The following is a 144,179-nucleotide window of genomic DNA, read 5'->3' as shown; positions in this document are numbered from 1 at the left end:
GGTTTCCATGGATTTTTGCAAAAATTGGCTTGTTCCAAGACAAAAATGAAAAAAGTTGTCAAAACGTTCAATCTGTGAGAGTGCAGCTTTAACCATAAATAACTTTAAACCTAAATAACCTTAACCCTAAATAACTTTTACTAACCTTAACCCTCACTAACCTTAACCCTCACTAACCTTAACCCTCACTAACCTTAACCCTAACTAACCTTAACCCATAAAAACCTTTACCCTTACTTACCTTAACCTTCATGTCAACGTAAAAATCAATGTAAAATATATAAACAACAATTATGTATATTATAATTTGTCAAAGTCAAATGAAGGTGGCTTCGTTTGATGAAACTTAAATACAATATAATTTGTTATCAATTAATAAATTTCATACTATCATAATTAATATTTGAATCAATATCAATAAGAAAGTAAGATCGTTATCTCAGTCCTTTATTCAACCCAGTTAAATGCGTAGAAGTATACCATGAGCACTTTTTATGTCCGTAAAAATGATCTATTTACTCTATATACTGCAGAATGCAATATATAATAAAATAAAGACGGCATTATATTATATGATGAATAATAATGTTAATAGAAATTTATATTTCTCCCATTGTTACACATACATGTGGGATCATCTTACCAACGAACATTCATTAAAATATCGTCAGATGAAGACTTTCTATTTAAAGTGACACTCTTATTCAAAAGCAAAACATATATTACACGTATATAACAAACATCAATTTTGAGTGATAAACCTTTTACTACTTACTAATAATTATGCATTACTGGAAACTTTTAACTACTGAAAACAAAATTGTATCCATGTATTTTATATCTGAAAACGCACAAATATTAAATTATTGGTGCTAAAAATTTTACTGTGATCTGCTATAGTCTCATAAGGTAGAAATACTGTGTTTTGTGCAGTTTTCTTTCAAATTAAACTCGGTTTCCTTCATAACAACCATTGTTTTCGACCTTTATTTATACTTTTTGGTATACTAAAACAATTGTATTATTTTTGATAAATTTATTTGAGCGCATATTTAAATACGAATGATACGATTATTTAACTAAATTTGATCGTACGATCGCTCGTTGATAAGATATCATACAAATTCAACTTATTATATAATTAAAAAAAAAATAAATAATGCTCTTACTTCGAGAAACAGTTGTTTCTGGTATTTGTTTTCCTTTCTTTTGTAAACTGGTATTCTCTCAGACCAATATCCTTCTAAATATCTTAGCAAATGTCTATTGAACCAATTGGGACAATCCTTAGTAATATTTCTGTTTGCAATTTTAGTCACGAGGACATGGAGCGATATAAACATAATACATCATCCTATATCATCATACATCATCCTAGGCATCTGAATAATTGTTATATGACGAATGGTCAAGGTCGAACATCGAATTAATGGGCTCCATCTAAAAAAATATTTATTAGGTACTTAATAATTAATCAGTTTGAAACGATATGTAATTATAATTTGAGTGGAAACTTCTTGTGAAGACATATCTTAAGTGTTTGACTAATTTATTATTAGGTTCCATCTACGTCAAGCCTTTGACCCTGTCGAACGTACAAATGCTAATACTTTAGCTTAGGTTATCCTTGTCAGCTCCCGTAGTTTGCGGAACTGAAACGGCGTTACAAATAGAGATCGCACATAGCAAACACTTTTGAAAGAGGCCACCGTTTTTTAGCCCAGTGATAAAGCGTTCCCTTTGGGTGTGGAAGGTCACGGGGTGATCCGAAATAAGTTAGTACCAGCAGCTCCCTGGTCATATTAACAGGTCAGAAGTGGAAAATGGTGTATTCAGGTCTGGTTTAAACCCTGGAATGCTGCACGTCTTCAAATAAAAACACTATTGAGAAAAATACATTGTTGCCATTTATCGAATTTCCGGCAATTTGGCTTTGCAGTACATTTGCTCTTATTGCGCCCCCACCAGCTAACTACTTCAACTTGACATTTCTTTATCGGTGCGCAAGTAAAAAAAAACACTAAAAGAAACACATTCAGTAACGATAATATAAATAGGCACGGACGAGTTATGTGGTGCAAATAGTTTGTACAGATATGAAACATTACAGGGAAAGGAATCTTTCGTTCCGATACCGCAGAGTGTGAATCCCCTCCCCATCAAGCACACTTATCATTTTTATGGGCTTTAAAAATGACTTATGTTTAAATAAAATAACTTATTATCTCAAAGATTAATTTTCGTATTACATTATGAAAGTAGATGACATATAAAATTCAATGAGGTTAATAACCTTCAAATTAAATACAACCTACATCTTTTCATAATGCATCACAGTGATTATGTTCCTTATTAAAGACCTATATTATAATCATGACATTTAATATGTGCTCAATTAATCATATTTGATTGAGTGTATGCACAAGCATGTCATATCTTAATAGAAAGTTAAAGATAGTTATTATCGTTATTATTATTGTTGTTGCTGCTGTTGCTGTTGCTCTTGTTGTTGTTGTTGTTGTTGTTGTTACTATTATTATTATTATTATTATTATTATTATTATTATTATTATTATTATTATTATTATTTCCATATTGGGGTGCGATGAGGAAAGAAATTCAACTGAATGACGTCCTATATGTTGAGAATGGACGGATTCTGGTACTGAATGATTAACTGGGCATGGTTTTCGTTAGCAAGACGATGATCATTTGGTTTATGATGAAGTGAGTTGTAGCTTTTTCCAGGGTTTCCCGTTTCAATACATTCTACATATATATCACACTGGTGGTACTGTTGACTATTTGTTGCCGTTGAAAGATACCGTTTGGCTTCTATCATGCAATAATGAGGGAATCTACAATTTCTTTTGACCTCGCCATAGTGATGGGTCTTTCTCAGCAGTCGCGGTCGAATGCTTTGCTGAAGTCCAGGATAATCATATTTGTCTGGATCCTTTTGTCCAGATAGACTGCAAGGCCATGTACAAGCGTGAGCAGTTGGGTCTTGCTGCTCCTCCTGGCCCTGTGTCCATGTCGGCAGTCGTGCAGAATGGCATGCTTTTCAAGTTTCATTGTGTTGCTGACGATGATACCTTCAAGTACCTTGCAAGATAATTTTCTAACGGATACGGCCCTATGTTATGCACTGACCTGTCTTGTGTGTTTTTGTAAACGGCTGTGGCGTTAAGGTTTGTCCAGTCGACCGGTCATTTTCCTTTTCCAATGGAAGCATTTAAAATAACGGTCAAGATTGGAAGCAATTCTTCTGTACATTTCTTTAATAACCATGCAGGTTTATTGTCTGGACCTGGTGACTTCTTAGAGCTAAATAGATAATACAAAAATAAAACATTTAACTTAAGTTGATTATTCGCATAAATGCCTGAGCACATATATTTTATTAATTCATTGCAAACAACTGAAAAAGACGTAATAGTTCCACGTTCGTTTATGTAATAAAATTAATTATATATGCATTGAGAAGTGAAGATATATTAAAACAAGCAAAAACGAAAACTTACTTTACGTTTATGAACAGTGATATAAAAGGGATTGTTGATTTGCAATGATTCAGTGTATAAGATACAGCTGTACGATAAACCATGGCATTTCATTATATACTGTCAGTATGTGGCTGTCTAAAACAGCTGCTGGTATACTGTATAAATGGCCAATTGAGTGAACCAGAGTTAAATCAAGTATACCGTTTTATCGCTTTCACTCTCAGCGCCATTCGGAACTCCTCGGCCATTTTATCGAAAACAACCTCGGATGTATGCAGGTACATCAGTTGAAGTAGTTCGTAAAATTTTGAATTATATCATTAATTAAATGCAGTGTTTTAGAGTTGTATTTATTGATCTTAGTTTAAACTGATTGCCATTGAATTGTATTATTGCAAACATAATTAAGAATCCCAAGAGTTAAGTCACAAAGTTTAACTGCTAAATAAAATTACTACGCGATCTACTTTCAGAGGAATTAAACGTACCACTTTTTGAGTATGTAAACCGTCCAAATACATCCGAGCTTGTTTGTTTTTTTAAAAATGGCCGAGGAGTTTCGAATGTCTCAGCGCCAGATAATTGTGAATCAAATCAAATGTTTAAATGACCATAACATCGTTGGAAGAGAATTTCGCAATTCCATGACAATAATCGAGTTTTTAAGACATCAATTGAACTAACATAGTTTGCTCATTATTTACGTCCTCTTAATGCAGCTGAGCATCATCTACAGTATACTCATTCATTTCGTAGTGTTTTGTGTTTGGATTGTCCATTGATAACTAATGTGTACACACCAGGTGTAACGTGTATGCAGTCGTATCTCCATACAAATCAACGATACTGGATCAAAGTTGCAAGTATATGTTAGAGTTCATTTTGGCGCTCTTCAGAAATACGAGCGAGCGCAACGAAATGGCATGCACCATGTTCAACATATCGACAAAATGAACTCATTTGGTTATTGCACTAATTTGACCCACTAGCTCCGCCCTTTGTGTAGTCATGTGATTAAATAAGTGCGAATACCAAATGCTTTCATTTTGGCGATATACAGAGGAAAGGTTCGAGCTGTCTCGGCCTGCGGCCTCGCTGCGTTCACTCCTTTTTCTGAAGAACGTCAAAATGAAAGCCGCCAGACAACCTCAGCTTTTACTGCCAATCATAGTCCCTTCGTGCAAGCGATGAAGGCAGAGCTATCTATGAAAAAAGACGATGGTGCCTAGTCACGTACACCGACAAAATATGCTCTTTAAAAGTGTTGTATATACTATCAGATCTAATCTATATACAATGGAACTACACAATATGGGGTGAATCCTCGAATGTCATTGGCCCTGAAATAAGTGCGAACACCAATGTTCTGTAAGAGGGTACATTTTAACATATTTCCACCAATGCTGTTCCAATGACAAAGAGAAATAACCTTACGGTGGAATAATAAATTACAGACCTTGCTCAATCTTTAATATTTCCCGAAAAAAAAATGTTTCGATTTTTTTTTCAAATCAGCCATTGATAAACCATTTATAAAAATGTTAGAAAACCGTGGAAATTAAGAATAGACGATGACGAAAACCTCCTTTTTCATTTCACTCGAATTATGAATTTGTCTTATTTGGCGAATTCTTAAAAGCTTCTTAACCTATAAAAGCAATGCTCCTCAATTTACCGATTATTATGTAAGTGATTTGCAAGAAAATACAATATAACATGCTGATGCAATGACAAGTGATGATCACTGATGAATGTACAACCATGTGTTTTATAGTTGTGTCAAATTTTGCGAAAAACATAAGTTGACAATATGTGCCATTGTAACCAGAACACAATGATAAACTTATTATACAAGTAGACGATGAGCGCCTATTATTGTCATTATTTCAGATTCAATGTGTTGTCTGTGTATTTTGTAAATAACTTAAGTTTTATACGTGCCCATAATGTTTGTTTTCTATGTCTATAATTTGTATTGCATATATTTGTAGAGCTATTCTTCTCTTCCTCTATGGATAATAAACATGATTAATGAAATCGAAAATAGGAATTGTCAGATCTACTTTGTGACATGACACGTAAATTAATTAATGCGCTGGTGTTACAAAATGGGACAAATGTGTTATGCGGTTTAAAATAGTGCCAACAAAATTACCACTTTATTTAAATACGTTAATAAGATTGCAACGGGATTTTAATTTGAAAGCAAGTCGAATATTCTAAATTAAATATCGGTGAGGAACCGAGGGGAATAGATAATTATAAATTATAACGCAGAAAATGAAATATGTTGACTAAAAGACCCTCTTTTAGCGCTTTCATTCTGGTTTTGTTGAGTTTTAACGCCCTGTCGACAGCTCTGGTCATTTAAAGGCATTGTCAGTGCATACATGATCTACATGTGTTCGTAACCAGTGCATTCCTCGGTTTTACTGCAATCGACTGACAGCGTTCACTCTTGAATCATAAATATCCGCTCTTCATTCAGACTGTATTTCATTTATAACGCTTACCACTTTTTCAAAGATGTTATTCGAGTGTAAATGATAGAATAAATCACTGAGGTCATCAGATTAAAGACCAAAACCCAATTTTGGTGTATATGTCATTTTATTACTATTGTTTTTTTTCCCTGGCCATGTCTTAAGGTATCGCCACCATTTGCCCTGATAGGATGATAAATGCTTAATAAACAATTCATGAAGGAATTATTTTTAAAAAATGGATTCTAAATTACGCTAAATGCATTATATTTCCCAACTTACTAGGCGCGAACTGTTATTGTGACGACAATTGTTTTTTGTGTTTCTTTTTCTCAAAGAAGATATATAAAGATTTTACGTCCTCTTTAGATAAGTGTAATATTAATTTCACACGTGGTCATTAAATGTGTGTATTGGCGGATATGTTAGATTTTGTCGAAACGAATTAAGAACTTGGCCATTAAAATGAAGCCGTACGTCTTAACGTCCCTCCGCACGAAAGACAAACACATGATTGCAGGGGGCAAGACTTCGATATTTATTTTGGCAACTGTTGAAGCAATGTGGCATACACAAACGCAAACAAACAAAAAGCAAGTTCTCTGCATAAATACCTTTACAACACTTCTTAAAATCAAATATCAGTACACATTCAATACCTTCAACTTATGTTATTTCTTCTTCCATCTAGGACAACATCACCTTCCTTCTGTTCCTTTGTCCAAGTATTGCGCCCCCTTCGGCACATGCCCTGATTAAACCCGTATACTACCAGACGTCAACAATTAATAGTTACAAAGTTTCAAAGAGTCTTAATTGCGCCTTTCAATCTTACTAACAGATGATACAGATTTGATCATATATTCTTCATAGGAATGACAGCCGCCCACGAAAAACATCCGGTGGATGAAACGTGTTTCCGTATTGATGCACGTAGGGCTTAACTACAACAGATAACCCCTAATTTATCCTCAGAACATAAGATTTTCGAAATCCATCCGGACATGTATGCATGTATAAACACATATCAAACATGTATACAAATATTCTTTTTTGGAATTTGAATGAAATCGATGTTCGCTGTTAGAAGTCAAGCCTAAAACCGATTTGCCCGCCAATATAAACGACCACCCTAGATCGAATACCACGTGACTTTCACGCTCAAATGATCCGCGCATTTGCGCTCATAACACGTTAAGACATTCGTTCTGACTATACTTCGTAACGACCAGAAGTATTAATTCTATTTTAGACGTAGAGCATATATATGCAGGACTATAAAGTCCTCCTCGTCAGCGTGATGATGGCGTTCAATTATTTTTTCTCCTAATAACTTAATTACGAAACAAAGAAATCAAAAAGCACTGTAAATAGGTAAAAATAAAAAAGGAATCGCAACATTTGGTATATATACTTTCTGTAACTAGTAATCTTTGACTAAAAGGGCCTTATATAGCAACACTGTGATTTGCATAGTTTTAAAGAACATGTCTATGCGCCAATTAACCCTAGTACATAGGAAGGCCATACTACCAATGCGAAATTAAAGGAGAAATTTTCAGATATAATAAAGAAGTTCCTAAAATGCATTGAATGACAAACTTAACTAACAAAAAAGAAACTCCTCGATTAAGATATTTGTTTTTTGACGTTTACAAGCCAAATGATTAAAATACTTTTGTCTAAACCCCGCCTTTCCCGCGATCTACTTAACCACCATTTTTCTAATGTTTTAAAGCCAAACACCACAGTGTTGTTGATATTTGTAGACCTAGACATGTTTATATTTGTTAAACTGATACTTTATTGTGCCATACTTCGGATGTATATGGACGACTTAGAATGTCAGAAATATTAACATTTAACTACACTACAAGGAGATCGCGTAGTAATGTCAATTTAGCAGTTCAACTAAATAACATAACTCCTGGAAGTCTCAATCATTTATGCAATAAAACACTTCATTGACAATCAACTTAAACTTATATATACAAAATACACGTTGTGCACTATGTACAATGAATTAGTAGTATATTTATTTTTTACGAACTACTTCAACTAATGTACCGGCATAATTCCGAGGTTATTTTCGATGGAAAATAGCCAAGTGTTCTCATTGGCTTCACAACGCACTTGAGATTCGCTCTCGCTGATTGTGTTTATCACAATATTCATAAGCTATTTTAAGTATGGTATCAACTTTTATGCGCCAAGTAAACATAACTTATAATTATTCTGGCGATAAATATCAAGTTAAAGGGACTGTCCACCAGATTGGCACCAAAAAAAGTTTTTTTTCTATAACGTATCTCAGGACAATTATTTGATAAAATGATTTACTCTTTGATATCATAATTGTAAAAAACCCATACCAAAATGTAAAAAAATAGGGTCGGTGACCGAGTTCGAACCGGTGTAACCAAAATTGCAGTCCAGTGTTGTATCCACTGTGCTAAGAAGTCTTATCCTAAGCAGTTGGAATATTTAAGCTATATACCTAACATGGTTATATCACGTGATAACATCGACTAGCCAATCACGCATAAGGAATGAATCTACTAGGTAGACATACCTAGTATTTTTTTAATGGAAAAATACGAAAAGACTGCGAAAATAAATTAATTGTAAACTATGTGGTACTTCAGTTATTAAGTTTCAATGCATTGTACACATCAATACTAAGTTTATGTCAGTTTTCGACAATTGTCCTTTTTACGCTGTTTCATCATACGGAGTACAACCCCATTAATGTCTCATATTCAAGAGTATACTTAATGTATATTAACTCATTCTGAACATTTTGATGATATAGGGTAAAATCATTCCATAGAGGCTGAAACAAAAAAGTTTCCGGGTTAACTTCTTTGAAAGATTAATCACTCTGTAATTCAATATGTGAAAAAAATGAACTGATTTTATTATTGTGTGATCAGAAGTTATATAAACGCTAAAGAATGTATTGCCTTAGATAAACTCTGATTGTATACGTTTAAACTATTTTTAAACCTAAGGACATGTTACCCCAGCTTAGGACATAACACTAATATGCGAAATGATGTCCCTTTTGACACGATTTAAAAGATATAATTATGTAGGTTGGGTTACCGCAAAAAAACATTTGTACTCTTTTCTCCCCCAAATGTTTGCTGCAACGAACGAAAGCAGATCACCTGATACAGCCAATCAATGAAATGAGATGAGAAGACACAGTTTCAATGTGCGGACATTCCAAATGATCAAGTTGCAAACAATATAATACCTTGATATCGGTTACATACATGTATAGTTTCATCCTATCTGCGTGTTAACTTTTTTATCATTATTAAAAAACAATACAAGTAGGTCATAAAAAGGGTTTACGCTTAGGTTTTTACTTCTGCCAGTACTATAACTTATGTTGTTGCTGTTGCTAGTATTAATTCCATGCCTTTATTTGAAAGAAACGACAACAACAACAACAACAACAAAAAAGAAATAAACATCAACAACAAAAAACAACAACATGGGTCTTGAAAAAAATAAGTATTCAAAGTAAAATAAAGAAAAGGGTACAACAACAGAAACGTCAACAACAACAAAAAGCAACAATGGCGAATATAAAGGGTTTCATATTCCTGTCTTATTTGATCGCTTTTTTTAAAATAGAGAGTGTTTTAATAGGGAAGTGTCACCCACTTCATGTATATAACAACATATGTAAAATAGGTAAACATCTAATTGGTCATTCCACAATGTACGATATGAACACTAAATATCACTTCATTAAGCAAATAACATTGATTTAACGTTGATAAAATCCCTGTCACACTAGGGCCGCGTTCCCATGGCGTCCAAGACAAATCCAGAACGCGGACCTGCGCGCAGTGGAATCGCAAGCACAATTGCATCGCCAGTGACCGCGGTGTGGTCGCATAGAACGCCAAGCGACGGTGCTTACTTTAAGCATGCCCAAAACAAACGCCGTTGCTCGGCGTTCTGGTAAGAGCGCAGTGGGATCGCCGTGAGGTCGCCTTAGCAGCGCAGTATGATCTCCTACGCGGTGACCCTCTCACGGCGATCGTACGACTTTCTCTAAGATGACACTGCATCTCTACCCGCGCTTATTCGGCGCGTACATTGTGCTTACAAGGAAGTTTATTTTACTAAATGCGCTCTTACAACGATTGTACGGAGCCGCCAGGAAGATAATTTCGCTCCCAATGCGCGTCTACACCATCAATCGGCGTTTTTATGACAATGACTCAACCCAACATAATAGTATAAAGGAATGAAATATGTAAATAAACATTCATTTTACAACAACTGATATGCAACAGCAAGCGGGGCTATTGCATGCTTATATGCAGGTCCGACAGATCCCGGATGATGCTGGCACCGTGGATCCCATTCTGCCCTCTTCACTTTTCCACCTTTTGTGACGGGCATGGTCTCAACTGTTCGAGAGCAAATGGAAGAATGGAGAACTTATGGAGATATCGTTTCCATAGGTTGTGTAAATTAAGGCGTCATCAACGCAGTGTGATCACCAGGAAAGCGCAGTGCACGTAAAGTACGCGTGCCGTGACAACTCGATGCGCAGTGGAAGCGCCGTGAGAGCGCAGTGCATGCTCCTAGACAACTCGATGTGCGCAGTGGAAGCGCCGTGAGAGCGCAGTGCATGCTCGGTGACAACTCGATGCCCGCACTGGAAGTGCCGTGAGAGCGCAGTGCACGCGTGACGTGCCAACTCGATGCGCGAAGTTGAAGCGCCGTGAGAGCGCAGTGCATGCTCCGTGACAACTCGATGTGCGCAGTGGAAGCGTCCCATGAGAGCGCTGACAAATGGAAAGTATAATTTTTTCTCGCGATATCACGGCGCTCTTGGAAATTTCTCAATGCCGTGCGATAGCAGTGGCAACGCGGCTAGGTGTGACAGGGGCTTTACCAGCAGACATAAATACCACAGATGCGGTGAAAAGATGACTCAGTTTCTTCAAAATGATAATGAGAAGCTAAAATGACCGCTTCAGATTACACTGTACAAATCTTGTTTCATAGTTTACATACCGGAGATATTACTTTACAAGATTTTCGTTTCACATATTATGCTTACATGTACATGTACTTGATTATTTGCACACTCGCCCCCAAAGTCCGCTAATGCCTATTGTACTACAAAGACAAAACAAATGCATATTAAAATACTATGTTCAGAAACCTTCACCGCCTAAATGTCGAACGACTATTCGTGACCACCCTTTTTCAGATGATTCGAACAATTACATGAAGTTGAAAGCTGTGTGAAGATAGCTAAACATACGACATTGGACGTTGGACATTCGAAATCGAATGTTGGACTGGCACGAAATTGGACATTGGACATTCAAAATCGAATGTTGGACTGGCACGACATTGGACATTGGACATTCAAAATCGAATGTTGGACTGGCACGACATTGGACATTGGACATTCAAAATCGAATGTTGGACTGGCACGACATTGGACATTCAAAATCGAATGTTGGACTGGCACGACATTGGACATTGGACATTCAAAATCGAATGTTGGACTGGCACGACATTGGACATAGGACATTCAAAATCGAATGTTGGACTGGCACGACATTGGATATAGGACATTCAAAATCGTATGTTGGACTGGCACGACATTGGACATTGGACATTCAAAATCGAATGTTGGACTGGCACGACATTGGACATAGGACATTCAAAATCGAATGTTGTGCTGGCACGACATTGGACATAGGACATTCAAAATCGAATGTTGTGCTGGCACGACATTGGACATTGGACATTCAAAAATGAATGTCGTGCCAGCACGACATTGGACATTGGGATTTCGGAAATGAATGTCGTGCTAGCACGACAATGGGCATTCAAAATCGAATGTTGTGCTGGCACGTTATTGGACATTGGACATTCAAAATCGGATGTTGTGCTGGCACGACATTGGACATTCAAAATCGAATGTTGTGCTGGCACGACATTGGACATTGGACATTCAAAATCAAATGTTGTGCTGGCACGTTATTGGACATTGGACATTCAAAATCGGATGTTGTGCTGGCAAGACATTGGACATTGGACATTCAAAATCGGATGTTGTGCTGGCACGACATTGGACATTGGACATTCAAAATCGAATGTTGTGCTGGCAAGACATTGGACATTGGACATTCAAAAATGAATGTCACATTGGACATTGGGATTTCGAAAATGAATGTTGTGCTAGCACGACATTGGACATTGGACATGCAAAATCGAATGTTGTGCTGGCACGACATTGGACATTGGGATTTCGAAAATGAATGTCGTGCTAGCACGACATTGGACATTGGACATTCAAAATCGAATGTTGTGCTGGCACGACATTGGGCATTGGACATTCAAAATCGAAAGTTGTGCTGGCACGACATTGGACATTGAACATTCAAAATCGAATGTTGTGCTGGCACGACATTGGACATTGGGCATTCAAAATCAAAACGGGTTGAAATCATCCGCTGGACACTCATTCATTCTCTGAGGTTTACTTAGATTTGTTCACAAAATGGCCGATTCCTTTTTTATATCAGGTTTTTTTATTGGTCACCAAAAGTATGCAAACCTTGTATAAGTTATTTTTCAAACAAAAGTCTTTGATGATGATAAACGTAATAAAATGTGAAATGAAAGAGCGAGTTAAAGCGTTATTGTTTCTGCGGATTATATTGAGCAATACAAATATAACACCTTTACTGAACATATTCCGGCTCTCAGCAGGGTGTCCACCTTTGATGGATTAAAACTATCCAAATTGAAAAAAGACGTATGCTGTATATCAACAATAAATGCAATCAACACAATTAATGAGTAAAAGAAAAGAAAACACAATCGATTGCAAAATTGCGTCCCACCAAACAATAATTCATATTGAGGTTATACAATAACAATTGCAAAGGAACATTATGTAGTTATATATCTACTGCCTTTATGTATATAATGACTATAATTATGCTCAATTTGGATTTCAATTTATTGGTGCTAACATCTGCAACATTTCATAAATATCGCGCTCAATAATTGTTCAAATATAAAACAAACAGTTAAATTCGACAACAGTACTGGTCCCGTATTATCCAGCTCATGGACGCGTGAACTGCTAAAATCTATCTTAAAGGATCATTCGAAGTCCCTGTCAATCATGGGTCCAAAATTGATATTTATTAACTAGACAACTAACCAGCACGACATATTTTGAAAGCCTAATGTCGTGCCATTTCGATTTTGAATGTCCAATGTCGTGCCAGCACGACTTTCATTTTTGAATGTCCAATGTCCAATGTCGTGCCAGCACGACATTTATTTTTGAAATCCCAATGTCCAATGTCCAGTGTCGTGCTAGCACGACATTCATTTTTGAATGTCCAATGTCCAATGTCGTGCCAGCTCGAATTTCACTTTTGAATGTCTAATGTCCAATGTCGTGCCAGTACAACATTCTAATTACGACATTCATTTTTGAATGTTCAATGTCCAATGTCGTGCCAGCACGACTTTCACTTTTGAATGTCCAATGTCCAATGTCGTGCCCAATGTCGTGTCAGCCCAACATTCGATTTCGAATGTCCAATGTCGTACTAGCACAACTTTCGATTTTGAATGTCCAATGTCCAATGTCGTGCTGGCACGACATTCATTTTTGAATGTCAAATGTCCAATGTCGTGCCAGCACGACTTTCACTTTTGAATGTTCAATGTCCAATGTCGTGCCAGCACAACATTCGATTTTGAATGTCCAATGTCCAATGTCGTACCAGCACAACATTCGATTTTGAATGTCCAATGTCGTACTAGCACAACATTCGATTTTGAATGTCTAATTTCCAATGTCGTGCTGGCAAGACATTCGATTTTGAATGTCCAATGTCCAATGTCGTGCCAGTACGACTTTCACCTATGAATGTCCAATGTCCAATGTCGTGCCAGCACAACATTTGATTTTGAATGTCCAATGTCGTGCCAGCACGACTTTCACTTTTGAATGTCCAATGTCGTGCCAGCACAACATTCGATTTTGAATTTCCAATGTCCAATGTCGTGCCAGCACAACATTTGATTTTGAATGTCCAATGTCCAATGTCGTGCTAGCACAACATTCGATTTTGAATGTCCAATGTCCAATGTCGTATGTTTCGCTAACTTCACACAGCTGAAGTAGAATGATGTTGATTGTACAAACAACCATGTAAACAAAACATATGCAATAATGTCTTTGAAATGTTTGTAAAACATTCTTATCCGGATACTTATAAAAAAAGTGAATAGATTGACTATTCACTGGTTTAAGTTTGTTTTAATTGTTATGTTTTTTTCCTTCAGTACAGCCCTATGATGATTTTTCTTTTAAAACCTAAAAGGCAACTTCCTAATCTATTTTCAGTGGATGAAATAGGATTATACCATAGTTTCTAATTTGAATAATACATTCATTTAAAAACGCACTGTATTCAAAGCTTAAACATGATATTGTAAACTAATTTACATTCGCTACGTGATGTTATTTCAGGCAGAAATTTAGTTTTGTAATGAAATATACAATTCAATGGCTGTCGAAATTTCTAGACTGGGTGGTAAACTTTCTTTTTTAAACTATTTTGATTTTTTCGAATGTTTAACTTTCGAGAGCTATCGAGAGCTATGTTAAAAACTGTCATTATGTGAGTTCATACTTAGGCGAAATAGGGCGTAGGCTTCTGGGAATATTAAATATATTTTTGATATCGCTTTAGATTTAGATTTCGGAACTATGGATATAACGACAAAAAAAACAACAACAACAACAACAAACACAAAACATAACCAAGAACAACAAGAACAACATCAACAACAACAACAAAAGAAACAACAACAGCACACAGTGAGCTTGACGAACGTGGCCGAGTTCTTACGATTGAACTATACCAGAATCAATCGTAACCAGTCGGCAACCTCCGTCAAGCTCGGGTTAGGTAATAATCGATTGATACCAGTACATTCCTGCCATTATGCACTTCTCTCCTTTCGTCTGTGTTTGTGTAGGTTCCATAAAATCAGGCTTCATAGTCTAATAACATCATTTCAGACATACTAATCGACACCTTTTATAACATAATTATGTTTTAAGCAGCGTTTTTTTAAAATACGTTTTAACGATGGATGATAGTAGGTGCCGTTCAATACAAAAGCCTATTGTTCTGGATGGGATGCACAAAAATAACGTAGCTACGCTGATAAGGCAAATCAGTACGTGGCTTAAATTGGGCAAAGTATAGATGACATGTCGGACGTTGACGAGATCGATCAATTGTTTGATAATCCAACCCGAGTAACCTCCGAGTTAACCACTAGCGTTTGACATGAGGACAAACACTGTTTCACTGAAGAATTAAAGACCGGTGAACCGGTCAGCGAACAAGTAAACAAGGCAGTAAACAAAAAACATTTAGATCATGTAGAGATAAGGACAAAATGAAAAATGCATTCGGAAAGAAATAACATACCTGGAAACATCGATAACTTACAGGTACCACGAGTTGAAATCGTTATGTTTGAGCTTTTTTAAGAATATCACAAAAATGAAGACACCGCACATCAAAAACAGATCGGCAGCGTGCCCGAAGGTCGGATTTTTCGATCAGGACCGGAAAAAAACATGTTGTTGCGCGTGACTTACCTCACATTGGGGGTGTAAGACGAGATTTTCCAGCACCGGTCACATGACCGGAAACACACGACCGAAATGCAAGAATAAACAATACTTGCCGACGGAGGGAAGTTGATGTTTAACCCGGATTTTGTTGACAGTAGACAATAGGAGGGATTAAACACCCTCCCATGTAGACAAAAAAAATTCTAAAGCAAAATATCGTATACTCGAAGTTCAAGCCTTTTGAGTAGCTGTAGCTGAAAGAAGTTCAAACAACGTTCAGCAAAGTTGCTTTGTTTTGTTGAATCCTTACAAGCCATTATATTGAAGGACATTATATTGTATAAGTTTGATCATATTTTAACGGAATGCACATTGTTCAAAACAGTGAAAGCTCATTGTTCGGTCCACTGACTTCATATGTAGTCCATTACAATGATGCAGGTTTTCGCAAAGCGTTTGCAAAGCTTTGAAACCCAAACATAAACACAGTGCGGTATTTAATTACAGTTTCAGCCATTGTTGAGAGACATTTTACACCCAGTTTTACAAGCCTGTCCCTTTTAACACAGCCAATGCGGACCTATGTAGTCAGAAGATCGTGATGTTTACATAAAACAATACCCGATTGAATTTCAAAAAACACACACCCGTAAAGCGAAAAGCTATACGCTCGACAGTTTGGAGAGAATCGTCCCAAAGTATTGTTGGGGCAATTCATGGCGGAATGAAGTTTTCTGAAATATTATAAGTGGCTTTGTTGGGCTAGGATTATCTCAGGTAAATTTTACTATTATAAGTTTATTAGAGGCATTTAAAGTCCGATATTTATACAGGAATATTATATTTTATTATGTTTGTAATGTTTTGCTCTTGTAAATCTGAACATGTGTTAACAAAAGTATATAATATGCGGAATGAAGAATGTAAAAATGTTAAACTTAAACGATCAATTGATTCTTAAACTTTGACTTTACATGATATAGAGCAGCAGTAAATAGGGTAATTAATCCACAAATATGTGCGAACAGCAAAAAGTAAAATGCATTTTCTGACATATCATTATCAAATGAAAAAAAACACCTATATAAATCGTCAATAAAATTGTATTCATGCTAACCAAAGGGTTCAGTATTTACAAAACCATATTTACGATCCTAACAAAATCAAGCAACTTCGCGTGCGAAGACACAAAATTTGCAACGAAATGTCTTCATTCTGTATAGTGTCATACAGTGTCTAAAACATTGGGCGCTAACACCCAACTACCATGTAATCGTAATTAAAACATATTGCCATCAACATTGATCATAGAAGCAATTGTATATTGTTATATCGTTCTAGAGATCGCTGTAGAGAACCGTATTAAATCAGAACTGAAACCAGAAGCCTTTACGGATAGAATATTTTAAATGGGCACAAAATAGATTAAACCAATGTTTTTATTTCTGTGTTGTAGTGCATAATAGAGTTTATCTTGTTTGACATGAATGATATAAAAAAAAAACAATATATGCTTTGTGTTCAGATAAAACAATTATATTTACGATATTTTGGCAAATGTGTGACCGAGTAGATATGATATCGCCAATTATAAAGGCTAATATTTTTTACTGTACACACCACATATTCTTTTTGTTTTGATTCTTAAAGTCAAATGAGTTGAATATTATAATGCAAAATTAAAAAGGGTTCAAGTGATAACAAATGTGCGCTTAAATGTTTATACTTACAGGTTTAGTTGTGTTAACGGATACTTTGTGTAAAACAGCATACCGATTTGCGTTGATAGAACTGTACCACTGGAAATATTACCAACATCACAACAATTAAAGATAACGATAACAAAGTAAATAAACAAAACATTTAAAATTATTGATCTTAGTACAATATTTTGATGTTTAATAATCTCTAGGTGGCAATTTCTCATTTCGTATGAAAGTAAAAAGAAACCCGGACTAATATGTATACTTTCAGATGTGCGTTTTATTTGACCTAAATCACAAATTAAAATTTGAATTCGTTTGACCCCGCTACACAAAGCAGGGCACTGTATCTGATTAGAATCATGCTTCCTTTTTTGTATGGGATTGCCTATTTAATATCAAACATTTGAACAAGTTTATTACTGCACATATATGAGATTCATGTTAAAAGACAACCATATTTTTTCTATTTGTAATGAAATCAATGTATGCATTGTTTTCACAGTGATATGCACAGGCTCTAGAATTTTTAATGTGACACTTTGTGGGGCACCAATGGAATTCTTTTATTGCCAAACTTATATTTAATCAAATTTATCCAATGACATATCGGGTATAAAACCCATGTCAATGAAATGAAAATTGCAAATAAAAGGTATAGACATCATAGTGTATTAGTTCTCTTTAAAAAGATGTCTAGGAAAGTTGATGGACTATTTTATGCCCCCCTTCGAAGAAGAGGAGTTTATTGCTTTGCACATGTCGGTCGGTCGGTAGCTCGGTCGGGCGGTCGGTCCGTCGGTAGACTCAACAATTCCTGGACGTATGGTCATCAAACTTGACATGAAGGTTGGGCCTGAACAGTAGGGCTCACAGTGTCCTTTAATGGTAAAATAATTTTAAAGCTTGTCCGAGTGATAACTCGACAATGCCTAGACCTATGGTCATCAAACTTGATATGGAAGTTGGGACTGACTAGAATATGACCGCTATAGTTTTTGGGGGTCATCGAGCCAAAGGTGAAGGTCACAGTGACCTTGAATGGTAAAAGGTTGTCCGAGTGATAACACAACAATGCCTGCGCCCATGGTCCTCATACTTGACTTGGAGGTTTGGCCTGACCAGTAGCTGACTCCTATTGTTTCTGGGGCTCATCGGGTCAAAGGTCAAGGATACAGTGACCTTGAATGGTAAAAGGTTGTCTGTGTAATAACTCGACAATACCTGCATCCACGGCCGGCCCTCAAACTTGACTTGGAGGTTGGGCTTGACCAGTAGATGACCTCTATTGATTTAAGGGGTCATTGGGCCAAAGGTCGCAGTGACCTTGAATGGTAAAAGGTTGACCGAGTTATAACTCGACAATGCCTGCACCCATGACCATGAAACATGACTTGGAGGTTGGGCCTGACCATTAGATGACCCCTATTAATTTTAGGGGTCAAATGTCAAGGTCACAGTGACCTTGTAAGCAAACTCGACAATTCCTGGACCTATGGTCATCAAACTTGACATGAAGGGTGGGCCTGACCAGTAGATGAACCCTCTGGACTTTGGGGGTTATCGGGCCAAGGTCAGGGTCACAGTAATCTTTAACGCAAAAAAGTTAACACATGTTCTCCCAGTGATATATCAACAATGCCTGAACCTCAAATTTGAAATATAAGTTGGGCCTGACCAGGAGATGACCCTTATTGATTTTAGGAGTCATTGGGTCAAAGGTCAAGTTTACAGTGACATTGAATTCGAAAATATTTCAAGTTATAATTGGTCAATGCCTGCACCCATGGCCCTCAAACTTGACTTGGAGTTGTGTCTGACCTGTAGATGACTCCTTATGATTTTAGGGGTCATCAGATCAAATGTCAAGGTTACAGTGACCTTGAACGAAAAAAGCTTGTTACTTGTCAATGCCTGCACCCATGGCCTTCAAACTTAATATTTAGATTTTTGGTGACCAGCTGATGACTCCTATGGATTTTGAGGTTGTAGAGTCAAAGGTCATGGTCATAACACACTCTATCCTAAAACTTTGAATGGTCATAATCTTAAAATTGCTTTAACGGCATCCAATGTCAGCGACAAATCAGTTGTTATTTCGATCCATGCATATTTCATTCAATTCCCATATAATCCTGACAACATGGCGCTCAGGGGGGCATAATGTTTGACAAACATCTCTTGAGTAAATAATCCGCCAATATTGCAACGCACATGATCAAAGTACTGGATATTAAGTCAACGTGAGCATAAATACAACAGGAAGGTATTGGCCAGGAGCTTTTAACATATTTTAAGAATTATCCTTATGTCACGAATCATTTGAAGGTTTTATGAGACGGAAGATAAAGTGTGGGGCTTTTTTTCAACTAAGTCATAACAAATTCCATATTTGATCGGAGGAAATGCATACCTTAGGCCTCACTATTCACTGATCATGCTGATGTTTCAATGAAATCCAATCCAAAACAACTACTTCAGTAATATCAGATTGAAGCAAAACCCATTTAGATGGTATCTCAATAGTGTAGGCCAAGGCTCAAATTCCGAAGTACTTGAAACGAAAAGCGGTGATCGTGGTATGTATTGCACATGACCTGATCTTCTTGCACACGTATAAGATACAAATGGGAAAATTATGGTTAGCCATTTTGTTTCTTAACCGTGCTGCTTTTACCATTGTGATCGTTTTCCCACATAAACAGAGGCTGGTCCTGAATTTGACATTAAAGGGGGCGTTACCTCTCCCTGTGAGCCGAAATTACTTTGTTCAAAGTTTTGGCTGGGGGGGGGGGGGGAGGGTGTGTAACAATTAATAGTTTGAGCGTATTTTATCACATTATTAGTCTTATATTGAAATAAAAATTAAACTTTGGGGTCCGGGGGCGCCCCACCCCCTGGATCCGCTAGTGCTTACAAGGGTAGAACCGGTCATTTATACTCGAAAAGGGATAGACAATTCTCCATTATTTCCAGAGTATTGCAATATTCATATTGCCAAGTCAAAATACATTGCATAAATTGATCCAGTATTTTCTTTTATTGAAAATATTTGTCATATATAAAAAACATTGGAAACATTGGGCCGGTGTTCAGCTGTTTTTAAGTTAGCAACATGGTTTACGTCATCCTTGGCAGCTTTGAAGCCTGTACTGCATTGGCAGATTCATGGACACGATGTACGGTATTTCGAACAATGTTTAAGATCAATTTCAGCTGTACTTAATTTGATTAAATATACGAGTACATCAGAAACAAGTTCATCTTTTGAAAATAACAGATATATAATTATATAAACCTGTAAATGGCATCCTTAAAATTGTGTGTAACATGCAAAAAACAGGAAGACGGATACAACGTGTAATAGCATGCAATTTAAACACCGAACTCCGCCAAAGAAACATTTCTAAATATTACTGGTCCAATTCTTGTATGTATAAATTTAATTGACTATTCGGAAGAACTATTTCTCAATTCAGAAAATACCTTACATAGGGGTTTAACACTAAGATCTATTTTACAAAGATAATATCTCTTTTATTTGTTTTTATCTTATAATATTATTTTGTATTACAATTCCAGTTTATGTATAGTAAAATCCATTTATTGTTGTGTATGTAATAATGGTTGATAGTTTTGTCTGTGAAATGTGTAGTGTTTATTGTATAAACAAATCGCTTAACTCAGATTTCTATGTAGCATTATGTTTATACTGTATGTATTTGTAGGTATATTAACCCCTTCTACATCTATGCTGTGTCACCTTTCTAATTCTACTTTGTATTTAATCACATTCTATTTCATTTGTAATTGTTTATTAGTGTATTTTGTTTAGCTCACATGTAAAGTGGTCTATTAGACCTATTTTCAAAACTCACTTCTTCTTTTATGTTATGTAATAGAATACCTCGTCCAAAGTCAACTGTGGTACAAACAATAAACGAAGACATTCTATTGGTTGAGTGGCTGTTAAGCTGTCTGGGCGGAAGTAATATACAGCCATTTTAACACAGGACATATACCTGTAAGTACAATATTAAATTACTTATCTCTTTAATTATGTATTGTTGTTTTCTTTTATTAGAAACTTATTTTAATTCTCTCTTTGTTTGCCACTATTTTGGAACTCGTTTTTATTTCAATACAGTGCCTAACTTGACATTATAATCGCATGTATTTTATGGCCATAGATGTTACTGTGGAAGAATCGCTAAAGAAATCACCTAATCTAAAACAAGCAGGCGAGTTTTCAGATACATGTATATTGAAATGGAATTCGCCGCAAGTAGTCTCAAATGGTGCCTTTCGGTGTATTTTATGTGTATTTGCTTAAATATATAAATAGAAAAAATACTTGAAACAGTTTAGGGGGGAGGGGCGTGTCACTTAATCTGTTAGTGCGTTATTTTAAAACCACCCTCACTCTCCTATGGTGTGGGTCAATGATATGAATTGTTGGCAATTATTATCAGCTAGAAAAGGCCACTTGTTAAATGACCAAAAATAAATGAAAACGTCATGCCTGTGTCTTGTTTGTGTTGCTTTCTAGGCAACGCCATATTACCAACATATTTATTATTGGAATCTTATTGGAATCTCAAAGTATTTGTTTTTTCATAACGGTTACACTCGCAATTTTATGAGTAAGTTTTTCTTTCAGGCGATTCCAAAACTTTTGTGATGGCTAACTTGAAAGATTTCATCAGTGATGACCAAGGTATCAACTGGTTAAAATCTAACTTGTCTCTGAAAATAACGAGAAAAGGCCTCATTGGTTTGGTTGATGGTGAAATGCAATCACTTCAAAAAGACTCGTATAACAAAGCACGAACCACACCAAGAGCTGCATGCAATCAGTGTTGCACTACGAACCTGTTGGTTGGTTTGCCGAGATATAAATATCCAAACAACAAACCACCGCCTAAAACCAATCATTGTCCGAACAGTATCTGTGACGGTATTCGGCAAAACATTGAATCAGAGCATTGTTTTCGTCGACCATCTTGGAAGAATTCGGACGCCAAACAATGGTCGACCAACCACTGGCAATTTGCCAAGTGTTACATGCCACCGGATGGTTATGCACAGGTTTTATCAGCCACAGACACTGATTTCAACGGAATTATAAATGTCCTCATTAACTGCAAACGATTCGATGGCAAGTTTACGTTTCCAAATGTTCTTACTCAGGTAAATTTTAAACATGCTTAAAGTGGAACAAATCCTTACATGCTTGTGCCTTAATGTTTCTTGTTACAATAGAAATCTACATTACAGGTCCCGATATTTTGAAAAACCCTTAGCGTGACAAGTAGTTAATTGTGTTTGCCACATTACTTAAATAAGTAATTTGTTTGAACACAAAATATAGTATATCGTGATTTTTGCTACTGAGCTTGTTTCTGTAGCTTTTTGCATAAATATTGTCTTCAAATAAATTTCCTTACAACTGTTTAAATGGACTCGCTCATGTTTTGGACCATTTGTTTCACGATAATGCATCTGAAACTACTTAAATTATAATTATTTTACTCATGGATACGAAAATAGTAATAAAACACAACAATATAAGTATTAAAAAAACTGGTTGTAATGGGGAGGGAACCATCGCCAGTATTGTCAAGAAAAAATAGAAGAAATGACACAAAAACCGCTAGCCCACAAGGACTCATACATAGGCCCACGGAAAATCTATTGTTTAAGTATTCAGTTAGATCGGGTTACTACGCTATTCAAAGTTGTGGACTTCAAAGATAATATTGAGGAATATATCAACATTCGTTGTAGAATGCACGCCGTCAGTGTCTTAGTTTAAACACTCCTAATGATTTGCCACACTTGTGCATTTTACAAAACATGAACAAGGCACTTTAAAATAAGTCTTAAAATAGAAAATGTTATCGCATCATACATAACTTAATAAGAACTGTGCATGAGGATAAACTAGTTTTAATAAAACAATTTTATATACATTTCATTATTCTCATATTCAATTTATTTTCCCGTCTCAGGCAAGGGACATAGGAAGAACCTTGCGGCACAAGAATGATATTCGTGTTAGCAATGGCGATCTGAAAGAAACCTTTCGAACACTCAAAGCATTACTTAATGAACCTGCTTTTGGTCAGGAAGGACAAGGCGCCGTAGCTCAGTTGCAAAAGGTGAGGTTTGCATATGTTTTGAATAAAATATACAATTTGTTCTATCTCTATACGTATTTTATATGCATGTTTACGTTAATGCCTTCTTATTCCATACCTGTAATACTCAGACTTATGACTTACAGCTACAGAACGATGATGTTGTTATAGATGTAAAAGAGATCATTGCACTTATCAACGAGACAAAAGAAACAGCCCTTTCAGAAATACAAAGTGAACGGAATGCAGCACATATCCAAATGCTCGAGCATCTTGACGAGGTTTTTGCACGAGAGGAAGAAAGGCTACATAGAGTTATGGACGAGAAAGCCTCAAGCAGCGATGCTCATGGTCAGACATACAGCTTTGAAGAAAGAAAGTCAGGTATGTATCCGCATGTATACGCGAAAAACTTGATTAAAGACACTTAAAGTTTTCCTGGAAAGTATTCAAAACAATTAAAACTTGATATTTTACATGGTAATATATCTAATTCAGTCGTGTTTGTTGTTAAAGCATATATTTATTTCTTTGAAAACCTATCTGAATTGTTTAGATATCTTATACCTATTGCCATAACAACCGACAAGAAAATCGATGTTTATTTCATAAAAAGTGTATTAAAGTTGTTTTATTTCAGTCAAATTAATACTTAAACAGTTTCGAAAGCCATAAATACTTAAATATGAATACAGTATGTGCGGGTTGTTTGAGACTGTTTGATTAATGTTAAATGCAACACTGTCGACGCCTATCCCTAATCTGTTCTTGTTTTCCAAAGGTCATTAAAGCCAGATTTGTTTTTGTTTCTCGAACTTTGTAAAACTATGTGCACAGGAGGAGGGAATAAATAAATAAATATCTCCATTTTCTTTTTTGTTGATAAACTGTTCAATTTCCCAAGTTTAAGATGAGTGTTTTTTACAAACATTTAATTATCGCAAACAGTGTTCAGTAGCTTTTATTGTGTTCATTAACTGTCCATTTTTAATAATTATGATTGTTGCATCTTAGTTTTGTTGAAATTAATAAGATTTGTCTTTGCTTTACAATATTCATTTAATATTTCACCGTTGCAATCTATGAACATACACAAATACACAAACACACATCATTTATTGTTTTTTATAATGTTTGTCAAGATGAAAGAAGAGGAATTTTTGGCATGAAATACAGCCGCTTTATTTAATGCGTGGAGGGGAAGGTTGAGAATATAAGTTATCACAGACTTATTTCATACAACTAGAAATATTTTATATCACAACAGTTTTATTAACACTTTGTTTTTAGTTTAGTTTTGGGAACACATTGTGTCTTAAATATCACATGTTTCTTATTTGATATGTCTAGAACTATGGTTATCAATGTAATTCAAAACACTTTGTATCGTGAAAGAAGCTCACAAACTTCATATTTAATATGACTACAACTAAAGTTAGGCCAAAAAATAATTATTGAGGGTAACATTCCCAAAATAACTAGCTAAGGGTATGTAGGGAATTTCTTTTACATATACTTTATGTCATGTCAATTTCTTGCAAATTGCGCTATTTCTTGCAAATGTAACTCATATAATTATATGATTATAGAGCTTCATTCTGTCGAAAACTAATGACAGTTTATGTTCAAATAAAAAAATGTGTTTCACCACAGTCCAAGCTAAAGATGTTGTTTGTGAAGTCATCGAATGACTTATATGCGGTAACTCGTTAAATTGACAACAGCATGTTTTTAAACATTCTGATGAATTTTCTTTTAAACTGTTCCTTCGAATATGTGTATCAATTGTTCCGGAAAACTGACAGCAAAGCCAAATCACGTTTTCGATGTTGTCGGCCATCTTGGCCCAAATGCTTGGGTTATACCTATAAAACGCATACCTGATGCTGACGATCGTTGTTGGCGTGAAATCCAGCCTTATAAGGCAGGGAAAGTCGAAAAAATGTTATTTGTTTCAAAAATAGAAAAAAGTGGGTCGGTGGGTCCGAGAAACGAAAAATAAGATAACTCTCGCCTAAGTCATATTATATCATTCCGTGGACGATTTACGTCTCGCGATGCGGCTTTTTGATGATTATTTACGCCGAAACTGTTTGTTTTAACGTTTTGTTTGCGATAATTGACTCGTATATGCCAGATTTTTCACATTTTGTAACAGACAGACAACATTGCTCATCACTTTAAACTCACTGAACAGTATTCGCTTCTGTTGCAATATTCAATATGTAAAGTTTTGCAAATGTACTTAAGAAATAATAAGACAAACATTTACTGTTGACAGGACTGAAGGAAGATTTGATTTACTTCTACAAAGAAAACTACTCCTCCCTACCACTCGGACCACAGTTCGCAGACTATGACTCCAAAATGGTTGACTGCTACATTCCCCCGAACCTTTCAAGTGTTGAGCTCAAGGAAAGCAGTGAGCATAAAAATTCGCCCTTGTCTCAAAAAGAAAAAAGGAAACCTGTGCAGTCATTTTCAGAAATGTTTTCCGAAAAAAACCTTATCTTTGTATCAGGTCAAGCTGGGTTTGGAAAAACATCGTTTTGTAAGTTTTTAACATTTGTTTGGTGCTTAATACAGATGGGCGAAAATGAAATGATTTCAAGAATCAAATCAAGCAGAGATAGCCTGTATGCTGATATGGCTGCTGTTTTAAGAAAATTTGAGTTTGTGTTTCTAATTCCGCTGCGTCTTACATCAGATAAACTTTGCGAAATCAATGACATGGTATGCAAAGTGCTTTTCCCCGAACTTCGTCGCTTCAAATCATTAAAAATCGACATTGAGCTACTTGAAACAATTTTGATGAAGGAAAAATGTTTAATTATTTTAGACGGATTGGATGAATGGAAACACCCTTCATTTGGGTGCTTTAGGAAAAACTTAACTGTGCCACATACTCAAAATTATAATTTATGCTCATTGCTTATAACAGCACGTCCTTGGAAACTAAGCGATGCTGAAATAAAGATGTCAAGATTCAACGGTTTCATAGAAATTGAAATTTTAGATGATAAACAAATCCTACGGTTGATAGGCTATATTAATGATTGCTTGTCCGAGATTATGGGGCCTAGAAAAGATGTAGGAGAATTCTTGAACTATATTTCGACACACAAATTGAAAGACCTACTTTCAAATCCTCTCGTCATCATGCAAATGATGCGTCTTTGGTATGATGGAAAACCAATTGGAAAAAGTCGATGCGAAGTTTACAGTAACATGATTGATTTTTTCTTGGTGAATGCAAAAGAAAGAAATGAAATACTGGCAAATAAGGTAGCGTGTGTGACAGAATCTACATGCCTACCTGATTGTTTTGCGGAACACTCATGTCATTCATTTAAAGGTCTTGTTCTAAAATTAGGAAAACTTGCGTTCATGGCATTTTTCTCTGATGAAGCTTCTGAGCAGTATGCATTTCGGGAAGAATTGGTAAATGTCATTATTGAAGACTCATCACAGCGTGAGTTTGCATACGAAACAGGGCTGTTATCTAAGATGTGGATTCAGTCGAGATATACATATAGGGAGTGCAAAGTTTCATTTCTGCATTCCACATATCAAGAAATGCTTTGTGCTGTTTACATGGCAATTGTTTCATTCGATTCTGAAAGCACAGAATGCATTCATATGATAGGGCAATATAACAAAAACATCAATAATGCAGCCATTGATTTTATAGTGTTTTTGAGTGGAGTGTCTTTGCCTCTAGCACGAGACGCATCAGAAAAGATGTCCAAATTTTCTCCAAACGCATTAACATCATCAGTTAATGAATCAAAGTATGTGTGGATTAAAGACATAAAAGTGTTGGGAGAAACCATTTTGAGAGCGTATGAAGAATCGACAGCAAACGGAATGCCAGACGCAAATACTCTTTTGTTGAGACACATAGTCCTAGAGCATGGCCGATTGAGTCACCCACTAATTCAGTTCAACAGGGACAAACTTGTATCACTGGGGTATACATGCTACTTTGATATCCCTGATCTACAAACTGAATTTGATGATCTGTCTTCAATCATAAAAGATTCTAGCCCAACCTTAACCACCATCGGTATTCACCTTCCCAGTGAACATAGCCGTGCTTTAGATCCAAGGTCTTTCTCAGTATGTAGACAGTTGCATACACTTGTGTTATATAATGTTGAGTTGCCAGAAAGAATCCTTGATTTGACATCATGTGAGCAATTGTACGATTTAAGTCTAAAGTATTTGCTCAAACATGAGTTAAAAGTCATTATTAGACCATGCAAAATGTACTGTTGTAGATTGCTTGGCGTTGGACACAGTGATTGTGAACGTATAGTTTTGCGTTTTGCGAAAGGAAATCAATTCACCAGTCGGCTGAAGGAATTGAGACTGCGAAACGTTAGAGTTGAAGCAGAGATAGACTTAAACGACACACTCGTTGAAATACTTGAGTTAACTAATGTTTCAATGAATAGAGTGAGTATTGATACAAGTTGTGTGATAGAATGTCATCTTGGTGGTTACATAGGACAGTCGTGAAATGGTACAGAGTACATTCTGGATGAGGTCGGTAAATCAACAAAATTGCCAGCTTTGTCAATAGAAGTCGAAATTTCACCAGAGAACATTTTGTTACTGCGCAACATAATCAAGTCAAACAGTGGACTCAAAGAAATGTCATTAAATAACATATGATACACTTTCATTCTAAAAAAAGTATTTCAGTAACATGGAATGTTTTTGAAAGGTGTTTTTTTAAAACTGTTTTATTTTCAAATATAGAGCTAGATTTTAAATACTATACAAGCTCAGTTGGAGAGTTGAGTTCCGAAGCTTATTTAGATTGCACATGTACTATTCATCCCTTGCAGATAAGTGGATTTTGGATGCCCGATAAAAAGGATTGTATTGTAGTATAAAAATATGTCATTTCAAAAATAAAGATACATCAACAACCTTTTGGCATTTAAAGATTGCAGAGTGGGATGGTTCACCAACGATTCAGTTCAAAAAGTGAAATAAATACGAAACGTCAGCAAGAGATACCACTTTATGTTATATCAAAATTATATGAGGTCACTAGGCATTAGAATTTGATATTGTTGCCAACGAAAAGCTTTATATATATCTGATATCTTAATATCGGAACTGTAGGTGAATTTTTAAGTATACTCATTTGATATCCTGAGGAAAAAGACATTGTGATATCATTTGCTCACTTAATTATATAAGTAACATAGAGGAGGAACTATTGTTTATATATTTTTGTACAAAAGAGAGTGCATGATGACAATTATCTTTTAATCATTTGTCACAAAATCGGTATATGCATGTCCTGCTTGTGGGCAGGGCCTCGGGCAGATTTGCATTAATTTCTTTTATTTCGAAGACCGAAGGTCATGGTATTGTAATAGGCTTCGGCCTCCTCATTGTAACTTAAGCCATAACAAAAAAGTGAAAGGAACCATGCGCATGTATATCAAATTCAATACCGATGGGTTCAATCAAAATTGATTTTAACCGCTTGTTCGACTAAATGTTAATGTACAATTTGAAACTAAATGTCCATGAAATGTTGCTAACACACGTTGCTCAAGATTTTAAAAATCAGCAATATCAGAAATAAAAGAACCTCAGTTTTGTTTGTGCCTATTTTAGTATAAATGTATGATTGAAGGAGTATGTGTTTTGTTACAATATTTCTAGTAAATATAAAAATATCATTGTTACAAGTATGTACCTGAAATAACTATTTTTGTTAGAATTGGTTGGGCAACATTATATTGCTATTTATTACAAGGATTTCTTATTTTGTCCTGCATTATATCACAAAATCAGCATTGACTGTCGTACACTTGCGTTACAGTTTGCTTATCTCAACCTTTATTTGGAGGAGGAGTAATTCTGTTATATTCTGACGTATACGATTTAAGTTGTTCAGTGTGTTTGATAAAATATCTACTTCAACTGAGTAAGGTCGATTTGAAATAAATTACTCATAGTTATTCAATTACATTCGCTATAGCGTGCTCCATCTGTTTGTATATGGAGAAATGTATGCATACTTCCCTGTAAGATATACGTATGTAAATTTTTCATTTGTTATTGAATGATGGAAAATGTTCGTTAACTCGTTAATAATTTGTCTACATATCGCAAATAATTGTAATGAATAAAGTTTATGACCATTGTTTTATTGTTCTATTTGTCTTGGCTCTAATTATCGCAATGATAAACATGTAACACAGGGGCTAAGTGTTTATGGCGACGATGGTATGTACCATGTGTGTTTAAATCTGCTACGTAGATGTGATTATGAGTGGTAACCAGAACTACCATCGACGAAGCTTCGAATGGAAATCGAACCCTAGAAGCTCTTGATCCGGAATTCGATACGCTACCTACTCGAGGTCATCGACAACTATGCGACTATCATGTCTCGAACAATTATAAGTTACATGGGCAAATAAACCTTTGATCAATGTTATCAATCTTCAATAGAAAACCAGTTGAAAATTGCATTCGGCGAAATAAACTCCATGTGTTTCCTGAGTTTAAGGAAATCCTTCATATGTAGAGTTAAATTCCTAACGTTAGTGGCATATCAAGGTATCGTCTAAAAGCAAGTTTCAACATTCTAGCCGTGTTCCATACAGTTGAAAATTGCATTCGGCGAAATAAACTTCATGTGTTTTCTGAGTTTAAGAAAATCCTTCATATGTAGAGTGAAATTCCTAACGTTAGTGGCATATCAAGGTACCGTCTAAACGCAAGTTTCAACATTCCAGCCGTACTGATAGCATTTTAGCAACAAGAATAGTATGCAAATCACAGGTACATACCAGTATCCAAAATAATAATAATAAAGACCCTCATATTGAGTGCACATGCTAAGGCTAAGCAGACATTTAACGGGACACCCACACTATCACGGTATAACAATTACACATGCAACTATCTTTAGTTGCGTGTTGCTGGCGAAGCATGAAGTATATATACACTGGGAAGCTTTGTCCGGCGTCGTCGGTTGCAGTTATTGTGGCTGCTTCCCTTTCCCATCAATTACTTTGAACTATTTAGTGAAGCCACTTTAATTTTGATAAGCACATTTGCCATGGTCAGTAGATAGCCCAGAATTTGGGATCAAAATAACAAGGTCAAGGTCACACGCGTTTCCGATAAAAGACTTTAAACGACTTGATGCAGATTCTTCAAACTTGGCTGGCACATTTTACATGGTCAGAAGATTACCCCTATTGGCTTAAGACCCAATATGTGTATAAGCACTTGGATAACCAAATGAAAATCAAAGAACTGAATAATTTTACACTTTAAAACATGTAAAAAATACAACATCACCGATTAACCTTCTTTGTTGGCTAATCAAACCAGTCAATTACCAGTCAATTGCATAACTGATGAAATTTCCATTCGGACATTTAAAAGGCCAAAATACAGCTGACTTCCAGCATGGCACAACAATCACACCCGACGCTTTATCACCTATTATCTTGTTTAAACTCTCTGAATAATAGTAAGGGGTGGATCAAACAGAACAAATGATTCGTATTGTCTATAAACGCAATAATGCCAGTATATGATGGTGTCCAAATTCTGGAATAAAACGTCTTTAACTTCGCGTTGTGCTCGAACAAATCCACCTCGAAAGTGCCAAATCTTGCCTGTATCATATATACAATATTTGAAACGACAATCCCCAAGAATCATGATCTACAATTTTTGAGTAATAATCAGCCACATCGTTTTGAGACCTGGGAACCCACTCAAATTGGAGTAAAATTGACTTTTCCATACATACCTTGAAAATCTCATAAACAATACCCTGTAGTTCGGGTTCAAAAGAGCCTTTGACGGCCAATGGACTTATAGGCTGATTCTCAGTAAATCGTTTTACCAATTGGTTTTCAAGAATGTGCAAGATTGTAAGAAGTACCTTGTACACTGCAACTAATTTCCACCATGTAAAGGACTTTTTACTTATTCGAGTACATTTAGCCATGCGAAATACTGAGAACCGAGTTTATTTCGTAACATCCGTTACATGTAGAGCTAGTATGAATGAACGATCTTTAAACATATTCTTACCATTTAGTAACTTTTCTGACGTGTACATTCCTATGCTGCTTAACAGCAAATAACATATTTCCTACCGCTTCTAATGCCTAATGTACAAGTTACCTTGGAAACATGTAACGTGCGCTTGACAACCGGAAGAACTAAGAACTGATAATAAAATATATGCGTAACTTTTTCAGTCCAAGAAAACCCCAGAAACTCTGTGTGTGGCCTTAATATCTCTATCAAATGATACGCGCTGGTCAAATCAAATTTTATCATGTATTAACCTTTGCGCAGAAATGAGAGAGGCACCTTGACATATTTGTACTTAACCGACTGCTTCCAGAGATATTTATTGACAACTCTGAAATGAAATATAAATCTCTTGTACCTGAATTGTGTGCAAAAGCTGTCAGAGGATTAATAACATAAGGTGCACTAACATACTTTTCGATCAATTGTTTTTAAAAAGGATCATATAAAAGATCCTAAATAACCTCAGTTACAAAATCAGGCTCCAAAATAACGGATTAGTTATTCTGTTTGAATGACTGAAAATGTTTCCAAAAGATGGGAATTTTATCCCCATTCTCTAAAACAGCTAATATAAAATAATTACAACCTATATCACGCCAACATAGAACATTTTCCCTCTATCTGCCCCTAACAATAATGTTCTTTTGACCTTGTTCGTATTCAAAGAATTCGTGAGTAAATGTCTCAAAGTCATAATCATACTCAAATTTCAATATTGAAAAACTACCGGACTGTTGACTGGTCCCCGGACGTAAAAGTTGCGGTTGGTGGGATACTTGCAGTGTAAGGACAGTTTCTGCGCAATCGACTTAATTTCGCCACTGGCAAAACATGGTCCCATGGGGTCCGGAAGACGAACCGGCGGCGAATCCCGATCCGTATGATGTTCCGTAGTGGTCTCGAAAAGGTGGCCCTTGGTGTCCGACTGATGCCCGGACGACCTGACGAAGGAAGCAGAAGCTCCCCGTGACTTTTCAGTAAAAGCAGGAACGTAATCAGAACTACGACCCAACGACGACCTGCATCGTGGACTTTTTCCTCTTGAAAGCATGACTCTGCTTTGTGAATTTTAGCCTCATCATCTGAGTCACTGGCTACTGGATTACTTTCGTATTGTCGGACAGTTTCCCAGCCCCCGGAGTCAGCAATGCGACTAAGTTTGTTGCGCTTATGCTCCTTGTCAAGAAGTTCCTTGAGCTGCTTCTGACAATAATCAGGCTTACGATGCTCTGACGCCCAGAGTGACTGCTTAGCAATGTCTTGAATATCGCTATTGAAATGAAACTGCAGTTTATTGCCCTGATATTGCCAAGATATGTCATATCCTGATTTGAATTTCTTAACGCTATTAGCAGCACTCACTGAATGTTCATGAACTTCGTCTGTGAGGAACAAATAATCCTGCCGCTTTTGCTTCAGATCAGATAACACTTGTTCGAGAGCATTCTGGTTCGACCGGTTTTCGTCAGTCATAACAGGGTCATGTACAAAGAAAATTGTTGAAGTTAACACGAAACCTTCTTTAATCCGCCACCTAGCGGATAATACGCCATATTCTAACTAAATTTATTGTTCTACCAATTCATATACAATAAAACTTAGAAAACTATATTAATTAATACATTTTATTTTAAACGCGAGTAGCATCTACTAGATTATTTAAGCTTGTACGGGGTTTATGTTTACGCTTTTTGTTTCTGCTGTTGGCATATAAGAAGATTTTTTGTGTGTAGTCGTAGTATTTGTTTTCGTAGTCTATATACTGTCGATTCGTCGAGCATAACTGTAAACTACAACTTTTGAAGGAGAAATGATAACAACAACTGTAAAGCGGCTCAAGATGTTGATATGAAACCTGTTAACTTACATATTGTATGAGTTGCAAGTTACATCAAACTGGCTAAAGTATTCTCCGAAGAGTAATCAGGCCAAAAGGTGTTATTAATGGCTTACTTGGTATATGCAATCTTACAACAAGGGCATAATTTCAAACTCATTTTCAAACTTCAAACAGTCAAAATGATATATTCTATATTTGAAAAGGGCAAACGAAACCCATGTGAAAGGAAACTTTAATAATAGAGGACATTTAACTAATGTGCTTTGAAGGTCTTTATTTTTCTGTCAAGCATAGGGTAGCAAAGTTCTAAAAGGTATGCAGAGATATTTGAACACACTTAAGAGAACTAGTTCATAAGATATCATGATACATAACAACTATATGCACTCGGACACCACCTCCCGCGAGAAATTTTGCAAATCTTAATTAGAGGTTGCATATTCTTGGTGTAAATTTGAGATTTTATGCACGTTTTTAACGCGCACAATGGGATATATAAATTTGTAGGACTGATTGAAATACAAATTAAGTAGTTTGCGTACCAAATAGCCAAATAGTTATTTTCTGTGTACTGGATAGTGACACAACGAGTCCCAAGTACTGCAACATGATTTAAATTTCTGCTGTTGCTGATAATTATTTCACAGCTGTAAACATGTATGTTCACGATTTTCAATATTTTACTAATGGGGAACTGAGTATGTTACACACTTTTAACATTCTCAGTACTTTGAATAGGCATTTGAAGGATTTAAAAAAAAAGACATTAACTTGGTGCGTGATAATGCCTTCACCAATGCAAACAGACACGGTTGATGACTCTTTCAAGCAAGGCATAATTAACAAAACATCCACAATTGTACTTCCGGAATTTGTGTGGTTCTTGGTATAAATTTATTATGTTACCCTTGGCCTAGAGGCGTATCACCAATTCCGCAACGACAGCTTGGTGTTGACAACTGACGACTCTGGCGAGTACGTTAAATTTCAACATGACCTGACATTTTATCAAATCATCAGATGGCATTCACACAAATAATAATTTTAACGGGAAAAAGCTATGTGCCACTGGATCACACCTATTAAAGTTTTCTTCAGAAAACGCAACAATGTCATTTGTCCAAGATGACTAAAACACATCCTAAGGAAACTAAGACATGTGGTTATAGATAAGAAACTAGCCGAGGTAACAACATCCTTATATATGATAAACATATTTCAGGGTGCAAAATCATCATGATGAATGACGACGGATTTCAGGTGAGAAACATCATGTTTATGTTAAGCCATAGGAACGCGTCTTCTTTTTGCTCGTACACTGCTCATCAATCCAGAATAGCAGGTAAGTATCGTTTAAAATGTCTTACTGAAGGCAAAACCCTACCATGTAAGACAGCGGAAAAGAATTAGTGACCACATCTTCTAAGGAAGTTGCAAATCCTTAAACCAATTTGTTCGATTGTTAAACGCTTTCACGCAATTGTATTGCGCATATGAAATTTCAAATTCATTCAATGTATGTTTCCGTTGATACTTTAAAGAACAGATGTTGTAAAAACATGGAAATGCCATTTTGGGAATTCATTCTTCAATGTCCCGTTTAAAATGGCAATGCCCAGTGTCCTGAAACGAATGTTAATCCTCAAACGTTTTTGATCAATTGTGACCCTAGTTTTTCATTAATTTAGTGCATATTTTTGCCAGTGTTTTGTTCATTGCTGAAGTTCCAATACTATCCTTCACATCGACGTTGACTTGTTGTGCTTTTAAATAGCTAAACATGTGCATTTTAATTTTAATACCTCAATCCGATTCACTCAATAGTATTATTTTTGGGCATTAAAACGTACACAAGGTTGAAAGTACGTAGAACTTTGTTAATTGGTTATTCATACAACATTTTTCAATCTAGTGAGTACTGAAATTTTATTGCATTGAAATTTAAAAGATTTTTGTCATCTTTTATTATAGTTATTGTAGGTTTTTAATTCAATGAAAATGGATCAGGAGTCCTACAACAAGCGATAAAAAAGACAGACAGAGCAGACATGCATAAAAAGATATTTATCAATAGATATTGGGGTCATAGCCTTGAAACGATTAGACTTAGACTAAATATGTGTTCCTTAATGTGGTTTTCCTGCAAAATTTAACCTTTCTTCTTAATCCAGATAACTCCGCAATTTGCATTATACGTTACAGAGAGTTATGTAACTTGATTTATGTGATAGACACGCCGATGCGACGGTGGTTAGCTCATTAATATATTTACTCTTCACAGAATCGTTATCAAACTTGATAAAGAGAGCAATAACTTGTTTAAGCGAGATAGCATTCCATTTAATAAACTCACAATTTACAAACAATTAACATAAACATATCAAACTCTTTTTACAAAAACTGTTTTTGTAATTGCTCACAAAGATTCAAAGACTATTGGATTGCGTATGAATACATACATCAATATTTCATTAAGTTAGTCACAGATGGACCTGTAGCATATGTTGACAAAAGGCTTTATACTTAAACATCAATTAATCAAAGTGTCTGCCGATTATAATTGTAGATTTTTTTAGATGTAACTGTCACTGCCTTCGGAAATCATACGGATTCTTTGGTATTTGTGGGATGGAGAGTTATTGAACTGCGAGACTTATGCAAATAGCTTTTTTCCTGTGATTAAAAAGTTTGTTTGCTTTGCTGATACAATTAATTCGCATTAATTGTTGATGCTGTTAATGATATCCAGCTGCGTGTTTCGGGCAGCTAGGTTTCTTCGACGGATTGATCATGCCATTTACCCATGAACGAGGTCTATCGGAAGGTATGACCATTATCGCAGCTAATAAGAAAAGGTCGGCGTATGGGTTAAGGTGAGATTTTCTCGTTTCTCGTCTACATTAAGAAAATATGAGTGGTGGGTTTGCAGATTATACTGAAAATAACATAAAAGCATGTGATTCATTTCAACTGTAATGATGATTATTGAAAATCAAATCTCGACAACTAACATTTTGTATTCCATTGTTCGTATCATACGCCTACAAAACATATATATTACTGTATATATTTTCTACTCAAAGCAGGTAACATATGTTTTCTATTAACTATCGTAACCACCAACTACAATTGTAGTTAAATTAAGGAAGTCAAATCCCGAAAAAAACAGTGAAATATCAAAATGGATTCACTGATTCAAAATGGATGTCTCTGTCTTAAAACTAAATTAATTTCACGTTTATATACTTATGAGAAAAACTACAGAAACAAGCACATTAGCAAAACGTTTAAACATAAACCCGGTTTAATGTCACTTGGTAAACGCTTAAGACATAGAACACAAAAGCAAAAAATCACAAACAAGAAACATGGAAGAACAGCACTAAACTCCACAAACAGCAAAGTGCATACATAATATATATAAAACACTAGGTATGTTTATTGAGGATTAAAAGGTAACGCCTTGGAACGGTCAGTAAAATGTAAATTTACTGGGGGTTTAAACCAGTTTACGTGCACATACTAACTCTTATCCAAACAATCCTAAATAAAGAAGAAACGTTAAAGGTAAATTTTATCAAAGCATGCATAAACTTGAGGAAACTTGATAATAAAACAAATAATAACAAACTTATAGGTAAACCCCAAGTACTACAATGATAAGGGATCCAAACTCTTTCTGCAGACGGAGGAATAAATTCAGAGCTCATAATGCAAAAACATTTCAAAGATACGATGCAGTCATTGTTTGAAACTACGAGCATCACACAGAGTCTGCCTTATAAATGAAAGTTTAAAACTGTGTGATCATGGAGTTTCATAATAAAAAGAATACCTATAAGCCACCGTAAATCATAAAATAAATACCATTCCCTTAATCTATAACATCAATAACCGAGACATAGTTTGTATATTTTTTCTTGTTAAAACCTGCAAAAGAAAAACTGTACGCATGCGAAATAAAGGTATATCTTCCAGGTTGGCGTTCAAATCCCCTTAGCTGAAGAACACAACACACGCGCTGTAGAAGTAGGCTATTATTTTGGTTATTTTTACAGTCCTTGGCAAGTCTTCCTTTAAGAAACGGGTGCGGTTGGTCGAGGAAAAATCTAGTGTTAGGAATGTATAATCCGTTACTTAAGAGTTCTGATATATGCCCTTTATAAAAATAAGGCGAATTGGAATTAGCTGTCACATTCACTTTGTAGATATCTTCTCTGCTGATATTCTGGTACTGGCGATAGATTGAAGTAAAGAAATGTGGACCAAGACTAAATGTCGGTATGGAAGACATCGTTGACATTTCGGAGATTCTGTCGATAAGAAATCCAAAATAATCGTGATGTGGTCGACAGAAAAATATTGCGTTACATATATGATACGGCCACTTTACAAAGATGACAGCGTTTTCAAATGGCGCTGGTACTAATATACAAGAGTATTTCATTGTTACGCGATCTAGTGATCGATGGCAGGTCGAATCAAGGTCTGCGTAAAGTCCACCATATTTATGTACTACAACATACCGCAAAAGGTCTGACTTTGTAACTGATTCTGGTGCCTTGTCAAAATAATCAAGCACGTTTGGATAAAATCGCTCGACCAACGATCTTCCATTTGCATAGGACCAAAACATATATTCCCAGGAAGGATTAAACTTTCTAAACGTTTTCATATTGTCTATAAATTGAGCGGGTACCATCTGATGCGAAGACGTAGTCATGTTTTCTGATGTAGTGATCCATATTTGGTGAATGACGTGTGGAATTTTCGGCGATGCAGTTTTCTCTGTTGGAAAATCAACCTCGTACTCTTGTTGAAACCCAACTTCACATGGCAAATCGTCCAAGAAATGGGCGTTCAGAATGGAGTCAATCGGATGCTTCAACGTCAAGTTGTCATCAACAAGCAATTTTGGAGATGTTATTTGTGTTTCCGTGCTACGAGATGCGTGTTTGTCTTCATTTATACCATGTGATGTTTTATTCTGATGTAATAATCTCTTACTTTGAAACAGTCCGTTGCCTACAAAGACAATTGGTATTTACATTATATTGCTTTTTGGAAATTTGTCACATCTATGACTATTGAGGAAAAACGCTAATTTTACATATATTTAATTGTATGTTTCAGCTTAATAAGTCAAAACTGAAATAGTGCAGGATGAAACCATCGACGGTCGAACCAACTGAGCTTGGGATTAGGAGCGTGCCCCAATATCCCGAACCTTCTTAAGTCCCTTATAACAGGATTAAGCTAACCTTACTAATTCTTTTTTTTTTTCAATAATTTCGTAATATTAACATCTTCTAGATTTTCGATACTTTTCATAGGAAACATCTTGATGATTATCACAATTAACCATTTTTTATTCATCAAAATTCAATTTAAATATGTATGTTTGCTAATTGAAATAAGCTACTTAATCCTGTTAAGCTTAAGAAGTTTCGAGAAATTGGGGCCGGAATTTTCGAAACAGCATTACAAGCTTAAGTGTCTTATTTGATTTAGCCCAGCCAGTTGTTTAAAGTAGAATTTTCACCATTAAAATAGTAACAATATTTAATAAAGTTTCTTTTAAATTTCTAAAAACACCTTCGGAATGAGACTATTACACAAATTATACTTAAACACAAAAAGGGGCTTTTTTCAGTAACATAAAGCACTTTTCGAGAAATCTGCTACTTGTTCTTACCACTCTTGCGCACAGCGGTCAGAAATTGGCTCAGTGTGAGCATTATTTGATAAGCTCATAGAGAGCTGAATTTTCTACCTTCTGTACCCTGTGCGTAGGAGTGTTACGAATGTACACGTCGTTATTGAAATCAGACAATACCCTTACAGATCGTGCTCAAAGGATATATTTTTTTTACTTCCATGGAAGTACTAGCGTTTTGGTTTGAACAACATTTCATTCACTTAATGGTACAAGGTATACACATTTACTGGTCATTTTCCACTAAATTGTATCACGTTTATTGATAATACAAAGAATTGCATAAACGATCATTTTTTATGTGTCCGTTCTTAGTATTGGATATTTAAATTTGGTCGCAATAGGGCACGCGAGCAACTTCGATAGAGCTCAACTTGGTGGGTAATTTCCAAGCTTACTTAACTGTGTTCATACAGTATGGATTCACGAAAAATTGCAAGCTATCTTTATATCTACAATTTTAATAAGTATTAATCACGATTAAAACTCAAATCTTCTGCAGCGTTGTATTGAATCTCTGGCGTGTTTTATAATATGAATTGCGTTGATCTCCTAAAGAAAATCTAGGGCAAATGGTAATACTTTCTACATATTGAAGCGCAATTATTCTAAATATAAATATGATATTATTAGGACAAATGCGCATAACTAATTTAAAAGATCGTCTTTAATATATTGAATATTGGTTTCATAATAATTTATTTACATTTGCCAAGTCTTTTGTGTAGATAAAACTTTTATATTGTATAACACGCAAGGTATTATGACGTCATTGTTTATTTCAATATTGCGCTCCAATTGGATAAGCGAGACGTCATTTAATCAATGATATACGACGTTACAAAATCAGCTATTCTTTTATACAAACGTATCTTGTCTGCTACACTTCTTTAAAAATAAGTACGCAATTGCAGAATATACTGCTTATGTTTAATCACAATAAAAAGTTCTTTTAAAATGTAAATATAACTATTGATCGCATTTTTTTCTTGCGTTTATGCTGCATTAACTGTCTCCGTGGCCCAGTGGTTAAGCGTCCGCCTACGGAGCGGGAGGTCGTGGGTTCGATCCCTGGCCGCGTCATACCGAAAGACGTTAAAAATTGGTACAAGTAGCTCCCTTGGCATTTAAAGGGTAGTGCTTGGGAAAGTGGTGTACTCAGTACTGGTTTAACCCAGGAAAGTTGTACCCCGTGTATCGGTGCTTTACACCGAGCACGTAAAAGAACCAAGGGGTCTCTTCAAAAAGAGCTAGGGTATCGCACCCGGACTTCCTTGTATCCATAAACTCCCTCTTCAGCGTGCTGTCCCTTCAGCAAATAAAAAACAACAACAACTGGACCCCGTTGGAAATAAGTGCTTGCTTTCTTCGTTGAATTTGCTCTGGTGACGTATAGCGTTCAAACAGCATAAACGCAGGAAAATGCGATAAATACCACGAAATGAACTCAATATACAAAATAAACGATAACTTTGAACAAAATACTAGTAACCTACCATATATATGTACCCATAAACTTCCAACAGTTACAATACATATCCAGAATACTAAACGTCGCTTGTTAAATAAGTGCATGATGTTCGGAAGAACGTTGGCTCATTCCCATCAAACACTGATAATGAAAGACACGAAAAATTGTCTTAAATACTATTCTGAACACATGCTACGGATACCCGTCAGTAACACCACTTCATATTACTGTCTACGTTGAATATCGCTCATGAGCACGATATGTTACCATATGACATGAGACACGAAAACATATTGTTCAAACAAACTTTACAACGAACATCGCCAACATCCTGTCAAAGTATCATTGCTGTATTTGTTTGTTTTAAGATAACAAAGGTGTACATAAGACCGTCTGTAACAGTCAATAAATAAGCTCTGTATGATATCATTCGATTTTATATCTAGATATATGTATATACGAGGGGTGTTTAAGGTTCAGAACCATTCTTATTTCTTAATATTTGTACACAATTCATTAAACATAAATAGCTCTTTAAACCTTCTGGTCATCTTCGTAAGCAAAATAACAAAATTAAAAATGAGGATGAAATGTAATTATCATCATAGCCACGTTATGTAAACGTGAGCGGGGCTACTTAATGTATAAATAGTTGCAGGAGATCTCTGTCGTAATATTGAACATAATACGCATGTCAATTTTTCTCAAAGTACTTCACACACCTTTCGTGTCTGGGAACTCATGCAAGTTTTAAAGCAGTTCTTGAAGTTTTCTGTTGGTATTCTCCTGACACACTCCCGATCAACCACTTCCAGTTCATTGACGTCGTACAAACGTGAGACTTTCAACTCGTTCTTGATGGTGGGAAAAGCCAAAAGTCACATGGTGCTAGGTCTGGAGAGTATGGGGGTGTTGTATAGTTTTAATATCTTATTTAGCTAGTGTTGTCTAAGTAACGACAGACGTATGGGGTGGTGCATTGTCACGGTGAAGATAGAATTTGCCGACAAGCTCATGCCTCTTCTTCCTAACTGCTCTTATCAAGTCACTCCGCAGAACCTAAAAGCAGTAATTGTGCATTTATTTATATGCTGAACTAATGAATGTGCTAGATTTACATGTAGTATCTTATATTACGTAAAAAAACATTAAGTACAGCATATATATACAAAATAATTAAAACCTTTGAATAGAAGATGGCTGTCACCGTCTTTCCAGAGGGTACGGCGAGGCTTAGGATGACGCCCTTCATGTCGAAGAATACGATGAACATCACTATTTTCGCAGACGTCCTCACCAAAGCTTTGGTAGGTGATGGAGAATTCGGAGTCTTCCACACAGAACTTTCTTGTTTAGTTTTGGGGTCACCAAGGCTAACCCACGTTCTAGGAATCTGTTATCATGGCTTCTGTAGAAAAAAAAACAGAAAAGAGTTACTGCCAGCAACTCCCTGCTGCCTGGACAATGAGAACATGTGGAATCTAGTGAGCTCAAACATTGCTCATGCCTAGCTGCGTTGTGATTATATCATGAACAGATGCAGTCCCAAGTCCAACTTTCAATGCGATATCCTGAACAGTTCATCTCCGGTCACCTCTCAGTAACGTCCCAATCTCATCTGCTTTTCCTGACGCTGAGTTGGGACGTCCAGCCCTTGGATCATCTACTGCGTCACGCGTAGGGTCTTTCTTAAAGGTGCTGTGACACTCATAGATCCAAGCTTAGACATAGCCGTAGCACCAAACATATTTTGGATTATAGACAATGTTCTTGTCTGCTTTTACCCATCAAGACGCAAAATTTGACGGAATATCGTTGTTCAGGACTCATTCTTCATGAATAAACTAAATGCCTCTACTTGTTTACTGTGCAGACCGGAAATGACATCGTGAAAGTCCAGTAGATTTCCCGAATAACGTCAACATACGTTACCTTAATTTGCAGAGCTAATTAGGACCATAAATGTTAAACAAACTCGTTGTTTTATAGACAGTTTCGATATTGATATAATAGTGCCCCGCCTACGCATATCCGACGTTACCATAACAACAAAATAAGTCGCCATTTTTTTTTCGGAACTGTCAAGAAATAAAAAGATGGCAGCATTTCTCCTAAAACTTTCCTAACACCCCTCGAATATATAATATATATCGACATTATTTTAGTCAGTAAAAGACAGGTGTCGTGTTTTAAATGTCATTTATAGTAATTAAGCATTCTACCATCATGGTATAGCTTTCAAATTCCATATAACGACCTGACTATACTGTTCTTCCATTACATAATATGTGCATTGAATTAATGAAACTTGAATATACAATGAAACAAAAACCGTCCCTGATGAATCCTCAGTCATTTAAGTTGTATGGTAAAAACGATATGACAAAAATGACTGATTGTTCCTATCTTTTTAAATGAACAAATCTGACAGCTGTCGCAATCAATGCATTGTGTATTTGTTATGTAATCGTATATTCGTCTAAAAGACGGGCTATCAACAATGGTATTCAAACAATATGAGTTTATAACTACATCCCTTTTTTGTAATATTTTGCCATTTGTTCTGCCTCAATTAAAGACATTTTGAAGACAGACCTTCGGTTGAGTTCTGCAGTCAGTAAATTTCTAAACGTAAAACTGTAGACATGATATTGTATTTGATCTAAATAGGAAAACTGTAAACATGATATTGTATGCGATCTGAATAGGAAAACAGTAAATATGATATTGTATTTGATCTGAATAGGAAAACAGTAAACATGATATTGTATGCGATCTGAATAGGAAAACAGTAAATATGATATTGTATTTGATCAAAATACACGGCCTGTAAACGCCAGCTCCACCACTTTACGGTGGTGCAAAGAAAAAGAGCTGTCGACACTTCCGTGGTGGAGCTGTGCCCTATGTTTACATGAACAAACGTGAGTTTGATTTATATTTTATTTGATAATTTCATTTAACGGACATATTTCGAAAATTGGAGAATGTGGTACCGTGTAAGAACACTTCTACTGTAGGCTGGTTACTATTTCGTTTCAATATTGTGCAAACTGTGGTGCCAGGAGCTTTTCTCCCGAATCAGACTTGTGCATATTTTGAGATCTGATTGCATAGCAAGTACATTTCGGTGCTTACACACCCCGTAAGAACATTCTCACGCATGCAAACAGAACTGTTATGTATAGAACCTATGCCGGAACACAACAAAACTAATAAGCACTTCTTAAAAAGAAAAAATGCACATATTTATAAACGTGGTGGCGCTGTTGCCCTAGTGGTGGCGCTGTCGAGTAGTGGTGGCGCTATCAAGTATGTTTTGCTCTTGAAGTATTATAAAACGTTAACGCTTTTGGAATGAATACAAAAGTTGCTATGTTTATCATTCATTGAACATTATGCTGGTTATGCATACTACTTGCGGAAACAAAACTCTTCGCGAGCTACCTTAACCTTACTTAAAACCATTTCGAAAACAAACGGCTAGGTGCTGTTAATTTTTACCATAGAACTATAAGTATCTATCATGTGTATCCGGTTATGAGGGAGGTATTCTTGCATACCGGACGTGTGTTTCCGGTCATTTGTCCAGTGCTGGAAAAACGCATCTTACACCCCCATGTAAGATGAGCTACGCGCAACAATGCGCTTGTTCTTATTTCTTTTATTGTATGGTTTATGAAAAGTACATTATTTCATTTCAATAAAGCGCAATCAAATAAATAAGTATGCAGTTAATTAAAACAGATAATGAATAATCGTAAAAACGCGATTTAAATAGTTACTATTTGAAATCAATAGTGATTTAAAATTACTGCGCTTTATGACGTCAGTAAACAAGGTTTCAAGCGCTTTTTGGTAAAATGTACAAAAGTGCGTTTTCTACGTCAATTCTTATACAAACTGATAATTTTAGAATTGCAAGAAAAAAATAATAATCATGTTTTTCAGGTCCGGACCGAAAAATCCGAGCGTGCACTCGGGTCGGATTTTTCCATCCGTACCGGACACACATGATAGATACTTATAGTTCTATGGTAAAATTAACAGCACCTAGCCGTTTGTTTTCGAAATAGTTTTAAGTAAGGTTAAGATAATTCGCGAAGAGTTTTGTTTCCGCAAGTAGTATGCATAACCAGCATAATGTTCAATGAATATTAAACATAGCAACTTAAGTATTTATTCCGAAAGCGTTAACTTTTTATATTACTTCATACGCAAAACATACTCGATAGCGCCACCACTACTCGACAGCGCCACCACTAGGGCAACAGCGCCACCACTTTTATAAATATGTGCATTTTTCCTTTTTAAGAAGTGCTTATTAGTTTTGTTGTGTTCCGGCTTAGGTACAATACATAACAGTTCTGTTTGCATGCGTGAGAATGTTCTTACGGGGTGTGTAAGCACCGAAATGTACTTGCTATGCAATCAGATCTCAAAATATGCACAAGTCTGATTCGGGAGAAAAGCTCCTGGCACCATAGTTTGCACAATATTGAAACGAAATAGTAACAAGCCTACAGTAGAAGTGTTCTTACACGGTACCACATTCTCCGATTTCCGAAATATGTCCGTTGAATGAAATTATCAAATAAAATATAAATCATACTCACGTTTGTTCATGTAAACATAGGGCACAGCTCCACCACGGAAGTGTCGACAGCTCTTTTTCTTTGCACCACCGTAAAGTGGTGGAGCTGGCGTTTACAGGCCGTGTTTTAACTAGCTTTAGAATATGTGCATTTCAATTTTAATACCTCAATGTTATACTTACGCCTCGGTCTATATACACCTTTAGGGGCTGACTGGCTGGTTCTTATGATGACCCTCAGTGGTGTGTAATATTTCTTAATAATTAAATCATGCCGGGTTCTGGAGTATGGTCTTCACGATAAAGAGTTTGTGAAAAGCGAACTTGGATTTGTTTATAACGGGACATACTGCTTTGAAGGCAACTTACATTTTATGGTTCATCATCCTAATCAAAAGTGATTTGAGGTAGCGGTACTATGTTTATGATAGTGTTCTCTACACTAAAGTTCTCAAATAGTTATTTTATACTTTTTTGTGTGTTCTATTGCGTTTCTGTTCTCAATACAGGGTTTATATTTGACCACTTATTTTGCAAATAAAACTTTTAAACTCGACTGGTACCCTACGTTACATATCATACAAAATATAATATAATTATTATTTGTATGTTTGAAAGATTCAGAACATTTTCAATTATTGATTTATTAAAATAAGGTCATTGTTCTGTATAGAATAACTGTCTCTCGAAGTATAGAAAAATGACCATCCAGGTATAGGTTAGAGCCTCCGTCTGAAGGTAAGTGTGTTGTGCACATTTAGTAGTAGTAGTAGTAGAAGTAGTAGTAGTGCTAGTAAAACCAGTAGCCTGTCGCCGTTGTCGTAGTATTCTATATGTAGGAGGCGGTAAGTTTTCCATGTCGTTGGTTGGTTAGCAGTGATTGTTATATGTTTACAGTGAAATTAGGTTAAAATAAGTTAAGGGGTTAGTAGGTGACCCGATATGGGATATACGTGGCAAAGGAAACTAGCCCCGTAACGTATATATCACGTAGACAACCTATTTCCATGTTTAAACGTTTCATTCATTGATCACAGTATTCATCTGAATCGGAAAATAAACGCGATTTTGGTACAATATAAATTTGGTGACCCAATACGGAAAATTATGGGGTCACCGTGTGACCAGTCCTGGACCAATGGCGTTGCGTCATTTCAGTTGGAGGCGTTATATACACCATTACTTTGTGCGTTGATTATACATTAAGTTAAACTGTTTAAACTTACCTACTTGTATGAGATACTAGTAGTCGGTTTGAAATAAGACACTGCTTTAGCGAGAGCTTATCGCATTACTGGCATAAATCCTTCTATTTGAATATTGAGTAATGTCCTCATTGTGCTGACCACACTTGCTTCACTGTAATATATATGCATGTACAATATTTTTTCCTTGTTTTTATTGAATGAATGAAACTCGCGTATCTGGTCATTTCTAGGGAGTTGAAATCATTAATATTTGTCATTTCCAAAATAATTATATCCAGTAAATAATGAATACTGTTTTACTTTTGATAGTTGTGTCGTTGTTCTATCTATCATGACTCTAACAAGGTAATTTATTTTTAATCACAATGATGAAAATGTAACAGAGCTTCTATTTGCAGAGCTATAATTGCGACGAGCGTATAATCACTTTGCTTTTTAAATCTGCTCTGTAGATATGATTAAGAACCATTTGCTAGGTGATAACAAGTTCTAAAATTGACGAAACTTCAAGTGGTGAGTGATCGAACTTGGGTACGCTATAACTACTCGACGCCATCTCCATCGACATACATGCATGCGACATTGTCTGGTTCCCAGTGTACTCTGCACAACAAGATAATGAAATGGTAAGGGCAGGTAACCCAGGCGAGCATGCGACATTCATTTCTCCAATCGGAACTCCTCGACTAGTATCTGGTCTATCTCGAAGCTTGCCGGAGATGGCCGAGTTGTTACGATTGTCATTTCTCATTTTTTGTCTTGGAACGAGCCAATTTTAACGAAAATCTATGGAAACCAGTTATATAAGACTGCTGACAAAAATTAGATCGCAGATTTTTATATTTATGTTCAAAAATTGATGTTTTATGCATTTTTCTTAAACCGTTAGTAATGGTTTAAGCCATAAAACATTAATTTTAGAACGGAAATATAAACATCTACGATCTGATTTTTGTCAGCAACCTTATATCATTGGTTTACAGATATTTACGCAAAAATTTGCTCTTTCCAAGACAAAAAAATGAAAAAGTTGTATAAACAGTAAATCTGTGAGAGTGCATGCAGCTTTAAGGGACTATCTTAAATGAGGGGAAAACTAACGCTTTCTAGCCGTGGTCCCTGCTGGAAACATGAAAAACAACAAGAAACTTAGATTAACCAAATAACCAAGCCTAGTAGTTAAAATAACAAAGACCTTTGCTGTTTCAAGGCCCATATATAGACCTAGACACTGGACGAGATACACACAAGGCCGCAAAGACCGATGACACAAAATTCAAAATAGGTCATATGACAGTGGCGTAGATTTAGCCTACATCTTTTTTGAAAAAAGACAAAATTTAAATAACCCAAAGATGCAATAAAAACGAATAGCTTCTCAAACACGTTGAACAATGCAAACGTTTGCTTTATTTTAACTAAAGGTTGGTGTTTATTGAGGAACAGTATAAATGTGAATTTAAAAGATGTGAAATAAATATGGGAAGAATACAATGTGCAAATTATTTCAAAATTAAAAAATAAATAAATTATATCTTCTTGTTGTTCCTTTAATTTTGATGCGTTATCAATATTAAAAGAAAGAAAAACACTAAAAACTTATGGTTTAAAAACATTTGAAATGTAGATTTGATATATTATTTATAAGTAATATATTAAACCGTTTGTTATTCTTACTTGGTAATATAGTCAGATTTATCGGTATACAAATAATGTTGGTTGCACTTCATTTTGTAAAAATAAAGGTTTAAAAAGTTTTGGAATAACATAAGCATGCATACATACATATATATAAAAAAGGGGGAGTTTTTTAAGGGCTATTTGACCAATTTAAAATTATGTATAACAATATTTTCTTCCAAGTTACTTTGAAGTGTCTTCTCACTGTCCATGTTAAATATTGCGTCAATTTTAGCTTATACATCATTTAAAGAATGCTTGAAGATAAGTTCCATTACATGATACACATTTCTAGGCGCATACACAAAACCTTCGTCCTGGGCTCGTCGCATTAGTGGCTTGCAAATCTTTACTTGGTCAGGTGGCTGCAAGCTTCGACCGCCAAGCAACCCGCTGTTCCGATCAGACTCCATCCGCATGCCCCGAAAGTGAAGATGGTGCACAAAATGGAGCCGACAGTATGGACCGTGCACCCGATTGACCCAACATCGCAGGAAGTCGACAATACATCCCTCTTTTGTCTTCCCGTAGCGGTGTCAAAGTGATCAAGGTCCGCCATGGCTTCCAAAATACGATCCACTGAGACGTTACATGCAGGATAGTGAGCGTTGCAGCTACCCGTGTTTCTGGAGCGCTGCGCATACTGGATACTGTCCGCCAATCGCTCGAGATACGTGTGGTTCTTCAAAACGTTCAGCAATTCGGCGAAGTTGTCTTCATCGAAGTCGTTTTCACTGTTTGTTAGTACGCGGCGAAACGCGTTCAGTGGACCGCTTCCTGCTTTTGTAGAGGGTGAGCTTTCAAGGGTACAAATCATCTTCTCAAAGCATTGGTTTCCGTCCTTAGCAGATATGCCTCTATCCAACACTCCGGCATATTCCGAGAACTTCTCGATTTTTTCGTGCATAGTTGGCAGTTCACTCGTGGCCGACACCTATGGCGATCACAGAAGCCAGGACAACGATAGCGGTTTTCAGCATCATTCTGTCAATCTAGAAGACAACAAGAAATTAAATTAAAATAGCATTATTATTTATGCATATATCTAAATAGAAAGTATTGTTCTGCTACAATATTTATATGAAAAACTACAGAAACAAGCTCAGTGGCCGGAAGTTTAAACATAAACCCTGTTTAATGGCACAGGGTTAACATAGTCCATATAAACAGCCGCTTCAGAGCTTCGAGTCTTTGATAATTTTTGTGTTGGCGACTCTTCGCGTCCATATACCACTTGTTGTTTTCCTAGCCAAGTTCCCAGCGCTAAGTATATTTAGCGCAAAGATAACGCGCACCTGTGATGGTTAAACTCCACTAATAAAATGCGCATTTGAAATCAGGTAGTCATCTTGAGTTAAGGGCATCAATATTTGATAAAAATGTGAACACATATAAATAAGGTTTTTTAAAAGCTTTAATAAAATAAATACATTTATTTATATATACTAATCAGGAAAACAGTCGAAAAAAAATCAACCTTATGAATAATGTATCAAGAATATTGATGTCCCAACAGGGGAGTTCACTGCGTAGGATAAATATATTAATAGTGGCTAACCCAATATGGCAGTGAAAAGTTGACAGAAGCCGATCAGCGTCAGTTTATCATTGAAAACTTAAGTTATAAATAAAAGGTATTAACCAGTATATCATTTATGTGTCCCTTTTATGTTTTCTTTTAACAATTCAGTGTTGTTGTAATATAATAGTCTTATATTTTATTTCACACTGGTATAAATAAATCGACTTGTGGCGTTATAGGGAACACAATAAATATCCAAATGTTAAAAAAACGTTCCCTTAACGCGCATTATTGTGGCTAAGGGTTAACACCGAAGACATAAAAAAAACAAAAAAAAAAACAATCACAAACAAGAAACATGGAACAACAGCACAAAACTTCACAATCAACACAGTACATATATACTGAGTGAGTACCTAAATCGGCACTATTTTTTAAATATTTTTAGTTAGACTTGCACCATAACTACAAAATTTTCCATCAGCATACTAGGATTTAAGACCAATTGGTTGACATAAATGGCATTTTTCAAGATACTTCCAATCTGCATGAAAAGTACTTTATTAACCGCACAATTAAGGACTGCCATTTTCGTCCTCAGAGTACCTAAATATGGGACAATGTTAATATGTTATTTATTTTTATGTATTCTTTTAAAATTATTGCTCCATGATTTGTTTAAGTAAATTAATATTTTTTTTGTTATTTCCAGCTTGGTTTTTTTTGTCATTTTTGCCAGTAAAATTTGAATATTTCAGTAAAATACAGGCTGTACCAGTATGCTGTGATTGTGGCAAACATGAAGTCTTTCCCCCGCGTACCATGTATTGACATTTGAACATGAAAAACTTCAAATGTTAGCAGAATTTGAAATACTTACCGGAGAATCGTGTTCTTTGGAATATGTATCTAAGACAAACGTCTTTATTGATTAAAATCGTAAATAATCTGATCTCAATCAGAACTGAAACACTTTTATGATGGGTGTTCCATATTTAGGTACTGTTCCGATTTAGGTACTCACCCAGTATATACTATACAAAAATAGATGTGTTTATCAAGGATTGTTAGGTACCGCCTTGAAACTGCGGGTTAAAACCAGCCTGTGTGCACAACCTCACTCTAATCCCAACAATCCCGAGAAAAGTAAAAACGTAAATGGTAAACCTTATCAAAGTATTAACAACTTGAAAATATTTTGTCAGTTTGTTGAGCACATGAATGATTGAACTGCTCAAATTTGTGGCTATCTACATAGTACGCCGATTTGTTTTTTGTTTTGTTTTTTGTTGTTCTTGGTTTGTCTTATCAAAATGAAATATAAAAATGATTATTTGATTTAAACTTTTATAACGTTTATCATCGGTTTTTAAATCAAATGAATTTATGAAGGTGTTTTTGTTTGTGTTCTTGTTTTGTTTTAAGCAGTATGTAACTTAAGAATAATTTATGTTTGCTACAATTTCATAACTTTAATATAGTTTTTAAATCGATGTATTTTATGCGATTGTAAAACACCATATAATAATAAAATGAATATCTATAAATAATATTTATAGATATTCATTTTATTATTATATTATTATTGAACCGGCACTTTACAAGTTTATATATAAATATATATAAACACGTATTATACTGTATCCTATCATGTCTAAGTGTTTTCATTGAATGATATACCATTTAACCTTTTTTAAATCGCGTAAAAATATCTTATAAATCACATTTAAGAATCTTGAGATTTTGAAGTGTCTATCTCACTTTCAAAAGTACAAACATTATACATTTAATAGCATATTAACATCACAGAATGATATAATTTAAATATGTGTTTTGCTCATTTTTTAAGTTACAACTGCGGTGTAATCGTATCCAGTGTGTGTATACCACGTGATAAATTACGTCATATATGCTACGTCGGAAGGCAACATTTTACATAAATTGAACACTAAAATCAAAGATAACTTTTCTTATACTACACCATTTTAAATAAAACAAAGGGCAGTCTATGCCACTTAAAGAGTCCCGCATTCGTTTTATTACAGAAGTTTGATTAGGTGATTAGTTTCATCAAACACTTCAACAAACCTGTTTCCATAATAATGTTTTGACAGTGCTCCGTCAGACGGCCGTATTGTAAAAAGGTTTTTCGAAGTGTTTGAAGAAACTAAACTCTCAATTAAACTCTGGTTAAGGACCGAATGTGGTGCTCTAAAAGAGGCGTAGACTGCGCTTTGTTTCATCTAAAATGGTAAAGAAATAGTGAAGTTATCATGTTTTTAGTCTTCATTCGAAGCAAAATATTGCCTTCCGATGTAGCATTTTTGACGCAATTTACCACGTGATCTACACACACTGTTATCAAAAAACGTTCGATAACATATCGAAAGGTAAAGAATATGCAGTTAAATTTGAAGCGATTGTCACAAACAATATTCAAATATGTACTTGCAAAATCAAACAAATTGCCTAAACTGATCACTTAAAGATGCACGCTCACAAATATACCGTTTTTACAACCGTTTTTTGTCTTAGAATGAGCACATTTTTGCGTAAATATCAGCAAATGAGCGATTAAAGATTGCTGACAAAATACCAGACCGCAGATATTCATATTTCCATTCACCAATTAATGTTTAATGCCCTAAAGCGTTACTAACGGTTTAAGAAAAACATAAAACATCCTTTTTTTAACTTAAATAAGATAATCTGCGATCTAATTTTTTGTCAGCAGTCTTATAAAACTAGTTTTCATGCATTTTTGCATAAATTGGTTCGTTCCAAGACAAAATATAAAAGAAGTTGTCAAAATAGCCAATCTGTGAGAGTGCAGCTTTAAGCTATTAGTTTTAAAATAGATATTCTAACTATTGTAAATCGTTCGATCCCTCGTTGACAATTTCAACAGAATATATTCCTGAATACCATACGAATAAAATAAAATAATACACTTACCTTGAGAAACTGTTCTGTTTCTGGTTTTCGTTTTTCCTTAGTAGTTTAAACTGACTTTTCCTCAGCTTTGACCCTTTGAAAGAAAACCGCCTCATTTTATAGGGAACTAAAATCCTATTTAATGTTGGCAAATGACCATTGGACCAATCGTCAGAACTCTTCGTCAATGTTTACGATTGCCATCTCAGTCACAAGGACATTGGACGATATGGACTGCCAACCAAAATGCCTGGTTACATCGTCGAATTGAAAATTGCGTACGCAGCTGAATGAGCTGATAGTAGCTACACGTATATCCGGACGCACGGCAGCCAATGATGTTTTTATATGTAACCTACTTGAACTAACCCCTATGGTAAGTACGTGACTGGAGCACTTGAAAGTCTTGTCTGTAACGCTAAAGCAATGGAGTAACAGGACGTGCAAACTTAACTGTAATGGTTCTTTAAAATATTCTTTGAATTTAAAATAAAATCGTTTTGAAATAGGGTTAATCCTTAAAAACTTTTCAAAATGCAAGATTAAAAGAGGGTTTAATTTTGATGTTATGAGGGAATCACATTCCGTAAAAAAATATTTGTAAAAACACTTTAGCCTCCTGTTTTACGATTTTTTTTCACCTGGCCCCAATTTTGTTCGCAGTAAATCATATTTTAAGACAGAGTACGAGATCTTTTGGATCACACCTCGTATATACAGTCTTGTTAATAATCGTGTAATCGACCTGGTGACGTAATAGATATTTGAGGATTTTTATCGACATCCACAAAACTTTATCCAGTAGAAAAAACATGTTTTCCCTGTGACCTACAAACACATTATTGGCTGGTATATACATGCACTAGATATTCAGGATGTCAGACAAAGAGGTTACAGTTATTTTGTGAACCCTAGTTTGTTTTATCTGGGTTCTAGGTGGGAAGCCGAGACAAGCTCTCTCTCGATTTGTTAAAATGCCATTTTTTTATTAATTGGTTAACGGATTTTTTTGAAAAAATGTTGGACGGGTGCGCTTTAATAGGTGTGTTTCCACTATATTTTGGTATAAAGACACACACACTCACACGCACGCGCACCGTCGCACACGTGTACACACACACACATACGCACGCACGCACGCACGCACACACACACAGACACACACACTCACACAAGATCCACAGAAAGAACACTAAAATGAAATAATGGCTAATATTCTATAGCATCTACCATTTAACCCTTTAGTTTTAAATGCATTTTCGGATTTTTTAAAAATTATCATGTTTTAAAATTATGTGCAGACCCGGGCCTGTAGTGCCAATGTGAAGATGCGCTGGTGGTTTTCAAAAAATGTAATAGAGATTCCAGCTAGCTAAAGTACAAGAATGGTTTGGATGGGTGGTGGTGGTTAAAATTAAATATATATATATAATAGTTAAACTGGGTATTTATCCATATACAGTTATATATACGTACATGTAAAGCTTAGTTGCGCATTCATATATTACAGATACAGAATGTTTATTCTAATTTAGAACTCCAACATACAACTTCAAACGTTTTCATATAACGCTAATGTGGCACACATACTAAAACAATCATACCCTTACCATCAATTACGTAAACGATTCTGAAGTGACTCGACGAGTGCACAACATTTATCATTGGATCTAGACTATCTTCAGGCTAGGCTTATCAGATTAATGATATTGGGGAAAAAACCTTGGCTCTTGAAATACTGATTACGTATGACTATTGGAAGAGGCCCTTGTCCAATGGCTCTTCGAAAAAAATACCAGGACCTATTGTTCCCTATAAAAAAGCCGATTTTTTTTCAAAGTGTCAAATCGTGAAAAAAATACCTGACGATTCAAGCTGTGTAACCTATCTGACTGACCACGGTAAGAACACTTTTTGTTTTTGTTAAGATAATATTATAAAGTATTTAAGGAATGAATTGTGGGGTTGATGTCATTATCGGGGTATGAACGCAATTGGGTTGGTCAATGTGTGTGGATTCCGAAGGACTCCACGCGTACTTTGACCAACCCAATTGCGTTCATATCCCCGTTAACTACATTAACCCCGCAATTCATTTCTTATATTTACACCAATAGTTCATTATTTCATTCAAGAATTGTTAAAAAAAATACTTTATTTCATTTAAGAAAACCTTTCAGTAATCCGTTCATTTAAGGAATGGAAGTTGAGGTGTAAATATCTTTGATGTGAACGGCACTGTTCACTGATAAATTATTTAATGTTTATGTATTACTGAATATGTAAAAGTGAAAAATCCTATTATGCAACAGCAGAAACAATTGTTGTATGTGTTGTTCGCATTTTAACCGGCTTTGAAAGCATTAATGTATTACAGGATATAACATACGACACTTTTATAATTAAAGATTATCCAGATATTTCCATTTGCGACCTCATCTTATAAAATTCTATATTTTAAACGTGTTCATTATTTCACTGCAATTTAATCTACTATTATAATTGTTGAGTCTTTTTTATTTTATTTTTTATAAATGCGGTTTTAAATGTAACGAATAAAAACATATTTAAAGTGCGTGAATATTACGAAAAGTAGCATCTATAAACATAGATATGAGACAACAAGTTTGAACAAGTAAATCAATTTATTTTTTGTTTTTTATTTTTTTAGATTGCAAGAATGATGCTGAAGACCGCTGTCGTTTTCCTGGTTTCTGTGATCGCCATAAGTATGGCCACGAGTGAGCTGGCATCCATGCACGAAAAAATCGAGATGTTCTCGGAATATGCCGGAGTGTTGGATAGAGGCATATCTGCTAAGGACGGAAACCAATGCTTTGAGAAGATGGCTTGCGTCCTTGAAAGCTCCCGTTCTACAACCACAGGAAACGGTCCACTGGACTCGTTTCGCCGCGTACTAACAAACAGCGACAACGACTTCGATGAAGACAACTTCGCCGAATTGCAGAAAATTTTGACCAGATACCCACATCTGGTGCAATTAGCAGACAGTATCCAGTACGCGGAGCGCTTCAGAAGTGTGGATCGCTGTGATGCTCACTACAGTGCCTGCAACGTCTCGGCGGCTCGTTTTGTGGAATCCTTCGCGGACCTTGATAACTTTGACGACGCTACGGGTAGACAGAAGAGGGATGTTTTGTCCACGGCCTGTGATGTTGGGTCATACACGTGCTTGGCCTCTACCGTCGGCTCCGTTTTGTGCACCCTCTTCACTTTCGGGGCATGTGGATGGAGTCTGGCCACAATAGGTACTTGTTTAGCGATCGACACCTGCTCTGTCTTGACCAAGTAAAGTTTTCCAAGCCATGAGTTTGGTGTGCACAGGACAGAAGCTTTGTTTATGTGTCAAAAAACACACACACACACCCACTTACGTGTTCTATATAACGTAGTTTCAATCTTAGTTCTAATCTTTGTCGCAACGATTTAAAAAACTAACTTGGAAATATAATCTTAGGAAATGAGGAAAAATATCATAGCCGAGAAAAAAATGATTATGTATTAATACTTATTTGTAATGATGAACTAATGAAATGATGCGTATAAAATTTCAATTTTTATGACTTTTAAAATTAATGAAACATTGCAAAGAAAATTAAACCTGTTATTCGAGGATGATACAAATGTAACTTTTTTTCTTTTGAAAGAAACATGTGTGATGGAAAATAATGGTTGTATTGTTGTATTAATATGTGTTTTTTCTATTCCAAATGCAAAGAGCGAACATATAAATGTATTAATAAATAAGTATCAGTATAATTTCATTTTTGCTGCAATAAATGTATCCATGATTACAATTGCTTTGTTATTTTGGACATAGGTCTTAAACTATACACAGACATGGGTCGTGTGGCTATGACCCGCCTTTCTCCCCGCCCATTCATTGAAAAAATATAGAATTAATGTTTGGTATAGGCATCGATCGTGTGGCATAGTTTGGACACGGGCCTTAAACTATCCATAGACATGGGTCGTGTGGCTATGCCACGCCTCATACCCCGACCCACCACTGAAAAATATATAGAATAAATGTTTGTTAAAAGCATCGGTCGTGTGGCATAGTTTGGACACAGGTCTTAAACTATCCAGAGATATGGGTCGTGTGACTATGCCACGCCTCATACCCCGACCCACCACTGAAAAATATATAGAATAAATGTTTGTTAAAAGCATCGGTCGTGTGGCATAGTTTGGACACAGGTCTTAAACTATCCAGAGATATGGGTCGTGTGACTATGCCACGCCTCATACCCCGACCCACCACTGAAAAATATATAGAATAAATGTTTGTTAAAAGCATCGGTCGTGTGGCATAGTTTGGACACAGGCCTTAAACTATCCAGAGATATGGGTCGTGTGACTATGCTACGCCTCACTCCCCGTCCCATCATTGGAAAATTTAAAGAATATATGTTTGAAAAGAACACAATTAGAAGACGGTGACATGGGATGTAGGCATATGTTCACGCGCTACCATGTATGTGACAATAGCAAGGGTTCTGACACCACCACTCACTAGTGTAACGTTTACTAGGTTAATGTCAACGCTTCATTTATCGGGCCAAGAGGACTTTTTATTAAACGATGCCACCAGACTATCCATGGGCGTCGGTCCCGCTGAGAGTTTTAGTCTTATAAGGTTGTCGAGTATAGAGCACAGAGAGAATTTAACCCTGGCTAGAGCTACCCCGGTTCTTTTGCGTGAACCAGTTTCAATTTCAAGCGCTGATACGGTAACCCCCGTTTAACGTCACTCCAGGAAGGCGGTTGGTAGTTTTAGTGATGAGGCGAAGGATCGAACCTGCGACCCAAGGGTTGATAGTCAAGTGCAATATCATGAGACCACGGATCTGCCACCTTTTAGGCGCAATGCATATTATTAAGCTATATATATTTAGTGTGACATTGACCGCCTAGACCGCACCCATGTATTTACAACGCAGAGTGCTTTCGAAATGCTACCTTAAATTTCAGAGCCTACAGGAGATGCGCAGGTTCTGGTTGACGTTCTTCGTACACAGTGGTGGAAGGTCATATTTCAGCCATTAACATTGGCCAATTTCACTTAGCTCAAAGACCTAGTTAAAAGAACTATAAAAGAAGGCTACGTAAATACAAACATTGTTTATAATTCAGTGAATAACAACACTAAATTATTTGTGTAAATTCATGCTAAAAATGTCTTATAGATATAAAAACTCATTCTTAGTGAGGACAACTATAGCCTGGTTCAAACTAGGTGAACATATGGTACATGCACATTTTGATTTAGCAAATATCTCTTTACATTGTAATAAAGCCTGGTTAAGACTCTAACACGCAAAATCACGGGTTATCCTTGACCGCAAGGTCTAAAGAAATACTGACATACATACATACATACAGTACATACATACATACCATTCAGATCATAGGGGGCAGAAACACATTATTTTTGTTTACTTAAAAGACTATATCTATATATAGATATGTATATACAGTCTATATATATATATATATATATATATATATATATACATAACAAAATAGTTTGTTTCTGCCCTCTGTGGTTGAGATTCAGTTCTTTTACCGTCAAACCACTGCCAGATATTTGCCATCCCCTTAAAATAGGGTGTCTTAGCCCCATTGCAACGGGGGACTATTCAGCTAATACTGTTGAAAAATTCCTACTGGGTTGTCGTTGCTTGAAACCTGATATTGACCAATCAACACGTACGTTTCAGAACTGAACAAACATGGTGGCGAGTGGACATCTGTCAAAACTGTGGACTACAACAAATTGATGTTTTTCGTATTTTGGATTAAATTCCAGGAATATATTTAGGTATTATGTATATAGTTACTAGGTGTCTTTCTATTGTCAATGCGGACTTGTGATATCATGTTCAAATAAACGTAAATGCACGTGTTCAAATGAACGAAATTTGTCAAGATGCTAAATAGTAAAATCAGAAATATCGATTTTGAACATGTTTTGGCATCATTTCTTCATTATTCTGACATTCATGATGTATGCATTTAGATGTATAACAATGACTTATTCTTAGAATGATATTAATCTGACTTAAAGTCAATGTTTTCATTCATAAAATATAAATAAAACAGGGCTTTATTCTGTGCATATCGTCTAACCCGAAAATAATCAAATTCAGGTAAACAAAGCTTCAAATAATACACCCAAATGTGGGTCAAAAAGCCCGGTACCAGTCCCACTTCTATATTAACTGCTTTTGACACATGTTGTTTTCATAAACCTATACAAACAGACTATTGATCATATTTTTTTAACAATAATGTGTTTTGTTAATTGTTGTAAATAATTCTGAAGTTAGCATTTTGCATCATATCAGGATACAAAAATAACTTATGTAACACTGCTCATTCCATCAAAGTCAAAACCGCTGCGACATAATAGGGATTTTCTTTGATTTCAAAGTGGGCCTTTCTGGTACTGAGCCTTTTTGACTAATGACACTGGCATCATCGTTCATCTCATTGCAATTGCCTACCACTCCGGGGATGTAGAAATGGAAATTTAAATGCTCTAAGTAATATTACATCAGCTAGCTGTACCATTGACAATACATCTTCCGTTGTTTTGACATTGAATTTAAATTTTATCTGAGAACTTTAAAAAGACATTCATTTAATTTCAATATATATATATATATAAGTATAACTGGCCAATGAACTTTAAACTGTCATTGTAACTTCCTTTGAAATTTCTCACCCTTACAAAGGTCTTACTTGATATCTGTTGAAAAGCATCTGTTAACAACTTGCTTACCCATTGGTCAGCATATCAAAGAACAGAAGTGCCCAAGTGGGCTCAAAAGGACCATGCCATCACCTTTAATCTGTCAGCAAAATTTATTATAAAGAAACAATCAAAAACAAGCAGTATTGGTCCAGACTGATATAGTGACTTGGCAGAGTTGACCCGATTCCACTTCCAACTTTATTGAAGTCACTTATACTTTCTCTGTCTTCATCGTACATGTACCTGTTTAGTTGATTTTGATTGCGTTTAATTCATACATGCCATATTTCTGAGAGGCTTCCCAGTGGATTTTGGTCTGAATTCCAGGGGATTTTGATATTTCACCAGAGGATTTTTAAGCGGCGAAAACTTGCACAATATCTGCATTTATAATATAAGAATAAATACAGAAATACACTCAAATTACAATAATTTTTGGACTTACCAGGTAGTCATCATGGTCCTTCATGGAATTTCACACTCATAATATTATTGATGCTTTCCACTGTCAACCTAAAGCAAGTTATGAAAAAAATTTTTTGGATACCCCGGCGGGGGACCAGGGGATAGGTCAAAATTCCGGGGGATTTTCCCCCCGCCGGGGGATATGGCATGTATGATTTAATTGCATCTGTGATGATAAAATTCAGGCTTTAACTGGTTATATTGAAGTGTAAGGATTAAGACTAAGAGCTTTCAATGTCGTATTTAATCATCCAAAAACATATACCCATTGTTTGTTTGTTAATTTTGCTTTTTACTTGACATTCCCAAAAATAAGAAAGAAGCATACTGAAATAACTTTAAAAACACTTTAAACAGGATCTTAACACTTTTTCACTGATTTGAGTATGAAAGGGACCTTTTACTCAAACTAATTTTTCAGAATTGGGATTTTTTGTCTGTTACAATTCCTGGACTATGTTATATAAGAAAAATGTTGAACCTTATTGAAATTTAAATAGTATTTCTCAAGCTACATGTATGCCCATTGATGAACTCATTTTAACTCCCTCCATGCAAAAGAGCTCATTCTCTTCAAAAGTTGGCTATATTCCAGATGCTGTGATACTGGCAAATGTTTACATGATAAAATTCATATTTTATATCCCTACTAGTGCTCAGGTACAATATAACATGTGCATACTACATGCTGTATAATCAATCTAAGAATTTTCCCAATGATATTACAAACTGTTTCAGCATCCAAATATATATATGATATGTTTGAAATTCTTGTACCTAAAATATACATTAGTATTTTACTATGAAACAGTACTGTACTTAAGTCTAGTTTTTGAATTAACTTATCATATTTATCTGCTTTCAACTGAAAAAAACCTTATAGGCAAACTTGTAACCTGAAGTGTACAAGTTTGTAGTTTTAAAATTAAAACATTTACATATTTCTGTATGCTGAGTTGCTAGAAGTGAGGAAAGGGCCTCGAACTGACATGGAAATATGGGTTGCATGTGCTGACCTTATTTGGGCCTCATTACAGAATACAGGGGACTGAGTATATAAATAGTTAACTATCTGATAATCTCCCCCAGGTTGAATACGTTCTGCATGCATGTGAGTATCAACGGAAGTGGCTCAGGGCCAGGGCCTCTTACTGACTAGGAAAAATAGTTGCTGACCTCTTCTAGGCTTTGTAAAGTACTGAGGAGAATACAAATAGTTAATCCTTTGTCTTTTCTTTCTTTTTCTTCTCAGGGAATGCATTCTACAGTGAGTGCAGTGTAAACTGCTTAACCTGAGGCCTCTGACGACTGACTGGGAAAAATGGGTGCTCCTTAACAGGGCCTCATTTAGGGGGGCGGGGTTGATGTCAGACAGTTAGCAAGGTGATGGAATTGAATTTGAGGGCAGGGCCTGGGAAAATGGATATTCCTGTACTGGGCCTTTTCGAATATGGAGAAGTGTTTAATAATTCTTTCCTGTTTTCTCTCTCAAGGAGATGCCGTCGGCAGGTGTGCGGGTATCAGTGAGTGAAGTGCTGGAAGTGAGGGCAGGGCCTCTCACTGACTGGGAAATATGGGCACTTCTCAACAGGGCCTCACACACTCTCACACAGGCATTCCATGCTGGTAAGAAACAGGATTTTTAAAGTTGATTATGATAAATGTACATTTAAAATTGAAGTTGAAGTTGTTCTATTAACACTGTTAAAATAAGCATAAGTCTGTTAGGCACTACACTGTAGTTCAGTTGTACTCTTTACTCTCATTCAAAGATTCTCTATTTTAGAGAGAATAATCAGAATAATTTACCATTGACATCTAAAAAACCCAAAAAACTTCCAATTTTAGACTTTAGACAGACGGTTTCCGTGATTTGAGGTGCTGGTGATGATCATGAAGATGATGATGTGTTTACTGTTGCTGCTGATCTCATTACACAAAATAGATTGCTTTATGCATAACATATTATATTGTTTGAATATATATTTTTTATTTATATTCATAATGTTAAATATAATTGCATCAACAAAAACATATACATGTATTTATGAATTCAAAAGCTTTATGTTCCTTCAGGATCAGCTGTGACGGAGCTTGGTCCAGTTTTCGTGATCAACCCCGACACTGTCAACCTGACATCGGGGGGATCAATAGAATTTGGGACAACCCACAGAGAGCAACAGTACGCCAACTACATGGCACCAGAGATGGAAGAACCTGAGTTTACCATCTCTGAGTCAACTGTAGAAGGAGTGAGTAGTGTAACTTTAATATGTAACTTATAACAATAGTGGACTACGAAATAAGGTCCACTCCTCAGGGAACTTCCACTTTCCTTGTTAACTCTGAGGGATTTGTTAGTAAAACGTGGATTTCTAGAGACTGAAGGTCTGTGTGTGTTAATAACAGAGAGAATGAGCCATATGACTTAAGTAAATAGAACAACGTTGAAGAAAAAATATGGGAACAGGTGGAATTAAAGAGCAACAGAATCTCAACTATTTATATAACACAGGAGAAAAACAAACCAATTAAAGAACAGATTTACATAACTTACTCATATTTTATTTCTTATCACTTATTAAATGGAGTCCAAATTGATTTAACTATTAAATATGACCACCTGTGTCTTATTTTATCTTAAAGATGGTTTATTATTTTTGTTTTCTTTCCAGGTGTACATGTTTGCGCTGGGAAAGTCCATGATATATTCCTCAGAATATGCACTCAGTGCAGATGAGGTAGGTTGGGAATTAATTTATTTGTATCTATTTCTTAAATTGGGCTTGATCGTTTTTGTTAGGCCAGAGAAAGTAATTTTTAGATTTTCACCCCGATCAACAGAAAAATAAAATGTCTCGGGCTGGTAGGCAGAGTTAAATCTTTTAAAGGATTTTTTTTGGGGGTGCATTAGAATTTATAGTTATTCGCCAATTTTTACCTGATCTGTTTTGCAAAGCAAAAACGTTGACATATTGTCAATAGTAATTGGTTTGCTGCTTAATGCACTAGTCAATTGTAACCACGGCTCCCCCAGGTCTGGGGAATAGCGGGGACTTTGACACTCGGTCCAGCCAACTCGGGTAAAATCTCCGCTCTGCGGGGACAAACAGAAAGGTAAAATCCCGGCCAAATGCCCCCGAACCCCAGGGCCCCTAGGTTAGGCCCATTCTTGCTATATTTTTGGAGGACAAAACCACCACATTCACTCGGCACTGCGGGGCCACCTGGAAGGTAAAAACACAGCCCATTTCCCCGGCTATCCCCGGTATACCGCCGGACTTGGAGCAGCTGTGGTTACAATTGACTAGTGCCTAAGGTGTTTGTGTCATTGTGCACAAACTTTTACCTTGGCCATAACTCAAAAAGCTTTCAAGGTATTCAAATGAAACTTATAACACATGTTGCCACAGACAACAGTCAAGCAAGACCCATAACTCTGTCTGTGATAATTGTTGAGTTGTGCCCCATTTTTACTGAAAACAAAAACAACAAAAGTGTGTTGGCCTTCGCTCTGATGAGCTTGTGGTTGCCAAAAAAATAGGTTTGGGGCGGAGTCTGGGGCTTGGGGGTTAATTCAGGGGCAGGAAGTGATGAGAATCTACACAAATGTTTCTCCGGTCTAATAGTGGTGCATTTTTGATATGACAGCGTTTTGGGTCTTTGCATGTTTTCTGTTTAAATAAAATATATAATCTTTTTGAAAAAAACAGTCAAATGTCATTTTTTTGGTTAACAAAATTGTATTGGTAACTGTACGTCATAGAACGAGCTAAACTTTGCAAAAAATCCATCAGAACCAGTTTTAAATATAAGAGTGCTGACAAAATATTAGATTGCAGATTTTTATATTTACGTTCAAAAATTGATGTTTTATGCATTTTTCTAAAACCGTTATGGTTTATGCCATAAAGCATCAATTTTCGATTGGAAATATGAAAATCTATGATCTGATTTTTTGTCAGCAATCTTATATCACTGGTTTGCAGATATTTATGCAAAAATTTGCTATTGCAAAGTCAAAAAATAAGAATGTTGTGAAAATGGTATTCATTTGAGAGTGCAGCTTTAAAAACAACATTAAATGGTAATTAAAACAAAACAAAAAAGCTTTTAAATGTGTGTTTTCAAATGTAGTTTAAAACCTTTAAGCCAATGCTTACAATAATGTTTTTACATAAAGTCTAATAACAAAAATAAGCCTACCTACCTTACCTGTTTTTGAAAAGGATGTACATTGTAACCCTAACCAAACCTTTTTTTTGTTTCTGGCCTAATAATGGTGCAAATTTTAAATGACAGTGTTTTGGTTATTTGCATGTACACTGTATAAATTAAATGTTTATTATAACTGACCAATGAAATCAATATTATCTTATCTTAGATAGGTTGGGAATTGATTTTTATAAAATTTAATGATTTGTGGGGACATTTGCTCATTTTCATATATAATACCGTCACCACTTGTCAGAACAAACTGAAACAGTGCATTCACTTACTTCGCCGGTGCAAAAAAACTGAAAAGAAAAGGCATAAAAAAAATTACAGTGAGAAACAGTTTTTAAGGTGTTAATAAATCAATTTTGGTGTGGGGGGTGGGGTAGAGGGGCAAATATTTAGGGTGGGTCAGAAAAATAGAACAAATCACTTTATGGAATGTTTGCTAAATACATCTGTGCAAATATTTATATACGCAAAACTTTAAAATTCATGTTTATGTTTGGGAAAAGAATCACAGTGGGGTCTTAAATAAATTGTTTACTTACACAGCTTGAGATTTATTTTCAAAGATGCTCATTCGTGAAAAAACTTCTACATCATATGTATTGAACATCCTTTATAAATACCACTCGATAAAATGAATAATTCAATATCAAGATGTACTAAGTTTTTAATCTGTAAGAATTTGAACCTCTGCCAGGATATTACACTTATCAAGTGCTGCATTCACATTTTGATGGTTTTATATCACTTTCATATCAATTTCAGTTTCTTTTTCGTCCCAAAATTGAAATTTTATGTGATAAATGTCAAAATAGGTAAATGTTTGAAATCATTAGGTTTCAGTTTGATTGACCAGGCGCTCCTCAAAATGAAGAAACTTAAAAAAAAGGAAGCAACTAAGATGTGAAATAATAGATATATTTATAATATGTTCTCTCCTGAATTTGTTGTTATCTTCTTAAAATTACATATTCACACATTTCTGTCATAAATACCACAAAAAACTGAAATGAGTTTAATTTTGTACAATTTTTAAAAAAAAGGCTTAACATTTTCGTGTCTTTGTTAAACAAAGAAATTTCTGTATTTTTTACTGTGTCTAAAATTGATAAAAAAAGAAAATTTATCTGAAAAACACCCTCCCTTCAAAACACAGGTGATGCTTTTGGAAAACATCCAAACCAAAATCTACTGATTAATTTGAGGTTAAACAACTTCAAAAGCATCCAATTTATCTGTAAAGAAAAAAAAATATATTTTTTTATCCTTTAGAACATATTTCAGGTTCTTATAATTACAATCCCAGCCAGTTTGAATGAATTGGGGTATTTTAGGCGGAAGATCTGAAATTCTGATATGTTCTGATGATGTCAAAAGATTGGTTCTTTAGTGTTTCAGACAATGCCATGATAAAACTATGATGATTGATGTTTGAAAAATTGATATAGATTTGCTGATTTGGGTTAAGACATGAACAATGAATGATTGAGTTACTCCTCAGATAGTATTATCATGTCATATACACATTGTAAACATACTGCACCCAAACACAGTAATATATAGACAAAATGTATGCAGCACCCAAATATTATTATCGCATGAATACAATCTAAAAATATATGTAATGTTTGTAAGGTTTTGTAATACATTCTATGGGGAGATAGAGAAGCAACACCGTCTTGGTCTCTATACCTCTGTTAACTTAAACCATTTGTACAGAAGCCAGTGGCCAGAGAATCTTTTAGCACTGCCCACTAGGGACGAACAGGGCCTATTAAAGCGATTACAATATATATATATTGATATCTTTGTAACTGTCCAATTGTCATTTCGGACAGAACCTTTCATTCTGGGTGAGTGGTCTATTGGTTTAGATATCCTCCTCTCACCCAAAAGGTTGTGGGTTCGATCTCTAATCTGTTTTGTTTCTTGTGGCCTCTAAATAAGGACACAGATCTACCGAAGAAACTGACTGTATGGTGATCCTTTAAGCTGTTTTCCAGATGAAGTTAAAAAAAATAGCATAAAAAATAAAATATACATATAGAATTCATAATTAATATTTCTAAGTCAGAAGATCAAATGTTTTAACATCATAAACATAAATAGATATTGAGTATAGTGTTTTTTCTGGTCCTCATAATATAAAATAAAAAAGTAAAGGAATAATAACTGCCACACCACACCCAATCTGTTATGTTTGTCAGGTGATAAAGATTATTACAAAAAATGAGAAACATCTTTTGCCTTGCAACTATCAGTTTGGGGATTGTAGAATAGAGCTAGATAATTGCTGTGTTTCCTACATTTCCAGAAACTTTCCCAGAAATTTCTATTCATGATATGTAAACCTCAAAATTATGTTCTCTGCAGTTTGCCTATGTTTTTTATAACTCTCGCACAATAAATGTTGTCTGGTTAGCGCACTAATGCTTATTACAAAGGAGTTGATCCCGGGGCTCGATTTATTGCCTCAGTAGGCATGTGTTTAAGTCTGGCTTGTTGTCTTCAAAAGCCGGACCAGTGGGCTTAAATCCTGGAACTCCAGTTTCAAGACTATAAAAGCTCATGTGTAACATTTTGCCAACAAGAGTGACTTAACATAAGATAATATTATTTTCTTGATTGTCGTTGTAAAGTAAATATAGTTCAAAGTTAAAGTCTGTCGCACGCTATTTTCAAATTGTGATTGTCTTTTGATTAAAATTATGATAAATAAGTTAATAATTCAAAAATGCATACCGGTAACTAGAAATGTTAACATAAAGAAGCAAGATGCAAATATTGTTCAAGTAACAAACAGATGTGGCCTACTAAATAATAATCTAACCTATACCCAATAAATATAATCTAAACCCTTTGTTGATTAAACCAATCACAATAAATATGAAGAAATCGGAATAAAACAGAGGTTTTTTGGGAAAGAAAATCTAGTTTTCTTCTTCTCTGTAACCACAAAGAAACTCCTAAGGTTTCCAGGTAGATTTCTGAATCACCAGAGGCTTATATTTTACATGGTATGGCAGGAGCATTAGTGAGTCATACAAAGTGCGGTTTTTCTCACTTTTTCTATAATAAATTATGAGGTATGGTTCAAAATTGATTGAACTCATTGTTCATGTAAACTTATATTTTTTACTTACCACACCGGAGCAATTTTCTTCCACAGATAGTGTGTTTGTTTTATTGGGGAGGTGGAGGGGTACTGGTATGCATGATTTGCTGTAGAGAAATGTAGGGGTTATGATTTGATTTAGGGGAAATGGGGGTTTTGATTTGTCTTAGGGAAAGTGGGGTGTTAGGGTTATTTAGGGGGAAGTAGGGGTTAGGATTTGATTTAGGGAAAGTTGGGTGTTGATTTGGGGGAAGTAGGGGTTATGATTTGATTTAGGGGAAGTGGGGGTTAGGGTTAATTTGGGGGAAGTAGGGGTTATGATTTGATTTAGGGAAAGTTGGGGGGGGGGGTAGGTTTAATTTGGGGGTAGAAGGGGTTATTATTTGATTATTTGATTTTGGGGAAGTGGAGGGGAGGGGTCGGTTTAGAGAAATGTAGGGGTTATGATTTGATTTAGGGGAAGTGGGGGTTTTGATTTGTCTTAGGGAAAGTGGGGTGTTAGGGTTATTTAGGGGGAAGTAGGGGTTAGGATTTGATTTAGGGAAAGTTGGGTGTTGATTTGGGAGAGGTAGGGGTTATGATTTGATTTTTGGGAAGTTGGGGGTTAGGGTTAATTTGGGGGAAGTAGGGGTTATGATTTGATTTAGGGGAAGTGTGTGTGTGTGTGGGGGGGGGTAGGTTTAATTTGGGGGAAGTAGGGGTTGTGATTTGATATTGGAGAAGTGGGGGTGGTAGGTTTAATTTGGGGGAAGTAGGGGTTAAGATTTGATTTGGGGGAAGTGGGGGTGTTAGGGTTAATTTGGGGGAAGTAGGTTTTTTTTTTATTTGATTTAGGGAAAGTGGGGGGTTAGGGTTAATTTGGGGGAAGTAGGGGTTTTGATTTGATTTAGGGAAAGTGGGGGGTTAGGGCTAATTTGGGGGAAAGTAGGGGTTATGATTTGATGTAGGAGAAGTGGGGACTAGCATAGATTTGATTTTTGGGGAAGCTGGGGGGGGGGGGGGGGCGGGGCGGTTCAGTTTAGTTAGGATTGACAATGAATCCCCTGTCTGGTATCTAGTTTTCCCTGACTTGTGTGGTGGGGAATTCCTATTGTCTTACTTAAAATGTTTTTAAGATATTTTTTCCGTTGAGAAGTACAATTTCTTTAGTCCACATAACTTGCCCCCATTGTAAATTACACCAAGAAATTGATATACCAAACAATACAGCTATTGTGTTTGACATATGTCAGTCATAAAATGATTCCTTTGTTTACTTTGTGCCTCATAAAATGTGCAAGGTAAACTAGAATGGTAAACACAATAAATCTGATAATAATATTCAAACTACTACTTCAATATAAGTAGTTAAATTAATATTTGGTTGGAAATTTTTCCACATGGTGTGCACATAATATTGTTTCACAATTTTGGGGGAAAATGTAGCAGTAATTAGAAGCTCAAGGCTGGTAGAATCTCTTCAGGGTCAATTTAGGGTCTATTAAGTTTCATATGCCTGATCAACAGGTAATTTAAATAACGATATTTATTTTTAATAAAATGCCTAATTTACATACAAGCCAAAATAAAGAATGAATTCACTAAGATTGTAAAATTATGAAATAATACTTATTATTATTCCAATTATTTCGCAAAAAAACCCCACATTCCAATTCATAACATGCTCCAATATTTGTTGGTTTTGACCTTGAACATGGCTTGGCACACAGTTGCCAGAATATCAATCAGGGGAAAATGCTACTGAGTATTTGTACAGAGAAATTGTATGCTGTTTATATATTTTAATGAAATATATATGATTTCTGACACCTGAACAATAAACCAACACTAACTGTGAGCGCACTTAACATTTTGACCCCATCCGCTTCTTGTTAAAAGCTACTGAATAAGACAATTGCTGTGTTCCAAAACGTGCTTCCCATTACTTTAATTGTGTTAAAATGAGTGATAGGTCAAAACAATTTGTGTTTTTCTGGGAAATTATCCCAAAATCTCAGACCAACTAATGCCATGATCCATTACAGTGAATCACCTCTCCGTACAGACCAAAATACCTCCAGTTAATTATTCCCCTTGGTTTCTTTTCAAATAAAGTCAAGGTTGTCCTCATGGCCATGCAGGTGTTGCTGTTGTGATATTGTACAGCGTTAAGTTGAAAACTGCAAAAGCTTATTGTAATATATACAACTTGGTACACATGTTCATTATTTGCAGTAAGTCCTATCTCCTCTCTTTTTTTTTCAAAGAAAAAAGTCAAGGTATTTGTCATGGCCAAAGTGTTTTAGTGATACTATTCAGTGTAAAGTTGAAAACCGCAAAAGATTATTTTACAGATATATATGAAACTTGGAACCCATGTTCATTATTTGCAGTTAAAGTCCAATAACTCTGGTTTCATTCATTACCAAGTTATGTCCCTTTAAATGACCCTCAATGGAAAATGGTCAAACATTTGTATCCATAAATCTGTGTCTCTTTTTTTTTGTACTCTTACTAGCAATTTTACAACGTTTTAGCATTTAATTCTCAATTAAATCAACATCCTACTTTTACACATGTATCAAATATTCTACAAGTAATAAATGCAAAAATATCTTCAGAAAAAGCTTATTATATATAATGAGGTATGATAAAAATAGGTCTAGGATGAAACTTTCCAGAAACAGAGCAATTTGTAAAACATGAAACAGCCTCTGCTAGGCTTCATTAAGATGATGTTAATCATTAATTTTAGTTAGGAGAAACTCTGCTCTTCATGTAACAGAGGAAAAATGACTTCTGGTAGATAATGTAATTAATCATCAAATTATTTCTGACAAGAAGTGAAAATGGGGTTTTCTTAAAAAGCATTATAAAATGACAATTCTAATATTGGTTTTAACCTGTAAAATAATGTAACATGAAATGCCTACAAGGCCAACAGATCCCTTCAGAGAAAAGCATGCTCGACCCTGAAGGGGTCGACTGGTCTTATATATATATATATATAGGCCCTGAACCTCCACACAGAGAACTGGTTATGCCAATTTGCATATTTGAGTACATCAACGTACTATAGCGGAATATACGTTACATTAATATTATATATTCATATTCTTAAGTATATATTGATGAGTGGACTGTATGATGAATTTGTGTTACTGTAACCTGTATTTTATGTATATAATACTTTTTTATAATATTTCATGTTATAACCCTTAGTTTATATATATAACTTTTATATTTGTGCATCATTCTAAAATTGTTATTTTTGTGTGCTTTGATTGTGTTTGCTAAGTTACCATGTAATATTATGCATGTAATCATTGCTGTGATTTGCATGCTGGAATGTGAATGTTATATGAATGACCTTTGTTTCAGCTGAAATCTAGGCGGGAAATGTCAAAGGTAACGCGCACTCAGTTGCTATGGTCCACATTACATTTTTCTCTACACTTCTAAATGAAAAAGAGTCAGCTTTGGCCAAAAAACGAAGAAAATCATTGATGTTTTCTGTTTTAAAAAAAGACTATAATATATATATTTTATACCAATATATTCGAAATGAGTGGGGATTGAGGATGGATGGGAGTTTCTTTTTGGGATCGGGTGAAAGGGGAAATGCTCAGTTGGGTAAGAGGGGATAAAGTGTGTTGAATTAGGGGGTATAAATAGGGGTATGGGTAGGCCGTAAGAGTGAGTAAGGGGTAGGAGATGAAGTGATGTAGGGTTAGCAGGGTATGTCTGAAGAAGGAGTTGAGTGGGTTAGGATAAGTGTGAACTGAGTTAAAGGGGCTAACTTGGGTATGGGTAGGGAGTAAGAGTGAAATGGATAGGATATGTGTTAATTGATGTATGGTTCTTTCTGAAGAAGAGTGTGAGTGTGGATAAGATAAGTGTGAGTTGAATTAAGCAGGGGGGTTATGTGTAAAGGGTAGGGAGTAAGAGTGAATATTGGGTTAGGATGTGAGTTGATATGTAGGTGGTTATGTCTGAAGAAGGGGTTGAGTGGTGATATGTCTTTAGTGTGAGTTGAAGAAGGGGGTAAATGGGGGTATGGGTAGGGAGTAAGAGTGAGTAATAGGTAGGATGTAAGTTGATGTAGGGTTATGCCTGAAAAAGGGGTTGAGTGGGGATAGGAGAAGCATGAGTTTAAGAAGGGGGTAAATGGGGGTATGGGTAGGGAGTAAGTGTGAATAATAGGTAGGATGTGAGTTGATGTAGGGTTATGTCTGAAGAAGGGGTTGAGTGGGGATAGGAGAAGCGTGAGTTTAAGAAGGGGATAAATGTGGTTATGGGTAGGGAGTAAGTGTGAATAATAGGTAGGATGTGAGTTGATGTAGGGTTATGCCTGAAGAAGGGGTTGAGTGGGGATAGGAGAAGCATGAGTTTAAGAAGGGGGTAAATGGGGGTATGGGTAGGGAGTAAGTGTGAATAATAGGTAGGATGTGGGTTGATGTAGGGTTATGTCTGAAGAAGGGGTTGAGTGGGGATAGGAGAAGCGTGAGTTTAAGAAGGGGATAAATGTGGTTATGGGTAGGGAGTAAGTGTGAATAATAGGTAGGATGTGGGTTGATGTAGGGTTATGTCTGAAGAAGGGGTTGAGTGGGGATAGGAGAAGCGTGAGTTTAAGAAGGGGATAAATGTGGTTATGGGTAGGGAGTAAGTGTGAATAATAGGTAGGATGTGGGTTGATGTAGGGTTATGTCTGAAGAAGGGGTTGAGTGGGGATAGGAGAAGCGTGAGTTTAAGAAGGGGGTAAATGGGGGTATGGGTAGGGAGTAAGTGTGAATAATAGGTAGGATGTGAGTTGATGTAGGGTTATGTCTGAAGAAGGGGTTGAGTGGGGATAGGAGAAGCGTGAGTTTAAGAAGGGGATAAATGTGGTTATGGGTAGGGAGTAAGTGTGAATAATAGGTAGGATGTGAGTTGATGTAGGGTTATGTCTGAAGAAGGGGTTGAGTGGGGATAGGAGAAGCGTGAGTTTAAGAAGGGGATAAATGTGGTTATGGGTAGGGAGTAAGTGTGAATAATAGGTAGGATGTGGGTTGATGTAGGGTTATGTCTGAAGAAGGGGTTGAGTGAGGATAGGAGAAGCATGAGTTGAAGAAGGGGATAAATGTGGGTATGGATAGGGAGTATTAGTGAATATTTGGTTAGGATGTGATTTGATGTAGGGTTATGTCTGAAGAAGGGGTTGAGTGGGGATAGGAGAAGTGTGAGTTGAAGTAGGGGGTAAGTAGGGGTATGGGTAGGGAGTAAGACTGAATAAGGGGCTGGAATGGAAAATTGAAGTTAGAGTAATAAGCATTAGCAGAAAACATCAATAAATTCTTACTAAGCCTGATTGTAGTTTTAGACTGGCATGGTTTTGCACATTTACAAACATTGGCTTTGCACTTTTCATGGAGTGATATTGTTTACCATTTGGGTATTTTATTCATACAGGTACTACAAGACTTATGTTTACCAGGTTGCATGGGCTATAAGGTCACATTGACCCTGCAGTAAATTGATTTTATTTAACCAAAATACTGAAGTAGTTTTTCGTTGTCAATTTTGATATTTTATTTCTTGAAAATTACCTATTGATAGTATATTCATGATTTACTATCGGATAATAGGAACAGATTAGGTCATTCTAAAGCTGTCAGTTAAGAGGACTGTGTCTCTCTTCTTACTTGAGCTACAGTTTGCGAATCATCATTGATATAAGTGGTATATTTATATATATTATTTTCATACTTATATTGTAAACTTGGTAACCTTTGTAAATTATTAGGCTCGTGTTGCATGAAATGTTGTTTGGTGGCAGATTATTTGGCTAGAAAGTTAATGCTTTTGAGGAACTGACACTTTCCAGTGCATGCCAGTTTTAATGTTTCTTGGAAACAGCATGATAAAAGTTACAGCACAGCTTTGTAGCGATTGTAAAGGGTGTAACTGCATTTCAAACAAAATTCACCAGCATGCTCAGTCAAGCTCTTTTTATGTTATCACTGTTCTTAATTCAAATATTGGTTCACTTTTTCCTGAATAAAAGTATCATGGCATTTTATTATGCACTACATACGTATATAACTTTTGTTTAAAATTTTGCTTAAAAGTTAAGTGAACTTGAAAAATTGTTGAATTATAGCGTAGATTATAATAAATTTCACTGTTACCCAATTGCGCCATTTGCAAAAATATTTTGCTTTCTGTGGTCATTAAGTGAAATAAATTTTTCATTTTGCCCTGAAATTCAAAAAAATATCAAAATTATTTAGCTAAATACGTGGTATTGTCCCTTTAAATTTTGTTTGAAATTTGTATGTGGTAAAGTACAGTTTATTAAAAAACCAACAGAGATATTTATGTTATTGCAATCCTGTTTTTAAACACCACATATTAAACGCTGATACCTGGTTTTCTTAATGAGAAAGTTAATGAACAGACATGTTGCATACACGTGTGACTAATTATTTATAAACTCACTAATTCCATGTTCAAAACAGGCAACCTCAAAGATGAGCCAGTTTTATGTTCATTAAAACTTCTATCATTTTTATGAATTTGGCACCAAATCATTAAAGGCTCAATTAAGTTACATGGTTCCATATCTGTAACTCATTAATTTATGTTATAATGAATGCTGTAGCAATTATTATAAATTGGTAATTCCGTAACCGGTGGTAACGTAAATAGAGAGAGTCTTTGATACAATGAATATCAACATGAGGTCCACATTATTATTATATTAAGAAAATTATTCTTGCCTTGTTAATGTCCAGAACACTTTTTGATGATCTGAGGCTTGGATTTTCTATGTTTTTGCCAGAAAAGTTTTGGTGCTTGGATAGAAAGTTTGTTCGCTTTTCGGTGTTGTGAATTTTCATATGTGGATTTATTTTTCTTCCCATTATAAGGGTGTTGTATCACTGGATATTATATTGTGTTATATTTTACTCTTGTGTGACATATATACAGTAATTTTAAAAATGGAATTAATGGATTTTGATATTACCTGACAAAGGATACTATTTTCTGCTTTTCAATAATTTGGTAAAGTTTTGTTGGCACAATGAAAAAAAAGAAAAGTACATTTACATTCAAATTTAAGTTAATATATTTTTCAAATTTCTTCATACAAGTTATAGAATTTAAATAAATAAAAATAAACAGCAAGAATAATATTTTTTCCTTTCTTTTTATTCTATCCTAATTTTTAACATGATATTGTGTTTTCTAAATTTTAAACAATAATAAACAATAATTACAAACTTTTAACTATAATGTATATAAGTATAGCAATTTCAGCACATTATTAGGTCTTATTCGGGTGTTATGAATATTTTCATTTCTAATATTCAAAAATGGAAATGAAAAATACACAACCTTAGAAAATGAAGTAAGGGAGGTAATTAACTATAAGTTCCTGTTTATATTTTTCAGCCGGTAAGGATCAGTGATCACCTAGAAGGTGTATTGAGAGGGATGACGCACAGGGACCCCTCTCGCAGAACAATGCTTCGTAAGCTATCTGAGGTAAGCCGTAACTTAGGTTTAAGTCATATTTTTACCCTCAGAATAAGAAACCCTAGAATGTACACCGGTATCGCGGAAGTTCAAAAAAAGTGTCAGTCATTCAGCTTCGATATTTTGTCGGTCCAAAAGAAAATTAGTTGAGATGACAATTTTTTTTTTAAACTTGACAATAAATAGAAAGGTATTAAGATATTAAGCAGTTATTTTTGCCAGGTTTTGCTCCTAAATGAAATTTCAACAATACCATTTCTTGAAACTTGCACATATTATAAATCGAAAGGAAAATTTTGATAGGTGAATTTGTTGGCAAAGTGTATTTCCCGGACCATACTGTTGGTTAGACAGACTGATCCCATTACAAATTTAGTCGAACCGAGGCAAAATTTACCGGTCATGAGGACCGACTGACAGTTTTCAGGAATTCTGGGTATACTGGAAGGAATGACATATAGGAGCCCGTCTTGTATAACGATGTTACGCAAGCTATATGAGATAAATCGCAGATTATCTACAATAGATATCTGGTCAATGATCTCTCAGACTTTGCTGATGTCAAAACAAAGTTGAGGGGTTTTTGTTTGAGGGGTTTCATGGCCATGGCGACAATGGTGTTTGCATAAATTAAAAAAATAATTTTGTTGGTATGATGCATAAATTAATGGGAAAGACATTTACATGAAACTTTGCACACAGGCTAAAATTTAAAATTATTCCATTAGAAAAAAATGTTTTGTGTTTTGTTCAGACTTGCAATGATCAACATCAAAACCTGGGGTTTAAGCATCTGGCCCCAATTTCTCAAAACTTCATAAGCTTAAAAGGCTTAAGTAGCTTATTTCAAGTAACCATTATACATACTTCAATGGAATTTTGATATATGAAAAATGGTAATCATAAAGAAAATTCCTATCTTAAGTATAAAAAAGCGAATAAAGAAGTTTCGGGAAATTGGGGCCAGGGATTTGATTTAAATAATATCTTGCTCAACTTATATGATTGTAACTACTTTAGGCTTGTGAGGCTTAAAATGAGAGGAAAGATGGGTTCTATAGAGCTGTTACCAACCAATTATCCAATATCAAATGTTTTACTTTATTTGTATTTGCATTCCAAACCCAAAACATATAATGATATACACGGTTGTAACTGTTTTAGGCTTGCGAAGCTCAGAATGAGCGGGAAAGGCGGGGGTTGCGACGGAGTTTCTCCCGAACCGTGACCAACCTGTACCAGACCATCCTCGGGCCAATAGACAGCCAGGTAACTCTTACTGTTGTTATAAAGAGTAAAAAAGAAAAATAAATAATAATTTTTTTTTTTTTAAATTAAGGAAGTGTCATAGCTACAGTGTTGTCATTATTGTCATCCACAATTTAAACTATGACCATAGCTGAATATCTGTTCAAAATAATTCCATGAAATGTAGTACAGATGTTACCAGTGACAATGCTACTATAAATTGATGCTGCAAAGTGCATAAGTTTGGTTTTGAGCATTTTGTTGCATTATGTCCCTTGAGTATTGAGAACTACTAGTGGTGCCGCTGTTGTGAATAAATTTTATATTATTTGATGTATTTATTGTATAATAGACTGATAAAAATATCAAACAAATTCTTATTCATTGCTTTTAACAGGAGGAAGGTATGCAGATCAGTATTCCACAAGTTCAGCTAGCAAGCAAATCAGGTCGCCTGAATATTTCGCCACGTGATTCAGCCACAAAACAAAAAGTTTCGCCTGGCAGCTCTTTGAGCCATTCTTCGCGAGAAAGAGTGTCGCCAAGGGAATATGATTTATCGATGGATAGATCTGGAAGAAGAGATGATTTTTCAGGAGATCGATCAAGACGGAAAGATAAGAAATCACATGATCGATCAAATGATCGAATTCGGAGAAGACCTCAGTCCTCTCCGGAACAGTACAGGTCAAGGTCACGGTCGAGAAGTAGGTCAAGGTCACCTGTTAAACACAGGAATCCTGGAAAAGATTCAGGTGAAAAAAATTGAACAAAACATTTCCAAGCAGATTTGAATTTGTATAGATACTTCTATATTGATAATGAATGTTTATTCTTAAAGATTGTTTATCTCTGTGATAAAAGACTTTCGAAGGAATTGCAAAAAGTAAAGCATTTTTGATAAGTTGGACGTAATAAAAAAACAAAGATTTGAATTTATTTTTTTACTTATACATGGGCCTTCTTTGATATCAGTTTATTGAGAACCCATGTAACAGATTGGTCCCAGGTAACAGATAGGTACTCTTCATACTTAAGTCTTTGCCCTTTTGCAATATTTTGTCTTTATGATATCAGATTTTCAAAACATGATATCTCCACACTTCAGATTCTTCAGACTTGGAGGTTCACAGAATCACACCATTACATCACAGTAAGCGATCAACCAATGAGAGTCCTTCCCTAGGTTACATGACTAGCGGACAGGCCAATGGAGGATCGTATCATTTATCAGACATCACCTTTAGTGCCGCACAGAATGGCCACCAGTCACATGTAAGTAATAGTTTTAAGCAAGTCTGTTGTTCTGTTTTTTTTTTTAAGTGACACTCTTATTCAAAATCAATGCTTACCCGGGTATAACAAGCATAAAGTTTGACTGATAAACCTTTAACTTATTACTAAATAATGCATTTATGGAAAATAGTAATTACTGATTACAGATTGAAACCGTGTAATTAATAGCAGAAAGCTCAAAAATATTAAATGACTGGTGAATGCTAAAATATTTACTGTGATCTACTATAGTCTCATAAGGTAGAAATACTGTGTTTTATGCTCATTTATTCCTAATTAAACTCAGTATCCTTCTTAAGAACAATTGTTTTCGCCATTTATTCATCCTTTTTGAATATTAAAACAATATTATTAATTGTGATAAATCTTAACTGGGAGTAAGAGTGTATCTTTAAGAAAAAAAGTTTGGCTTTTGTGATAGCGTTGGTGTCGGTGTCAGCATCATTGTGCCAATGCTTTTAACTTGGCCAATGCTGAATGAACATTCAAGATATTTAAATGAAAGTTGGTACACAGGGTGCCAGGGACAATATGAACTTGTAACGCATAATGAATAACTTTCTTTATATCTCTCTAATAACATTGTGTTAACCGCTTGTTTGACTGCTAAAATCAAGAACAGACAAGCCAGTGTTGTCAATAAAAACCGACTGCCTGCCAATATAGACTGTTCAAATGGCAATTGGGTCTGTTCAATTTCGAAAAATAAGTAAATTTTAAGTTCATAAGTAGAAGCTGGTCAGTTACTTCACTATTTGAGACCGTTCAACCAAAACTTAATGAGAACCCTGCAAGCACTTGCGTTTGCTCCTTGCCACTCTTGCAAAGACACTTTGTGGGGTCCTTTTTTTTATAAATATATTGGTTTTATCAAATTTAAGGAAGTTGAAAATGTTCAACCCCACTATTTATTGTTGGTAAATAATATTTTGCGATTAAAATAAAAATGACAATTGACTTCCTTCAAGCTTTCTTTTTTTTTGTATGATGAAAGTTTGTCCTAATTCAGACCATAATTTAATCTATTGTTTCATTGTGAGAAGCTTCTTATCTTATAAATATGAATAGATAAATTTATGTGAATATTAGTATTTATATTCAGATGGAATGCCATTTTTAAGTGAAAATGATTCCTCAAACAACAATCAAAATTGCCATCTTGCCGTCTCAAAAATGGGAAAAGGCTAATGTTCATTATTACATTACAGCATCAATCATGGAAAGAGGCTAATGTTCATTATTACATTACAGCATCAATCATGGGAAGAGGCTAATGTTCATTATTACATTACAGCATCAATCATGGGAAGGGGCTAATGCTCATTATTACATTACAGCATCAATCATGGGAAGAGGCTAATGTTCATTATTACATTACAGCATCAATCATGGGAAGGGGCTAATGTTCATTATTACATTACAGCATCAATCATGGGAAGGGGCTAATGTTCATTATTACATTACAGCATCAATCATGGGAAGGGGCTAATGTTCATTATTACATTACAGCATCAATCATGGGAAGGGGCTAATGTTCATGATTACATTACAGCATCAATCATGGGAAGGGGCTAATGTTCATTATTACATTACAGCATCAATCATGGGAAGGGGCTAATGTTCATTTTTACATTACACCATCAATCATGGGAAGGGGCTAATGTTCATTATTACATTACAGCATCAATCATGGGAAGGGGCTAATGTTCATTATTACATTACAGTATCAATCATGGGAAGGGGCTAATGTTCATTATTACATTACAGCATCAATCATGGGAAGGGGCTAATGTTCATTTTTACATTACAGCATCAATCATGGGAAGGGGCTAATGTTCATTTTTACATTACAGCATCAATCATGGGAAGGGGCTAATGTTCATTATTACATTACAGCATCAATCATGGGAAGAGGCTAATGTTCATTATTACATTACAGCATCAATCATCAACATTGAACAACAGCAAACACAGCCGCCCATCGAACAGAAATCCACCATCACAGCGGTCATTTGAGAATGCGGCTTTCAAAAAGTACCTGAAGTTAAAAGAACGCCAGAAGAAACTGCGTGTGTTGAGGCACGACGTTATGAGCGACGAAGCCTCGGATGAGTTGTCGGACTTTGTCGCGGATCACATCTCAGAGACAAGATCAGTGAGGTCAATGGGGTCTGCAAATTTAGGTTAGTATTAGTGTTGGGAATCGGTTCAAGTTTGTCTATTGATAATCGATTTCACTCAAGTAACTGATTTTTAACCATACCTTAATTGTTGTTTTATTCTTGTACAATTACTCGTAAGCCTTAACTATGCTTATGTTGTGTGTTTGTTTGAAGTTAATTAGTGTTTATGTTGCTTGAGGCCATATTGTTAACGATAACAGAACAGACAGTTTATTCGACTTATACATGTGTACATCATCTTATATACATATAGTTATACATATAAACATGTCACATATCTAAACTTACAAACATAATATAATAAAATAAAATATAAGCAAAAATATTATGTAAATTGAATACCAAATAATTATTATGTTAACTTTGGCAGTGAGGGAATGTTTCATAACTACTATATCAAGTTAAATTATTTATAAGTGAGTTGCGTATAATAAATGATTCTTTAATATATTTACAAACATTTATAACTTCCTTTTTATCACATGATACCAATAATTGATGTAATTTGAATACAGATGGATTAACATAATAGCATCGTTTTATATAAGTTACACGTAACTGACGATAACAACTAAACACTTTGAAAGTATAAATTAACTTAAAGGAGAAAATTGGCAGAAATTAACCAAACGCAAATAACGAGAGGAAAGAAGAAAAACAACTTGCCGGTTAAATCAATGATTGATTATGACCAAATAAAATCAATTTTGCCGATTTTACGCCCAACCTATCAATTTTCAATTAAGGTTGATCATCACAACACTAGTTAGTTTAAAGCAAGTTACGCATATAGACTGTGAGAAAAACATGATTTGTCATAGCGATGAATGATATGTAACGTGCGAAGAAAGAAGTGTAGAAATTTGATGTTTTAAAAGTAAAACCAGGATAAAAAACCATTTTTAGATTGAAACAGTAATGTAACATATATTTTGTTGTAGAAGATTTTTTAAGTATTAAAATGGTTGTGAACAAAATATAAATTGACTAAAATCAACTAGTAGGGCTCATGTATATTTCTGTGTCCTCTGTTAAACACGGTAGATTATTTCGTTCGGCTCCATTATCAATGTCAGTCTCACTCTTGAATTCTATGGATAACTTTTGAATGACAAGTGTAGAGAGTTTAAATTTGGTATAAAAATAGGTCATGATCAGTACATGACATTCACAGGTGTTGAATTTGGGGTCACTAGGTTAAAGGTCATGGTCATTGTGAACTTTACTAAAAAGATATTGACGAACTTGACAGGGGACTTTGCAGATTTTTAGAGTTTTGTAAAAATTAAAGCTTTATACACCAGATTATCTAATTCCATAAAAGAACGAATAATGAAAGTTTGAATCTATATAAAGTAGTATGCAATTACTTATATTTTCAGGAGTTTTGGGAGTATACCAACCTGACATTCACATGCGATATGGATCCAGCTCTGCCCTTAAGTTTGGGCGTGATTCTGACAGAGAAAGCGTTATTAGTAGTGACGCCTCAGTTTATGGATATGACCATGTTCCCTTCAGGTAGGTTCACCTATATATGACTTAGCAAATTAGCCTGACATATACAGCCATATTGAGCCAAGCTGTAATGCTTTCAAATCGGTCCTTAATATACAGTTCGAGCCAATGAGGAAATCGAGCCGAGCGATATAGAGCCAACAGGTTTCGATCGTATTCATACAATATTCATTTGTGGTATAGGTCACATCAGATTTAATGGTCATGAGGTGCTAGTAGCAATGTAAGGGCAAGACCCTGTGCCCATTTAGTTCATGGTGATTCTGTCAGCAAATCAGATCCACGAGCTAATTATTATTCTCCTCCTCTCCAGGGCTACAGCAGACATCAGTGACCCTTACATAGAACAGCTACAGAGACTTACCCAGAATGCACCGGCTGTCAATCAACCAGTCAATCAGGCTGTCAGCCAGTCAGCTCCTCCCACTAATGCTCCACCCACTTCCAATAAACAAAAGCAAAAGCAGAAACCACCATCTCCAAAACTGCAGAAACCCAGGGTAGGTTTTAAATATACAGATTTTTGCTTTAAATAGTTATTTAGGTTGTGGTAATAAATAAATTTAGTTAGAATAAAAGGTCTGTCCAATTGTTTGATAGAGCAATTCACATTGTCCATTGTTCTCTTAGCCTACTGAAGAAAGCCTAAGAACTTCATTTGCGCAGATTCACCAATAATAATCTAAAATTTCTTGCAGGATTTTTATGGGCCTGAGTTTGTACACAAATCCAGCAAGCCGTTACAAAGAATTCCAATACCTTTGCAAGGGGATGTAAGTCTGCATATTAAGTATTATCAGTTTAAAGTAATGTTTCCATATGATTAAAAAAAAATCAAAGCCTGGTGTGTGATGGTTGTCTTTGAACTATTAGAAACATATACTCATGCTTTGCTTGACAAATCTGAACTAAAATGATTAAAAAGTGCATTTGAACTATTAGAAACATATACTCATGCTTATATATTGTTTTACATGCATAACATTGTTTTATTAAAAAATATAATAACCTTTTATTAAACTATAATTGACAAATCTGAACTAAATTTATAAAAAAATGCATAATATACTTTTCTAGGGCGGGAAGAATGCAGGTCATACGTGTCGTGTTGTGGTCGTCCTGTTGAATGGTCAGAAATTAGAAGCCATGGTCAACCCCAGTACAATGGGACAGCAGCTATTTGAAGCCGTCGTCACGGAGATTGAACTGCCCGAGTTTTACTTCTTTGGGCTTACTTACATTAACGGTAAGGATATTTGGTTATTATGAGCTGTGAATTTTATACGCAGATTCTACGTAGTTGGCAGTGAGTGCAATGTGTAATGCAGGCTTAATGCATAAATGTGTCAGTTTAGGAATAGAAAAGACCTTATTCACGGGCTGATTTTAAAATATATGAATCCCAAAGACTTTTCCATCGCCCCAAAAGGAAATCTGGATTAAGAGCTATGAAGTTCAGACTTTTGTACAGTTGATGTTTTTTCTGGACATTAAAAATAGTAAGATGTACCTTGATCGGGATATACATGGCTTTAGAAACATTTACTTAGCCCTTTAAGGCTGCTATGAGGCTGAATTTGATACTCAACCAAAATTTTCAGGAATAAGTTTTTCAGTCAGTTTTTACTCCTGCTTAAAACTTCAATAGAAAGATACTTTTAGAATCTTATTTTCAATCAATGAGCATTTCCTTCTGTCGGGTGACAAAAAGTTGGCAAAGACAGTTGGAAACATGAGGTAGCACCTGTTAACTTTGCACTTCCATATATGTTAGAAAACTTCATATTTATTCTCCATTTTCAGACAATGAGCATTTCTTCCTGTCCGGTGATACAAAACTCCACAAAGTAGCGCCGGAGGGTTGGCGAGACAGCTGGAAACGTGAGGCAGCACCTGTTACCTTCACGTTACATCTACGGGTCAAGTTTTATGTGGACAGCCTTTCTGCTCTGAAGTAAGATATTAAATTAAGTTAAGCAATATTATAACTTCTTCTAAGTGGATTGTGAACACAACTATATGGTGTGTTAGCTTATTTATACTGGCACATTTGGTGAGTGCTCCAATAAGATTGTTAGTCATTTTAGGTTTTTGGAACATAGCACATAGACAGAATGTAACCCTGGTTAGAGCTACCCTGGTTCTTTAACGTGCACCAGTGTATAGCACTGTCATACAGGACCCTAATTTAACGTCCCTCCTGGAAGACAATTAGTATTCTTTTAGTGGTTGGGCGGGGAATCGAACCTGTGACCCCTGGATTGACCGTCAAGTGTGTTACCACTAGACCATGGATCCGCCACAACTATATGCTGAAATGTATCACTGTTATATGTATGTGGCAGTATCTGGATTGAAAAAAGTAATGGTGTCCATTTTGAGAGTTCATCAAAAAGTTCCGATTGTTTGTTTCTACTTCATAGATGGACACATCTTTATTACTTATTTAAAAAAAAAAAAGTTTCAAATTTGATAATCATGTATGTTTGGATATGAAGTTTTAAGTGAAAACTTTTGAGGGTGTTTTAAGTATTAATTTAAGGTAACAAACCTTTGATTCTATGTTTACTGTCATCTTGGTGGTGGGGTTTTGGCCTTCAAAACCGAAAAAAAAAATGGTTTTAAAAATTAAAAGAAATAAGCAAATGTGGGTAAAGCAGTACTTTGTATTCAGAACTTGCATACTATTAGAAAAATCTGTTCATTGTAAGTGTAAAACTTTGATGGTTGATTAAACAGATGTCAAAGTAAGATGTTTGGTAAATTTGGTCAATCTAGAAGGCAAATAAAACTGATTTTGTTTTTGCCATGAATTTTAATTGTTGCCTGTTTTGTTTTAAGGCAAGAGACATCTAGACATCAGCTATATCTTCAGTTACGACGAGATATTCTTGAGGAGAGGTGCCTCTGCGATGAGGACAGAGTTATGGCCCTTGCAGGTCTTGCTATGCAGGTATGTACTTTTGTTACCTCCCTTAAGATAACTTGAAGTGAGTATCATGATTAATTGATTGTAGCATTTCACTTTACAAGTAAAAGGTATCAGTATTTTCCTGGAAAAGTATATATTTGTTATTTTTCTAGACCTAATTTATACATCCAATCGTAGACTCTCATTTTTAACATGTGACCGTACAAAATATTATTGAATTTATTTATTGAATATTCAATTTGATGCAACATGAATTATGTATGATAATATTAATAGATGATTTAATATTGTTTTGTACAATATGGGGGATGTATTTTAACTGGTACACAGCGGTGGAAATCATATTGAACTCGCTCATCCAACATGGTTTTCCCAGCTGTGTACTAGTCCATTTCTCCGTATTGAACAGAAAACTGTTAAATAACCTATAATTATTATCATACATAATTCATGCTGCATCAAATTGAATATTCAACAAATGAATTTAATAATTCAGAAAAAAAGGCTCATGAATATGGATTTTTGATGACTTCAGATTTTTTTTTTCGGTATGTTGGGAATATGACCTATACCCGTGAGATTAGGAATTTTCGCGTTAATTTTGGCAAAATTGGGAATTTCTTCATAAATAATTACAAAAGATCAAATTTATATAATATTAAAATGAATAGCATTGGTATTTTCAACATAATAATGACTTACTCTGTTAGCACCTTACATTGTTTAAGCACTTGTTTTAACTCTTTGAAATAGTCAAATTGTTTACCCCTTTTATTAATATTTCTATGAGACACTGTCATATTGCATGAAAAAGTACTTCATAGAAAATTATTTTTAATAAAAAGACAATTTGATGGGCTTAAATTGAATACAAAATCTGCTATCTATTAAAAATAGTTAGACTTGTTTTGCAATTGATAAAAAGCAAATGAATATTTTTTGTAAAATTTCATCAACTTGTTTTCTTTTGTCATTCATCAAAAATTAAATACACTTTGATTCTAAATAAATAAAGACTTGTTCATTTCACAGAGTTGTCTACTTTCAGTTTCACTTCTCAGTTCTGTCATTTTCCGATATTGGCAATGAAGGTCAAGGTCATGTATGTGAGGCATGGCAAAGGACAGCATTGTCTATTAGTTATTTTAATCCCCTTCTGCATCGAATAATTTACTATCAACTTAAAATTATTAATCCTTTTGTTAAGAATGACACATGATTCTAACATTATGTGAGGAACTCTTAATTTGTTACAAAATTGCTCTCTGATTGGATGAAAAATATAGTTCAACCAATGAAAATCCACCTTTTACCACTGACCCGATTATTACATCATTATATGTCTCTGTGAATAGACGGTTGCATGTAGGGGAAATAACTGTTTTGTTTATATTTTCATTGTCAAATTTTCTCTTTTTTTCTTTCGTAATTTTTGGAATTCCAGATTGGGAATTTTCATTCGGAAATTGGGAAAAAAAGATACCTTTTGCCATTGGGAACATGACCGAATACCGGCTATAAAAATTGCCGAAAAAACCCCCTGGACTTATTAGACAAACATTTCATTTTGGAGATACACTAATCGTTATTGTCATGTGTTATTTAATGCCATTTTATATCTCATATTCAAATTGACTAACAAGTACATGTATATTCTTATATCACGCCTCCAACATAAATGAAGCAACGCCATTGGTCAAGGACTGGTCATGTGGTGACCCCATATTTTTCCTTATTGGGTCATCAAATGCATATTGTACCACAATGGCGTCTACTTTCCTTTTCCGATGAACAAATGACATGTTTGGTTTCCTATGCCCGATATATCCCATAGTGGGTCACTTACTAACCTTGTAACTTATAATATTTCGCAGGCTGAATACGGAGATTACAGCAAAGAAGCCATGGGCAGGAACTACTTTATTCCAGAGCACTACTTTCCAGAGAGAGTTGTAAAACGGCTGGGGACTTCTTACATGCGAGATCATGCCCCGGAATACCACAAACAGCACACTGGCTTGTCAGAAGTGGAAGCTCAGATGGAATTTATCAGGGTAAAGCCTTCCTACAGTTTGCAAAAATGTTCTACATTAGAATTAAATGTTGAGATTTGTTCGACCATATATATAGGTATATTAGAGAAAATGTAGACATTTTATTTGAAGGCCTAGTTAAAAGAATGTCTGGCTTGAGAATGTCTGGCCATGTTTATTGCCCTGGCGTCACTGCAGGGTACCAAAAATGTTTGTTTATTGGCTAGTTGCCATTTTGGATTGGGTTCAAAGAAAAAAGGGCTGCACTGGATTATTATATTCATTGAACTGTGAGCTGGGGACCAATGAACAACCTTGTGAAATACCCTGGATTAAATTTTGGGGGGTGGGGGTGGGTGGCATTGTGGGGGTCACTTATATAAGTCTTAAAATATGCCTTAGGCAGGAATCTTGTTTAAAGTTTTCTTGCCTTTTTCATTCCTTAGAAAAAATGAATAAACATGTCTCATTTTAAGAAGCTAATATCCACCATTATGACTGATTGTAAAAGTTAATTGCAAATGCTTATATGTATATCCTTTTCTTTGTTGATGGAAACTTTACTAACATAATTTAATTATGTAGCAATAATGTATCTAATTTCTTGATATTTGTTATTTCAGTTCATGCAAGAAGAGGTTCAAGAATATGGAATCCATTTCCATAAATTGTTGAAGGTAAATAACATTTTGTAGTAATTAACATGATTCTAAATCAGATAAAGCATACCATTGATAATTACCTACTGTTTAACAATGACATATATTGAATTACAGTCCACACACATTTGTTTGTCCTTGAGGATCATGTGACCAGTAATTCTCTCCATTAGTTAAACAGTCATGAATATTCATATCAGGTTGATTCAGCATCATGTGACCTGTCAATCTCTCCATTAGTTAAACAGTTATGAATATTCATATCATTTCGATTCGGCATCATGTGACCTGTCAATCCCACCATTGATTAAACAGTTATGAATATTCATATCATGGTGGTTCAGCATCATGTGACCTGTCAATCTCACCATTGGTTCAACAGTTATGAATATTCATATCAGGTCCGTCGGCATCATGTGACCTGTCAATCTCACCATTGATTAAACAGTTATGAATATTCATATCAGGGTGGTTCAGCATCATGTGACCTGTCAATAATCAATAGTTATTTGTAGAAAAAATGCAAGCAGATTAAAATGGAATATCTGTATTTTGAATTTAAATTAGTTTCAAAAATGGCTTTAAGTCTTTGTTTTCAAATGATATTTTTTTCACCCTTGGTTTGAAATGGTTGTCAATTTACTTCCAGAAAAAAAGTGAGACTCAGAACGTCATCTGGGTTGGGGTGAACATGAACCAGCTTGTGCTGGCAGAGAATTCAGGGGGTCATGGGGGTGAGCGAATCCTTGTGCATGGCTACCCCTGGGGTGCTATACAGAAAATCTCATTCAACAGAAGACGGTTCAGCGTGCAGCCACGGCCAGACCTTGGCCAGATTAAACCAGTGAAGCTGAACTTCTACACTACATCCTATAGGAAGTGAGGAAAAATTGTTGTTTAAGATTTAAAAAAAATAAAAAAATGTGACAGTGCATATTAAAACCCATGACTTTGTTTAAGATACATGGTCAGTTCAGAAACAAGGCCTTAAATTTCTTACCGTTTACAATTATTTTGGGCTCATGTTTTTTGTAAGAAAGTCAGTGTATTTTCATAGCCATGTTGTCATTGTGATCATCATTGTTGTTGGCAACATTCAAAAAGTTTTTCTTGGCCATCATTAAAAAACCTTTTGAAATATTAGCTTGAAACTTTGTACACTCACTAAGACAATAAAAATGTCCAGCAAATCTCACAACTTTCACTTAAATATTGCGCCTTGATTTACTGGGAAAATACAAGTGTTTTGACTCACTTGTGAGAATATTGTAGTACTTTTTCAACAGGCATACTGTATCATTTACATATCACACATCAATGAAATGATTTTGATGAAAGTTATTCCATGGTTTTGGAGGCAGGGTATCTTCTGAAGTTCTGTAAATGTCAACAGAGCATCAAATTCAATGATTGACATGTATTACTATAACAATACTGTATAAAATCAAAAAACAACAACATTTATATAAACTGGTTTAAACACCTACCCGGTAGTGTGTTGTTAGTGGTCACTGACCCTGACAAGACATTTACCCCAACTTTTTTCAATGGGGATATTTTGATAGTTGTGTAATGTTTGTTGTATTGTGGCATGGTGTTTATCTAGTTAGGTGTTTGTTATACCCCCCAAAACAAAGTTTGGGGGGGGGTATACTGGAATCGGGTTGTCCGTCTGTCCGTCCGTTTTTTTTTTGTCCGGGATTCATCTTTGTCGTTATTGAACAAATCTTTTTCAAACTTTCAGATATTAATGGCCATGATGTAAACTTGCGCCTCTGTGAAATTGGTACGGGTCACATGACCCTGACCAGAGTTATCTCCCCTTGATGTGTTAAAGCAGGCAAAATAAGCCCTGTCCGGGATTCATCTTTGTTATTATTCAACAAATCTTTATCAAACTTTCAGAAATTAATGGCCATGTTGTAAACTTTCGCCTCTGTGAATTTGGTACAGGTCACATGACCCTGACCAGAGTTATCTCCCCTTGATGTGTTAAAGTAGGCAAAATAAGCCCTGTCCGGGATTCATCTTTGTTATTATTCAACAAATCTTTATCAAACTTTCAGAAATTAATGGCCATGTTGTAAACTTTCGCCTCTGTGAATTTGGTACAGGTCACATGACCCTGACTGGAGTTATCTCCCCTTGTAGGCAAAATTAGCTTTGTCTGGCCTAACTCCAGGGCAAACAACCTAGACATGGAGGGGTGGGGGGTATTCGTTAGCCTATGGCTTACAGTTCTAGTTTGACCTTGGGGCTTGATCCTTGTTAACAGGATCTTGGTTAAATCGGCAACTGGGCTTGGCCCGGTAGTTTCCATAGTTTTCATCTCTATATGACATATGGTTTCATTATTCCAGGGGCGAGTACCTGCTGAAGTTCTGTACATCACAGCACAGCTTCCTACTGAAGATACGCACAAGACTGGCCGCACATGATGGACTTACAGGTACGATTTTACTGTAACATTTATAGTGGCAATGACCGAGTGGTAAGCGTCCAACATGCTTTGTCAGGTCCAAGGTTTGGAGCTTCATTGATTATAAGTTCTGGATGTCACTCAGGAATGTTAAATGGTTCTTGATCTTAGGTATGAATCAGACTTAATAACTGTTTACATTGTTTTTCTATGAATACAGTCAAAACTAGCTATGTCAAAGTTGTTTGGACTTTGGAAATAATTTGAGGTAACAAACATTTGATATATCTAAAATACGAAAAAGGTAATAACTTAACCCCATAAAATTAAAAAAATATTTGACATAAACACATCTTCGAGATTACAGAGTTCCACAAAGCCAGTTTCAACTCTAGCTCTAAACCAAAAGCTTGAAATTTAGAGCTTAAATTACTTCATCAATTTCATCATTGCGATGTCAATTAAATCTTACTTTACTTAATGAGTGGGGAGTAACAACTACTGTTTTACTTTACTGACCTCATGTAGATGTTTATTCAAAGCACTGAATAACATCACATTCCTTTCAAGGGCTGAGCTCTTAACAAATATAAATCCATACAAAAATAGACTATATCAGTCTTGTTCTGAGCCTCTCTTTCATTTTACAGATCTTAGCCAATCAGAACAGATGAGTATCGGTGATACAGAAGACATGGGAAGCGTCCATTCTGAAGACGATCACCAGACGATTACAGAGGATACCCACAGTAGGAGTTCTCAGGTATTTCTATGTTTGGCGTTTACTATCATAGGGTTGTGGGCGTTTACTATCATATGTATGTGCTCTCATTCGGAACTCCTTGGCCATTTTCTAAGGAAAACAACCTTTTATCCATGTATATGGATGGTTTACAATGAATGTGAGAATTCTTTACATTTAACTAAGCTGGAAGTAGATCACATAGTTATTTAAAAATTGTAGTTAATCATAATGACTTTACACTTGGGAATCTTAATTATTTATGCAATAAAACACTTAACTGGCAATCAGTTTTAACTTAGTAATACAAAATCCATGTTAAAACACTACAAGTAATTGATCCTATTATTTAAATTTTCTACTGATGAACCTGCATACTTCCAAGGTTTTTTTCGATGGAAAGAGTCCCAAATGGTTGTGCCCTGTGCAGATATATTCACGTTTGCCTAGTCTATAGTATGATGCACATTGGATAATGACATAAGTTTTTAAATTAATATTGTGCTCTGATTGGATAAGCTTGACATCATTTAACCAATGGTATACTAGATTTTACGGATCGGCAATTCTTTTAATATTTTATACTTAAAATTGAAACATTTATGCCAACAATACATTTAAATTATAATAAATTAACACTTTCTAAAATGTTGATTTATATTTTATGGGATCTGCTGACACAATACAAACAATAACAAGATCAATAGTTTTCATGTATATTGTTATGCGCTGAATTGCGATCCGAACAAAACCGAAGATGTTGTGTTCATCGATTGATAAACGCAATTGCAGAAAGGCAGTTCATTTAAGGAATGGAAGTGAAGGTGTAAATATGTTCAGAAAAAGAAAACATAAGAATAGGACTCGGAAACTAATTTAACAAACAAGTTTTTTTGGCCATGAATAATTGCAGAACAGGTCATATCATGTCTGATTAACCTTTCAATTTATATCAAAAGTAAATCCAGAGTTTTTATCATGCCTTGTTATGTTTTGTGTTCTTGTAGTAGCCCTCTATGCAGGCCTCTCCTGCTGAAAAGAATTGGAAAGAACTTGGCTGAAGTTTCTGATAATTATTGTATCTTTCAAATTGATTTTTCAATGCTCTAACATGGGTGTGGCAGACTTGGTTGATTTTTTTTCCAGTTTGTTTTCCTGTTCATTTAAGGGAGGTAACTTTGTTCCAACCTCCTGTCTTGTGTTCTACGGAGTTATAACCAAGGGAAACAACCTGTGCTTAAGTTTATGTCAACATGAATTTAAGTTGTTTCCCTTTTATAAAATTTTGCAATACTTTAATTTTTTGGGTTTTAACTACGGAAATATAGGAGGGTGCTGCACTCTGCCCTTTTTTGACAGCACACCTCTGCCCTTATTAAGACCAGCATGGGCATCCTTCTGCCTTCTTAGAATTGAATGCTGTAGATAATCAAATAGTTTCTACGTTTTGTTTAAAAACTTATTTTATGATTAAAATAATTACAAACTTAATATATCTTGCACCTGAAAGCTAAAACTACTGGAATTAAACACATTTCTAACACTACTTTTGTCAAAATTTTCATATTTTTGTTCTTCACAACCCGAATCAATTTGCCCTTCTCACCATTAACACCCTGTCCCTTTTCTGCAGCACTCTGTCCTTTTCAAACCCTGGCTAAAACCCTAATGTAATCTGTATTACACGCATCAAAGAAGCTTCGCTTAAGCATCATTTAAGCTGTGCTTAAAGCTTCGCAAGAGTACAGTTCAAAGCGCCGCAAACAATACAGTACTGGTAAAAAATAATGAAGCTTTTGCAAAGCTTTTAATTTGTTTAATATATTATATCTAATAATTCCATATGTTTAGGTTCTTCAGGACTTTGAGCCGTTGCAGGGAGGGTTTGCTGCCACAGACCATGTGCCACAGAAACATCCGGCCGCCTACAGGCAGTGAGTGATACTGTAATATTTTCACGGCCCATGATAAAGTTATTTGGATCTTAACAATGAATTAGTGTAAATTTGAGGTAAAAAGAAAACTTGAACCTGTGTGTAATTGAAGGTCTTAAAGATAAAGCTTATCATTATACAAAAGTGTATAACTTAACAGTATAAAAATCGAAAAATAGATCGACATGACTAGAGATGACAGAGGTCGACATAGCAAGTATTTCTTAGAATTGTGTTCAAAATCGAAACCACTTAAATAAGTTAAATACTTATGACATTGTGTATACAGACAGACTTGATATCTATGTGAATTAAAAATAAGATCGTACGAGTTTGTGAAATTTTCCTGAAACTAATTTCCTCAAGCAACTTTTGAATGCCTGATTTCATAGCTGCATGATGCATGATTATAAAAAGCTTTAATAGCTCTCATGGTTAGATTTCCTTAAACGATGATATGGCATGTTTAAAAAGGAAACAAAAGTTTTCAGCCAGATGCAAACTGAATTGATAATGGCAGTTAAGGTGTCGGATATACAATTGGGTCTTATTCATTAAACATCTTATGTCAATTCCTTACTTAAGTCAATTTCTTAAATTTTCACAGTCAATTTAAAGCTGCACTCTCACAGCTAGATTGAACGTTTTGACAACTTTTTTATTTTTTGTCTTGGAACAAGCCATTTTTTGCCAAAATCCATGGAACCCAGTTATATAAGACTGCTGACAAAAAATTAGATCGCAGATTTTTATATTTCAAGTTAATAAATTGATGTTTTATGCATTTTTCTTAAACCGTTAGTTTGCCATAAAACATTAATTTTTGAACGGAAAAATGAAAAATCTACGATCTGATTTTTTTGTCAGCAATCTTATATCATTGTTTTGCAAATATTTATGCAAAAATTTGCTCTTTCCAAGACAAAAAAAAAAAAAGTTATAAAAATGGTATATCTGTGAGAGTGCAGGTTTGAAAGAAATGTAAGTGTTTTTAACAATAAAGTATGGAGTTTTTTTTCAAGAAGGTCAATGAAAATAATGTTTTTGCTAATTTTTAAGTTTTTATTACATATGATTGAAGAGATACTAAAATTAGGAAAGTGACTTAAGTTAGGAAATGACTTAAGAACAATTATGAATACCGCCCCAGTATTCATAAAACATCTTAACAAGGCTTAAGTCATTTCTTAACTAAAGTTGATACCTTAAGATTTTCATAGTCAAATTAAAAGAAAAGTATTAGGTGAATTTAGAGTAAAAGTATGTTTATTCAATAACATCAATGACAACAATAAGTATTTCAGATATTATTTAGTTGTTATGTCAAAAGAGCAGGGAGATCTAGACTAAATTAGGAAATGGCTTAAGATGTTTTACGAATATTGGACCAATTGACCCCATATTATTTTGGTATTATTTGAAAAAGTTTTATGAGTGAGAGAAAGTGACTCAGTATGTAAAAATAATACCTAAAACATATAACATTTTAACACACATCTTTGTCCTAAATGAACCATATTCAAAATAGGTCATACAAGTAAACTACGAACTGAAATGACTTTATCAATAATGTTTTCTGGTCATTTGTTTTAAAATTAGTAAGATTCTTTTTTATCAGATGGTACTAAAAATAGATTGGGTTCACCTGAGGCACCAAGATATGAAATTATTACAAATGGCTGAATAAAATGACAATTTTACAATTTTTTGAAACGTCTGATACCTTAAGTTTCGTGGAATAGAGGTTAAATGAATTTTAAAATAAAAAAAGGAGGAAATGTATTTGTAAACCCTCCTATATATTTGCATTTGAAGTTTGTCATGTGAAAGGTATTTTAAATTTAAAAGATGATATTTGAAGGAAGGTATTGTAAACATTGTATATAACATGTTATTGTGTATGTAGCGCGTCATATGAAGTTCATCAAGTCCATAAAATTATATGAACACCTTTGTGGTATACAGTAACAAATATACTTTCATCAATGAAGCTACTTTAATCAACATTTACAACCCATTTTTATGGGAATGTAACACTGAATTCTTTGATGTCTCCCGCAATAATTATGTCTTTGTTAAGTTTCAAGTACAGCTGGATCAAATATACTTCTGATATTTACCCATTAGCCTTTCTAGTATTTTCGTAAATGCATATTTCACGATCGTGTTTCATGGCTTAAATGACATTGATACCTTCCTTAATTGAATGATCAGTGCATTTTGATGGTATCTGAATCATCAATATCTAATAACCCTGCCGTGTTTAATTGTACTAATAGCTTGTCTGACAAGCATGCATTTATATACAGTATTTCAAATTGTCACCTCAACTCCAATGAATTGAACTTATTGATGGACATTTAGCCTGTGGCATGTTATTTTAGATTTAATTTATTGTAGTACCGTAATACTGTATTTCAGTGGATTGTTTTTACATACGTTTAAACCTGTCATGTGACTAATTGCATTTCAGTTACGGTATTTCACATCAGTGCAGTGTTAATATCAAGTGTTTTCCTGTTATGAAATCAAAGTTAAGGACTCTACGTCCGAGTGATTTAAGTTCTTTTATTTCTTTTCTATTGGACTATTAGGGAGAAATGTTTGGATACGTAAAAAAATTGTCGAGATGTTGCTGTCGTTCGAAGCAGAGGTGAATTATTGATTGAGTTTTTTTTTATTGAAATTACATTTTAGTAGCTATTTTTGGCATTGATAGTTTTATTATCTAAATTACATTTTAGTAGCTACTTTGTGGCAATTGTTTGTCTACTCAGTAGTGCTACTTTTTACGGTAATTTTACATGACTGGCTAGTTTGTTTTATTTTTGGTTGGTAGTACAACTTTTTACTGTAATCTTACATAGTGGCTAGTAAAAAATGGCGTCAAATTAGATTTTACGGTGTTTACTAGTTTATGTAGATTTTTAGCTTTTCGGTTTTTAGCCATATTTTTCATTGAAAAATTACGGGTTATAGAATGTTGAAAACTGGGTTTGGGCGTGCTTTAACAATTCTCAATTAGAGATTTTATTCCATGTCATAAAGACAATAGTTTTTATCCAAGTGTTATGAAACTTTGTCTGAATACTTGTCACATGTTTTCTTGAACATTTGTGAATATGGGTCACCTCAGGTCAAAAACTAGTTCACTAGGTTAAAGAATATAGTTAAGGTATTGTGAAAGTCTTGCTGTCATCATAATTGCCTCTGGCATGACCAAACTAACTTTAGCCATAACTCCAAAAACGTTCAAAAACATCAAATCAAACTTGGTACATAAGTTGTCAATGCAGTACGCGCATGTATCGCAAGGCACTTAACTCTGGCCTAAATATAGTTAAGTGACTTTCCTTGTTGACTGAAAAACAATGAAAATAGATGAGCATTGATATTTGCTCCACAGCACTCATGTTCATTAACAAGTTTTCTAAAATACATATATCTTGGTTTTGGAAAACCATTTAAATAAAATTGAATATTAAGGTAAGTGTCTTATGACATGTATATTTTATCGATAAGCTTAAAGAAAAATCAATATTGTCATAGTTTTAATGCCTTACTAAAAGTTAATTAAATTACCTGTGTGCACAGTTTTGTATTTGCTTGTTGATGCATTTAAAGTAATTATAGACATGCAGTGAGTGTGAATTGTTTAGTGAATTGTTGGTTGTGCCTGGTAGTAATATGATAGAATGATTTACTGTAAAGACGACATTAATACTTATAATTATGAAATAAAAAAGAAAAACAACAATTCAAATATACATGTACATTGTAACATTAAAAGGCACACACTATTCGATTCAGGGGGTGGGGGGAGGGTGGGGGGTGCACCATGCCCCTTTAAATCATCCAAGTTAACTTTTTATGTCAGTATCTTAGGAAAAAAATAATAAAATATGCCTGAAATGCACCATTTTTGACATGAATTGTTGAAAAATCCATGGGTGAGTACCCCAAAACCACCTGCCAACATGTTAAGCCATTTAAATTATGAGGGAGGGGCACATGTCAAATGGTTACTACGCCCCCTCTAACACCAATACCTGGGTCAGCCCCTAGAGCATGCTTCAGTTTATTGAACAGTCTCAAGTCCCTTCAAAACAGGTTTAGTTTAGTCACAATATTATCATTTTGGTTTAAGTTTCAACATAGACTTTGAGCAGAAAGTACCCTAATAATTATCCCAATAAGCAAAATCAAGTTTATGTAAGTAATTTGGCTAATTGAAATAAAATAGTAAGCCTATATGCTTAAGATTTTTTGAGTTATTCAGGCTGGCAATTATAATTGTGTAGTTATTTTTCACTTTTAATGAAATTGGTACTAAAATTGCAATAAAGTTGAAGTTTAAAGACACTCACTCACAGCTAGCTTCACCTGATTGAAAAGTTCATTGCTCAAAGGTAAATTTGGACATGTATTATGAAACTTGAATGTTAAGAAAGTAATTAAACACACCTGCAATTACGTAATGACTTGTTTATATATATATCATGGTTCTTTTGGGAAACTTTTAATGTCACACTCTCCTGTCATTCATATTGATAAAAAATTTTTTTTTATTTAAAATCTGAAAAATCATGTTCTCTGATTTTGAAATATAATAAGGTAGAATGAAATGATCGAAGATTGATATGGGTTTTTTTGGCTGATAAAAAGTTGTTTATTAAAATTAATTAATTATGAAATATTTAAACACATATATTCAATAATTATGAAATTTGTAATATGGAAAGTATTTGCATATCATAAATGTCAAACTGTAAGCTGTTTAAAATTGCATTCTGAAATCATGGGAGACTAAGCATTATGAACTTTTTTCTAAGAACCCAAATCAAAGGTTTGTGGTCTTTACCTAACCAATATGTTTTTAGATTTCTTCCCCTTAATTTCACAAGGAAATATGAAAAAAGGATAAATTACCACTGCAGAGGTTTTAAAAAAAACTTTCCGGTCGTAGGTATTTTTATGAGATGATTCGGGAAGGCCATAACAAACTATTTATAAGTTTTAGCCTTATGATAGTGATATGTGACCATTTCCTTCTTTAATTTACATCGAAGGTATGGAATTTTGGAATTTACTGAAATTCTGTGATTATAACTGCATGTAACGCATAGCATGTCGCTTTTGCTCCAGCCCTCCGCCCTATCATCCAGACTCAAGTGTCAGCATGATTGACCTGCCTTTAGCTGCACGTGCAAATGGCGCCGGGCCATCCCAATACTCTCAGCATGTGCTACATAGCGATCTGAACCTCCATCCGCCCCGCCCCCCTGATGGGAGCAATGACAGGGTCAGGGAGGGTGAAGAAAGATCACAGTGTGAAAGTCCTGTGGAATTAGTCTCCCAAGAGGGTCAAGGTCAATATAAAGATTCCCCTGCTTCAAGGGGTAAAAAATCTGCCAGCCCCAGAGTGGTTCAGAAAAAAGATAGAGGGAGCCCCAGTAATTCAGAGGGTAGCGGTTCAGCGAAGGCATGTGGAGATGGAGAAGTGAACGAGGATGAAATTGAGGCACAGTTTGTGAAGCCTACGAAAGCTTATGTTATAGGTTTGCATGGCATCTTATAGTTTGATTGATTGATTGATTGATGATAACATTTGCATTGACATTTGGATTGATTTGAGTTTGGTTTATTTGCTTGTGTAGTATAAATTTAGATCTTTAAATGAAGTGCATTGTTCAAGCATGAAGTTTCTTTTAATCTTAAATGTTGAATCTTATATAATTAAGTATTCATGGTTTATTTTACCTCCCTGATGGGCATGAGTTTGTATGTATATATCAAAAATGAATGATCTAACGCATGAATCACTCGATAATATCAAATTATGCTGCGGGATGCGTTCAGCTTAAAAAACTGTCTGGTTCCACAATCACTTTAGGCTATGTTACAAGTTACATCCTTGAACTATTTGGAAAAAAACATTTACTTACACTTTGACTTGGAACATTAAAGCTGCACTCTCACAGATTTACTGTTTTGACAACTTTTTTAATTTTTGTCTTGGAAAGAGCCAATTTTTTCATGAATGTCTGCAAACCAGCCCTCTAGACTGCTGACAAAAAGTCAGATCACAGTTTTTAATATTTACGGTCAAAAATTGATGTTTTATGGCTAAAAATGTTACTAATGCTTAAAGAAAAATTAGTTTATCGGCATAAAACATCATTTTTTTTTACATAAATATAAAAAATTGAGATCTGATTTGAGATCTGATTTTTTGTTAGCAGTCTTATAATACTGCTTTCAAGACATTTACCCAAAAATTGGCTTACTCCAAGATAAAATATAAAAAGTTGTCAAGAAGGGTCAATCTGTAAGAGTGCAGCTTTAATGTAGCTGAAAAAAAATACATACCAAATACATCCGGCTCATGTATTTATCTAAAAAAATTATATATTTTCTATTTTTAGAAACAAGTATTCACTCCATGGACCAGACTCACTGCCCCGTCTCTGGAAACAACAACGAAACAATTAGCCAAACCCTGAACCAGCGATTTAACGATGAACTACTCTCCCCTGAACATGTAATGTGTGATCGAAACGTGTTTGAAATAAGCCTTACGAAGGATCCGGTATACGGTGTTGGAATATGCATCGTAGGGGGAGCTGGTAAAAATCTCGGCGGATTTTTTGTAAAATCTTTGATAAAGGATAGTCCGGCTTTTTTGGATGGTAGGATTAAACCAGGTGATCAGATTTTAGAGATAAATGAAGAAATCCTCGGTGATATCGAACATCATGAAGCAGTTAGAATGATTAAAGAATCTGGAGATATTGTGAAATTTTTGGTATCTCAGGTTAAGCCTCCAGGCTCGATCAAACGGAAAGAATTCGACGAAGATGCGGAATTTCAGTGGAAGTTGCAAAATTCAATAGAATCGGATAAAGATTTCAGGACAAATATGAATAAATTTAGATCTGACAGCCCTGAGCCTAGTGTATCTCTGTTGGAATTACAAAACTCAAAAGAATCTGTCGGAGATTTCAGGACAAAAATGGATAAATTTAAAGGAGATAGTAGTTCATTGGAAAAGGCTGACAAACCTGTATCTAGTGTACACAGTAACATTGATGTAAATAATGATACTGTTAAAACGGACGTAAAAAATGCATCCAAAAAAAGTGGAAAAGACAAAAAACAAGAAAAAATCGTTGATGTAGATGGAGAAAATGAAAGCATTCCAGAAAGTGTATGTGAGAGAGAGGGAGCGGAGAATGTTTTCTCGGCAACCATAGAAGCACATTCCACGCTATCTTTGGTAGACTCGTTAAAAAGTGAGGCAGGGGGGTCAGAAACGTGGGCTGACAGGCACTATAAAGGTTTGAAATACATATTTATTTACTGATTGTTTATTGGTATGCTTGGAAGAAATATTTCTGATCGCTTGTAACATAAATATATGATAACAGTGATTGTCAGAAAATGTACATATTGAATTATGCAAAATGTAATAAACGAAAAGCGTTTCAAAAAATGTAATCAATGTAAAAAAGAACTTATTACATTTTATTGGGTAGAAAGTTAAAGTTGTGTGAAATATGAAAAATGATTATTTCAATGATAAAACATAATCAATGTTTAGATGAAAGCTCTTATGTAAATAAATTCATAAAAATGTGACAAAAAAGCTCTATTTTGTCAAAAAGCATTAGTAATGCTATTGAAAAGGGAACTTGGATTTGAAAAATATTGTTTAAGTGTATATCTGTAAGCTGCTGTTCGGTGTTTGTTCATAGAAGTAAAAAAAGTCAATATCAACAAAGTTTCAAAAAAAAAAGTTGCTAACATAAAATCTGTGAACTTCAGTCCCTTTAAGTAAGAAACGTTTATTCTCGATCATTAAAGTGACATCTTATCTGTTTAAACAATACATTGTATGTAATATCTTGCAGATATCAAATGAAAACAAAGATAGCAATACAAATATCCAAAGAGAACATCTATTTATATTCCCCAAACTTGAAAAATTGTAAAAAAAGTCTGCTGGAGTTGGGGCATAAAGACACAGTAGATGTGGAAAAATATCAAAAATAGAGAACTTACATGCCCTTGTCTGATTTATCAAATATCAATCATGTAGTCAGACCAATACCATATATATATAACGTGTGTGGTTAATAATGATGTTAACGATTAGTTGCGAAATTGTTACTTGTTTGTTTCATGCTCATTTTAATAAGCCAAAGGTACATGTATAATTATAGTTGATCGGTCTGTAATTAACTATAACATATATGACAGACTTAGATAATTGGTATCTTTTCTGCAGAACAACATGCAGTGAGTGAGGAATCGGACACTGACTCTGACTTCGAGGATGTGTGTATCGCTGTGATTGACAACACATATACCCCGCCTCTCAGTAGGGACACTCCGCCCACTCAGGACTTGGGGGAGGGGCCTGGGGAGGAGTTTGATGTCTTCCTGGAGAAAGTGAATGGCAGCTTTGGACTGCATATCTCAGTGAGTCTTCTATCATAGCTTAGATTTAAAATAAGTATGCCCCTACCACGTCACTAGGCCTAAAAAAAATTACATTTGGTTCAAGTTACCTGACCCTACCTACGAAATAGGTGCCGACCCTACAATTATTGGTCAGTTAAAAAAAAAAAATCTTTTTTTAAATGTGTTTTCATACGTAGTTTTATAAAGAAGACCACTTGAATACAATTCTCCAATGATGACAATAACATTCTTACGAAAAGCCTTTTAAAAATTAACATAAAGAAAAGCCTAGTACCTACCCTACCTGTTTTTTGAAGAGGATGTAACTTGAACCAAACCAATGTTTTTTGGCCCTATGTAAAAAAGTAATTTACAGTGGCTCTCTCACCTTGCGTTCAGGATGAATAGGTGGCCTTGAAGAATTTGTGTTTTTTGAGTACTGGTTGAACCCCATGTTTTGATACTTTAAACCAAGGGGTATATATAAAACTAAGAGCTAGGGTAATTCAAATGGGCCCTCTTTTGTCACGGACTGGCACTTTTGCTCTGCAGTCTTTAACAACAACCAAATGATGCCATTGGAAATACATACTGTGTTCTTACATAGGCTTTTGACATTTTATAAATATTTTACATTTTCTATACACATGCAATATTTATAAGGGTTATTGAATTTAAACATTTACCCCGACCTAGGAATGTGCTTTTAAATTGGACCATTAAACCCTTTAGTACGGTAGTTCATTTAATGTTAGTATCAAAAAAAGAACTGGAACCGCCCTCTATAGAATATCTTTATTTTGTCTTCCTGGGATGGGTTCTATGTTTATATTAAATCCCCCCTCACTAATTAGTTTCTTGAATATATTGATTTTAGCATTCACAATAATGTTTAATAAGGCTTTTTATTTGCATCGGGAGTGATGGTTACACCCTGTTAAATTGCTGAAATATTACTTGGGAATCCTATCAAAGATGTTTTCAGAGGTTGGAGGTGTTTCTGTAATACAAGTTTATTGAGTGTGCCGTTTCCATTTCCTAGTGGTTAAACAAGTGGCTCTCAACCCAGAGGTCGCAGGTTTGATTCCCAGCCTCACCTCTAAAATAAATTAACTGTGTACAGGGAGGGATATTTAATGGGGTTCCTGAGCCACTGTGCTATAAACTAACATTCATTAAAGAACCAGCCAGGGTAGCTCTAGCCCTGCCTTCGATACATAGACTTAAAAAAATAAATAAAGCTGCACTCTCACAGATATACCATTTTTACACCTTTTGATTTTTTGTCTTGGAAAAAGCAAATTTTTACGTAAAAATCTGCAACTCAATGATGTAAGATTGCTGACAAAAACTCAAATCATAGATTTTCATATTTTTGCTCGAAAATTAATGTTTTATTGGCTTAAGCATAATGCATAAAACATCAATTTTTGAACTTTAATATAAAAATCTGCGATCTAATTTTTTGTCAGCAATCAAACACATACACATTTTGTACCTTGTGTCATAAGCATTCATTGCAATGACCAAATATAGGCAAAGTCGCTGGTCTATGAGGGGCCAGTGATAGGGATGGGTTCATGATAACAATATTTCATAAAATATTTTATGTTTTGCCAATAATTATCCCCGCCTTAAAAAGGCAAGGGGATATAGTAATGGTAGGCGCGATTCCGTGCGTGTGTGTGTGCGTGCGTGCGTGTATGTGTGTGCGTCCGTCTGTCAGTCCGTCCCACATTCATTTCTTTGCATCTCCTCTTACATTTCTCATGCAATTTCTACCAAACTTTCACAGATTGATGATCATAAAGTGAAGCAGCGCATAATGTCGGGCTTTTGCGATTCGGCCATTTTTGAAAGAGTAATTGCCCTTTGATTATTTTACATTTAAAATTGGTTTCTTTGCAACTCCTCTTACGTTTTTCATGCGATTTCTACCAAACTTTTACAGATTGATGATCGTAAAGTGAAGCAGGGCATATTGTCGGGCTTTCCTGATTTGACCATTTTTGAAAGAGTTATTGCCCTTTGATTATTTCTAGATTGGAATCAACACTAGTGTCCTCCAAAAGCTGCTGTTTCTAAGGGAGGCCTCTCTTTTTTTTATCAGAAAATATTTCATGCAACATATTACTTATATTTCCAGGGAGGTGTGAACACAACTGTTCGTCATGGTGGTATATATGTAAAGTCTGTTGTTCCTGATGGGGCTGCGGACAGAGAGGGATTCATAAGAAAAGGTTTGAATTTTAGTTTAGGCTGGGCTTATCAGCAGCATCTGTTCTCTGAATTGTTGTAAACAGGAATAACTTTATCTTGAAGCGACGGTGCCCATCATGTCGTCAGCATCACACTTCAGTTTTCTATCAATACCTTTATTGATTTTAGGAATATTGGGTGATGGTGACAATTTTGGGCACTCCAAAAAGGGTGACATTCTATAAGTCCTTATTTATGTTGGACTAGGGGGATGAATTGTATGATTGTAGCACCTTTTTTTAGACAATTGAACATAAAACATCATTGAACTATCCTAACATGTTTAGAGTTGTCTACCATCTACCGGTATGCCTAAACTTGAGTTCTTCAATATTTCTTGGGTTCTCTTTACAATCGTGCTTTCTTATGATTAATTTTGCAAAATACTATAACCTTCAAAGAACACTTTAAGTGACGTTAAACAGATAGTTATACATAATATCCTGTACTGAAATTATGTTGAATGTGAAGGAAGACCACTTTTTGATATCATCATAATATTTAACGTCTGGATTGTCAATCTTAAAGCATTAAGTCACTACAGTAGCCAAATAGGTGTAATTAACATGCAGTTTTTATTGACAATTTTTTTATTGTCAACGTCACTTCAGGATTTCGTTACACCTGATTGAAGATAAATGAAACCACAAAGTGATAGTTAATGAAAAAGATACCACAACGCCCTCATCATTGACAATATTTATGAACATTGAAAGATATAGATACAGTCACAAATTTTAAATAATGATATTTATACCTATGGTTATGTAAAGCTACATTATGTTTGTATTTCAGGAGACCGCATCCTTGAAGTGGACAGTGTCTCAATGATGGGACTCACACACAAAGAGGCTGTAGAGACCCTCTGTCAAGCCCCACCATTCTCACGCCTCAAAGTGGAGCGTACCTCATTGCTGGCGCAACCCTTGGGGACAGCGGAGGGGCCACAGGGGGATGTGGGGAGTGATGGGGGACAACAGAGGATGATTGAAGTATCAGCAAAGGGAGATGATGATGTGGAGGATCTGTACAGCTCCTTTGTTAATGAATGTATGATTAATTTCCCTTTTTTCTCTTTTCATAATAACAAAACCAGTCTCAAGAACTCAATTAGAAGCATGAATTTACTCCTTGCATTAAGATGACCTAATGTGGTAGCTAAGTATCTATAAAAGGCATGTTGTTTAGGAACTTTATTTTCGTTACAATTAATTTCTTGCTATTTTTAAAAAGCTTTATACATATACAAATTACTGTTCAGATGTATGTTTTTGTAGCTTTAATGATGTAACCATTGTAATTTATCCCAACATCACTTACTCAGTACCTAAGATGAAAAGTTTATTCTGCATAAATGTTTCCTGACAAACCTTAATAACAAATACTATGTCACTGTTTCTTTGATGGTTTCAGCTACACCCCAAGGTGTTTCTATACTAATAGACAAACTATGTTGTGTAAGCCTTCATTGAGTGTGTCGCTTGCGTAGATAGACTGACACATAGTGATTCCTTTGTCCAGTGTCCGCGTCATTAGCATCTTCATAGACCACGTCACACTTCGGTTTCCGATCAAATACTTTGTACTTCTTTATCTTGTGTTTAAACTTGGTACCCACATTGGTCATGATCAGTCTTGATGACCCTTATTAATTCTAGGGTCAATAGGGCAAAGGTCAAGGTCATGGTGACTTTTACTTGAAAAGTAGGACATTTTCGACAGGATACAAATCAGAACCACGACATTCTAGTATTCATGTACTTAACAATTGTTTAAATAACATCATCCGTTTCTTTCAGACAACTCCTACACAGTCGATCTCACCAAGGGAATCTATGGCCTGGGCTTCAGTACAGTTGGAGGCCAGGTATCAAGCCCAGATATCCGTGAACAGGTGGTACGCATTAAGCGGGTTTTCCTGATTGGCCCCGCTGCTGACGCCGGGATTTTACACTCAGGTGATGTGATTCTAGCTGTAAATGGCGAATCTGTTGCTGGGCTATCACATAAGGTAAGTACAAGTGTGCTAGTTTATTTAGCTCATCTGATAATCAATGTTTAAGCGATTGTAATAGTCTTGCTGTTGTAGTCAGAATTGTCACAGGCTGCCCCATCGCCATCAAATACTTTAACCTAGGCCATAGCTCATAAAGGTTAATATATTTTCATGAAACTTACTATACATGTTTTCAGTGACAATATGCTGAGCTAGAAAGGCCCATAACTCAGGCTTTAATAATTTTCGAATTATGCATCTTGTTCAACCGTTAAAACAGACCAGCTTTGGCATCTGCTTGTGGAGAAAGAAATTTTATTTTATTGCTTTTTTTGTTGTTGTGAATACTTATGATGTATAATTGTTTTTTAAATTAAGCTTAAACTTAAAAGTATGCATTTATTAACTGACAAATAACCTTCATTTTATTATTTTTTATAAGTTGGAAATATTTTTTTCTATAGGATACAATGTCAAAACTGCGAAGTGCCGGTAAACAAGTTCAGTTGCTGATGTGTAGACCAGATCCTATGCAGTTACCTCCCTTAGCCAATACGGTAGAGTAAAATCTTATTTTCATAGAATTTGTCTATATCCCTGATGAACATTTTGTGTCAGAAAGATGTTCTTTACCCATTGAACTCTATTTCATATTCAGACTTTTGAAGAAAACTTTAAGAGGAATAATTGAGTATTGGAAGACAACAGATATGGTTCAAAATATAAATATTTCAATCCATTTTTGTATAAGTAAGTGAATTTTATGTATTTGAAAAGTATGTTCTAAATTACAGTGTAGTGTCATCTAGCAAATACAGCTAAAATGAACGAGATCCTCTTCTTTTCAGGATACCGATGAGTCCCTAGTTGTAACACCAAATGGTAGTGGATCAGTCCAGTCAAACACTGACAGCGATTCTGACAGCGAAGTGGAGATCACTCCAAGAGGCGAACATCTTACAGCCAACCATAGCAAACCTGCCCAGCAGTCACACGATTTAGCCAATCATTTAGGAGATATTGTTGACAACAGTGACAGTGATGAACAAGATGATTGTGATGGTGATGGAAAGGCTCACAATGATGTAGATGATATCGATGATGATTCGGAAAGTGATGCTGATGAAAGTTATGCATCATCCAAACAATCTAGCCTCGCTCCGCCCCTGCCAATAAGCCCCCCACCCACAATGCTGAGCTCAATGGGTAGTGTAGATTCAGATACCACTGGGGGCGTGGCTATAGTTGTTGGGACGGCGGATGAGGAGGAGAGTGAGGAAGAGTCTGACCCTCCCAGAGGGGCTGGGCTTCAAGTCCAGATGGGTGTGGCTGAATTGATTGATAGCTGCCACTCTGAGATGATTGTCATTAATAATGTTAAGAACTTGAAGCAAGGAGCAGCACTGAATACTAGTCTTATTGTCAGAGAAGATTCAGCTGTTTCTTTTGACAATATTTCAAGGGATGATGATGTAACTCCTGTGACTTTTGAAGGGGATGATGTTGAATCAAGAGATGGAACACCATTTGATGAAAGGGAAAGTATTCTTGGACAGACTGACGAAGTGTCAGAATTTGACAAAAGTATTGCTAAGTCAGAGGTGGATGAAGAGATAGTTGAAGCAGCTCAAGATAGTGGTGAAATGTCAGAAAATGTGATCGATTCCTTACAAGACTCTGTTGTTGTTGAGAGTTTAGCAGACACTGCCCTGTCAGACTTGAAGAATGATATCGAGTCTGATACTGTCAATAACTTGTCTAAATCTATGGAGTCTACCTCAAATAGTGAATATAAACATGTATCAGGTAGTTTAGGACCCGAAGACACCGAGAAAGCATTAACTGACCTGGGTGTCGAAGCGGTTGGAACTTTTACTGTAGATAATGCGCAAAGTAGTGTAATAAAAGTGCTAGATGATCCTAATGGTGAGCTTTGTGTAGAAAATGACATTGATGTACAATTTGATTATAAAGATGTGCATGTTGAAAAGTCTGAAAGTGAACGTAATAGTTCGGATGAAAGTGATTTTGATGATGATGATATTAGGAGGTTAGAAAAGAAATATTTGGACATTGAACAACAGGAGGAGTTGGTAAATGAATCTGAAAATGATGAATATGATATAAGTTTTAATGATGATGTTGTTGGAACAACAAACTTTTCTACTGAACAAGAAGTGGAAATAAGTTATGCAACACTTACAGACTCGGCAAGCGAACAAAAAGAAGATGATGATGATGATGAAAGTGATACTGATAAAAAGAAGATTGTTAGTGCAAGTGTTAAGAAATTATTAAGTGTAGAAAGTGTTGGAGATATTGATACAAGGTTAAAAGATGATTCAATAAATGAAATGACAAGTGAAAATGAACCACATTGTGATGTAGATAGTGAACATGTATCTGATGAAAGTGCAATAGAAGTTAATGAACTAAACAAAGATGATGAAGAAGTTTTTGAGAGTGATGTTGATGATGAAACGGAATCCAATGATGAGTCTGAAGACTCTGAACAAGGAGAATCAGCAGTGAGGGAAAAGGAACCCTCACAGCTTGCAGGAGAAATGCCCCTTCAGCCTGGTGTAAGTATGCTCATAGTTTCACATTATAGAGGGCTCCTCACAGTTTAAAGCCCATTGAAAATAAGGACATGTTAAGCAGTCATACACAGGGTTCGAATTTAGACTCGCATACTCGCAAAATGCGAGCGACATTTGCAAATTGCGAGTGACTTTGATTCAAGCTCGCAAAATTCTGCGAGTGGCTTTTTCTAGACCACAAAATGTTAAAAGGAAAGAAGAATAAACATGAACTTAACTCCGCTACGTAGTCGAGTGTAAACAGCCTATAGGTGGCATGTTTACACTACCAGTATAAAGAATACAGTACGGAATCACGCTCTAGTAAGTTTCAAAAATAGAACAAATATGGAAAAGGCCGAGTTTTATCTCTAATCTTTCCGGGATGCTCCGAGGCGTGCATAATACAAAGTGAATATCACCTAGCTATATCATTGGCTAAATTTAGCGCTTTTGCGCACTATATGTAAATCCCATCATCCTTTGAATGAATAGACTTTGTTGATCGATATATTTCATGGTCCAAAGTATCCACGCTACATTTACTGTTGCTTTTTTTATTTTAAAATTATAATGTTATTGTTTTTAATACTTATAGACTTAATGAAATCTGTAGCGTTCTTGTCGAATGGATATAAAATGACCCAATGGCGGGATAAATATACAAAGTGAACAATGTCAAATTATTGGACAGCTTTGTTATCAAAAAGCTGCCAGCATCAGATGAGTCTTTCCGTACCCCCTAAATAGAATAAGCCATCAACAAGTTCCAGAAGTCGAGTCACTCAAGATTGATACTTTTTAATATTCATAATATGTCTGGCATAATATGTCTAGGTGTAAATTTCTACTTTAATTAGACAAAATTATAATAATAATTAATAATAAAATTGCAAGTTGATTTTTCAAAATTGCAAGTTGATTTTTCATTTTGCGAGTTGCCTCAAAATTAAATTCGAACCATGATACATGGCAACTTGTCAATCTTTTCCACTCCCTGACTTGTTTTTTCATTTAGTCCTAAATGGTTTGAAATGCTTATGGCCATAATATATCAGACAAGTTCTACATCCAATAATGCTTCGGTAGTATAAAATAGGGCCCAAGGCAATAGTGTCACTACTCAATTTTTTCCACAAAACGATGTTTTTGCATTTTTCACATGTTTTAACAGTTTTCCATCTGTCATAAATTTTTTTAAAAAATGTTGATTTTTAAGTATTTAAAATGAAATTTTGTCCAAAAGTCGTATCTTAATTCGACTATTTTCATTTATACAACACTGTTGTAACTTGAGTTACATACAGTGTTGCACTGAAAACTAATGCTAAGTTTGATTTAAAAAATATGCAACACTAGTGATTCAATGAATTTCAACAATTTTCAACATATTATGAGTTGCAGCTTTTTAATTTGACAATGAAATATGACCGAACATGTTTGAAATTGCGATGTTGAGGAACCAATCAGATGAATTCTTCTTTGTGAGTTTAAAGTTTAACGCGAAGACAAAATAACTGAAAATAAGGATAACACAGCGATACCCGGTACACACAGTTATCTAGAATCTGAAGTTTCAAGTAAGATTTTAATCTTTTCCTCAAATTTGACTGTTCTTTTCTTAAAGAGGGAAGATTTATGCTAAATGCATACTTTCAATTTAAGATATAGAAACTTGACAATGTATGTTAACCCCATTTTATTATGGTATCATTTGAAAAAAAAATCAAAAAAATCTGTATAACGTATATGGGGTTAACCACACATCAAATTAACATTATCACCAATGTTACAATGGAATGTTAAGCTTTTAAATTTGATTCCTTATGGTGAAATTTAAGAACAATTCGTAAAGTGACACTTGTATTTAAAATCAATACATAATACACATGTATAAAAAACATGAATTTTGAGTGATAAAACTTTAACTACTTACTAAATAATGCATTCATGGAACATATTAATTACTAATAACAGGATTGTAGCGGTTTATTTAATAGCTGAAAATCCTCAAATTTATATTAAATGACCGGTGTGTTCTTAAAGATTTATAGTGATCAACTATTGTCTCATAAGATAGAAATTAACCCTGTTTTCTGCACCTTTCTTTCAAATTGAACACAGGACCCTTTATATAAGAACCGTAGTTTTTGATTTTATTCATCCTTTTCGGTAGAGTAAAACAATTGTGTTAATTGTGGTACATTTTATTTGGGAGTAAGAGTGTATTTTGGGATATTGCCCCTTTTTAGATTTATACAGGTCAGTATAATAATGTTTTGTTATCAATGTTACCCCCGTTTGATTCAGGAGTTCCTGGTCAGACTAAGAAAACCTGGTACAGGAGAACTGGGTTTCAATGTGGCTGGCGGGGCAAACACAACCGGGGGCTGCTATGTAAAATCCATATTGCGGGACCCCGCTCTCTCTGACGGGCGCCTTAAAGCTGGGGACAAACTAATTATGGTAAGAACCTAAGCTAATCTTACAGGGGTAAACACATTAAGATGCCATGTAAAAGCCATTTTGCTGGACTGTGCTCTGTCTGACAGACATTTGTGGATAAATTTAAGAATCTTAGTCGAATATACAATGTCGAGGAAATGATCAACAATGTTGTGGGGAATTGTCCACACAATAATTTAAAGTTGATGTGACATATTATCATGAACCTTTAGTGGTAGATGTCACTTAGCAAGTTAATGATCCCTACTGGTTTGGTGTCATCAGTTGCTCAAGGTCAAGGTCAAGGCTAACACAGTTCAAATATATTGTATGATTAATGTAATGTGCTCTGTTAAATGTCAAGGCTGTACGTAAATGTAGGCCATTCTTACAGGTTCTGTCGCTTTCAGACTTATGTCTTAGACCAAACTGAGGACAAATTGATTATATTTAATATCTTGTATGGAATTGATGATATCATTGGCGGAAGGGGGGGGAATAAGAGGGTTGGTTAGTTTGGTGTTGTTATCGTCCATAATTCACATATTTGGACACTCAGAACCCAGGAACAACAATGATTGTAAGAAACCTAAATTACATATAACATGACATTTCTGTAAAACAAACAAGAAAGCAACATTTTTACACTGATAATGTGGAGTGATGTGTTTGTTTGAAAGTTCATTACTTTTTCAGGTCAATGATATTGACATGCGTCCCTTGAACCATTTCGAGGCGGTGTCCGTTTTACGAGAGGCTACAGATGACGTAACAATTCGTGTATTTCGGCAGGATTTGGTCATGGGTGACTTCGGACAAGCTGAAGTCGAGAAACTGTCCCATGATCTACAACAAGAACTTGACAAACAACAGGTATAAAGAGTAACTAATGTAATAATTTAATAGTCCTGCTTAAAATGATTATAAGCTTTCGAAAAAAACGTCAGGGTATTGTGATAGCCTTGGTGTAGTTTGTCGCGTCATGTTGTCCGCATTGTAGTGTAAGAACTTTAACCTTGGTCAAAGCTTAAAAGTGTTCAAGAAATTCAAATGAAACTTGGTACACATGTTGTTAGAACCAATAAGCACAGGTACAGCAAGGCTCATAACTCTGGTTTTAACATGTTTATTCTGCAGTACTCTTGTTATAAAAATCGTAACAAGTATTAATTTTACATATATGTATAGTACAATCATTTTGGGTGAAACTTTTGTGTCTTTAAAAAGAATGGGCGGATGTGAAGTTTGCAAACAAAAGGTAACTATATATATATATATAGTTCTTAGTTGAACAGACACAAGTAGAAAAATCTGACATATAGTCCTTGAACTTACTAAGTGGTATAGAGCATTTTTAACCAGGTTTTCACATAGTGAAACCTGGTTATTAGAATGGCGAACGTCGTTGTTCGGGCGGAGTCAAACTCACCTATGAAATTGAATAACTTTAGTTGGGTTGACATATCTTGACCAAACTTGGTCTATAAAAGAGTTTATGGGTACCTTTCATGGGATTGCGTTTGGGGTCCCTAGGGTCAAGGTCAAGGTCACTGTTACTAAAAATAGAAAAACGGTTGAAACTGAATAACTTTGGTTAGGGATGACATATCTTGACTAAACTTGGTCTATAGGAAGAGTTAATGGATACCTTTCATGGGATTGCATTTGGGGTCCCTAGGGTCAAGGTCAAGGTCACTGTTACTAAAAATAGAAAAACTGTTGAAACTAAATAACTTTAGTTAGAGTTGACATATCTTGACTAAACTTGGTGTACAGGAGGAGTTTGTAGATTCCTTTCATGGGATTGCGTTTGGGGTCCCTAGGGTCAAGGTCAAGGTCACTGTTACTAAAAATAGAAAAACGGTTGAAACTGAAAAACTTTAGTTAGGGTTGACATATCTTGACCAAACTTGGTCTATAGGAAGAATTTATGGATACCTTTCATGGGATTGCATTTGGGGTCCCTAGGGTCAAGGTCACTGTTACTAAAAATAGAAAAATGGTTCAAATTGAGTATCTTTAGTTAGGGTTGACATATCTTGACCAAACTTGGTTTATAGGAAGAGTTTATGGATACCATTCATGGGATTGCATTTGGGGTCCCTATGGTCAAGGTAACTGTTACTAAAAATAGAAAAACGGTTCAAACTGAATATCTTTAGTTAGGGTTGACATATCTTGACCAAACTTGGTCTATAGGAAGAGTTTATAGATACTTTCATGGGATTATGTTTTGGGGTCCCTTGATGATAGGTCAAGGTCACTGTTACTTAAAATAGAAAAATGGTTGAAACTGAAAAATTTAAGTTAGGGTTGACATATCCTGACACAACTTGGTATAAAGGAATAGTTTATGGATACCTTTCAATGGATTGCATTTGGGGTCCCTAGGGTCAAGGTCACTGTTACTAAAAATAGAAAAACAGACACAGGCTGAAGTTCTTCTGTCAATCATTAAAAACCTGGTGTCGCCGAATTGCGGCGTTTCTTGTTAAAATATAAAATTATTTCTGACATTGTAGATATTCCCCCACCCCAGAATATTGCTTAGATATACTGAGATAGCATGAATATATTTTTTTCAGCCAAATTTACCAAGCTTAAGCACCAAGACAGCTTTTGAAAGTGAGGATGAGGAGATAGATGAAGACTCCAGCAAACAGCAAATATCCAAATCCTCACCCCCTCCATCTGACCCCGAGGATTCTGAATCCCAACCAGGAGACCATCTTTTACAGGACCTTATACAGTCCCTAGAGGCCAGTAGGGATCAGTTTGGGGCTGGGGTCCAAGAAAGTGGGGCTACTAGTCCTAGAGGGGAGAATCTATGGCAGGACAGGGCCCAAAGGCTTGACATGCCTAGTCCTGGTAGAGCTCGTTCTCCACAGACTGCTGAGGTAAGATTGAGTCCCCTTCTTGTGTAACTGTTTTGGTTGAGGGAGGTAAAGGGTGGGATTATGTTTGCTTTGATTCTTATTGAGGAGACTATATATGGCAGGACGGGGTCAAAGCTTAGCTTGATAGCCCTTGGAAATACCTTATCTGATGGCTTGGTTTCATCCTGATGATGGCAAAAATTCTTAACATGATGGCATCAGGCATTTTAATAAATGCTAGACCATGGTTCAGCCACAATTTCTGATTGTCACTAACTTACATCTAAACATTATATTTTCCCCACAGACATCAGTATACCAGATTGACCTAGAAAAGCCTACCATTGGTGGCCTTGGTATCAGCCTGGTGACCGCAGAGAGTCGTAACATGACGGGTGTGTTTGTGAAGACTATTATGCCTGGTGGCGTGGCTTATGACGATGGCAGGCTGCAAGTAGGAGACAAAATACTCCAGGTAAGCATTGTTTTAGTTTAAACATTATATATTTCACAACGATTGTGAAGATTGCTATAATAACTTATACTAAGTCACTCTCGTTAGCTCGATGTTGCGCGAGAATGTGGTCTTGTATTGTTGGGGAAACCGGAGTACCCACATAAAACTAACTTGTCCAGCTTGGTGACCACTAACCAAATTCACATGTGCCCAGGCTGGCAATTGAACCAGGTTGCCTTGGTGAGAAGCGAATGCGCTAACCACTGCACTTACTGGAAAACCAAGCATTGTATTATTGAATGTAATGGTGACAATCTTATCAATGAGGTTATAATTCCAAAAAAGTTTTGAATTTTGTATATAGGTCTTGATTCTAAAATAATAATATTCTGAGATAAAATTGGAGCAAAATGGTTGCCTCAATGTTTATTTGAAGATGCCAATAAAAATTAAATTTCATTTTTGACATTGAATTCATCTGAAGTTTTATCTAATAATATTGTTTGAATACTTGATGATAAGCCGTAGGGAAAATTCTCTTTCAATCAGTTTCTCAATATGTGCATAAAAGTATAGATTGAATAAATGTGTCTTTAGCATATTGCATTTATGTGTTGAGGGCATTGCAAGAATGAACTGTGGAGATCAAAATAAACAAATCTTATTTATATCTTGACCGCCTTGATTGCATGTGACTTGGACAGCAATGGGTTTTTTCATTACAGATAAATGGGGAGTCACTTGTTGGAATGACCCACACGCGGGCCGCTACCATCCTGAGGAACTCCCAGGGGAAACTGTCCCTCACAGTCTCAAGGTGAGAAATTTTTAGGGGAGAATTGGCAGTGGTTAAAATAAATAAGCCTCCGAGCCCTGCACTGGAAATATGTGCAAGCCAGGCTTGCTCAAAATTCATCATCTGATGGCAAAACAAATGAAAATCAGGTGAAATATGCCAGAACAATAAAAATGCAAAGATCGCCTTGCAAAATTGTAGTATTTAAAACTCATAGATTGACATATTTCAATAACATTCAAAAATAATTAGTGAAAAGTTCAGTCTGAAAAATTAATTGTTCTGTAATTAAAATGGGTACAATAAAAGTTGATGTTTCTTTTTTAATTTTAATGCATTATTATGTTTATTTCATTTGACTTGATTGATGAAATCAGAACAGACATATGATTTCTGTATGGATAAATTAAAGTATGCCTTCATAAATGGTGTTGTTTTTTTCAATTAGTAGCGACGTGGTCACAAATTCCCATTATAACTAGGGATGGAAACCGGATACCAAATCGGTATCCGGATATTCGTATCAAGTATTCGAATACTATCCGGATACTCGTATCAAATTAGTTTCATAATAAGTAAATTTTCTATTATATGTCACCCACCTTCTGTTATTTGACATAATTGTCCACTTAATTTATAATTCGTCATATGGCAATTTCACTTTTTCATTCATTCTTTCTCAGTCTTAATAATTTATAATGTTATAATCAAAGCTAAACAACTCATTTTACGTCATAAAACTCATGATGAATACCACATAAACACCTCGCGAATTTGATAGTCACTTCAGCCGAGGTGGTTGCTTGGTTACTGCCACGTGCTTTCGAGTTTGTTATTTATCAGCAGGTTTCATGTTAAATAACGCTTTGATTATTTGATAGTTGATTGCAATTTTATTTCATTATGTACATTGTTTGATTTAATGCAATACCTACAATTTCTGCGGTGTTTTGTAATGAAGGATATAATTGCGGAAAAGATAAGAAGACAAAAAGACGATCTGATTTTTCTTTATTTACATGCGTGTACTGTTTTTATTTATCAAATATATAAATTATTTATTTTCTATTTAGTATTTATTCACGTATTCAAAACACAATTACAAGATGCAAAAGGATTGAAATTTGATTGAAAAGTGAAAAAATAAACAAATTTGTTTTTGTATTTATTGTTCAGATAGCAATAATTTCTTCATGCATATTCATCAAAAATACGATTGGTCATTAATAGCTTTGATTGCACGACCCTTATCTTGTGATTGGATGATCAATTCCTACGGATTAATGATCAATCCGTTTAATATCAACTAGTGCCAATTAAGCACATCTGAGATCATAAAACAACACTTGTCATTGTAAACAAGGTCATAGAACTTCACAGGGTGCTGCACAAGGACACAATATCACGCCTTGTGCAAACACCCAATTAGCAGACGATTTGTGACACATACCCGCGACAGACACTGTTGATGACCTGAAATATTTCATCTGAAAAGTTTTATAACAATTGCTATGACTCTGCTAAGCTATTTCATTGAAATTTTAATTCTTAACGAATATTCGAATACCCATTTTGGTATCCGAATACTTGCGTGATATCCGGATATCTGGATACTCGGTTATTCGCTTCCATCCCTAATTATAGCACAAAAATAATCTTACAGCACATATTTAAATTCTAGGAACAAGTCAAGAAATCCATCGTGGCTTGATGAAGATTCGGCAATTGAAAACAACCAACAGAAGTACAACACAGATGATGTAGGATCCAGCTTCGATTATGACATTTCCGATCTCAATGACACAAGTTTATCCATCACTAAACATGTCCCAGCAGATATTGTTGATGATTCAGTTGATGATCTGGTTGCTGAGGCAGAAAGAATACTTAACCATAATGCTGATTCTGTTGCAAAAGATTTGGAAACAAGCGATGATGAAGATGATTATGATGAAGTATTAGGTGATGATGTTGATAATGATATTAATGATGATGATGATGATGACTTTGAACCACCGCCTCTACCTGAAAAACAGTCGGTTAAAAATTCACTTAAGTTCTTATCAGCTACAGAAGTTATTGATTATAAACCCGATGAAATAATACTTGAATCAGAAGATAATGATAACAGTGTTACTGTCGAGGATGATGATGATAATGAATTTGAGAAACTCATCAAAGGTGGTAGTGATAAAGAAGATGATAATGACGATGATGATGATGATGATGATGATGAACAATTTTATGTAATGAAAAGATATGACGAATCTCAATGTTGGTGTCATAATTTAAGAACGTTGGATATAACCGTGCCAGACGAAATAACGGAAGATTGGTTATTTTCGTTGTCCCTAGTAACAGTCCCTGATGGTTCAAAATCATTAATCCCTGTGTTGATATCAGACTTGCAAGAAAAGATAGAGTTAGGCGATCCACAAGCAGAATTTAAGCAGCTTAGAAATGTTCCAATCTCAGACTTTTGTGAGGCTGCTTTCTTGCAGCCAAACAGAGGGAAGAATAGATTCAGAAATGTACTGCCATGTAAGTACTGTTATAGAACATGAACTTTTTCATTTTGTTAGTTTTAGCTTGTAAGTCTTTGAAAGAAAAATAGTTAATATAATTGTCAAAGCCTTTGTGTCCATGTTGTAAATAACTGTAACCTTGGCCATAATTCAAAAAGCTTTCAAAATATTCAAAGAAACTTAGTACACATGTTGCCAGTGTCAGTGTGCACATGAATAGCAAGGCCCATAACTCCGAATTTAAAAATTGTTGAATTATGCCCCTTTTTCAACCTCAAAACAGCTCAGACATAAATTTAAATTTAAAACTGTTCAAGATATTCATTTGAAACTTGGTATACATGTTGAAAGAGACAATATGCATATGTATAGCAAGACCCTGACTTCAATATAAATAGTCCAGTTATGCTCATTTTGGGAAAATAACAACAACAGACAAGAACAGACAAAAGATTAGCATTAGCTTCATGATGCTTTTGTTTTAAAATCTAGTATTGTTAAATCTGTACATGTCATCTTTGCAGTCTAAGTTAATATCTATATCTCATAAAGAACAACAGTTTTTGTAACATTTTTTGTATTTTGCAAGTGTACAGTAATGTGTTGTTTTAGCAACTTTTTGTGTCTTACCGTATTTAGTATCTTCAAATAAATGTGGATTCTATGCAATATTCCTCTGTTTATAATCTTAATTCATGAGTATATTTTGTACTGAATCAATCCTGAAGTATTTAATATGTTAATTTTTGTACTCCAGTTTTACACAGCTATGCTGAGGAATAATACATCAAAATTGGGTGCTCTGGGTAAAAGACTTACAACACATGAATTCACTCTTGCATAACATTGTGCCAACAAGCATTACCAATATAATGATTGTCATCTTAGAGCAATAACTTAATAAGGGCATTTATAAATAGAAGCAGATATTGAGTTATTGCATTAAGGTGACGAGTTGTAATAACTTGTCACTCAATCGTTTTAAAAGTATGTCTAAATTATTTCATGACACCTCAGTGAAAATCTATCTCTTTCTGTATTTGTAGATGACATGAACCGTGTCCTCCTTACACCATCCCCAGAAGCGGACACAGACTACATCAATGCAAGCCACATACAGATTGATGTCCGAGGCAGCGTAGGGGACTATATTGTCTCCCAGGGGCCCCTTCCTGAGACTCTGGGGCATTTCTGGCAAATGATATGGGAACAAAGGGTCACGGTCCTGAACATGCTGACCCTTGATAAAGAGGGATCAAAGGTCAAGTGTCACCGTTATTGGCCGGAGAGTGCAGACACACCGTTGGATATCTGTGATGGGTGGGTTAAAATATTTTGGTTTTAGCTTGATGAGTCATGATATTTTCTTAGCTTTTTATGGGATCAGTCCAACATATATAAAAAGCAAATACATTTACCTTGCATCAAGCCCACGAGCCCATGATTTGTGTCATCATTGTTGTAGTTATTGGCATTATGTTCAATGTTGGACAACACTAATTATACTCAACACATGAGAGTAAGACCTATCATCGTTTCCATATAATTTGATAAGTTATGCTCAGTAATAATTTTCGAGTAATTGCACCCAGCTGTGGTGCTGTGGTATTCTAGTCAGATCATTCATGTGTAATGTTAGTTACCTTTTACTTTACAAGAAATGAAAAATGCTATAGTAAGCATGCAAACCCAAGTAACAGGCTATTCCGAGTCTTGCACACCTTGTGGTAAAATATATTTCACCAAATAATGTCTGATAATTATCATGAGAATACAATGTACTCAATAAAAGATAATTCTTCAATTCTTAAGTTAAGTTTGAAGAGCTTGATACATGCTTAATTTTTTATTACTAGCAATTGTATGTTTATAACACAGTTTCTGAAGTTTAGCTTTAGCAATTTGATAATAATATAGTGATTGTCCTATTTTACAGTGAATACCGCCTAAGCCTGCTGTATGAAAATGAGCTTGAAGCGTTCACAGTGCGCAGTGTGTTGATGGAACACGTAGAAAGTGGTGACACTCGACGGATCTATCAGCTCAATTACACAGCCTGGCCAGACCACGGCGTACCACCATCCGCTCTTCCACTGCTACAGGTGTGTTTTTATGCAGGATAAAAAGAGAAAAATGAATTACATATATAGTGGACATCTGTTATGAAAGAAACTGTTGCATTGTTTAATTGTTTATTTCACTAAGGTTATAGAAAAATGGTCCTATGTTTCGGATCCGGTTCAAATTTCAAACCTACTAGGTGGCGGGGAAAGATAAACAGTGCTATAGAAAAAAGAATAATTTGCCCCTGACAACAAATTTTACCAATGAAAATCATAAAGAAAGCAACTGAAATGAACATTTCAAGTAATTGAGTAGTTTAGTCTAACACTTCATATATGACACATAATTGTTGTCTGTTTACAGTGTATGCGACTGAGCCATTTATTACGCAGCGAGGGTCCAATATTGGTCCACTGCAGTGCAGGAATCGGCCGATCAGGCACATTCATAGCAATCGACTTAGCCCTGGCCCATATAGAACGAGGACAGCCATTTGAAGTTCCTGAGATTGTGAGAGAGTTACGACGTCAAAGACAGGGCATGATCCAGACTAGGGTACAACTTCTCAATACATACTTTTATGATATAAGCTGGGGCCGAATTCATTAAGCATCTTAAAGGCCTAGTTTAAGGAATATTTGGCAGGACAATCCCCTGCTGTGCATCTCCTGCTAATTGTACTGTTGTCACAGTAGATAATTAGCTCAGGGCCATTTAGGTTCCATTTCTATAATAAAACCTCAAAAACTGCACAGTTGGATACTCAGATCAGAGATCTGATCAGACTATTAGGCAGTTAGATTAGATCAATACACAGAGGTTGTTTATTATACACATTTTTTTTTGGGGGGGGGGAGGTCACATATAGAAGGATTAAACTAGGCAAATTCATTTCTTAAAATGTTCATAGTCAAATTCAAAGGAATGTATTTAAAGTGGTTTTAACATATTTAAAATATATTTTTCAATGAGGTCAATGATAATAATGTATTTTGGAAATTCTGAGGTATTTATTTCATATGACTCAAGAGGTACTTAAATTATGAAAGTGACTTAAGTATGGAAATTACTTAAGAAACTTTATGAATACTGACCCTGTTGTGATAGTCTTGATGTTATCGGCAGCATTATGCAAAACCCTTGACCTTGGTTAAAACCAAAAAATGTCAAGATATTCAAATGAAACTTGGTTCACATGTTCCTTGTTAGAAACAATACATATATTAATAGCAAGGTACATTACTCTGGATATAATAGTTATTGAGTTATGCCCTTTGTTTGAATGAAGAAACAAGAGCTGTTGAGCATTGCATTTGCTCTGTAGAAGTTGTGATGGCTTGTCTGTTTTTTTCAAAGAAAGTCCAGGTTATTGTCATTGGTTTTGTGATGTGTGTTGTGCTAACACTTAAATCTTGTCCCTTAGTCAAAATCTGTTCAAGCAAAGTACTCATCTATACTTTGAGTGGCAATACATGTTTGTGTATGAGGCCCAAACCCTGGCTTTATTATTTGTTAAGTAATATATCTCCTATATAAAATTCAACTGAGAAAAAACAGATGAGAACTGGCATCTCCTGGCAATGTTCTTGTGTTAAAAATGAAATTGATTAGTTTTATAAGTTATGCAGGTGCATTGATTTATTTGAAGTAAACACAAGTTAGTATTCAGCCTTGCATTCAGTCTAATATTGGTTTGATGTTATGATAGTGATATTTACAAAAATAATTACATGAGTTAAACCTCTATTTTACATTTATAGATGTAAATATTTGTCTTTGATTATAAACAAATTCATCTTTATTTTATTTTTCAGGATCAATACCTATTTAGCTACACCGCAATAGTTGAGGCTCTACTAGAAACCCCGACCTAGAACAATCAATGATCATGTATATTTCCCACAGTCTTACAATACATATTTCCCTGACCCATGACTTAGAATGTGTGTATTGGCCGCTTGCAATCTTTAAATGAGGGCTTACTATGGTTGTTAAGTTAGGGTTTATATTTATCTGGCCACAAAGTAAAAGAAATGTAAGGTGTTCTTTAATTTATCTGCCTACATGTACAATGTAGAAAGCCCGCAATGCTGGATGTCTGTGAAATTAGGGCGTTATATTACAATAATCTTTCAAATTAATGTTCATTAGTCCTAAAAGAATATTGCTAAAATCTTTCAAATTAGGGTTCATTAGTCCTAAAAGAATATTGTTTGCTGGCCTTATATTTATCCATTAGTATCTAGAATGCTTGTACCGGTTGATTTGTTATGAGTTGAATCTACACTAGGCTGAAATAAAAAAAGCTATTCTTTCTGTAAAAATTCTGAAAGTATGGCCCCCAAAAATATAGGCCACTAGATACATGTAAATGTACAAATTTGGTCTGTTCTGTTTGTCTTTTCTCTTACTGTTTTAAAGTCAGGTTTTACATGTCTTCAGCTATTGTTTGAGCAGAATCTGTCAAAATCATGTGTTAAGTAAATAGGATAGATTTTTTGTAGTAACTTTTTATCATATACATCACAGTAATACTATCACATACATTGTGGTATCACATACATTTTGTTATCACATACACTGTGGGATCACATACATGTTGGATTTTGAAATGCCAGTACTTTTTATCAATTTCTCATACAATTTGAATGTATATTTTACATTTCGTCAAATCCATTCAGTGCAATGTTGTTTATTTATTTCATGTGTTACTTTTAATAATGTGTGTTAATTGGACTGTTGGTTAATGTTAGAACATTGTTTTATTTAGAATCACCAGAGCACACCTTTGTATTTTAGCACAATATTTCATAGTGCCGTTTATTGCCGTTATTTTACATGTGACATGCCATATGTTTTTTTATCATCACCTGGCACAGTTTTAATATTCAACGTTCGTTTTCTTTGATAGCTATTTTGACTAAAACCTGACCACAGAGGGATTTTTATGTCGATATTTTAATGGGGAATAATTAAAAAAAAAAATCACTTTTTTTTCTGTATCAGAATATTTAATTACCAAGTCTTATGCTAGAAAGTACACATTATTTTCCACAGAATGTGGTGGAAGGTATTGCCTGCATACTTTAGATCAAATTAATGGAGTTATTAGTAATTTATTTCAGTTTCATTTTTTATCTGTGTATGCAACAAAGCATAAAGAGTTTTAACCCAATTTTTCTCACAATTATTCAACAGGGCCCTGTTTCAATTAAGATTGTAAGCCCAAAGGACGTAAATTTCCATGAATATCCCTGAATTCGGAGTAAACTTCATTTCAATAAACAATCGTGATGACATTTATTGCATAGAATCTGGCCATAACTTCAGGGGTGCGGTCAAGCTCTTTAAATCAGTTTTATGCTTACGACTAAGATACCATAAATGTCTGTGTATAGGACGCACTTTTCCCCCTAGAATTCTGAAGAAAAAAATGCCTGCTTCTTATCTATGGTTTTAGGCTTCTGACAAATTTTTTAGAAGTAAATTTCAAGCTGAATTTGGCTTTTCAGATAAATCAATGAACTATCAAATATCTTTGAAATTGAAATGGGGCCCAACATTTTATTTATCCTAGCATATTAGCTACAGTAAAATACGGAATAGTGATCTGTCTTTGTTAATGTCATACTTGTACCTTTTCTATAGCCATACAATCTTGAGTCTCATTCGAACTTTATATTTATTTTAATATACACCTGTTCAAGTATTTATTGTAGACTAGTTTTATTTATCCGTCCCTTTACATTTTAAATGTAGGAAACTATTTTACAATGCCTGCCTGTCTGTCTGTCTGTGTATTTAATATACATGTAATGTTCCTTGTAGTAATATACATGTATCTTTATTTGTAAACTACAGTTTACTTGTAATCATCTTGTCTTAAAGAACTTATTGTTGAAAAAAAAACCTTCATTGTGTAATGTTTAGAAAATTCCATACATTATATAGTGATATTTTCTAGCAGCTAAAGATATGTATTGTTTTGTATTTTACCTTTGTTCATATTTTTAAGCAGTTGGAAAAATTAATAAATGCAATATTCTTACAAGTAATACAGAATAGCCAATACTCGGAGATCCTTTTTTGCTGTTTTACTATTCTTTTGTTAAAGATTTTTCTTCAATTTAGACTTGACCCTTATCTTGTCTTGGGTATTAAACATAATTACAACAATAATCACAACTGACATTGTTTTGTCTGGAAATAGAATTGTTCAATTTGTTTGATCGGTGAATCCTACATTTTTGACACTAATAACACTTTGAGAAAGACAAAATAAGTGATGTGTCATTTCTAACATCATTTTTTTCTTGGTTAAACATTTTACAATGTTTCATGGAGCAGATGTTTTTGATTACCAAGATATTGTGAGATGATATTGTATATTTCTGGGAAGTTCTGGCTTATTTAAATGATTATCTTGTACTTCAAAGATGTTAGGGAAACTATTATTTTTTCAATGATCTCTATCTTGAAAGTCTGTCTTAAGCTAATAAGCTGAATGACCATCAATCCTGACTGTTATTTATATGTAACTATTAACTGTTATTTTATCTGAATGTAAAATTGCACTTTTAGAATAATGGTCTTTAATTACTTTGTAATATGATAAAATTTGAACGTTTAGTGTGTTTCTAATATTTATGAATAATATTTATAACCTAGTCTCTATGTTCACAAGAAGATAATACATATACTGTGATATATCTATTTAATATATGAAATAGTAGTAAATACTGATAGTATTCCTATTTATTTTAACAGAATATGATTTTCATGGATAACGCTTCCGCTGCTGAAATCTCTTTAGCTTTCTTTGATAGGAAAGTCCCCAGAATTCTTCACCATGAATCATGCAAATTGGCCTGAATCGCAGTAGTACATTGACAACTTTAGTGACGATGCCTGACCGAAGAAGACATTGATATTGTGATCTGCAATTGCTGTTTAAAGCATTTCAAGCCTTACAGTCTTGTAACATCAAACTTTCAAATATCACATTATGCACGTTTTTCATGAGTATATAACTCATATACGGACTGAACAATCTTATTCATAATGAGTCTTCACCTAATTGCATAATAGTTAAACATATACATCACGTTAGACATGATTTGTATCTACCCTCTTACAATATGTGTTGGAATAAATATATGTACCTGTTTGACATGTATAATCACAACGTACAACCATACATTAGCGAACATTCCTAGAAATTGGAGTCCATTGTAGAACATACGAGTACAATCATTATATGTATGGAATATCTGTTTTCGACTAATAAAGTATGTAATCAACTTTAGTCTCGACTTTTCATATATTGGTATATATTTGTTAAATAACATAATCGGCCGTTCGTTCAAAACATTGTTAATGTTAATAACGCTATTTACTGGATCGTTGTAAACTTTCAAATCTGTGACATTGTTAAAGTTAACAACGCTATTTACTGGATCGTTGTAAACTTTCAAATCTGTAACATTGTTAATGTTAACAACGCTATTTACTGGATCGTTGTAAACTTTCAAATCTGTAACATTGTTAAAGTTAACAACGCTATTTACTGGATCGTTGTAAACTTTCAAATCTGTAACATTGTTAAAGTTAACAACGCTATTTACTGGATCGTTGTAAACTTTCAAATCTGTAACATTGTTAAAGTTAACAACGCTTTTTACTGGATCGTGGTTAACTTTCAAATCTGTAATACTCTATAGGTCTCATGGATACACATGTGTTCTACGGCACTTTTCACAAATATTGACAATATTGACATGACCGATTTAGATATACTTGTTTGATCTAAAGAGATGAGCACACAATGAAACATATCAACTTGATAAGTTAACAACGATATCGTTAACAACGTTGTTAACTTAACAAAGTTCTGAACAATCGTCCCAACATGTCCAAATGAATGAGTAATGACTAATATTGAGCAACGTAAAAATCCATTTCTTTGGCAGTAATGTTTCTGCGAAGAAGGGCAATTTGACAGTGACAGTGTCTCATAAAAATAAAGTTGGAAGTGTTAGAAAAAGGGGCAAACAAGGTGAATTGGCACGCGCGCCATAGCGCTTCGTGGCGATGATAAAAATGCCCTGGTATGTGACCCAAATCCCCTGGAATTCTGAACAAAATCCCCTGGGAAGTCTTTCAAAAATATGGCATGTATGAAGGGGTAACAAGTCTATGATCATTTTATATTTATGTAATAAATCTATATAATTTTAGCTAGACCCTAAGCAATGAAGGTTAATGGTGTGTTATACATTCAACATGTTGGCTGCCAATCTATTTACAATCATACTATGAAATTCACTTCATTGCCTGTTGTTGTGTGGGCTGTGGAGAGATTATTGGAATCTGATTTGTATGAAATTGGTTCACTGCACAATCGTAATGAAATCAAATTGACAAAACCTTTAGGGCAGAATGATCAGAACATTGTTGTTTTCTTTAAAATCATTACTGCTCTTGAAGTTGCATGGACATACTCGTGATATGCAGTATTTCCACCAATATTTGAGACGACCGCTGCACTTGTTTTATTTATAAAGTGACACTCTTATTCAAAATCAATACATTCTCATGTATAACAAACAAAAATCTTGAGGGATAAACCTGTAACTACTTATTAAATAATGCATTTATGGAAAATATTACTGAAAACAATATTGTAACCGTGTATTTAACAGCAAAAAGTGCAAACATATTAAATGATTGCTGAATGCTAAAAGATTATATGTGATCGTTTATAATCTCCTAAAGTAGAAATACCGCGTTTTATGCACATTTCTTTCAAATTCAATTCGGTGTCCTTCATAAGAACCATTGTTTTTGACGTTTTTAGCTCTACTGGCCAAAGGCCAGAAGAGCTTATGCGATGGTAATGTGTACGTAGTATGTGCATCCGTGCGTCTGTAAACAATTGCTTGTGAACACGATACAGTCTTCAGTTTTGATTGCATCTCGATGAAACTTGTACAGTATCTAGATATCCATTAGAGCTGGGTTCCTTTCGAAAACCAGCCAGATCCGCCCATGCATGCCTAGATTATGGCCCTTGATAGTATAAAAAAATGCTATTGTGTAAGCAATTGGTTGTGAACACGATACAGTCTTCAGTTTTGATTGTATCTCAATGAAACTTGTACAGTATCTAAATATCCATTAGAGCTCGGTTCCTTTCGAAAACCAGCCAGATCCGCCAATGAATGCCTAGATTATGGGCCATGAAAGTTTTAAAGAAATGCTTTCTATTTTTAGCCATGTCTGCATGAGCGAATTCTTTTTTTAGCCAAGTTTACATGTACATATAAATTCAAGTCTAGAGTTAAGGGAGACAATTTGCAAGTCTAGGATTTTGAGAGACAATTTGCTTTTTGCTTCTGCAGTTGATTTTGTGAATTACTCTGCCTTGTTCTTGTAAGCCCAAAGGCCATTTTTAGCTTTAAGGTCTGTAGTTTGTGCATTCATCTTAACAAAATTGGTTGTGAATGTTTAAGTAATGCACCTGGTGTCATTACTGGCCACACCCAGGGTTCACAGGTTTGGTAAACATAAATCTGGAAAGGTTTGAAAATCTTTTTGTGTGTTGTGCATCCATCTCAGCACAATTGATTGTGAATGTTTGTTCAAATTGATCAATGTTGTCCTAGGATGCCCTTGTCTTTGACCTTTTGACCAATTTTTTTTAATTTTTAAAACTACAGAAATTTTTACTATGAGTACAGTTTTGAAAGCATTTTTTTTTTGTCAGATGACTTTTACTTGGCACATATTAAAATAGTTCATGCAACTAATCTGCTTACAATACTTTCTGGGCTCAGATGTTGAACAGGCTACGTTTTCAGGTAACCCAATCACTAAACATAAACTATATGTCTGTTGCCTTTTACCCATACATACATGCTGTGGATTGATATGATCACAAAAGCCATGCCAGTAGAGCATAGGCCCTTTTGGGCCTCTTGTTGAATGTTAAAACAATATTATTAATTGTGGTAAATCTTATTTGGGAGTAAGAGTGCATCTTTAAAAATATGAGCACATGGTGAAGTATTATACATTTAAAAGATGCCATAAATTGCAAAATATAGTGTTCAACAGCTGATAGATCGTTTCCCTATATTTTGTGTTAAAATGGTGTTTATATATTTAGTTTGTCAGTTATTCTTAGCTCAATTTCGGCTTGTTCTCGGGGTCAAAGAATCTCTTCTATTAAGTCCGACTGGCTTCTCCGTTTTTGCCGTACGGACGGACGAAAGTCGACTTCCCGCTCCGTCACGTGCTATGTTGCTATTTCTCCCTTTCATCGTGCTTTCTTGCGAGGCCGAACGGTCACGTGACCTAGAACCACTTCTACTTCCGGTTCGCGTTTCCGTCCTCCGTGTAATCGTGCGCTCTTTTATAGTTTCCAGATCCGAGCTAGTTCCGGAAATACTATTTCGCGCCTTTGGCAGTGTCGTCTGCTTTTCAAGTCGCTTTGGTGGTACGGTTGAATTACTTTCACTCGTCGTTTTCAGAACTGTGTCCGTTTGCTGACTGGCAATTTCGCTAGTTTCCGGTATAATAACGGCCTCTCCGTTAGATTGAGGAATCGTTTCTGAGACATCGTCTGTTTTATTCGGATTTTGAGACACCTTTTTGTCATACTCCTTTGCAATAACAACATTAGTGGTGCCATCCGCAATTTCTTTAGTTGTCGGAGATTTAAGTTGATACACAAAGATTACTCTTGATTTACTAACTGTCAAAACCATTTTCATTGTCGCTGGATCGCAACAAATCGAATGGGGTTTCTTAATTTTATCTCCCTTCTGTATAACCGTAGCAATTTTATTTATCCCTGAAACTTGTATGACGGTATTAGACTGTCCATTGCAAATTAATGCATTGTCGTGTTTGTCCATGCAAATTCCACATGGCCATTTCGTTTCTCGGTCGGAAACAACGGAAACGACGTCATTTTCTTGCGTTAACGTAACGACACCCCTCTGTCCGTCTGTAACATGTATAAGCTTCCCATCAGAGCTTACACACACAGCTATTGGACAAGCAAATATTCGTTGTCCAGAATTATTTCTTTCAATAGTCCGTATATGATCCCCTGTAAGAGAAAACACGACAACTTTCCCCTCCTTTTCCCCTTTAAATCCTCCACAGACGACAAACAGACGACCGTTATGGGACGCTAACCCCCTACAACTGTCGTCTGTTTTGATTGTATGTTTGAGCGCCATCTTGGGCTTCACTTGTATAAACTGAATCGTCTTCTGAATTGGCATAGTTACTGCAATATCGTCTGGGTTTAACACACATACATCATTAGGGTTTCCATCTACGGTAATGTAGTCGTCTATATCGAAGTTTTCATCAAGAAGTTTGACGTTTTTGTTATCCCAGTCTGATAAGACAAGACTTCCATCTTTGAAAAAATCACATCCAAATATATCACTATCCCGCATATCCGATAGCATTTGAATGTTAACAGTTTTAAGAAATTCACCTATATACGCCTTATTTTCAGACTCAAACGTCCCCAACAAAGTTAAACTCTTTAACCATCCAGCTAATCTACTATCGGGAATAAACTTAATCGGCTCATTCAAAGTTGTCACTTTCTTGAATTCAACTAATCTGTTTCCTTCCTTTATTTTCTCTTTACATCGCTTCATACCAACATAAACTCCTGATTCAACCTCTGGATCATTTTTAACGGCAGTAAATAACTCTGTCACCGTTTCAAAACTTTCTAAGATCTCGTCATACACTTCAATATCATCTTTTAACTGCGTAGCACCGCGCACACAAGCTTTTTCAAGCTCGGCAATCGTGTTCTTTTCAAGTTGATCCAATATCTGATCAAGCTTTTTCCTGCTAGCTTTTATTTTCTTCATTATTGCTGTCTTCTGTTTATCAACTGTTGCTAAACCTTTTTCGTTCTTCTTCTTAAGAGCGGTAAGTTCTTTCTTGACCTGTTTCATTCCGTCTCGAACTTCTTTGAATTCGTCTGTTTTTGCAACGCCTTTAGCGACTTGCTGGACCATGACGACGTTCATGCACGTCCTGAGAATAAATAATTTAAATATGACAAGCGTGAGTTCTCAAGGGTAATCAGGTTAATCAACATTAACAAAGTTTCACCATCCTCATTATTACATCTGTCATCAGAGATGCAAGATGATTATGTATGCTTGTTATGAAAAGTTGTTTGTCATTGATGACCATACGTCATGCAAGATTGTGGAGCTTAGATTACTGCCGACTCTTCGTTGCTTAAACAGTGTGGACATACCACGTGGTTTGTGACGTCACATTTTGTTATAACGTGAAGTAAAATACCGCTCGACTCAAAAAGGATTATCGCTGTAAGTGTGTTATTTTTATATCAATTTTTATAAAACCTAGCGGAGGCTAAGCGGAAAAATGTACACTACACTCGGTTACTAAGCGGCATGTTGAGTAATTTTTAGTTATTTCAAAAATCGTGGGCAAATGCTGAAAATGGACAAAGTATTGTTTGTTATGACGAGAAGCAAATTACGTTTCTGGTCCAAAAAGTTGTTTATATATGTATTCGCCATGTTGGCCTTAAAACGGAAGTCTCGGAATGCATATTCTTTCCTTAGGGTATATACATACCTACAAATAAGGCATACAGTATATAGAAATATCAAATGTTTGTATTTTGTTATGACGAAAAGTAAAAACTATTTGTTTATGACGAAAAGCAGTTTTTAGGAACAATTGCCGACCTCGCTCCATCTTGCAATGAGCCCACTTTGAACCTGTTTTGCAATGAGCATCGGTTATGTTTTACAGCAATTAAAAGACATATACATATATGACAACTACATGTCACTGCTAAGTATGTCACTCAATTTATTGATCAGAAAACTTCATGATTCCAACAACACGTTGCATGTTCTTCATAGGCTTGTCTGGTATTTTTTGACAAAAATGGGGTTTATGTGTCGTCGGTAGGTTAGAAGTGCAACTTGATTAAATGCATATTTTTAGACATATGTTAAAGTGGATACATAGTGATAAACCTTGATGTCGAACAACTGAAGCAAAACCATGTTTATCGGCACAATAAAGAGGGTCAATGATTTAATCAAACAAAATGTTTTCTTTTTTCAGAATGATGCGGGGGAGGACGTAATTTCGTTTCATGCAAACATTAAGTGAGAAAAATGTTTCATGGCAAACAAAATGGCGGATTTAGAATGAAAAGTACTGATTCAGGAACCAACTTTTGCCTGGTAAGTGGACGTTTCCTTAAAATTTTGAGTGTATGAGTCCAGTATGTGGCGAAAAACATCTTAGTTAGGTATCATAACTTTAAAGATAAAAAAGTTATTGAAAAGATTGTGGCTTAGGAGGAAATGTTTACAAATAAACGTGCTGATTTTATCCACAATTTTTCGTATTTACTCGGCAAATATGGCATATCGATGCATGTTGTAACTGTGCTTGCATGTATATATTCCTATTTTCAAAACTTCATGGTTATTGCTCGACTGTACACGTTTCCTGGACGATTTTTTTCCTTAACCCCCCATTTTGTTTATTGCAAGCACATTATCCACATTTTGGTGAAATGTAAACAAACTTCTGCACAATTGTTAAGCCTTGAGAGGATACGTTTTTAGTTCTGAGAATCGCTAATGGTCACGAGTCTTTCAGTTTGGCATGTGATGTGTATCATAATTTGAAGTCAACGACTTTTTCACTTCAGGAACTTCACCATGGCCCGATTTAGAAGGCGAACGATCCTCAGGTTATACAGAAATCACACAAGACCGCAGAGGCGAAGATATCCGTCAATACAAGAACAAAAAATGCTAGCCTGTCGCCGATGAAAAAAAGCTCGCTTCTGTAACTACAACTCCCAAAGTAGTTAGATTCTCAGTGTACAAAAAAAAGATGTTTAACGTCTTTAACTAGTAACAGAACACCCAAAAGCACACGATAAGCCCTCGAAATACCACATAAACATATGCGCGTTTAACGCGCCTGATAAAATATGGAAAGTATTCAATGAAGTCAGTTTCCTACAAGATATTTGAAGACACATTAAAATAATATGATTCGGAAAACACCTCCGCCATGCATTATCCTGAGGAGACGAAAGATTTCTATCGGACTTGTTTGGCATGTTCATTCCCTGCTGTGCATCCCTTGTTTATTGCACTGGGTCACAGAAGGGGACAATTTCCTGTGTATTTGTTTATTGACACAGGAGCATTTGGAGCTGACACTTTTAGCGTAGATAGTCTCATTGTCTCACTAATACATACTCAATTCATGTATATTTTGTATACCCAATGTATTTATTAATTTGACCGATGGGATATAAATAATAAACAAATAAGAGTAATACGTGTTTTAATAGTTATATAACTGATATATTTCAATCCACTTTAAATACATGGTCACCATTGTAATATCCAAATTGTGAAGCATCATTGTTAAATCATATTAATGGGCTTTTATATACATGTATAAAATATAGCATTACTTTTATTCTTATTCTAAAGCATTGTAATAATAATAATAATAGTTTTATTATAATTTGAAAAAGTAAAAAAACAAACAAAAAACTATAAGACAAGTTCATTTGTTCATTCCTATATTAAAACATCTAGGTCATTCAGATCTGAGAACTGATAGACAGCAGACGTAAAACAGATAAAGATCAAAACACAGAAGTTGTTTACTATACACGGATGGGGGAGCTCACTTATAGATGACTTAAACAAGGCCTTTAAACGCTATATTGTGGCACTAAGGTTTTCCAATGTGTCAGTTTCTTGGGTATTTTCTGGCTAAGCAGCTTGTAGTCCTATGTCTTCATCTAATTCGTCGCTTTCAGCATTTATTTTAATTGTCACATACCCGTGAACCCCTGTACTGACTGAATTTCCATTATTTCGCTCTCCGCGACACACTGCACTTTTTCTCACATTCACTTGAAATTAATTTTTCATGCTTCCGTTCACGTGGTATTTCGATGGATACACTTTTCTTGGCTCAAGTTCGTTCCTGAAATGAAAAAAAGTCATTGACTTCAAATTATTATACACATCACATACCAAACTGAAAGACTCGTGATCATTAGCGATTCTCAGAACTAAAATCAGAAGTTTGTTTACATTTCACCAAAATGTGGATAATGTGCTTGCAATAAACAAAATGGGAGGGGGGGGGGGTAAGGAAAAAAATCGGCCAGGAAACGTGTACAGTCGAGCAATAACCAAGTTTTGAAAATAGGAATATATACATGCAAGCACCGTTACAACACGATCGATATGCCATATTTGCCGAGAAAATACGAAAACTTGTGGATAAAATCAACACGTTTATTTGTACACATTGCCCCCTAAGCCACAATCGTTTCAATACTTTTTATCTTTAAAGTTTTGATACCTAACTAAGATGTCGATCGAAGAATATGTTTTCGCCACATACTTGACGCATACATTTTTCAAAATTTTAAGAAAAAGTCCACTTACCAGGCAAAAGTTGGTTCCTGAATCAGTACTTTTCATTCTAAATCCGCCATTTTGTTTGCCATGAAACATTTTTCTCACTTAATGTTTGCATGAAACGAAATTACGTCCTCCCCCGCATCATTCTGAAAAAAGAAAACATTTTGTTTGATTAAATCATTGACCCTCTTTATTGTGCCGATAAATGGTTTTGCTTCAGTTGTTCGACATCAAGGTTTATCACTATGTATCCACTTTAACATATGTCTAAAAATATGCATTTAATGAAGTTGCACTTATAACCTACCGACGACACATAAACTCCATTTTTGTCAAAAAATACCAGACAAGCCTATGAAGAACATGCAACGTGTTGTTGGAATCATGAAGTTTTCTGATCAATAAATTGAGTGACATACTTAGCAGTGACATGTAGTTGTCATATATGTATATGTCTTTTAATTGCTGTAAAACATAACCGATGCTCATTGCAAAACAGGTTCAAAGTGGGCTCATTGCAAGATGGAGCGAGGTCGGCAATTGTTCCTAAAAACTGCTTTTCGTCATAACCAAATAGGTTTTACTTTTCGTCATAACAAAATACAAACATTTGATATTTCTATATACTGTATGCCTTATTTGTAGGTATGTATATACCCTAAGGAAAGAATATGCATTCCGAGACTTCCGTTTTAAGGCCAACATGGCGAATACATATATAAACAACTTTTTGGACCAGAAACGTAATTTGCTTCTCGTCATAACAAACAATACTTTGTCCATTTTCAGCATTTGCCCACGATTTTTGAAATAACTAAAAATTACTCAACATGCCGCTTAGTAACCGAGTGTAGTGTACATTTTTCCGCTTAGCCTCCGCTAGGTTTTATAAAAATTGATATAAAAATAACACACTTACAGCGATAATCCTTTTTGAATCGAGCGGTATTTTACTTCACGTTATAACTAAATGTGACGTCACAAACCACGTGGTATGTCCACACTGTTAAAGTGTCGCACTTATTCAAAACCAATACATACACAGATATAACAAACATCAATTTTGACTGATATACCATCATCTTCTTAATAAATAATTCATTTATGGACAATATCGATTACTGATAACACGATTGTAACCGTGTTTTTAATAGTAGAAAGCGCAAAAACATTGTTGAATGCTAAAAGATTTACTGTGATCTGCTATGTGGTCTCATAAGGTAGAAATACCGTGTTTTATGCTCATTTCTTTCACATTAAACTCGGTATCCTTCATAGGAACGACTATTTTCGACATTTATTCATCTTTTTTTTTGAATATCCAAACAGCATTATTAATTGTGGTAACACTCTTTTGAGATAAAGAGTGCATCTTTAAGATTTTACAAATGATCTCAACCCACTCACCTGTGGTTAACTGCAATGCATGCGCCGCAGCGGACCTCATCGTGGTTCGCACAATACATGTCCACCGGCTTTCCCGGGTGGGCGGGGCACTCGAGGATCGACTTCCGGGCCGACGGACCCTCATCGCCGCTCCGACGAGCTTCTTTTCCAAGGATTTTGTGTTCATTCATTGTCGGAAACTTAAGGTGTTGCTTCACACAGTCCATGCACAAGTTTTCCGCGCAGTCTTGACAGTAGTTCGTCGCCTCGATATTATTTTTCTCTCTTGCGCACGCACCGCACGTGAATTCAATGACTGCGGAAGCCGGTTTTGAACTACCGGAAGTTCGATTTGTGCGCGTGGATTTGACGCTTGCGCCTGTCGCGCTTGAGCGGACGCTGGCGGCTGAACGCATACGACTCATGGCGTCCTATTGTTCATAAACTGTTTAGCTACTACGCTAATCCATATAATTCCATTTGAGGACAATTATTATTAAAGTTAAAAAAATGAGACCACTTTCTGCAATAAAACAAAGTGAATGTTTAAAGTGACAAGTGTATTGTCAAAAATGCCCAAGGGTAAAGCATGGTAACTTGCATACTAGAATTGGATACCCAGTACATTTAAATTTAATTCCATTAAAGCAGACTTTAAAACTATACTCTAAAACAATAAGAACCACTGAACCGTATATTTCTTTTGAAAGTGCCGACACATTTACGTATGGTTTATTGGCCCGGTTTTCATTTATTTGAATGTGACCTTTAATTTAGAATTTAAAACAACGACCTATTAATCAATTTGATTGATTGCCTTTTGAATTAGAATAAGTTCAATTTAAAAATTGGAAAGTAAAACTCGGTACTCGTGTATTTGAGTCCGTATGTTTTGCTTATGTCCAACGCTTCATGGTTTGCATCTTTATATTATATTAGTTTATAAAACAACAATGCCATTATTTTTTACTTTAATTTTGTTGGTCAATGATAAATTTGTTTTACATTTTTATGCACCCAAAAAGAATTTTCACACTAAAACCCACTCAAAATTATTATATAACACAAGTTTTAACCGCAACACAACTTATATAACATAAAAGTTACTAGCGTTATTGCCAAAAATATAGCATAACAGTTGCCTAAGCTTAAAATATATCATAAACGTTATAGCTACCACTAAAGTTACAACAAAATATTCTGCAAATCACACAAAGGTCACTTATTAAGTCAGTTCACAAGGGCGGCTCCAGGGGAGTGTAACCACTAGCGAATCCAGGAGGAAACGCACCCCCCACCAAAAAAAAAAAAAAAAAAAAAAAAAATAAATAAAAAAAATCGTCCAAGTTTACTTTATATTTCAATGTAGGAAAAAGAAGTTATACAATACGCAAATACGCCCCCAAAGCACCAGTTTGGACTAGAATTTGTTAATCTTTTCTTAGGGGAGTCCCCCCCCCCTGTCAACATTTTAAACCAATTAATTATCGGTTCTGAGAGAGGGGCCAAGGTCAAACGGTTACGCCACTAAGTAACGCACCTTCTAACGCCAAATCCTGTAACCACCCCTGATAATTTCACACACCTACGCAGGCCCTTAGAATCTTTGCTTTGAATGTAATACAGGGGTTTATCTTTGGGGTTATAGGCTAACAGTAGTTTAAAACAGCGCAGGTTTGTGTACCTTATGCGTATTCTTTCTTCCATATTGCCATTTAAATTCACTTGGGCATTTGTATAACGGTGGTGGTGGTGGTGGTGGTGGAGGAGCGCCCCCTCAACCCCCTACCCCCCGACCCGGATCCGCTAGTGGTTCAGTCAGCACAGCTATACGTAATGTTCTTAGCGAATATATAAAGTTGCGTCTCTCAAAGAGGCGTAAACACTTTTATAAAGTCCGATTTATCCTGTGTCACTATCAGCCGGGAACCATATGGAAAGAAGCAAATGGCCATTGGATCCTTCAGACCATCCTCTGCCTGCAGGGCGACACCCAACTTCCGGTTCTCACGAAGCTGAACGACGTTATTGGAGCTGCTTCCGCAGACGAAAAGTTGGTCATTGTTGTCGGCGCAAATTCCCCATGGCCACTTGATCGCCGGATCTTGAAGAGGCGGAAGCACCTCCCCCGATTTCTTTAGGGTGATAATTCCCTTCTCGCCGTCCGTGACGAAAATTCTACTTCCGTCGTTGGAAATCGCCATTCGCATGGGAATCGAGAATATGGAATCACGGATATGGTCGTGCTCGATTGCGCGTATAAGTTTCCCGGTCGTGTTGTACACGCGTAAGTGACCTTGAGCCTCATGCTCAAGCCCGCCACAAATGACGTACAACTCCCCCGCCCAGTATTCCATTCCACGGCATTCGACGCCGACGTCATATTTCTTGCCCAACGCTAGTTTCGGATCAATCTTCACCAACTGAAGCGATTTTTCGTCGGGTAGACTTACCATTGCTTCATTCGTTGACACGTGACAAACGTCATTCGGACCAGTTTCCAAATCTATGGTGTCCACTACGGAAAAGAATTTATCGAGAAGCTTCAATCTCTTATTCGCCCAGTCTGTCATGAGCAACCGCTCATCCGTAACCACTGACGCTCCGTTAATGACGCAAGTCTGAACGTCGTCGTCAAGTTTCACCGTCACCTCATTTAGCCGGTATTTATAGATAAAATGACCTAATTGGCGATCCCTCATTTCGTGCAACCATTCCTCAATCTTTGGTTCGATGACAAACCGCACCCTTTGCCCCAGGGTCCCCGTATTCAGCATACCGTGGTAGTTGGTGGCCATTCGCAGTTTCTCTTTAGCCCTATGGAGGTATACGAAAATATCTGGCTCCGTATTGGTCGGGCTTAAGGGTTTGTTTAGCTCGCGGTCAACCTGAGAAAGAAAACATGAACGAAAATAAGGTTTCATTCTTCAATTCTTGATGAAGACAACTTTTTTAACGTTATCCATTATTCATTTTTGTATTTAAAAAAAATCGAGAAAGAAATTAAGAAACATTATATGAAAAAATGTATCTCATATTTAAACATATATGTCTGTCATTTCCCTTGTAATATAAACTTTCAGAACATTCACTATCTTTCATTTATACTATTAAATGGTTATACGAAATATCAACACATTATTTCACATAACGAAATTATGTTTGCATGTATGGGCATGAGTTGCCGGCCATTTTTGATGGTCTTTGGTTTAACCTCTGCCACAAGTCATACGCCTTTAATTTGATTGAGTATAAGGCTTGAGGTAATGTTCAATTACACTAAAATCACATTATGTTTTGCTTCGTTACCAAGCGTAACGTTGGGAACCGATCGTAGAGAATTTGATTAAAAAACAACAACATTATTTCCTTAATGAAACAAGATTTATAAAGCGACAGTTGGTGTTTCACGATGCAGATGCAAACTAGTTGATGCATCGAATGAAATGGAATTTTGTCTGTCACAAAATTAATCTAAAGAATACATTGAGCAAGTGTCTACAATTCTACATGTACTGTAGAAGTACAACTCGTTGAACAAAGGTTACACAAACCTGACTGAGAGCCTTAATAACCGCTTCGCACCGCAGTTTGTCCTCTCCAATTTGAACCAAGTTACGAGAGTAGATTTCCTTCAGACGCCCAACAGCCACCACCTCAAGGTCATCGAGTAATGCGTTCACTCGAGTCCGTAAGTCCCTGATGGAACAACATAAGAACATGAGAAATGTCTAACACACGGTAACTCGAGTCCGAAATAGTAAAAAAGAATCTAGGTCACGAAACAAAATGGATAAGGTCAAGTATGAAGAAGAGAACGAGGTCAAGGGTAAATAAGACTAGGTCATTAGTAAGAACATGATTGGGCCAGGAGACAAAATGGTCTAGGTCAGGAGTAAGAAAAGGACAAGTTCAGGAGCGTAAAGGAATATGTCAGGAGTAAAAAGGACTAGGTCTGGAGTAAGAAAATGACTAGGCCAGGAGACAAAATGTATTAGGTCAGAAGTAAGAAAATGACTAGGTCAGGAGTAAAAAGGACCAGGTCAGGAGTAAAAGGACTAGGTCAGAAGTAAGAAAATGACTAGGTCAGGAGTAAAAAGGACGAGGTCAGGAGTAAAAAGGACTAGATCAGGAGTGTAAAGGACAAGGTTCTGAGTGTAAAGGACGAGGTTCTGAGTAAAAAGGACGAGATCAGGAGTAAAAAGGACTAGATCAGGAGTGTAGAGGACAAGGTTATGAATGTAAAGGACGAGGTCAGGAGTAAAAAGGACTAAATCAGGAGTGTAAAGGACAAGGTTCTGAGTGTAAAGGACTAGGTGAGGAGTAAAAAGGACTAGGTCAGGAGTAAGAAAGACTAGGAAATGGGTAGGAAAGACTAGGTCATGGGTAAGAAAGACAAGGCAAATAAAAAGGACTGCTCGGGAGTAAAAAGGGACTGAGTCGAGAAAAAGGACTAGATAGGATGTAAGAAACGGGTACATTGGGAGTAAATACTAGTTCAGGAGACAAAAATACCTAGGGCCGAGACAAAAAGACGAGGCCAAGATGCAAAAAGGACCAGGTCAGGAGACAAAACTAACTAGGGCAGGAGACAAAAAAGACATGGCCAAGAGACAAAAAAGACATGGCCAAGAGACAAAAAAAGACATGGCCATGAGACAAAAAAGACATGGCCAAGAGACAAAAAAAGACATGGCCAAGAGACAAAAAAGACATGGCCAAGAGACAAAATGAGTCTTCGCAATCGAACTACAACTAACACAATATCAGCAAACAACCACCTTATAGTTCCCGACACAGTGTCACTTTGTTTGGCGATGTTGTCCATGTTTTTCTCCACCCTCTGTTTCAATTGTGCGTACTCTTTGATCATCTTGGTCACGTTCGCTTTGTTGTCCTTGTAAGCCTTGGATTTCAGGATGGTCTTCGCAGCTTCTGTGATGAAGATGACGTTAGAACAGGTTCTGTAATTAAAGATTTAATATCAAATGTAAAGAATATATTTTGAACAAATGAGTTATTTAACGTCATCATCATCATCATCATCATCATCATCATCATCATCATCATCATCATTTCATCATCATCATCATCATCATCATCATCATCGTCATCGTCGTCGTCGTCGTCGTCGTCGTCATCATCATCATCATCATCATGATAGCCACCACCACCACCATCATCATCATCATCATCATCATCATCATCATCATCATCATCATCATCATCATCATCATCATCATCATCATCATATTCATCTACAACATCATCATCGTTGTCGTCGTCGTCGTCGTCACCATCATAAAGACATTTTAAATATGTTAATATGTTTTGCTTTTCGGCAACTCACGAACTTACTTGTGGTAGACGGCCATGCACCCGCCGCACCAGACTTCATCATGTTCGGAACAATACATGTCCACCATCTTGCCCGGATGATTTTGACACTCCAACAAATTCTCCTCTTCCTCAACATCTCGTTCCAAGTGCTTCCGAGCAGATTTCCCGAGCACTTTATGAGCGCGCATTGTCGGAAACTTCCGGTGTTGCCCTACGCATTGCGGGCATAAATTGGCATTGCATTCCATGCAAAAATTTGTAGCCTCACTTTGGTTCCCCTCTTTTTCGCAAATTGTGCAGAGAAACTCTCCCTCGAAGGCGTCCCGTATATTAGATGGACGCGAGGCGACATCCTTTTCATTTCCGGTGTCCTTCTTTCCCTTCATTTTGAAGCGTTCCTGGTGCAAGTCCACTCAATGACATAGGCGATAAAAGTATTTTACGTGTTACGTTGCAGTCATGAAAGCTAGGCTTTTAGCATGCAACAGCTCCAGAACATCAGAGAAAACGTCGTATCATTAAACGAAACGATTTCCTTCTTTATAAAGTATGGTTATACGAATATAAATACGTTTCTTCTATTCATGAAATAATGTAAATGGGGTTTTTAAGTTTAAATGTCATAAATTAACCAATTCAGAAATATTTAGGGTATCGGTTTCATTGTCTTAACAAACTCACTAAGTGCTCGACTAGTTTTCCATTATCGTTCAACACTTAAACAATTGAATAGTACCGTATATTCAATACTTACCGCATTTTCTCTTTCATTGTTAATAATTCGTTGAATCAATTATTGAACTTATAAAAAAACACAAATCGGGTGAAAGAAAACATGTTTTATTTATTTGTTTTAAAATACTTCAACTTAATGTCCATATACAAAGAACATGGGATTATTACTAAACCTTTGTTGTTGTTGTTCTTCCTGCCGCTGTTGTTGATGCTGCAGTTAGTATTTATACTTACACAGAAGAACAGATTGCTGTTATCTATTCGATTTGTTTCTGTGAGTTTAAACTATTTGGATGTCTCAAACTTCCGGATTCAGGATAACTTTGTCCGAGCAGAATACAATTGCAAAATACCTGCAAAATATTATAAAACCGCACACGAGAATTTGATCATAATTTACAAGCGCTTGCCCGTTTAGATACTTAAGAGTTGTGTCAGAGAAAGTAGAATTAATTTCCCTTCTTCGTCCAGACACAACACCCTTTTTATTCGTTCGTGACAAATATGTTTCCTATATTTTTTAGCAGCACATACAAAGGACGCTTGGACCGACGGTCCACGTTGTCGTCTGTCACGATCATTCTAATGATTTCTTCTCCATGCGTTAACACGCTCACTTCATGTATACTGCCATCACTCGATCGCCCACAAACAAAATATATTTGCCGTTGTTATAAGCTATGTCCCGGCAATATTCGTTTGTTTTTATGATCCGACTGGTTGCCATTTTGAGCATTTCGACAATGGTAAAATATTGAAGCTGTATCTTATGGGTCACAGTGACAATTCCTTCGTTTTGATTTACTGTACTAATACCGGGACATCCTGAACGTTTAAGTGGCTCTATAACCGTCTATGAAAAATTCAACAATTTAATTTTTTGTTCTCCCAGTCCTCCAGCATGGCTTTACCGTCGGGTAGGAAGTCCGAACCAAGGACCAGAAGTCACTGACGTCACTAGCCATTTGCACGTCGAATTGACCAATTATTTTGCTCGTTTGAAGTCGTTGCTGTAAGGAAAAACTTTCAAGCGATATCAAGCTTTAAACGAGATTCCTGATTTTTGAATTGTGAATAAATTGAATTTGTTCAGTTCCCTTTGCTTCATTCATGATAACATCCGTTTCTTCACCAAGATAAACCATATTTTTTTGCCTTTCTCATCTGTGTATCTCTCATAGTACCATCCATGACAGTGTCTCCTGTTGGTCCTTTTATCATCATCTCAAGCGTCGCAATATTTTCGTCAATCTTTTCAATATCCTGATTTATCTTCTGACAATAGCCATCAAATTGTTGTTTCAACTCTGCAATATTCTTTTGCTCTAGCTTATCCAAACTTTTTTAAATGAGTTTCCGAATGAGTTGTAACCGATGTACCGCGCCTTCATTCTCTATGGAGATGCGCGTTTTGTCCTCAGCGCGACGGACCCCAGATGTGACTAGTTCTACCTTGACATTCAATGTCCGAATTAATTCGGAACACCTCGGCCATTTTTATCGAAAACAACCTCGGATGTATGCCGGTACATCAGTTGAAGTAGTTCGTAAATTTTTGAATTATATCATTTATGATATGTAGTGTTTTAGAATTGTATTTATTGATCTAAGTTTAAATTGATTGCCAGTGAAGTATATTATTGCAAACATAATTAAGATTTCCAAGAGTAAAGTCATAAAGTTTAACTGCTAAATAAAATCACTACGCGATCTACTTGCAGCGGACTTAAACGTACCTTTTTTGAGTTTGTAAACCGCCCAAATACATCCGAGGTTGTTTTCGATAAAAATGGTCGAGGAGCTCCGAATGTGTCCGAATTAACCAATCGGTATTCGTCGATCTCTGAGATATACTGCGCAGCTTCCGGTTACTTTCTTATACTTTCTAAAATAAACCACAAGACCATTGGTAAGTTGATTTTTTTTTAAATATTTAATTGTTTTATTTTCTTATCTGACTCATACATTTGTAATTATGTCTTGATCCGAAGATGAAATTCGACCATTTCTAAATATTACATTATACGTATACGGTGGCATGGAGCTGACATGTGAGAAGTATTTTGGTATCCTTTTGGTTTGATTTACTTGTCCACTAAGTACAACTCTTAGTTGTGGCCACGACATAACTAAGTGACAAACATTGTTTTCATTGTTTGACCCATTTGACTTTTATGATAAAAAAAAAAAAGCATAATAAGTATTTATGTACAGATAAAAAAGTAATAGCCTATAGATATAGTTTTAATTAATAACTACGTGGCCTCAACATTCCCAGTTAAAAAACGCCAAAATATCGCTAGTATTCTTTTACGATACCTTAATCAAAACGGAACGAGTTAGTAAGTGGTAGCCATCAGATTAAAACAAACCACATATGTTACCTCCATGCCACAGTTCACCTGTAAAACACTCTTACTTTTACAATTAAAAATAAATGAATAAGTTCCGGTGCTTTCTTCATATGTGTTATTATTGTGAAGACTTTTTCTTCAAAACAATATCATGGACAATGTTTTTTTTCAGTTTCTGTGTTACATCGCGATGCAAGCAGCACATTCAGCTACGCCATGATAAAACAGTACATAAAAAGCGCTTATTCGTTATGCTTTTTGGACGAGTTCGTAGCAACCGCTTGCCATACCTCTGTTCCTTCTCTTGACACGATCTTGTGATCTCTCATGGAGGGGTAGGTGGGGGTGATGCTGAACGCATATGGTGCACAATCATTCCGAGCAAATTCTTCAAAAAATTGGTTCGCCTCACCGTGGCTCACCTCGCTTCAACATCTGCCTCTTGGTTTGATGGTTTGGAGGCATTTTGTCGCGGCCGCTTTTTTTTATAGCGCCCGATAGGCGCAGCTGACGGACGGACGGCTGTCAATGACCGAGATGATTTTTTTTTCTGGAAGCCTTGGTTATGTAAAAGTTAGATGACATGAAGTGAAATCTTAATGATTAAGAATGGGCGGAGTGAGCGTAGCTGACTTAATAAACAACTTCATTGGCTGATACATTATCAAGGCAAAATTTGACGCTAAAAGTGTGTATCGGATGATGTGCAGTAGGCGGACTTTTTAACGCGCGAAAGTTGAAATTCTTGAATGATTAAGTCTACTACTTAATGGTTGCCTTTCTGCAATTTAATTGGCGTAAAATGTAGGTTGTATTAATGATGTTAAATAGGGCTGATTGTTTTCCTTTTCGATCCGCTAGCGTGTGCACGCCGCGAAGGATCGAGGTTCCCTAGGATGGCGACTAAAATATATAGTCGACAGCCGTAGGAGTCTCGACGAAGTGTGGTCATAGAAAGAGCAGCCTCACCGCCGCGTGACTTTTCTAGATGTCATTCATCGCGGATCTTACAGGATGTTGACTTCGAAATTATTTCAATTGCTTATATTCCACCAACCGGTGTGGGTTTATTTCCTCTTCCGGCTTCAAAACTTGTTTAAGTCAAACCGGGGAATTTGACGGAGACTAGCTATAATGCAGCCGTTATAAGACGCATACCGTTATAAACTCAAAAAAGGGGGTTGTCTAGATAAGGGGTAAAATTGGCCGCGTGGGTATTTCATAGCATATAAACGCAGAACCTGATTTTTCCTAGGGTTTATTCCACCGTTGGCATTGGTTTTCATTAAATATACACTAAAGATACAAAAATACAGGCAGAAAATTGCTATAAATACATTACGTATTTACTTTATCAAACAAATGTCGAAACTTCTCGGCAAAGTGTTTCTTAAAGATATTTTAGCTATTTGATCTCATTTGAGGATTAAAATGTTCTTCTGGACTCCCTTTACTATAAATATATCGACACAAGCCACTGAAAATAGCTGCATAAATAAGATTTATGTATGTTTCTAAACTATTGGCATATAAACGCGTCCCAAAAATACACCAGTGGCAAATGTTTGTCATAAAAACGGGGTATAAGTCTTTTTCTTTTCTTGGTAATGCAGCGTTTATTTTTTAAACCACGCCCATTAATGAGTGTAAATCCGCCTAAAAACTTATTACCGCATGGGACTATCACATGCTAAATTTACACACTATAAACTGGGAAACCATTATGCGCTATTTTAATTCAGCTGAGACAGCGTTAATCACTTAAAATGATGAATGGGTCTCTGGGCTCGGAAGTCCAGAAACAACTCTGGAAACCGCTTTTCTACCTGACCGAGTAATTCTGTGTTGATTTTTAACATTTTTATCATTAAAGCACCACTCCATCTCATCTTTGTTAAGAAACAAACGTGATTAAACAGAGAAATGACCAGTGTTTCCCCCATTAATGTTACCAATTTACTAGTGTCTGTAGCTATTTACGATGCAGTGACTGTTCAATGGAGTCGTAGAGACATAGTTTTTTAATGGAATCATTGAGCAGTGCAGTAAATAGCGCACTCGCTTCTCGCCAGATGAAATAAAAAACAAAACTACATTTTGCCATACTGTAATATTATCTGTTTGTTCACTCTTAAATAATATCAAAATTATATGGGGTCCGTGGTATCAACATTTGACATTATCACCAAAACTTAAAATAAATTGACAAGGTTTTTTCACTTCAGCTACCTCAATATAACATTCATTATACAAATCATACAAGTTCAACTTTTATTGTACATCACTATTCATCTTTGAAATCTTTTCGGAAAAGGTGAATTAAGTGTAGGGCTTTTACTTAAATTGATAACAAAGAAATATACATTTAAAGTTTTCATTTATACGAGAGTTCACAATTTTTTTTTGGCCGACTGAAATTATGTTTTTTTGCAGGACACAGTATAAATGCACCTATATATACTGGTATAAAATAGAAACGGTACGAGAAGGTACTTCCAAAAGGTCCGTTAAAATGAAATAATTTAATTAAATAATCTTTTCTTTAGGACATTAATGTTATGGTATAACTGCTTGCACAGTAACAAAACGTTGAATTGCTTTATAAAATTAACGACTAAACAGATAGAAGGCAATAAAGCAGAAAATGAAGGTGAACTATAACAGAAATGGATTGGAAATGAGTATAGTGTCTTCTCATTGGTTATCATAGATTGACACTATCATATCTCGGCGTACAAAGATTAGTACTGATGCGGAGATGTCAAAAAAGTTTTAAATATGAAAATATCTGG

The 144,179-nt window shown here is 35.4% G+C and overlaps 5 protein-coding genes across 6 annotated transcripts; 2 read left to right on the top strand and 3 right to left on the bottom strand.

The window, feature by feature from the left end:
• Nucleotides 1-16,307: 16,307 nt before the first annotated feature.
• LOC128225189 (uncharacterized) lies at nt 16,308-29,675 on the top strand. The gene is made up of 6 exons (XM_052935249.1): nt 16,308-16,436; nt 21,265-21,386; nt 22,023-22,552; nt 23,374-23,523; nt 23,649-23,886; nt 25,784-29,675. The coding sequence occupies exons 3-6, from the start codon at nt 22,043-22,045 to the stop codon at nt 28,021-28,023; spliced, it is 3,138 nt and encodes a 1,045-aa protein (XP_052791209.1). The 5' UTR covers nt 16,308-16,436; nt 21,265-21,386; nt 22,023-22,042; the 3' UTR covers nt 28,024-29,675.
• Nucleotides 29,676-36,400: 6,725 nt separating this feature from the next.
• LOC128223246 (uncharacterized) lies at nt 36,401-40,960 on the bottom strand. Its single transcript, XM_052932540.1, has 2 exons — nt 40,652-40,960; nt 36,401-38,464 (listed from the first exon to the last, which is right to left on the bottom strand). The coding sequence occupies exons 1-2, from the start codon at nt 40,728-40,730 to the stop codon at nt 37,314-37,316; spliced, it is 1,230 nt and encodes a 409-aa protein (XP_052788500.1). The 5' UTR covers nt 40,731-40,960; the 3' UTR covers nt 36,401-37,313.
• Nucleotides 40,961-58,303: 17,343 nt separating this feature from the next.
• On the top strand, nt 58,304-123,370 carry LOC128203609 (tyrosine-protein phosphatase non-receptor type 13-like). 2 transcript variants are annotated; one of them, XM_052905099.1, is made up of 40 exons: nt 58,304-58,409; nt 61,304-61,436; nt 61,887-62,062; nt 62,486-62,551; nt 70,510-70,536; nt 74,563-74,655; nt 75,811-75,915; nt 76,292-76,649; nt 77,003-77,169; nt 79,130-79,373; nt 80,756-80,894; nt 81,205-81,391; nt 81,590-81,664; nt 81,969-82,137; nt 82,695-82,845; nt 83,733-83,844; nt 85,698-85,877; nt 86,480-86,533; nt 87,165-87,394; nt 88,876-88,964; nt 89,585-89,697; nt 91,528-91,610; nt 96,756-97,168; nt 98,036-98,947; nt 99,898-100,091; nt 102,220-102,313; nt 103,128-103,382; nt 104,132-104,343; nt 104,793-104,885; nt 105,177-106,910; nt 109,218-109,373; nt 110,049-110,225; nt 111,938-112,249; nt 112,536-112,703; nt 113,411-113,502; nt 115,163-116,022; nt 117,053-117,326; nt 117,943-118,108; nt 118,434-118,625; nt 119,885-123,370. In XM_052905099.1, exons 2-40 carry the CDS (start codon nt 61,307-61,309, stop codon nt 119,942-119,944), a joined length of 9,312 nt encoding a protein of 3,103 aa, XP_052761059.1. In that variant the 5' UTR covers nt 58,304-58,409; nt 61,304-61,306; the 3' UTR covers nt 119,945-123,370. The 2 variants fall into 2 exon arrangements, with proteins under 2 accessions (XP_052761059.1, XP_052761068.1); XM_052905108.1 differs by lacking the exon at nt 70,510-70,536.
• A 2,886-nt stretch (nt 123,371-126,256) lies between these two features.
• On the bottom strand, nt 126,257-133,383 carry LOC128205181 (uncharacterized). The gene is made up of 2 exons (XM_052906657.1): nt 132,980-133,383; nt 126,257-128,144 (listed from the first exon to the last, which is right to left on the bottom strand). The coding sequence occupies exons 1-2, from the start codon at nt 133,381-133,383 to the stop codon at nt 126,257-126,259; spliced, it is 2,292 nt and encodes a 763-aa protein (XP_052762617.1).
• Nucleotides 133,384-134,788: 1,405 nt separating this feature from the next.
• On the bottom strand, nt 134,789-139,106 carry LOC128224668 (uncharacterized). The gene is made up of 4 exons (XM_052934632.1): nt 138,317-139,106; nt 137,740-137,922; nt 136,513-136,657; nt 134,789-135,846 (listed from the first exon to the last, which is right to left on the bottom strand). The coding sequence occupies exons 1-4, from the start codon at nt 138,682-138,684 to the stop codon at nt 134,827-134,829; spliced, it is 1,716 nt and encodes a 571-aa protein (XP_052790592.1). The 5' UTR covers nt 138,685-139,106; the 3' UTR covers nt 134,789-134,826.
• Nucleotides 139,107-144,179: the final 5,073 nt, after the last annotated feature.

Source organism: Mya arenaria, chromosome 2, assembly GCF_026914265.1.
Source record: "Mya arenaria isolate MELC-2E11 chromosome 2, ASM2691426v1".
NCBI classification, from domain to species: Eukaryota; Metazoa; Mollusca; class Bivalvia; order Myida; family Myidae; genus Mya; species Mya arenaria.
This window is presented reverse-complemented; position numbering and strand designations above follow the sequence as displayed.

Coding starts and splice junctions, on each gene's coding strand:
- LOC128203609 (XM_052905099.1), top strand. CDS start 61,307: ATGCCGTCGGCAGGTGTGCGGGTATCAGTGAGTGAAGTGCTGGAAGTG. Junction 62,063..62,485: donor CTGAGTCAACTGTAGAAGGA/GTGAGTAGTGTA, acceptor TTTTCTTTCCAG/GTGTACATGTTTGCGCTGGG. Junction 80,895..81,204: donor TATGACCATGTTCCCTTCAG/GTAGGTTCACCT, acceptor CCTCCTCTCCAG/GGCTACAGCAGACATCAGTG.
- LOC128223246 (XM_052932540.1), bottom strand. CDS start 40,730: ATGCACTTATTTAACAAGCGACGTTTAGTATTCTGGATATGTATTGTA. Junction 38,465..40,651: donor TTTATGGGTACATATATATG/GTAGGTTACTAG, acceptor TTGTCTTTGTAG/GCAACGGACTGTTTCAAAGT.
- LOC128225189 (XM_052935249.1), top strand. CDS start 22,043: ATGGCTAACTTGAAAGATTTCATCAGTGATGACCAAGGTATCAACTGG. Junction 22,553..23,373: donor TTCCAAATGTTCTTACTCAG/GTAAATTTTAAA, acceptor TTCCCGTCTCAG/GCAAGGGACATAGGAAGAAC. Junction 23,524..23,648: donor CCGTAGCTCAGTTGCAAAAG/GTGAGGTTTGCA, acceptor TATGACTTACAG/CTACAGAACGATGATGTTGT.
- LOC128224668 (XM_052934632.1), bottom strand. CDS start 138,684: ATGAAGGGAAAGAAGGACACCGGAAATGAAAAGGATGTCGCCTCGCGT. Junction 136,658..137,739: donor ACTGTGTCGGGAACTATAAG/GTGGTTGTTTGC, acceptor TTGTTCCATCAG/GGACTTACGGACTCGAGTGA. Junction 135,847..136,512: donor TTATTAAGGCTCTCAGTCAG/GTTTGTGTAACC, acceptor TTTCTTTCTCAG/GTTGACCGCGAGCTAAACAA.
- LOC128205181 (XM_052906657.1), bottom strand. CDS start 133,383: ATGAGTCGTATGCGTTCAGCCGCCAGCGTCCGCTCAAGCGCGACAGGC. Junction 128,145..132,979: donor TGCATTGCAGTTAACCACAG/GTGAGTGGGTTG, acceptor ATTTATTCTCAG/GACGTGCATGAACGTCGTCA.